We start from the raw sequence: 144,179 nt of genomic DNA, 5'->3' as shown, positions 1-144,179 counted from the left end.
ATTGTAACAAAACATATGAAGATTGTGACATGGCATAAAACGAAACAAAACTAAATATATCACTATTTTTGTTTTTTCATATTCTCTGAAGTACAACAGTAAAATAAAAAATAAATGGTGCCAAATATTTCCACAAACAGCTCAGATCGTTATTAGTGTAAGCTAAGAAAGATTATTGAAAGCACTCAAACACTCCATCTGCTTTTCATTTGCCTTAATGTTTATAAACGGCTCAACGAAAATCAAACTAAGGTATGTATTCTAAGTCTTCTTTACTTTCATCTTTTTGTTTTTTGATACTTTTTTGGGAGCAATTTGAATATAAAAATTAAATAAAATCTGATGCTGTAAAATAAATAAAAATGAATGGCAGTATAATTAAATAATGTAGTCAATAAATGAAATGTTAATTAAATAATATTATTTTAGGTGATTCTTTTTTAAGGATATTCGTAGAGCTTCTCCGGTTACACCTTTACAAGATTGTATGTATTGTATCATTTCTACCAAAGTTACTTATCCTGTTCATATATTTCTCCCAAGTTAAACCAGTACAATTTTCCCAATATAATAACTAATTTGTAATTTAAACAATTTGGTTTGGTAATTACATATTAATACATTTTGCAATCTTATTTTGTATTTTGAATATACAAACATAATGTTCAAAAGTGCACCAAAACATAATTAATGAACAGGATGAGTAAGCAAGCATTTGCCGAAAACACTAATGTTTTAAACATTTTTCATACATTTTTTTTTGTACCACAACAGGCCAGGAGGCCTAACAGATGCCAATTAAATCACAGAGCACCCAGGCTTGAGAAAAAACACATTTTAATTTTTGTGTTCTCATCGGGAATTGAACCCGGAACCTTCCGTGCGTGAGTCAAGCGTCTTGACCACTACACCACGGAGGCCGCCGCTATAGTCCTTTTGGATAGCTATAGTCCTTAAAGTTGTTGTGAAAAGACAGTTGTGAAAAAAAGTGACGACATAACTTTGTAGTAGCGTCAAAGGAGCTATTTATATTGACTCACGAAATATCATTCGTATCTGGGGTGTTGTTAATTTTTTTTTAATACAATGCTTGAAACATAAACATCACATTAATATGTAAAATCAGCTTTAAAACGAAAAGAAAACTAAAATAAACCTAATTATTGACGACGTTCTTACAAGGTTACATCATTTTGCAAAAACGTTAGAGAGGGACAAATTGATTAATGTAAATTGATTGAATAAAAAAAAAATTCATTTGATGTTGTTCATGAAAAAAATATAAAGGTCTCATTTATCTTGAATCTCTTTGACATTATTTAATGACCAACGTGGAGGTGCTGAGACGAACCAGTAACTTAAATCTAAAAAATATTCAACGCTTACTTTGTTTGTTTATGGATAGAACTTCACATTAAATTTTATCTATGGATAAGCTGTCAAGCGCACACACCCGTGCGCGTCTCAATCACGTGGGTAATAAATAGGAACCCGGGGTGCAACGGGGTACCGGGGCGGAACGGGAAAGAGGCAGGGGGTTTGCTACGTACGACAGACATGCGTGAACTTCGCGTACAACAGTCAGTTTGCTGCGCTGCGCTATACGGAACGGTTGCTGTCAGTGCCAGAGTGCGTTTACTTTGGAATTCATCGAACGTTGGAGAAAAAGCTCGAAAGTTCTAATATTAGCTTTGGTTCGCTAAGGTTAATATCTACACACTGTTTTTTATTCTAAAATTTACATTACATGTTTATTTCCACCTACTTTTGACTGACTAATGGTCTAGTGATAACTCAAGGCCAACACTTATATCGGCCATAACTCCCATGTTTTAAAAAACGCTACGGGTGAGCACAATGGGGTGGTACCCTAATTACGCCCATGAGAATATTTGTGTCTGTTCTTTTTCTAATTTTTATACCCTATACTGGTATATAAGATCAGTAATAAGACTTTATGTAGTTGACGGTGGTTTATTATAAATAGGTACTTATTATACTGTGGTTAGAAAGCGACTGTTTACTAAGAGAGACAAATCTAGGAAGACTTGCCAAGCTACGTGGGTATGCAGACGACTGTAGTTATATTATTGTTACCAACAATATACCTACATTCTTTACACTAACTAATATTTTTAATAAGAAAGTCAGTTTGTTAGTTACGCTTTTATACGTCTAACGTCACTAATTCACCTGCAGATGGTGCGAACATATATAAGAAAAACCAGCCGGCAGTCCTGGTCTGCGGATGCTATGTATCAAGCTGTTGATGCAGTCATGAGTGGAGAAATGGGATACCTGGCGGCGTCTAATCGGTACAAAGTGCCATCATCAACACTTGAGAGGTATGTTCGAAAAAGATGTGAAAATCCAGAAGCTCTTGTTGATAAAACGACAGGAAAGTTCCGCACCGTTTTTACAGCTGAGCAAGAGTTGGAGCTTTTAAATTACCTGAAAGATATGCAAAAACAACTCTTTGGAATTACTGTGAAAGAATTTCGTGGACTGGCATACCAGCTAGCAGAAAAGAAAAACTACAGCCATAATTTCAACAGAACTTTGGGAATGGCGGGAGAAGACTGGATTAAAGACTTTTTGAGGCGTCATCCTGATTTAACTATAAGAAAACCAGAGGCAACATCTGGAGCACGCGCTATGGGTTTCAACAAAGGCGCAGTATCGAATTTTTTTGATCTGCTTAATGAAATTGTGGAAAAACACAAAATAAATGCTACTAGAATTTATAACTGTGATGAAACGTGTATAAGCGTGGTTCCGAATCAGTTTTCCAAAATAATTGCTAAAAAAGGGCAGCGACAAGTAGGTGTCTTAACATCCGCAGAAAGAGGCACCACTGTAACAGCAGAGGTATGTTTCTCAGCTGCCGGATCTTACATGCCCCCGATGCTGATATTTCCGCGAAAGAAAAAACAACGCGAATTTGAAATCGGTCTCCCGCCAGGGGGCTGGGCTGAAGTTAGCGACTCTGGTTGGATGACTGCGGATATATTTTTTAAATGGTTTCAACAGTTCATTCTATTTTCCAAAGTTACGAAAGAACGTCCTGTTCTTTTACTCCTTGACGGGCATATTTCACACACAAAGAACTTGCCTGTTATAGATCTAGCTCATGACAATGGTGTAATAATATTGTGCTTCCCCCCTCACTGCTCCCACAAACTTCAACCATTGGATGTTGCCTTTATAAAGCCCTTAAGCTTGTACTACGAGGGTGAAATAAGGAAGTGGCTCAGGTCACACCCAGGAAAAGTTGTCCAGCTTTTCGACATATCTGCGCTTTTTGGCCAGGCATTCTTAAATGCAGCAAATATGAGAACAGCCATTGAAGGATTTGAAAAAACTGGTATCTGGCCATCTAACTTGAATATATTTACGGATAATTACTTTCTTCCAGCGGCAACAACAGATATTCCTTCGGAGAACCCTGCTACAATAACAACACAGGAAGTGCCGACTGAAGATCTTTCTGCTTCAGTTGTCCACGCTCTGCCAGCCTCCAAAGCGCCCATAGATATCAATGAAAATGCCGAATGTTCTTGGATGCCCGATTCCTCTGCCTGTGGCAGTGACGACTCCAATTTTGCAATCACGTCCCCAGGAGACATTATTCCGTTGCCAAAAGTGAAAACTGGAATGAAAAGAGTTACCAGAAAGCGCGGAAAAACAGCAATCCTTACCGCCTCACCTAATAAGAATCAATTAGAAGAATGTATTGAAAAAGGAGAAAATATTAAACATGCGAAAAATATCAAGAATGTGAAAAATGAAAGAATTAGACAAAAATTAGTATTTAAAGAGAAAAAAACCAAAGGAATAAAAACTAAGTCCAATAAACAAAAAATAATCTTAACCGGATCTGACGACAGCTCGGAAGAAAACGCAGCCTGCTTGTATTGCCACGATTTTTATTCTAAGTCTAATGAAGGCTGGTGTTCTTGTAGCATTTGCAAAAATTGGGCACACAGGTTGTGTGCGGGTTTGGACAGTGACGACGGTGACAGTGTTCTCCTCTGTGAACTGCGCCAATAATCGCTAAATTATTAGCACAGATCACAGATGAGAAATGCACAATGTCGTAATTAGTTTATTTTTCCATGTAGCTACAATAAAACATGCAATTTTATTTTATTATATTGTATTGTATAATTGGGGCGAGTGCCACTTTGTGCCCCGGGTTCATTTCCCATTGCGTCCCGGGGGGTGGGGCAGAATGGGAAATTTTCCCCATTTTTAAAACACCATTATTTTTACAGTAATTATATATTTATTTAAATTAAGCACCTGTTTCTTTATAGATAAATAATTAAATAAATGTGAAAATTGAAAAACAATAATTTTATTCCTTTCAAACTCTCACAAATTGCAATCAAAGCTTAGCTACCCCGTTCCTCTTGTTCTCATACATCAATTTTAATCTTTTTGTTAGATTTAACGTAGATTTTCGATGCAAATTTCCTCAAAAAGTAAGTTACAAATCCAGTATATAAAATAAAACAACACGTCGACTAATTAATCTGTAAAGAATATTTAGAGAGAACCAGGTGGGTGTCCTACCTGGTAGGTCATGTGCGGATCATATCCACAACATACGCTGTTTTCTACGAGAGAACAAAGAACTTAATAGTACCTCGGCTGTGTGCTTTGTAGATTTCGAATAAACGTTTGATGCCCTATAGACCTACACTAGAACTTATTAAACGAGCTTATGTACTGAAACGAACGTAGCTTACAATCAGAATTACGAATCAGATTAAGCGATGTTGTCACAGATTGGTTCAAGGTCACCACCGGAGTTCACCAAGATTGCATCTTTGAACCGTTTCTTTTAATAATCCTTATAGACTTCATTCTAAGGAAGTGAATTCCACTAGTTCGAGGAATGTCCACCTCCCCCTTCCAAAAACTCTGCGTCCTAGAGTATGCCGATGATGCAGTTTTAAATATAAAACATGTACTGTGTAATACTTCGTGCCTTGATGGTCAAAATCCCTTGACTTAAGACAATACAGTTGGCAGAGCCATTTAGTGCGTATGCCTCCTGAGAGCCTTAACCACACTTGCCTATTTTACGAGGAATCACGTTCTCGACGTCCTGGACGTCCACTGCTGACTGTTCGTCGGCAGTTTATGTCAGAACTTCGAGATGATAACCTGAATTGGGAGGATGCACAGGAGGAGCTTGCAGCCTATAGAAATGCATGGAGGCTCTTCGAAGATACCATTTGCTCCAACTAGGAAGTGAACATGGAATGAAATGAAAATTTTCAAAAGTTCTAACTCCTAAAAACCAAAGTTTAGAGTATGAACAAAAAACTGTCTATTTTATGTATGTGCAAACACGAGCACATGTTTTAATTTATGGTTTGCATAATTTATATTTATGTGCATGTATTTATTTTCAAAAAATTAAAAAAAAAATATCGCTTCCTTTTTAAAAGTGAATGTTGGAGTTGGCTCTTTTGCAAATTACAATTCCATAACTTCTTTAAAGGAATTAGCTTTGTTTCACATGTCATGTTTGTTTTGGGAAATAGATTTTAGTCTCTATTATACAGGAAAAAGAAGTCATACTGTTATTAAAGATGTATACACGAAAGGGAGTCTATTTTATTAAGTTTAAATATTTTTTAATTGTCATACAAGTAGAATACAAATTTTAACGAAAAAAATAATCGACAATCTTAAACCAATTTACTCTATTTAACAACGATAAGTTCTATGATTGTTTATGGCTACCACATAACATTTCATCTGTGGTTCTCCTGTCAAGCGGTGCGCGCCTTGTCTTGTGGGCATAAATATTACAATTACAATATTATTGGACTATAAAACAAAGTCTCTTCATACAAACCGCCGCAAAAAGTAAGTAACAATGAAGCGTAGTTATGCAGAGTCCGCAACATTGAAAAAATGCGATTTGTGTTATCGGGTGCAGTGAGGTCATTTCTATTAATGCTAAAAACGCCGCTTTCATACAGTAAAATGTAATAATCACCGTCTGAAAATAGTGTTGATCATGAAAACGATATTTCTCGATTTGCAGAAAACACCCACAGCACTAGAAAGATCTTACGGTATAGACCTTCCTTAAAAAATATTATAATTCAGAATGTCATCTGATATATTCCAAGTTCGAATGAGGTGTCATTCAATATTGAATCTGGCTGATTTCTTCAAAACGCATTTCTTAGGTTCTGTGGTCAGCCAGACTTTAAAAAATCAGCAAAACTTCTTTAACACACAGTAAAATTATTCTTTAAGTTGTTGTAACAAATTAATTACCGGGACGAGTTTGAGTTTGGGTATCGTCTATTGTCTTGTTAACCTTAATAATTAGTTAAGGAATGCTATCTTTGTTTAGTTTTTTATCGTTTACTTTTTGTGCTGTTACATGTTCACTTTTGAAATCATTCTTATGTTGTTGAAATTCCACTTGTCAATGTGTTTTGAAGCTACCAGACTTTTTGTGATGTTAGCTATCATATTATATTTATCAACAATATTTTGAGATTGTCCAAATTTTTATAGACAAGGACTGGATTCAAATCGCTGGGGAGCTGTTTATATTAACATATGTTGATAAATCCACCTGGTCCATGAAGAAGTATAGAAATTGAAAAAATAACATTTTCAAGCGTTGCCTAGTCTAGTATGTCGGTGAAATAATTCAATTAGATTAATCTCACCCGCATAAATAAAGGTTTCAGCTCTTTAACTTCACAAACATCAACAGATGAAAGAATTGAAGGAATATAGATGTTCAAATATGGGCAGAATGGTGAATGTTACACAGAGTGTAAAGTGGCCACTTAAACCAGCCATTGACAGGTCATAAGCCCTGTAGATGCCTAGACTCATATATTAACTTCTCTTAAATGTTCTTTATCTCTATTGTAATATGTTATTATATTTATCATATTTTATTAATGTTATCAACTATCAAATATCTAAATTTAGTAAATGGGGTCTAGAATTTCAACCGTCCATGCGCTCAGTAGCTGCAAGACTTGTTGTTATCTCAATTCTAATTTTATAAATATGCTTTTTATTTCGTTTTTTAAAATATCACTTTGAAACAACTCTAAACTTCATTGTCAAATAAAAAAATAAAAAATAAAAATGTAAATAGGGGCTAGATTCCTTATTGTCCATGCGCTCTGTAGCTGCAAGACATTCTGTTATCTAGCTCATATATATCATAATTGTAATATATCACAATTCTAGACGAGGAACTAGAATCCCAACCATCCATGCGCTCTGTAGCTGCAAAACGTGTTGGGATATTTATTTCTTGTACAGCGCCCTTGAGGTGATTTTCACAAAAATGGCGCTATATAAATTATCCAAACATTATTATTAATATTATTAATTAAGTGAGTTTTTACAATAAAGTATCCGAACGTAAATATAAAATAACATGTTCAATACATAATGACACAACATACTTTATAGTTTCACTAGAGCTGGCGGTTTTCTGCAAAATGTATATCTTAGGTTGTGTGGTCAGCCCGACTTAAAAAAATAATTAAACTGGTCAAATACGTAACTAAATTATTTGCCAAACTAAAAAGTATCTCTTTCATATTTTATGGGCTTTTAATTAAAAAAGTGCCAACCTCAGAACGACAAAAAATTTAAATAAAGGAAAAATTGCTCAGTGGAGGAAACTTCGTGTCTTTTTAAATTCGAAGATATACGTATCGAGGGGTACTAGACCCGTCGGTACAACGATGTACTTTCATTAAAACTTGATGGTGGGGGGATCGCTAGTTTATCTTCGTAATCGCTCGGGAGAATTTATCTTCAACTAAGACGTCATAATGAAGCTGTCACTTTGGTGCGTAGATATGTGCACCGTGATGTACGCTCCCCCTTGTTACATATCGATGTACCTACCTAAAACTTGAAGGTGGGAGGTCGGCGGTATATATTAGTAATCGCTCCGGAGAACTTATCCTTAACTATACCGTCATGGTGAAGGTATGACGTTCTTAGCTTATTATCATGTAGTATTAAAGTTTCAAAACATAACGTAATTTTTATTCCTTTTGTCATTTACGATTTTATTGTTAATATTAATAATTTACTTGATTTTGCGATGTTTTTTTTCAGATTAATCAAAGAATTACTTTGTATCTATTCTAGAAAGAAAAAATATGGAAATCGCTTTAGTAAATATTAAGGCTGAACAGGAGACTGGCGATGTAGGAGATATTCTCCATACTGAAGAAGGGGCGCCATGTCCCTATGTAAGCGAGGAGCCAGGTGTTGCTACCGTGAAGGCTGAACCGGGGACCAGTACTGACCAGCCTTGGATAACCAGTGATATAATTACCTTCACGGAGATTGATGTTGACTATCCTGACATCAAACATGAATGTTTGAAATCCTCTCGTTACAACGATGCTGCCCCATGTAAGTAATACGTCGACGTGGCAGCTGAGTTATATTATTCCTGCCCTGAATCGAACACCATGGAAGTTTGTGGAAGTCGCAGCCGTGGGTTTCTAAGAGGCACGCGGTCATGACTGATGAATCTCACACACCGCAATGAAGATTGTGGCTCTTACCTTCTCATAAACCAACAGATAAAATGATTGAAGGAATATTGATGTTTAACTATAGACAGAATAGTGGAGTTTACCCTGAGTGTAACGTGGATCTTTAAACCAGTTAATCACAAGCTCTTTTGCCTAGACTTTTATTTTATCTTATCTAAAATATCTTTCATCTCTGTTATTTGCGGCAGAGGGAAAAAAAAATTGAGAGGGGAATACGGAAGTTTAAGCATTTACTGGACATATGACCTGTCATTCACCATTCTGCCTGCATTCACTATCAGCTGCGAAAAGGGAATAGATTTGCCATTTTGCTCCGTCCGTTTTCCAATGCGGCTCGTTTTGTTATAGAAATCCTTCATTTTTTATCCTTTTTTCTCTTGATTATAGGATTTAACAAGTTTAATTTGTAATTCTTGTTTTTGTTTCAGGTTTACGAGACGGCCAAAAATATTTTATCCGTTCAGAGTGTCAATATAAATGTCGAAAGAAGTCAAGTTTGATTAAGCACGTGTTAACTCATACTGGTAAAAAACCAATCCCATGCTCGAAGTGCCAATTTAGATGTTCTACGAAAGAAAAATTGAAATTACACATGTTGACACATAGCACTGAAAAACCATTCTCATGTTCAAAGTGCCAATTTAAATGCTCTCGGAGAGGTACATTAAAAAAACACATGTTAACTCATACCGGTGAAAAACTATTCTCCTGCTTAGAGTGCACGTTCAAATTTTCTCAGAGATGGACATTAAAAAGACACATGTTAATTCATGGCGGTGAGAAACCATTCTCGTGCTCAAAATGCACGTTTAATTGCTCTCAGAATGGTTCTTTAAGAAAACACAAGTTAACTCATACCGGCGAGAAACCATACTTATGCCCAGAGTGCGAATTAGCATGTTCTTCAAAAGGTAATTTGAAAAAACACATGTTAACTCATACCGGTGAAAAACTATTCTCCTGCTCAGAGTGCACGTTCAAATTTTCTCAGAGATGGACATTAAAAAGACACATGTTAACTCATGGCGGTGAGAAACTATTCTCATGCTCAAAATGCACGTTTAATTGCTCTCAGAATGGTTCTTTAAGAAAACACAAGTTAACTCATACCGGCGAGAAACCATACTCATGCCCAGAGTGCGAATTAGCATGTTCTTCAAAAGGTAATTTGAAAAGACACATGTTAACTCATACTGGTGAGAAACGATTTTCATGCTCAGAGTGCAAATATAAATGTAATCGGAAAAGTTATTTAAAATTACACATTTTAATTCATACCGGTGGCAAACCATTCTCATGCTCAGAGTGCAAATTCGCATGTTCTTCAAAATTTAAATTGAAAAGACACTTGTCAACTCATACCGGTGAGAATTTATTCTCATGTTCAGATTGTAGAAAAATATTTTCCGAAAAAGGGGATTTATTTCGTCATTCATTACATCACATTGGTGAGAAAGTTCTTACTGTGAAATTACTAAAAATCAATATATTAAATCTGGAATGTATCCGTGATCCCTAATGTTTTTTTTTCATATGACTGCTAAAGTAATATATGATAATAAAACAAAAAACAAACACCCCATAAAACTTAACCTAATAATTAAAGATGAGCAAATTAAACAAACAGAAAATTTAAAGTACTTGGGTTTGGATGTGGATGAAAAATTAGCGTGTACAAAACATATCAAAGCAGTTATAAACAAACTAGGTCCAATTATTGGAATAATGAGAAGAACAGATGTCTTTGACAAAAGTACAAAATTGATGATATACAATGCTTTTATACTTCCACACTTTGTATATGGATTAATAATATGGTCGCAATGCAGTAAACATATGCAAGAATCAATACAAAGAATAATGAATAAAGCACTTAAAGTCATATTTAATTTTAATAACTATACTAGAACTACAGAATTATATAGAATAACAAAAATGCTCAATCTAGAGACATTGATCTACACAGAAAAAAAAGATATTTAAGATGAAAAAGAATAAAATAAAGACAAATATTAAATTTAATTTTAACTACAACATACATAAAATAAATACAAGAGCGTCAAATAATTTAACTTGCGAACAACCTAGGACCAACAGAAAAGATACAGTTTTTTGTATACAGCAATAAATTTTTACAATTCACTTTCTAATAATCTAAAAAATATACAAAACATGTACGTCTTTAAAAAACACCTAAATAAAACAGTTTTTTACAGCCCGTGTGACGAGTGATATGTGATGTTATTTAATTGAATTTTTATTTAAACTATTGTGTTATTATATATAATATCCCCCTCATACCAGCACTTTTGCTGATTGGGAATATTTCGTACTATTTATTTATTTATTTATTAACGGACATTGTCCATGTATACAATTTATAAGGTTTAAATATTACATTAAAAGAGTAGTTTAAAACATTTGAAAAAAAAAAGAAAGAAGCATTGACAAACATAAGGGACATCGAGACAAGATCTGGACTATTTATTTAGTGCTCGTTTAAATCCTTGTAAACTTAAACCAAAAAAGTCCAGATCCTGTCTTGAGTTAACAATACGACAAAGGCGGGTCATTGGAGAATTTAGGCCATAGTTTGTTCTATGCTGATCGATGAACAGTACTTCATTGTTTCTCAATCTACGAGTCGGAATATTGAATTTTACTTGTCCCAGTAATGATGGAACATCGATTATACCATTTAGTATGCCGAACATATATATGGAGTCAATATTAGTTCTACGTTTTTGTAGACTAGAAATATTTAACATTGACTCTATTTCAGCATAAGAATAATTATCTCTCTCTAGTCCGAGCATCCACGCTATTTTTCGAAGCAAGCGATGTTGGACTGATTCAATGTGATTTATGCGATTGACATAGAATGGAGACCAGACCACTGAGGCATATCCACAGACCACTAATAAAATATGTAACAAAATGTAATATATAATAAGTACCTTTAAATTAGCTTACAGTAGAAATTAAGTATTAATTAAAAATCTTGCATGCCAAATATAATCCATAACTTAACGTTCAAGTAAACAGCTTCAAATAAAAACAATCGCATCAAGGTTTTTCAATTTTTATTTGTTTAACCTCCTCAGACCCCGTGTGTCCCATACTACACACTAATCATCTATTGATAAGTCAGTTCAGACCAACTGTATTATCAAAGACACGTGGCTGAAAGAGCTTTTAAATCGCACGCTACATGTCAGGCTAAAAAATTAAACCATATATTCTCTGCTTCATTGGATTTTGACAGTTTCTTTTCGGTTCCAAAATGGCTTCTCGGTGAAATGCGCGTAAGTTGACCGATTGTACTACTAATTTTAATGTAAAAAATCAGAATTTTAGTCAACGTGGTATATTTTTACATGTGTTCATTCTAAAAATATAATTGATGTATATATGTAAAAAAAAGTTTTGTAATTGCAGTTTTCTTAATATTATTGGATTATAAAAATCGACATTCAATTCAATTCAATTCAATTCATTTATTTTAAATATAACATATACATTACGAACATATATTCAATGCGTACATATTATAAAAAAGAAAAAAAAATACACGACACAGAATCATGTCGAAGTAGTAGGAGAATCCTGCTCCGGAAAACCCCTTCGGATACATGGAACAGATCAATATCCAGAGCGATGTTGTTCAGCATAGCGGTAGCCCTTCCAACAGGCATAAACGTCTAGAAAAACATCTCCTTTCTCATCCTTAATCTCTCCTCATTTCCTTTTTCCTCTTTCCTCTTTTTTCCTTTTTCCCATTTTGATTTAAGGTAATTTATAAACAAATACGTTTATTTCTATTTTCATATACTTTTAGCTTTTTAATCTTTTTTTTTCTGTTGAATATGTTCTGTAACTTGAATTATAAAAATAAAACTTTTATTTTATTGGTTGGTTGGAAGAAATTGCCATTTGGCAATAAGCCCGCCAATGTACAAATAACATTATGTACAAAAAGTTAAATAAATAAAAAATAAAAAAATAACCATAGGCAGGTTGGATTCTGAATATCGGAATATGAAACAATCTATGCTGACGCTATCTTAGGTAATTATCAGGAACATACAAACCAGTGCTCATCATAATCTCAGAATTATCGATCATACCGCGCAACAATGGATAAAAATGTGTAGTCAAATACACATTCCTTCTAGTCTCTAAACTGTTGTAGCCGAGCATACCCTGGAGAAACTCGGTCGGGTAGAGCCGAGGATAATATCCATAAGACATGTCGTATGGGACACACTGGGTCTCAATTTATGTAATAAGATTTTATATTTTCAATTACTTTTTTATTTTTTAAATTTTTATTTTATTTAAATCTTAAAGTAGGGCACACATATCATACATATTGTTATGTGTGTTCTAATAATAACATTGCAAATATATTTAAATTATAAATTGTTTATCACATATGTCTTGACCATTATTTTAAATTTTCATGTTTTTTTCTTCATAAATATTTTTTTCCATTTCGTAATACTTTTTAATTGCTTTAAATAAAATGGAATTTTGTGACTTTGCCTTTTTCCTAAATGGAAGTCTAATTTTGTTCTTTTCTCTAGTATTGTGATCGTGTTCATGCTGGTTCCGATCAATTTTTTTCGAAAATTCTGTTTTTTTTATTAGAGTTTATAATTTTATGAACAAATATCATTGTATTGTAAAATATTCTTTGTTTATATGTTAATAATTTCATTTCATTTACCATCGACTTTACCCTCGTGTATCTGTTTTTTTTTCAAAATGATTCTAAAGGCTTTATTTTGTAATACAGTTAGTTTATCTATGTTTTCTTTGTTTGATAAAAATAAAATGCAACTAAAGTCGACAGATGAAAGAGTTAGGGAAATGTGGATGTTTAAACATGGACAGAAAGGGGTCAATGTTCCACAGTGTAAACAGTGACCACTTTAACTAGCCAATGACAGGTCAAAGGCCTTGTAAATGCCTAGATTTCCATATTCTCTTCTCAAATCTGTTTTTACCCTCCGTTGCAACAAATTAAGATCTAAATAACCACCTAGTGAGGATATCCAGTCAGTCTGCAAACATTTTGACGTACTAAAAACATTGTTGAATGTTCATTATTTTTCTTGTCTGATTAAATTTGTAAACTGATTTAAAAGTTTATTTTGAAATATTGGAGATGAGAAAGGCTGTAAATAAAAATTTAAATTTTGTTAGTAATCAAATAAATCTTAGTAAAAGCCCCATTTTAAATTCCCATTCTCTACCCCCGTAGCCACGCCCACTCTACCCTCACTGTGAAAAAATTATAAATGTTATGTTAGTTTGTAATTAACCCTGAAGAAGGCATAGTATTGCCGAAACTAGTTGGTTGTCAAATTATAAAAAATATATAAGTGGTACATAAAAACAAAGTGATTTTATTTTATTTTAATATATTGTACTTCAGTGGTCATACGAAAAAAACGTTAGGGATCACGGATACATTCCAGATTTGGTAAAGTATTGATTTTTAGTAATTTAACAGTGAGAACTTTCTCACCAATGTGATGTAATGAATGACAAATTAAATCCCCTTTCTCGGAAAACATTTTCTTGCAATCCGAACATGAGAATGAATTCTCATCGGCATGAGTTAACATGTGTCTATTCAAATTAACTTTTAAAGAACATGAGAATTTGCATTCTGAGCATGAAAATGGTTTGTCACCGGTATGAGTTAACACGTGTAATTTTAAATAACTGTTCCGATTACATTTGAATTTGCACACTGAGCAAGACAATCGTTTCTCATGGGAATGAGTTAACGAATGTCTTTTCATATTAACTCTTATAGAACATGCGAATTTGCACTCAGGGCATGAGAATGGTTTCTCATTGGGATGAGTTAACATGTGACTTTTTAGACTACTACTCTGAGAACATTCAAACGTGCATTCTGAGCATGAAAATGGTTTCTTACCCGTATTTTATTTATTTTTATTTTTATTTTATTAGGGAAATCAACAGTTCTACATACATATTTTTAGTAAACAAAGAGATATAGTGTATAAACTCAGAACCAATAACAGATTTCCACATAGTATACAAAGTTAGTAAAGAATATATATATTACATATCAAATAAATACATACAATTTATACATATAAAAATGTTATTTTCAAGTACTCAATAATCAAAGATATTTTAAATATTAATTTTAAGAACATTAAGTTACTGTAAATTGGGCGGGATAAGGACAAAAATGCTTGAAGATAGGATAAGGAGGGGGGGGGGGGGAGATGTACATATTTATTATTATAATGTCTACTAAGTTACATAATACATTTTTAGTGTAAATTTTAAATCTGACAGAGTGATGTTTGTATAATCTATATTTTTAAATTTTGTATTGTACATTAAAAAAGTCCTACGAAAAAAAGCATTTTTAACATACGATGTTTTACTTGTTGGTACATGAAACAGGTGGTACCGTCTACAAATCCTGACTGGCACATGTATTGTTATTAAACCAAGCAGCTCTGTACAGTCAACCATTCCTGTCACAATTTTGTAAAGCAGTAGTTGGTCCGCACACACTCTGCGGTATTGTAGAGAAATGATTCCATGGAAGGTGGAGACAGTGAGAGTAGATACATAAGAAATACCGGTTTTGTATTTAAGGTACTTTATAAATTTGTTTTGAATATTTTCTATTCTACTTATATATATGGCATACTGGGGATTCCATATCTGAGAGGCGTATTCCAAATGGCTTCTGACAAATGTATAATATAATGAAATAAGGGCCTTTGGATTATTAAAGTGTTTACTCATTCGAATTATGAAACCTAACATGCTCAATGCTTTGGAGGTAATTTTATTGATATGCGATTCAAAAAGTAGTTTTGAGTCTAAAACAATCCCAAGATCTTTAATTTCGTGCTTTCTCATTAGTACATTATTGTTTAGTTTGTAATCAAAATTAAGAATTTTTCTTTTCCTTGTGAATGTAATACAGACACATTTATTTATATTCAAAAACAGTTTATTTTCAATACAATAGTCAGTTAGACGATTAAGATCGTCTTGAATCATTAGGCAATCTTCTTGAGATTTAACTTTAGCGTATATTTTCATATCATCGGCATAAAGAAGAAATTTTGAATAACGAAAGCAAACATCAATGTCATTTATATATATAAGAAATAATAGGGGACCGAGTAGACTTCCCTGGGGAACACCAGAGGAGATTTCTGCCCAGTCAGATTTATACCCACCAATTACTACCGATTGACATCGATTACTAATATATGATATCAGCCAGCGCAGAAGATCACCATGTATACCTATAGCCAAAAGTTTGCGTGTTAAGACTGAATGGTCAACTTTGTCAAAGGCTTTGCTGTAGTCAGTTATGAGTTAACATGTGTCTTCTTAAAGAACCACTCTGAGAACATTTGAACGTGCATTTTGAGCATGAGAATGGTTTCTCACCGGTATGAGTTAACATGTGTCTTTTCAAATTAACTTCTAAAGAACATACGAATTTGCACTCTGAGCATGAGTATGGTTTCTCACCGCTATGAGTTAACATGTGTCTTTTTAAAGAACCAATCCGAGAACATTTAAATGTGCATTCTGAGCATGAAAATCGTTTCTCACCGGTATGAGCAAACATGTGACTTTTCAAATCAACTTCTAAAGAACATGCGAATTCGCACTTTGAGCATGAGAATGGTTTCTCACCGGTATGAGTTAACATGTGTTTTTTAAAATTAATTTTTGAAGAACCTGCGAATTCGCACTCCAGGCATGAGAATGGTTTCTCATTGGAATGAGTTAACACGTGACGTTTTAAAGTAGAATTCTGAGCACATTTAAACTTGCATTCTGAACATGAAAATGGTTTCTCACCGGTATGAGTAAGCATGTGTCTTTTTAAAGAAGCAATCCGAGAACATTTAAACGGACATTCTAAGCATAATAATGGTTTCTCACTGGTATGAGTTAATTTGTGACTTTTTAAAGAATCAATCCGAGAACATTTAAACGTGCATTCTGAGCATGAGAATGGTTTCTCACCGGTATGAGTTAATGTGTGACTTTTTAAAGTACCACTCCGAGAACATTTAAACGTGCATTCTGAGCATATGAATGGTTTCTCACCGGTATGAGTCAACATGTGTCTTTTCAAATTAACTACTAAAGAACATGCGAATTCGCACTCTGAGCATGAGAATGGTTTCTCACCGGTATGAGTAAACATGTGTCTTTTTAATGTACCTCTCCGAGAGCATTTAAATTGGCACTTTGAACATGAGAATGGTTTTTCACTGCTATGTGTCAACATGTGTAATTTTATATTTTCTTTTGTAGAACATTTAAATTGGCACTCCGAGCATGGGACTGGTTTTTCACCAGTATGAGTCAACATGTGCGATATAAAATTCAACTTCTTTGGACATTCATATTGACACTCTGAACAGGAAAAATATTTCTGGCCGTCTTGTAAACCTGAAACAAAAACAATAATTACAAATTAAAATTTTTACATCCCATAATCAAGGGAAAAAAGGATTCAAAATGAAGTATTTCTAAAACAAAACGAGCTGCATTAGAAAACGGACGGAGAAAAATGGCAAATTTTTATTATAACTGTAAGCAACGCGGCGGCGGGTTAATCGCCTTCCGTAGCGATCTCAAGATCGAAGATAACAAAAAATACGAATTCATCATTTAAAAAATAAGAGAGATATATCAAGTCTTGTGTCCTATGTCGACCAGTGTGATATCACAGCCACACAAGAGTTAAAGTACTCGTATTGAAAGAATCCTAGGGAGGAAATACAGCATGTCTGCAAACATTTGAATATAATTATAATACTTTTGAATAAACTAACTGGTATTAGAAGCATCAACATTGAAAAAATTATTGCCTAGTAGGTTAAATGATTCAGCCAGATAAATCTCACCTACGTGATAGAGGTTTCATCTTTAAGATCACTAAAGTTTACGAGAAGAAGAGTTGTGGAAATGACGATGTTTTAACATGGGCAGAATGGTGAATGACGGGTCATACGTCCAGTAAATGCTTAAACTTCCGTATTCCCCTCTCAATTTTTTTTCCCTCTCTGCCGCAAATAACAAGACATAGAAGATATTTTAGATAAGATAAAATGAAAGTCTAGGCATCCAAAGAGCTTCTAATTACTGGTTTAAAGATCCACGTTACACTCAGCGTGAACTCCACTATTCTGTACATATTTAAACAACAATATTCCTTCAATCATTTTATCTGGTGGTTTATGAGAAGATAAAAGCCACAATCTTTATTGCGGTGTGTGAGATTCATCAGTCATGACCGAGTGCCTCTTAGAAACCCACGGCTGTGACTTCCACAAACTTCCATGGTGTTCGATTCAGGGCAGGAATAATATAACTCAGCTGCCACGTTCATTTCATGTAAAAAATATTTGGCAGATGACGTAAAAGGATGTATCACTTACTTGGGGCAGCATCGTTGTAAGGAGAGGAATCCAAACATTCCTGTTTAATGTCAGGATAGTCAACATCAATCTCCGTGAAGATAATTATATCACTGGTTATCCCAGGCTGGTCAGTACTGGTCCCCGGTTCAGCCTTCACGGTAGCAACACCTGGCTCCTCGCTTACATAGGGACATGGCGCCCCTTCCCCACTATGGAGAACATCTCCTTCTACATCGCCCGTCTCCGGTTCAGCCTTAATATTTTCTGAAGCGATTTCCATAATTTTTCTTTAAGAATGTAAACAAAGTAATTCTTTGATTGGTCTGAAAAATAAACATGGCAAAATTACATAAACTATGAATATGTATATCATAGAATTAAGAATAGTCCAAAAAGGAGCGTAGAATCATATTTGAAAACATCGGACTGGGTTCAATAATTCCCCCACTATGCCCTACTTTCGCCACGCGCATTCGTGATATCGCCGCGTAATGTTGTTTATGGAAAAAATTAATTCCCCCACTTAGACACACTTTCGCAAGAAGAAAGAAGAATTTTTCTGTAATAGACAATCTATTAAAATAATACACATCTAATTTCAGCTCTCAGTTGATCGAATTTCCAATCCTCTTTTTTACGATGGTTAAAACTGTATGAAATTCAAAGACACTAAAATTTTTACTGTCATGTACTAGAGAAGTGATTTTAGCATGATTTTAATTTGAGTACGTACCTGATAGTTATCAGGTACGAACAGAACTTCATCCATCAGAATTTCTGAGTTATGTATGCGACCACCGATCACCTGGAAAAAGTGAACACCCAAATGAAAGTCCCTCCTCCTCCATAATGACTGATAGCCTAGCATCCCCAGTAAAAAGTCGGTTGGGAAGACTCAAGGATAATTCCACACTCTTTTACAGATACAGAGAGAGCAGATTTTTTTTTCTGCACTCACTCCACTATCAAAGAGTATCGAGCTGAGGATATGAGTATGGTGACCAAATAATGGTACTAAACTCCAAGCGACTTCTTACCAAGGAATTATACAATGTCCTCATAATCTGAGTGTTAGAAAAGATCTTGGCATTTCTAAGAACAAGACCAAGCATTTTAAGGGAGTTATAACATAGATTAACTATATGAAGATTACAATATTTGAGTTTGTCGAAATGTTCGTAGACAAAAGACTGGATTTCACCCCCTCGGGAGTCATTAAGATTAACAAATTACAACAGGGATGGAGTATACCTTAAATAAGGGAATATGGAACATTTGGCCAACTCAAATATTGTAATGAAACCAACTGGTCAAAGAAGAAGTTTAAAAATTGAAAATCAGTTTCAGGCGTTGCCTAGTATGTGAAATAATTCAGTCAGATGAATCTCTTCACAACAATAAAGGTTTCAGCTCTTTAACTTCACTAAAATCAACAAATGGAAGAATTCAAGAAATATGGATATTCAAACATAGGCAAAATAGTGAATGTTACACAGTGTGTAAAGTGGCTACTTAAATCAGCCAATGACAGGTCATAAGCCCTGTAAATGCCTAGACTTCCATATTCCCTTATTTAAGGTATTCTCCATCCCTGTTGTAATTTGTTAATTTGAAGATTAAAGATAACCGAGTGTCAAACAACACCCCGAGATCTCTGGACGTTGAAGCCCTTTCAAGCCTCACTCCGTCCATGATATAACGATAGTATATTGTTTTGGATGCTCTTGTTTATGCCATTACAAAACATTTGGAGACATTGAGGAATAATTCGTTTTGTTTGCTCCATTGAAATATATTTTAAATGTCACAACGAAGTTTAATACAATCTGAAGAACAATGTTTGATTATGTCCAAATGCTTGCAGACAAATGCTGCAGGCTTGCAGTGATAAAGGTTTCAGCTCTTTTACTTCACAAAAGTCAACAGATGGAAGAGTTGAGGAAGTGTGGATGTTCAAACATGGGCAGAATGGTGAATGTTACACAGTGTGTAAAGTGGCCACTTAAACCAGCCAATGACAGGTCATAAGCCCTGTAAATGCCTAGACTTCCATATTCCCTTCTCAAAAATTTTTCCCTCTCTGTTGAAATGAATTCAATCTGAAGAAGTCAGTATTTCACAAAACATTTTTAGGCCGTCAGCAAATAAGCGAAAATCACAAATTTTTATGACATAACCGATATCATTTATAAAGATTATAAATAACATTGGTCCCAAATTAGAACCTCGAGGAACTCCTGAAGAGGTATTAAATGTTTCAAATTGATACAGTCCGTATATTGCTTACGATCTGTAAGATAATTTGTGAATAGCTTCAGAAGAATGTCACTAAAGCCAATCCTCTGAAGTTTCAAAAGCAAAAGTTGGTAATCCACCTTATCAAACGCTTTGGAAAAATCGTTAAACGGACAGTCTACTTGATCACCTTTGTCGAGTGACTTAGTGCCAAAATTTGTAAACACCATTAAATTTGTATTGGTTGAACGCCCAGACCGAAATCCATGTTGTAAGTTTGATATGAATGGTTCTAATTGGGGATTGTGAAATGATATATCAACCATTCAAATGCCTTCGCAGGTATTAAAAATGCAGGTATGTATCAAGCATTGTATTAAACAAATAAATTAACACGCCAGATACGAATGATTTTTTGTGTGTCAATATAAATCACTCCTTAGACGTTACTACAAAGTTGTCGTCACTTTTGCTGACAACAGTCATTCTAATCAAGCTAATTTTAAGGACTATAGCGCTGTCAGTGTTTTCTGCAAATTTACAAATATCGTTTTCGTGATCAACACTATTTTCAGACGGTGATTATTACAGTTTATTTTATGAAAGCGGCCTAGCCGTTTTTTGCAGATCATAGAATTCACTTCACTGCATCCGTTAACACGGATTTCATTTTTCAAAATTGCGGACTCCGCATAACTATGCGTCATAGTTACTTACTTTTTGCGGCGGTTTGTATGAAGAAACTTCGTTTAATAGTCCAATAATATTGTAATTAAAGTATTTATATCCAACAGGCAAGGCGCGCACTGCTTGACAGCAGTACCACAGATAAAATGTTATGTGGTTGAAAAACCATAAACAGTCATAGAATTTATAGCTAGAAGTAAAATATGATAAATTAATTTAATATTGTCGATTATTGTTTTCGTCAAAATTTTCGTTCTATTTGGATGATTATTTAAAAAGAGTATAACTTAATAAAATAGACACCCTTTCATGTATACATCTTTAATAACAGTATAACTTCTTTTTCCTGTATAAAAGAGACAAACATGTTTTTTCCATTTTTTTCTTCATTTAAGTCTAAAATGATAATTATGAAAATAAATTATTCTAAATATAATTATTTTGGCCAAACAAAGATACGCGCATGAAATTAAGAATAGTTCAGAAACCGCATACGCACATTTAACAGAAGGTGACTTAACTACTCATAGATGAGTTGGTTTACGTTTTGGCCCATAAGTTTCTTTGTAGGCGTCGCTCAGTACGCAACTCCTGATTTAAATTCAACTATGCCGTGTTGTGTCCTTTTAAAGTGTAGAAATACTGCTAGGATCTTAAAGGAACAGAATGAGATCACATTTCATGTGTAATGAGCAAATGAATGTGTAAATAGCAAATGCCTTATTAAAGAGGTGTGTTGTTCTTTTTTATATACTGGAATCGTAACTTACTTTTTGGGGAAATTTGGATATAAAATCTTCTATAAATCGTCCAAAAATATTAAAATTGATGTATTTATTATTCACGTGTTAGGGCGTTCCTCACATATACTTTATTTAAAAAATCTGAGAACAAGTATTGTATGTTGGTAAATAGTGTAATAAAGTATGCAAAAAAATCATTAAAAAAATTAAAACACAGCAGGTTTCAGAAAAAAGAATATTTAAGTCGAAAATTTCAAATCACGTTTTAAAAATTTGAAAAAAGTGAATTGACGAATTTCTTCTTTTAAGAAATAAAAAAAACACATGACGTGTTCACAATAGTTTTTTATATATATTTTATTTAATAAATATTTAAATAAAAAAGAAAAAAAAATTAAATAACAGCCGCAACACACTGTTTGCATTATCTTTATAGTAGTATAATCTAAAACAAATAAATTATTTGCTATTTTCATTATGTAACTTTACTACACGCTTTCCGAAAACAATCTGAACAGTACAAACTCATTCACAAAAAGGATAAAACATTGTAGGATAGTTGACAGAACAGACGTACAATTATAATTTACTTTTTAAAAGTATTTGCACATCAACGATTACATCCCAGAACAAAACATCAAATCACCCGCATTGTCGTGTTTAAAAATATTATTTAAAGAGGCTCCTGGCAGCGCGTCGCGACTCAAGAATATAAATTAAATAAAAAATGTACTTGCATTTATACTCTGTAATATTTTTTAAAATTCTTTTTCTAACAGAAAATTTTATAAAAATAATGCAAATTGAGAATGTTTTACAAAATTTTTTTTTTCTTTTTTGTTCAAAATATTTATTAAATTATAAATATATTTAAAAAACTGATGATGAGAAGTCACGTGTTTTTTAAAATTATTTTTATTAAATAAGAAATTCGTAAATTTACCTATTTTTAATTTTTGAAAAGTGATTTTAAATTTTCGACTCTAATGTTCTTTTTCAGAAACCTGCTTGTATTTTTCATGTACTTTATTTTACCATCTACTAACATACAGTACTTGTTTTCCGAAAATCTTTTATAAAATATATGTGAGGAACGCCCTTAAGTCCAACCCTTTTTCAATAATAAAATATGTAAGTACCACAAATATTTAACGAAAACTGTAGCCATCAAAATAAACCAAAAAGAAATCTATGCCTTCTGTTTGTTTATGAATTAAATTTCACATAACATTTTGTCTGTGGCTCGACTGTCAAGCACAAAGCCGTGCGCGTCTCTATCACCTTGACAATAAATATATAAATAACAATATTATTGGACGATTAAACAAAATTTCTTCATACAAATTATTGCAAAGAGTAAGTTATAATTTCTCCATGTAAAGCAAAGCAAATTATATTTTCAAATTTTTTGCAACAGAGAGGGAAAACATTTTGAGAAGGAATATGGGAGTCTAGGCATTTACATTTGTTGTTGACTCACAAAAGTCAACAGATGGAAGAGTTGAGGAAATATGGATGTTCAAACATAAGCAGAATGGTGAAAAAGATTCAAAATCACACCTCTGGTCGCAAAATCAGTGATTGATTGCGGCTCCACTTGAGTAAACTTACAATTAATTATTATATCACTGTATAATAAATTAACTGGTAGGTTGTCATGTTTTTGTTTATTTTACATAAAAATGTCTGCCTTAAAACAGGTTGTACCTAGCTAGGCAGACTAGACAAAACCTTTAACCTCAGAATAAACGCAGATATCAATTCTTTGTTCTCAAGACTCCACTTTCTTAGGAATTAATATACTAGGGATATGATTGGTTTAACTTGGCTTTGTTGCGTTTTCAATAGGAATTATTATGCTGTTTCTTAGTTTATCGTAGATTTACTTGGGACGTAGACTTGAATGAAAACTTCTCGAATCAGTTGTGTTAATTTCTTTTTATTTTCTCTAAATACATATTTTTTAAATAAAATAAATAAAACAACTTTGTTCTTAACCACTAATTTTTATTTTTCACCGACCGGTTTCAAAGCAAACAAGCTTCTTTGTCAAGGTTTACGTAACTTAGTAACTTAATAACTTTAACCACAAAGTTAGTACTTCAAATATAAACATATTTTTTATTTGGTTTCCATTTTTTCAAACGTTCCGTTCAACTGTGAAAGTTTCTAACCAGACAATATTAATAGAGAAAACGAGTATTAACTTATTTATAATCATATTTTTAGTTTTTTTTTTTACAATATACATAAGAGGTTAAACAGAGTATTTAAAAAATAAACGATAATTACATAGCAATGAAATACATATTAACAGTAAAAATAGTGAATATAAATCCCACAAAGGCATGGCCTGTTCGTGGGTATACAGGAAATTATATTTATTAACTATATTTATTTTAGTTTCTGAAATATGTTTACTTGAATAGGGAATTGTTTAGTAATAGGTTAAATGGTATTAGTAATAGATCCGATAGTGTTCTGTCAGTTCCAGGATGCAGAACTAAATTCGCACAGAGGCACTCCTTGCATGTTGGTCCAAGATCCTTCAATCTTCTAACCAAGGAACTACAAAACATTAAATCACTGGTACAGTTTAAAGTAGGTTTAATTAGCACGGAAGGAACAGATACACATTCTTTTTAAAAAAAGGGAAAATTAAAAATAAATCATGTTTTCGTAATATCAGCATATGTTAATTTGGTTTTTCTTTTCTTTTCGTGGTCATGACATACCATATTTATATGCTATTCACTTTTTAATAATTAAAAAAGGAATGGCCTACGCTCAGACGCTGAAGTTTTGTGGGCATTTTTTCCAATTTAAGTCATAGCTTAATATTAAGATATATTTTTCTATATTTCCATGTAAATAATATATATATTTATGGAAAAATAAACGAATTAAAAAAAATATATACAGGGTGTTCGGCAGAACGTTGAACATACGAAAATGGGGAGTAGGTGGGGTCATTTGCTACCTACTCAGTCCCAAAGATTTGTGATGTGTTTTGTTTTTTATGGAAAAATAAAATAATGTATCGTTACTTTGAGCACAGCTTTTAAAATTTGTGATTTTATTAATATAAATGATTAGTGTCATTTCCAGGATATCTACAGATTGAACAAATATTAACTTAGTATATTTTCTTGAAAGAAAAATTATGGAAACTGCTTCAGTTAAAATTAAGGCTGAACCGGAGACTGGCGATGTAGAAGAAGATATTCTCCATACTGGGGAAGAAGTGCCAGATCTCTACAAAAGCGAGGAGCCAGGTGTTGCTGCCGTGAAGGCTGAACCGGGGACCAGTATTGACCAGCCTATGATAACCACCGATAAAATTACTTACAAAGAAATTGGTATTGCTTATTCTGACATTAAGCAAGAACGTTTGGATTCCTCTGGTAACAGTGAAATTGGGTCAAGTAAGTATCATTATTATTATTATGAATAACTTATATAGAGCCATTTTCGTAATATAATACCGCAAGCAACTTGCCAAGACTTATGTATGGAGCATATTGATGTACGGTTGTGAGACATGGTGCCTTACCGAAAGAGATAAAAAAAAACAAAAAGCCTTTGAGATGTGGTGCTACAGAAACATATTAGGAGTTTCCTGGAGAGACCACATCGCTAATGACGAGGTTCTTAGCAGAATCGTCGAAGGGAGGCACCTAATCAAAACTGTCTCAGAGAGGCGAGCCCAATAGATCGGCCACATTATACGCCATGAGGGTCTCCTGCGTGACATAATAGAGGCAATTGCTGAGGGGCCAAATTTCAGCGGGCGCCCCCGACGGGAGTATTTGGAGCAAGTGTGCGAGGATTTAATGTATGCCTTATATACCTAGTTGAAGAGGGCTGCAGAGAGTAAAGACCAGTGGAGGACGAGATGCAGGACTTTGCTGCAAACCAATACCCAAGATTGAAACTGCAAAGAAAAGAATACCTCAAGGGCGCTTTAAGTGATTATATAAAGTAATAAATTCAATTTTAACTTTTTGAATTTGCAATTTAAGCAAAACGATTAAATTGTTGAGTTTCAAGTTTTTTCCGAAACATCACTCCACTCTCACAGCCTCGCACCTTTGCTGGGAGAGCATTCCATGCCATAGGGCCTGCGCCGCAAATGCGCGTTCACCGTTTAGTGTGCTCTTTGCGCAGAGGTATAATAATTTTTCCTGTCGACGTAGATGCAGATGATCTAAGCGTAAGACGTATGTCAGCTAGTTCATCTGGAATGCAAAGCTCCCGTAGATATTCCGGAGCAAAGTTGTGCAGTGACTTATATATATAAGCCAACAGAGTTTCTTCCTTCCACATCATCTATTCTGAGATTAAGTCTGTAGACTTTGGATGGTGGTATGTAGATAACTTAAACTCCTATTTCATAATTGCCTACATGCAAATAAGGTGGCAGCGAATTGTATTATTCATAGCATGTATCAAAACTATTAGGACAATGGAAGTTTGTGGATGTCCAACCCTGGGTTTTCAGAGGCACGCGGTCATGACTGATGAATCTCATCTCCGTCAATATAGGTTTCAGCCATTTACTTTAAGAAAAATTGGCAAATAGAAGAATCGTAGGGATATGGATGTTTAAATTTAGGCAAAATGGTGATGTTTCCTGTTGATCTGTTGACAAAGCCTGGAATAGTCTCCACTTCCTAACTAATGATTGTGAAAGAATTGCATTTAATTCCCTGTATAGTGCCGCCTATATAACGCCTGCATAACACCTATTCTCTTCAGTAGCAAACTACTGAAAATTATCCTTTTTAAGCGTGTTTCTTTAGCCATTGTCTTCTTTCACTGTTCAATGAAGCTCGCTTCATTCTAGAAATATTTTTTTTCCTTTTAATTTTTCTCTTGTTAATTTTGAGATTTTAGAGTTTTCAATCATTATTTTTTTTTGTTTCAGGTTTACAAAAGAGAAATCAGAAATATTTTGCCTGTTCCGAGTGTCAATATAAAGGTCCAAAGAAGAGTAGTTTGGAATCGCACATTTTAATTCATACCGTTGAGAAACCATTATCATGCCACAAGTGCAAATATAAATGTTTACAAAAAAGTCAATCAAAATCGCACATGCTGACCAATTCAAATGAAAGACCGTTCTCATGCTCAGAGTGCCAATTCAAATGTTCTCAGAAAAATCATTTAAAATCACACATGTTAACTCACATCAGTGAGAAACCATTCTCATGCTCAGAGTGCCAATTTAAATGTCATCGGAAAGTAAATTTAAAATCACACATGTTAACTCATACCGGCGCAAAACCATTCTCATGCCCGACGTGCGATTATAAATGTTTTCAAAAAAGTAAATTAAAATCGCACATGTTGACCCATTCTAATGAGAAACCATTTTCATGCTCAGATTGTCAATTTAAGTGTTCTCATAAAGGTACTTTAAAAAGACACATGTTAACACATACCGGTGATAAACCATTCTCATGCTCAGAGTGCCAATTTAAATTTTCTCAGAAAAGTCATTTAAAATCACATTTGTTAACTCATATTGGTGAGAAACCATTCGCATGTTCAGAGTGCCAATTTAAATGTCATCGAAAAGTTAATTTAAAATCCCACATGTTAACTCATACCGGTGAAAAACCTTTCTCATGCCCGACGTGTGAATATAAATGTTCACAAAGGAATAAATTAAAATTACACACGTTAACTCATACCGGTGAAAAACCATTCTCATGCTTAGAATGCCAGTTTAAATGTTCTCAGAGTGGTACTTTAAAAAGGCACATGTTAACTCATACTGGTGAGAAACCATTTTCATGCTCAGAGTGCCAATTTAAATGTTCCCAGAAAGGTACCCTAAAATCACACATGTTAACTCATACCGGCGAGAAACCATTCTCATGCTTAGATTGTGGAAACACATTTTCCAAAAAATGTAATTTAATGCGTCATTCATTAAGTCATATTAGTGAATAAATTCTTACAGTGAATTAACTTGAAATGTTTTATTTTTCCAAACCAGCAATCCAGGTATTTCTTTATTTATGGAGATTATTATGGACTTTCAATATTCATATCAACCAATTTTGACGTAATTAGAGTAAAATAAATAAATCATGGAAATAATGTCAACATTTTAAATATTGAAGTGAAAGGAAATAATAAATATTTTAACATAATTGCCATTTATCGTAATCCTTCATCAATAATTTCATATTTTACAGATGAATTAAAAAATATACTAAATGGTTTTATAAATAAAAAAAATATTACTGTCGTCGACATAAACTTAAATATTTCAAATGACTATTCATCAAATGACAGAGATTATTATCTCTTAAATGTGTAAGGTCAACGACCCTCATGCTTAGACCACTATTTACAAACTCATTTATTTACTTTTTTTTATTTTTTTATTTTTATTTTTAAAGGAATAACCCGCTAAGCCTCTGTTTTGAGGCTTGTCAGCAGGTGGTATAGAGGAGATATGGAAGGAGGTAATGAAAAATACACCACAACACCCAGACCAATTGAGAAAAAAAATATTTCATGGATTTTTTTTCTTGCAACTGGCGGGAATCGAACCCGCGACGCCAGTTTCACAGATAGCCGTCCAACCAACTGCGCCACAGCGCCTGTCACCCCATCCTACAATACCACTTTGTTACAATATGGTATTGTAGGATGGGGTGGTGCATATGACAATATATTAAACCCTCTGAAAATAGTACAAAGATTAATTATTAAAGTAATTTTAAAGAAACCCTCAACATTCAATACGGAAAGTCTATCTAAAATATTTAAAGTTCATACAGTAGGCACTCTTTATAAAATAAATTCTATTATTCAAATATATAAAAAAGAAAAAATAAAAGAATTTGAAATGAATAAGTCACTCAGATCCAACATAATATTAAAATTCCTAAATTCCATACAAGTCATGGTCAAAATAGCTTTGTCTTCAAAGGTGTAAAAAATTATAATAATCTTCATTATGAACTAAAAACTTTTAAAAATAATACATCAATAAATAAATTTAAAGTTAATCTTAAGAAATATTTTGAACTCGTGTAAAAACAACATAAAATTTTAATTAGTATGAATACATTATTGTTTTATGGTTTTTTCTTTATATATCCTGTGTTTTTATTTTTATTTTTCTTTTTCATGTACTCGTATTTAAAATTATATTAACTCTTATAAATAAACAACTAAAACAGTGTAAGTCACCCCCTAAGAACAAGAGTGTGTCTCTTTTTTGTGAATTTATGAAATGAAAAGTAGATATGTTTAGAATTTTACAAAAACATGTACTTTTTATGAAATTTATGAATGAAAAATATAAAAAATGTATGGCCCGAGACAGTTACCCCTAAAGATGCGCATGTTCTATACTAATGTACAAAGAAATTGAAAATGTACGATAACGTACTGTTTGTCTACCTATTAAAATAATTTAATAAAATATATCATTCTTTCGGGTAAATTCTTATTGATACATCGAAAACTTAAAGATATTGAAAGGAGGGTGAAAGCCGGGAACAGGATGAACAGTGCATTGAAATATACCTCGGCAAACAAATGATTGTCGCAGTAGGTAACTAGCAGTTCACAATTGTGTTCAAGTGCCAATCCTAATGTATTGGAGCGAAGTATAGAATTGGAAAAAATAGAGGCGAATGTGTGGTAAAACTATGCATGATAGGAGCGGAGCACAAATGTCGAGATCCGTGAACTATGTAAGACCGAGACACGCGCTATCGACAGAATCAATAAAGGGGTGCTGCGTTGGTTTGGACGTGTAGATCGAACATCACTTATGGCATATGTGATCTCTAAAGCGTTATATTATTATCCAGTCCTAAACACTAGATCCAAGGTTATTCCTTTACTGTTTACCTTACCTGACCTCTGACCGCACATACTGCCGGTGCCTTGACCAGTGGCGTTGATTGCTTAAGGTGATGAAATTTAAATAAAATTATTTATCGAAACTACTATCTGCTTAATAGCAATTCTCCATCTTAGAACAGGCTGAGCCATGTTAGATGGAGATTATTTCAAACAGAGAATACTCCGTTTTCATTTTACATTCATTAGTTTAATTTAAATCCCCTGTTACTGTATGGTTACTAATTTTTTGCCATAAATTTATTTAAAAAAATTAAATAATATAGAAACATTATTTAAAAAATCACAGAGCCCATAAATATAATAAATCTGGCAAATGATCATTAAATTGTAATGCAACAATGTTGGAGTATGTCCAAATGCCTGCAGATAAGCTGGATTTCCTCCCTAGGGAGTTATTCACATTAAAATTTATTGCAACAGAGAGGGAAAACATTATTGAGAAGGGAACATTGTTGAATTGACTACCTGGTAAAAAAAGAAGTATAAAAATAAGAAAATCGTTTTCAGGCGTTGCCTAGTAGCTGATTTAGTTCAGCCGAATGAATCTCACCCACATAATAAAGGTTTCAGCTCCTTTACTTCACAAAATGTATGGACTGTAAATGCCTGGACTTCCATATTCCCTTCTCAGTAATCTTTTTTCCTTTCTGTTGCAATAAATTTAAATATCAATTGTAATGATTGCGATTCAATCTCCCTTGGAAAAACTAAAAGAAACTTTAATTTTAGAGTAAAAAAAAAACACTCAAATTAGCTACATAATAATCTTTTTTCTGAATTCACAAATCATCTGATAGAAAATAATTATGATTTCAATAAAGACACTGGATTTTAAGTTCACCATGTTGAAAATAAAATATTTAAATAGGACAACTTGCAAATCTTGGAAATGAAAAAAGCGATTAATAAAAAATAACCAAATAAATAATGCTTTCTTTAGTTTACTTTTAAATGATTAATTGAACGTTCTGTTCTTTGTTTAACGAATTTCGTTACATTTAATGTTCCTAAAACCCGTACGCGAACAAATACACGCAGCGGTATTAAAATACTTAAATATCAACAAATCTAGTACCAATTATTAAGTTATATTCGCCTATTCAGAGACTACATGAACTTGAGAGTGAATTTAGCACTATTGAAATATTTTCAGTTCATTTCCAACTTTATGTTTGCGTTTGTTTATTTTGTATAGTTGATCACTTTGCAGTTTATAGTTTAAATCTATATATGTATATCTTACAATGTATAAAAGCCCGATAGGTCATTTAAAATAAAATAAATAAACAAATAAAAGTTGATTTTAAAATTATTCCCTAGTAATAAATGTTGAAAATAAACAATAACTATTTGTGCTGCAAAAATGAAAGGACATGTCATAAAAAGCCTGTATAAATATAGAAAGCAGGGTATGTTTTATGGCGTTCTATCCTCTCTGTCTATACCTACGAAGGATTGGCGCGATGTGGTTTATTTGTTTAATTTACATTTAATGCCTGCGATATTTGGGTAGGTACTAAGAGTTTAGTTTATGGTTTAACAACTTTCACTTATTGCTTATGAATTTTAATTTTCCAGATAATTTGATAATCAAATTGGCGTCGTCTGTCATCTGTCAGTTGCGTTATTTTTTAACAATATATATTAAATTACAAGAAAAGCAACAGAAAGTAAGATTTTTGACTCTTTGGTAAGATAAATACCATTTTGCATGTCTAAAGCAATAGTTTAAGATGAAATATTGGTATTAAAACAATGACTGAAAACATTGTTGTGGGTGAATATATTCTGGTATGAAAACACCCTTTTAAATAAATATTTCATATCAACCATGTCGGGAATCGAACCCGAGACCTCTCGCATGGTAGTCAAACGGGCTGACCATTAGTATAATATAAAATATACAAATATTGCTATTTCTATTCTTCTATTTATTTTATTTCATTTTCTAGGAATACGCTTTGAAACTTAAGTAGTATTAATATTTATATATTTATTTATGTATTTACAGTCTTAAAATGTATCGAGTTTCTTTGTTTCAAGTCCCGACTAACTTGGAAATTCCTGTGTTTAGGAAGGGCCTTCTTTTTTACATGTGTTTTTTTTAAATTTCAATTCAATTCAAAGAATAATAATAACATTAAAAAAAACCATAAATATAAATTAAAAAACATGCAGTTAATGATAATATAAATTAAATCATAAATATAAATTAGAAGATATATATATATATATGTTATTTTCATTGTGCGCTTTGAAATATAAATAATAATATAGATGTACATATATACCTAGTTTTTAAAACAGTCTGAATATTTTGTTAATTATCTCTGTTTATTAAGTTAGTTTTCTTTGTTTATTCTCAAATGTAAAAACATTTCAAAAAAAGTATATTGTTAAGTGTCCTCGGCACGGGTAACCCCAGTGAGGTCACATTATTTTTATTATTGTTTATAGTTTGTAAGAGTAAAATATGAATAAATAAATACCATTAATAGTTAAACAATGCGACATAATTATATAAATTAGAAAACATACCGATAATAATAAAAATTGAAGCATAAATACAAATTATAGAATATAGCATTAGTAATTAAGAAATTAAACAGATATAAATTGGAAAACATACCGATAATAATAAAAATTGAACCATAAATACAAATTATAGAGTATAGCATTAGTAATTAAGAAATTAAACATAGATATAAATTGGAAAACATACCGATAATACTAAAAATTTAAGCATAAATACAAATTATAGAATATAGCATTAGTAATTAAGAAATTAAACAGATATAAATTGGAAAACATACCGATAATAATAAAAATTGAACCATAAATACAAATTATAGAGTATAGCATTAGTAATTAAGAAATTAAACATAGATATAAATTGGAAAACATACCGATAATACTAAAAATTGAAGCATAAATACAAATTATAGAATAAAGCATTAGTAATTTAGAAATTAAACCATAAATATAAATTGGAAAGCATACCGACAATAATAAAAATTGAAGCATAAATATAAATTTGATTATATACCGATAATAATAAAAAATTGAAGAACAAATATAAATTAGAGAACATACCATTTATAATAAAAAATTAAACATACGTGTTAATACTAGTATTAATAAAACAAATGTAAATTAATAAACATAAAAAGTTAAAATAAAATATAAATAAAAACAATAAGGAGATATTTGGCAATTAAAAGCAACACAATTTTTAGTCATGAAAATTATTTACTCGATGTAAAATAGAACAGTGTCGGAAAAGACTAAGTTTCATTGTATATCCTACTCAGACGCGGGTATTATGGTTCTGCACTAATTACTATTACTATGCCGTGTACTTAAAAATAAATAAATGAAAATATGAATATTTTTTTATTCTGCAGATCGCTTAAAACGTTGAAGAACTAATGAGGACATAAGTGGAACCTCGGGATGCAGTACGTGATAATTTCTTACATCGAAAATGACGGGCAACCTTCGGCTCTCGTCAACTTCCCTTCTGAGAATTGTACTGAAAATGCGTTTGTGGAAGAAGACGCATCTGCCCCGCCTGAGCCGAGCGCTAGTAACGAATTCGAAGGAACTGAAAATATACTCACTACTGAAACACATACCCAAACACAAAAATTAAATCCGAAAACGCAGAGAAAAAAAACGCAGGATGTAGTTAAAAATACGAAGTCATACCCTTGCTCTGAATGTAGTTTCACTGCAACAAAAAAACTCAATTTGAAGAAGCACGCAAAGACGCATATAAACAAAACCCCTTTATCTTGCGATATATGCCAATTTACCTGTTCTAGAAAGCCGTACATGAAAAACCATATGCTCATTCACATGCGTCAGAAATTATTTTGCAAAATATGCTCTCTGCCGTTTTCTAGAAAAGGAGATTTGAAAAATCACAAGCTTATTCACGCCACAATAACACTTTTCAAATGCGATTCTTGCAGCTACACGTGCTCTGAAAAGTCGTTCTTACAAAGTCACATGCTAACGCACTCCGGAAAGAAACCTTTCTCTTGTGAAGTATGCAATTTCAGATGCTCCAAGAAGACAGGGTTAGACAAGCACATGTCGAAACACTCAGAAAAATCATTTTCATGCGATACCTGTAAATTTTCTTGCACTTTAAAGAAATATTTAGTAAAGCACATCGGAGTTCATTTCGGTAAAAAACCGTTCGCGTGTAAGTCATGCAAATCTGCGTTTTCTACGAAGGTTTACTTAGCTAGGCACACCCTAACGCACACTGGCGAGAAACCATTTCCATGCCCTGTCTGCGAGCGTAAGTTTGCGCAATCAGCTCATTTGAAGAGACATATGCTCACTCACTCTGGAGAGAAAACGTTCGACTGTAACCAGTGCTCCTTCAAGGCGTATAAACAACCCGATCTGATGAAGCACAAGTTAACTCATTTGAGAAAAAAACCATTCGCGTGTAAAGTATGCAATCGAAAATTTTCTCAGAAAGGTAATTTAAAAAGACATGCTCAAAACCACACCAAAAAATAGACTGTCTTTTAATGTTACTGTGCATTATAATTCCCCTACCCGCACTCAATGGTGCATAGGGCACTGCAATGGTAATTCAATCGCTGCGTTTCAGCGATCATTTGCAGTATGCAGAAAGGAAAGATGACCAGCCTCACGCTTCTGGTTCCGAGGATCATGAAATACAGCAGTGAAAATCCGCCTGTTTCGTCAAAATTTCATATCCTTGCTGGGAATCGAGGCCAGGATATGGTACGTAAACGCCAAGCTAACCAGTAGACTTCCAGGTGGACTAATCACCACTCGATTTTCAACTGGAAAGAGCAACTTTGAGTGAGAACACTCGTCCAGGGTTTTGATTATATTTTACGTATCCAACTACATTTTGTATATTTCGTTCCGTCCAAACACGGTAAGACGTATATACGATACAAAATTGGTGCAACCGTTTGTTCAAATTGAAAGTTCGGAATGTGTCATGCTATTATTTTCGTAAGTTTGTGTTTAAAGATCTGTATGTCTTCAATGCTCCTATCTGTTGATCTCCTCTTTAATGTATGTTGATAACATTCAACCGAAATACTTTTCAACACCAGTTCGTTTATCCAAGTTTATCTGCTGGATTTAACGCACTAATCAAGGCTTCCATATTTCTTTCGCATAAAGCTTTTCCATCTCTGTTGAAACGTAAGTTAATTCCAGTAAATTATCTACTGCGCTTATTACAGTATTCCTTAATAAAGATTTTGACAAACACAAATGTAATCAAAATAAGTTATTATCAATTCCACTTCAGTATCTACCTACATATTGTAATCAATTTTATTAATATCAATTAATAAGCACCTATTCAGTGTTGTGTATTTATAACAAACATTATGACAAATAATCGCTTGTTCCCTTGAATAATATTGATCATCGTTAAATGTTGTATTTTAATTAATATTTTGTAATAATATTTCTGCCAAGTATCTGACTGTCAAATAACGGTTTGTTCCCATAAATATCATCGTAAAATGTTGTATTTTTATCAGTGTACCTATTGCCATTATTATATGTCTTAAATTAGCTGACATTACGATAACGTCAGTCAATAAAAGTTTGTTCCCACAAATATCATCGTAAAATGTTGTATTTTAATCAGTGTTTTGCCATAGTATTATTGCCAAGTTAGCTGACCTTACGAGAATGTGAGTTAAATAATAGTTGGTTCCCATAAATATCTTCGTGAAATGTTGTATGTTGTCTTTTAATCAGTGTATTGTCATTATATCTCTGTCAAGTTAACTGACATTAAGAGAACAAAAGTTTGTTCCCACAAATATCATCGTAAAATGTTGTATTTTAATCAGTGTTTTGCCATAGTATTTTGCCAAGTTAGCTGACCTGGGGAGAATAGGAGAACGTCAGCTAAAAAATAGTTGGTTCCCATAAATATCATCGTAAAATGTTATATTTTGATCAGTGTATTGCCATTATTATATGTCTTCAGTTAACTGACATTACGATAACGTCAGTCAAATAAAAGTTTGTTCCCACAAATATTATCGTCAAATGTTATATTATGATCAGTGTATTGCCATTATCATATGTCTTAAGTTAACTGATATTACGATAACGTCAGTCAATAAAAGTTTGTTCCCACAAATATCATCGTAAAATGTTGTATTTTAATCAGTGTTATGCCATAAGGTTTTTGCCAAGTTAGCTGACCTTAGGAGAATAGGAGAGCGTCAGCTAAAAAATAGATGGTTCCCACAAATATCATCGTAAAATGTTATATTTTGATCAGTGTATTGCCATTATTATATGTCTTCAGTTAACTGACATTACGATAACGTCAGTCAAATAAAAGTTTGTTCCCACAAATATTATCGTCAAATGTTATATTATGATCAGTGTATTGCCATTATCATATGTCTTAAGTTAACTGATATTACGATAACGTCAGTCAATAAAAGTTTGTTCCCACAAATATCATCGTAAAATGTTGTATTTTAATCAGTGTTTTGCCATAAGGTTTTTGCCAAGTTAGCTGACCTTAGGAGAATAGGAGAGCGTCAGCTAAAAAATAGATGGTTCCCACAAATATCATCGTAAAATGTTATATTTTGATCAGTGTATTGCCATTATTATATGTCTTCAGTTAACTGACATTACGATAACGTCAGTCAAATAAAAGTTTGTTCCCACAAATATTATCGTCAAATGTTATATTATGATCAGTGTATTGCCATTATCATATGTCTTAAGTTAACTGATATTACGATAACGTCAGTCAATAAAAGTTTGTTCCCACAAATATCATCGTAAAATGTTGTATTTTAATCAGTGTTTTGCCATAAGGTTTTTGCCAAGTTAGCTGACCTTAGGAGAATAGGAGAGCGTCAGCTAAAAAATAGATGGTTCCCACAAATATCATCGTAAAATGTTATATTTTGATCAGTGTATTGCCATTATTATATGTCTTCAGTTAACTGACATTACGATAACGTCAGTCAAATAAAAGTTTGTTCCCACAAATATTATCGTCAAATGTTATATTATGATCAGTGTATTGCCATTATCATATGTCTTAAGTTAACTGATATTACGATAACGTCAGTCAATAAAAGTTTGTTCCCACAAATATCATCGTAAAATGTTGTATTTTAATCAGTGTTTTGCCATAAGGTTTTTGCCAAGTTAGCTGACCTTAGGAGAATAGGAGAGCGTCAGCTAAAAAATAGATGGTTCCCATAAATATCATCGTAAAATGTTATATTTTGATCAGTGTATTACCATTATTATATGTCTTCAGTAACTGACATTACGATGACGTCAGTCAAATAAAAGTTTGTTCCCACAAATATCATCGTAAAATGTTGTATTTTAATCAGTGTTTTGCCATAGTATTATTGCCAAGTTAGCTGACCTTAGGAGAACGTCAGTTAAATAATAGTTGGTTCCCATAAATATCTTGTGAAATGTTGTATGTTGTCTTTTAATCAGTGTATTGTCATTATATCTCTGTCAAGTTAACTGACATTAAGAGAACAAAAGTTTGTTCCCACGAATATAATTGTGAAATGATGTATTTTAATCAGTGTATTGTCATTAGGTATATTTCTACCTGCCGAGTTAACTGACATTAAGATGAAGTCAGTTAAATAATAGTTTGTCGCCGCAAATATCATCGTGAAATGGTGTATTTTAATCAGTGTATTGTCATTATATCTCTGCCAAGTTGACTGACATTTAGAGAACAAAAGTTTGTTCCCACAAATATCATTGTGAAATGGTGTATTTTTATCAGTGTATTGTCATTAGGTATATTTCTACCTGCCGAGTTAACTGACATCAAGATGAAGTCAGTTAAACAATAGTTTGTTCTCGCAAATATCATCGTGAAATGGTGTATTTTAATCAGTGTATTGTCATTATATCTCTGCCAAGTTGACTGACATTTAGAGAACAAAAGTTTGTTCCCACAAATATCATTGTGAAATGTTGTATTTTTATCAGTGTATTGTCATTTTATCTCTGCTAAGTTAACTGACATTAAGATAATGTCATTGTTGTGTTTTTTTTTTTATTTTACTAATTTCTAAGTTGATGTTCAATGAGTGTTAAATGTAGTGTCAGAAGTAATACTTGAATTTATCTAAAAGTTTACTTTCACAAAAAAATGTCAACCGTGTCCCTTCGCATAAAAATACAAATATATAAAAACAAAAAATATGTATACCCACTTACAAAATTTATTATTTTTTGTTACCTACCTAATCACAACAGATAACGAGAGGAAGAAAGGCGAGTTTCTGGCGCCTCTAAACCAGAACCAACCATCTAAGAGAAGGTAACCCCGACAGCAAAATCCACCAGAGAAGGCAACGGAAAACCACTCTGGTCATCTTCTCCCAGGAATCACCGTGGAGAGTACATCTAAAAAGCAATTGTCCTAGCCTCGGAGTACCGCAGGACTAAAATGCTTTCGCTGTAGTGATCGACAACGTCTGGGGAACCTGATAAGGCACCGCAATAAGAAGAAGAAGTGAGCAACAATTATGTAGTACATAATATGAAATAGAATAAAATAATTAAAACTATAAAAAAATGTGAACACGAAATATTAAAAAATGAAAAAGAAACAAAACATCTCAAAATAAAAGATAACAACTGACTTAAGAAAATCATATGTTCTAAATATAAAAAGAACAAAGTAAAGTTGAGAATAATTTCGGATAAAAATAAAGTGGACAGCATTCAACTAGATAATTATATTAACATATTACAACAGAGATGAAGAACATTTAAGAGAAGGTAATATAGAAGTCTAGGCATCTACAGGGCTTATGACCTGTCAATGGCTGGTTTAAGTGGCCACTTTACACACTGTGTAACATTCACCATTCTGCCTATATTTAAACATCTATATTCCTTCAATTCTTTCATCTGTTGATGTTTTTGAAGTTAAAGAGCTGAAACCTTTTATTTATGCGGGTGAGATTCATCTAATTGAATTATTTCACCTACATACTAGGCAACGCCTGAAAATGTTATTTTTTCAATCTCTATACTTATTCATGGACCAGGTATTTATAAAATTATAAAAAACAATTTAATAAGGTAATTATAAAAAAGAAAATGAATTCAATATTAGAACTTTATAAATAATAAGTTTTTTGGAGAAATAAGAAAACTGAAATGATCGAACACCTTTATTTTATCAGTTAATATGAAGAAGTTATATTGTAGTAGAAATATTACAACAGATGTGAAAAACATTTTCGGTAAGAAAATATAGAATTCTGGGCATCTTCGTGGCTTATGAGCTGTCATTGGGTGATTCAAGTTACCACCTGTCCTTACACACTGTATAACATTCGCAATTCGGCCTATACTTGAATGTTCCGTTAATTTTTTCCTTCTATCTGATGATGTTAATAAAGTGAAAAATAGGTTTCAGCTCTTATTTTTTGTTTTATTGTATGGACTTTGATGTAAAATATGAATAAAATTCATTGGTTTAGTTTTATGAGGTTTTATTTTTTAGCCACAAGCGCTTTTGCCTAAGTATATTTAATAGATAATATGATGAATACAAGATATACAAATATGTGATTAAATTAAGTACAACACCGAATGAATTAACCGTGTTATTAATATTTTATTTTATTATTTATAATTAACGAATTTATTAATATTTTTTCATTTATGATGTAGGTATTTGTAAGTTTTAGAGAGACAGAGAGAGAGAGCAAAAGCCAACTGAACCGAAGCAGACCGAGGACACGCAGAATGGCGAGCTTTGATCGTGCCGATGTCGTGCAGTTCCGGTGTGTCTTGCGCGGTGTTGTCAGTGGTAAAAATACGGCGAAAGTGCGTGCCCATAATATGATACAAAGGAGTTTGGAGCCGATAGAGATGCTTGGATGCTTTTGTGGATACCATATGCTCCAACTAGGGAGCGGACATGGAATAATGATGATGATGATATTGTGTAATTATTTACTTATTTATTGTACGGCACATGTAGTTTTTACACTATAAAAAAATACTGTTGTAAAATAATGAATATGAAAACATGTTTTTATTTGTTATTATTATTATCTTTTTAAACCTAAATTATTTGATGCCAGTTATTTATTTATCAATCTCTTTTTTAATATTTGTAGTTACTTGTGCTAGAAACACGAGGATAATATACATACAAAATGAAATTCACTTAGTTAATTATTTATCAACATACGTTTTTTCATTTAAATCATTAACTACGAAGTTTTAACAAGAATCGCTAATTTTTCTGTTATTTTTAAAAATAAATAAATGTCTTTCGCCCTATTTAATGATTAATTCTCTGTGCACAGCTGATTGCCAACAAATCTGAAAGAAATAAATTAAAATTATTATATTTTGTAATTCTGAATAAAAAAAAATACAACTAAACCCGTTTTTACCAAGTCCGACAGTACCGAATATGAATTTTTCTATTGCGCTATTTTCTCGCCGTTCGTTGATCCGTCCGCCATCTTGCTACGCCAAAGATCCCTTATGTCATTGTGAGGAGTAAAAATGTAAATAAACTATATCTACGAAATGTAATTACGTATAGAAATTCTACAATTTCAACAATATAAGATAGGTTAGTTGAAATGAATAAATGTTTTTGATATGGGTGTCAAAATTAATGTTCATTGTTCTAAACATTATCTATGGATACCGGAAAGGTGGTTTATTGTGTGGAACTCGACGTTATTTTATATTTTAGTTAATCGCTATTAAACTAAAGGCACCTAATAAAAAAACCTTTGATTTTTGCCAACTCAATGGTCTTGTTTAGCATATTTTGCTTAAATATTCAAGAGGATTCCCGTAAATATCGCTTTTTTTTAACTCTGAAAAGACTGTGTTAAAAATCCATCTGCAAACGGTGCTGTAGCGTCGTCTTACTTAAGCAAAAGACTAGATGTTTTGAAATTCAGGTATTTTAAAACAAAAATTTAACATGTAGGTATATGCTAGCTCAAAGGAACGTTACCTTTATGACTCCTAAATTCTTCAATCATCCTTCGGCAGTCATAAATAACTTTTCTGATAAGTGTGCAATTGGCTGGTGCCCATCGATAAGGACGAGGTTATGGAATAGTTCGAAGTTCAAGATGAATGGAAATTTTCTGTATAAAAATAAATAATTAACTGTGTCTTAATGTTACTTTCCGTCCTTATTTTTATTTCCACTTTATATATTTAGATGTTTTGTTATATCATTTGATATCTTATGAACTGTCATTTCGATTCGTTATAATTAAATTATACTTTATAGACCATAATTATTACATGTTTGTCTTATTTTTTTATTAATTTGATTGATTCTATTCTTTTTTACAGTATTAAATGTTTATATTTCTCAACAATATTTTGAGTTTGTCAAATTGTTTGTAGACAAGGACTGGATTCAACTCCCTGGGGAGCTGCTTACACTAACACATTACAACAGAGATGAAGAACATTTAAGAGAAGGTAATATAGAAGTCAAGGCATCTACAGGGCTTATGACCTGTCAATGGATGGTTTAAGTGAGTCAAATATGGGCAGAATGGTGAATGTTACACAGTGTGTAAAGTGGCCCTGTAGATGCCTAGACTTCTATATTACCTTCTCTTTAATGTTCTTCATCTCTGTTGTAATGTGTTAGTTTATATTTCTGTATTTTTATTGCTATGCTTAATATTGTATTATATGTAATTATTATTTGTTTTAACCCATTGCAACACAGAGCCGGCGAACTGCCAGCCAAGGTTAATTTGTCACTGACCCCCAAAACCGGCGATTCGCCGACTTGTCTTTGAAGTGATTTTTTTACATTAAAACTGAATGACAATAACTTTATTCATAAAAATGACATAAATCAGTATATTTCGGTTTCCGATTTCATAATAAAATGTAATAATCACAGTTTATTTCCCATTATTTATTACAAAATATTAATTAAGTCTTAATGTTATTGTATTTTTAAAAATGTGTCAAAATCAAACAGTGTGTTGTATTAACAAATTATGTCATCTTTATTAGTGGTGCAATGGGTTAAGTTACTGTGTTCTTTCCTTGTTGTTTTTATTTTTATTTTTAAAAAAATATTCGCGTTCTAATAATTTACCCAAATATTTCGATTGGTGGCCATTTTCAACGAGTTGTAAATAACTCGCCATTAGAACATGGAAATCAAGTTCGGGTAGAGTGGGGTTTGAACCTCGGACCTCTGATCCGTGAGTCCGCAACACTAGCCACGGGACCACAACCCGATTCAAATATTATAGCTTAACACGGTCTCAGCCTAAAAATCCGTAATAAGTTAGTGAATGTGTAAACAAATATGATTCAAAATTAAAAAATAAGTAATCATATGCACGATTTAACAATCTTTTTTATTAAAAATATATAGATTTAAAATCCTCTTAATTATTAAAAAAGAAAAAGAAACAGGAGGGATGTTCCAAGTCTTGTATTCTATGTAGCCACAAAATAGTTGAAATAATTTATTTTTCTTACAATTTGTTAATATTGTAATAAATGCACGAATAATTACTATTGCTCTCCGTAGCCAGTCAAGAGTTTAAATTCTCTCCTATTTTACTCTTCTTTTATTGTGCCAGGAGCTTCATTTAATATACATTTAAATGATACAGAAGATTGTTTTTTATATCACATGTATCACTTTGTTTTTCAGAATTTATCGTAGTTTACTTGCACTTACACATGGATCATAAAAATTCGAATGTCGTAAGTGAAAATGCGGGGAGTATACTTCATACCGAAAATGAAGCAGATCTTCTCAATTCCGTAAGTACAGGAGATATTTCTGAACAAGCGAAATGTATTCTCAGCATTGAGAATGAGGGAGATGTTCTAAGTACAGAACATGCGGAAGATATTCTCCATACCGTCAATGCGGTAGATGAACTCCATTCTGAAAACCACAGTGACACTATCCATATTGAAAATGTAAGAAATTCTCTCCGTGCTGAAAGAACAGGAGACATTCCCCATACTATAAATGCAGGAAATGTTTCTCGTTCTGAGAATGCTCGAGATATTCCACAGGCTGGAAATGAAGAAGGTGTTATTCATACTATGAATTCAGGAAATGCTTTTCGTTCTGAGAATGCTGAAGATATTCCACACACTGAAAATGCTGATGAGTTTTTGCGCTCTGATAATGCACGAGGTGTCATCCATACTAGTAACGCAGGAAATGCTTTCCATTCTGAGAATGCTGGAGACGTTTCACGCACTGAAAATGCTGCTGAAATTTTACGTACGGAAAATGCAATATGTGTCATCCATACTGGAAATGCGGACATTTCTCTTCATACTGAGAATGTTGGAAATGTTCTCCGTACTGGGGAAGGGTTACCCTGTACCGACAAAGAAAGTGAACCTGGTTTTGCTGCTATTAAAGTTGAACCGGGGACAAGTACCGAACAACTCGATGAAAATGATCAAATGATTAGCTATACAGAAATGGACATTTCGTACCCTGATATCAAACAAGAATGTATTGAAGCCTCTCATAAAACTATCACTATCAAAAGTAAGTTTTACGAAAATATATACAGCATTTAACCCTCCCTCTCTGGTGATGTGCAGCTAGTACACATTGCGTCTAATAACTATAATATCTTTATAAATATAATAAATATTGGGTTTAGATTTGTAGTATTCATCCATTACACATTTACGTATCGACTGAAATAATTTCTTATTAAATAATTATTAAATAATAAGTACTTATTAGGCGCAAAAAAAGCATTTTATTGGAAATCGGGGATAAATTATACTCACAGTACACCAATGTTTCGCTTTGCTGCGTATAAAGAAATAGTAAAGAATTTACGCCCGTCGCAATCAGTCACGTAGTCTATTACTAGTTACTTTTAGTAGTTCTAGGGAAGTTGGCGTGGGTGCACGTTTCGTCCGAGTCGTTAGCGATATCCAATGGTTGTTTCATGTTTTCAGCAGTTAGATTTGAAATATTATCATCTTTGAATTAAATTTTGGTTAATTAAGGCGATTCCATATAAATGTTCCATTTTTCCCTTTTTAAATCTTTTATTTTTTTTATTTGTAGATGTATTGTAGCCCCGTAACTCGCGAGTATTTTTAGGACAGTAAGGGAAAGGTTAATAATATATATTGTAAAGACGAGGTCTTAAAATTAATTTTCCTTTTTTTAAATCGCTTTACCAATAATTAAATGTTAACCTTGTTACGGGCGCGTGAAAAAGGTAATGTTCTATGTGCCGTGCTCGATGAATACAGTTATGTGTGTGAAATATAACAAGAACCGCGGACGAGCGTTTTCGACTGAGTCCTGAAAAAGGAAATCGAGTGGAAATACATCCGCCTCGTTTTGTAGTGGTTGACGTATAAGCCTACCATTATTGAGGTCGTGGGTTCGATTCCCGGCAGGGTGGACGTGAACATTTATGATAAAAGTTGTTTAACCTGATTTTTTTATTGCTCCTGAACTGGCATTTGAATTGTAGGACTGGTCACCTTACTTCCATGTAACAGGCGATCAAAATACGCTGCATTTGGTTTACCAATGCAATGCCCTATACGCCCTGGGTGTGTTGGGGGGATGATGATGGTACATAGCTGTGTTTTTAATAAAATAATAAACAAATCGCATAGTTTCCCCATATGGTTAGGCGAGGGGGAATACCACACAACTCAACCCGTTTTTCGCTGTCCGTTTGCTCTGCATATCCAAACCAACGCAGCACCCCCTTATCTCTTCTTCGGGTGGCTTTTCTCGCTCGCGCTGGCGCGCGTATTGGTGGAGTGGCTAAACTGCCCAAACGTTGGTGAATCGTTAAGTATCTGTCGGTGCGGGTCAATGTGCGGCCGTCAAAAGCGCACAAAAATCGCGTGCGCCCTCTCCAGTAGTTTGTAATGCACTAAAAGCCAGGCAAACGTATGGATGTGATGACCAGCGCTTGGCCAGTACCCTTTGACGTGTTAAAAAACCGAAAACGTGCGTGTGCTCTGCCAGTTACAAAAATCTCACTTTACACGTTGGCTAATACGTATTAGGACCAGCGTGTTGAAACGCTTTTTCAAACTGCACAGATCTCAAAATTATTGTAGATGATGTTTATAAATTTAATCTCACATCAAGATTTGTCAATAAAACATTTATGATTATCTTAACCATTTTTAACTGTTTTAGAATCAAAGAGGAGAAAAAAATACACTAAAATTTACAAAAGAGCAAGCAAGAATAACCCGTATGCGTGTGCGGAGTGTGATTTTTTCTGCACCAGAAAATTAGCGTTGAAATCACATATGCTAACTCACATCAAAAAACCATTCCATTGCTCAGAGTGTAAATACGCGTGCTTCCGAAGTACTACATTACGAGCTCACGTCATGTTGGCTCACCCGCCCGAACCAGTAAGCACTGCAGCTAATCCTGCCAACGAAAAGCATTTGGAATGTTCGGTCTGCAGATACAAATCTAAATATATGTCAGACTTGGAGAGACATGCGTTCTTCCATAAGTTCCAGAAAGAGTTTGTTTGTGAGGAGTGCAATTTTAAGTGTGGAGATATATTAACTATAGAGAGCCATAATATTTTAAAACATGGTAAAGACAACTATCCCGTTCCTAAAATAAACTAGTTATACGTTAATTATACATTGTTTTACTTTCATTGTTTCCTATGGCTACCATGGTGTGTCTGAGTGTCGATGAAAAAGAATATTTAAAATGTGCCCGTGAATGTACGGAAGTTTCAATCAATTGTTTTTTTTGTATTTCTATATTGTTCTCAAGGAGAGCTTATCGATCTACTGAAATCGAGTCAAAATCTATCGATGGATGCAAATTTAATATGCTATTAGTTGGAAAATCGTTAAAGTATTTGTAGGAAAAACCATGGATCATACATTCAACCATTTTGTTACTATAAAATTACATTATTATCACAAGTATCAATTTAATTTGTGTCACACTAGTCTACATACGATATGGACTTGATATATCTTTCTTATTTTTTTAAATTATAAAGTTGTATTTTTTGTAATCTTCAAATGGATATTTTTACATCGGATTTGATAAGTAAAATTTGTTTAACTTTGCTGGATTTTAATACAATAAATATTTAACCTTGCTACCCGAAGAATGATGTCCGCAAGTACAGCGTAAAAGTATTAGAGAAAGCACGAAGATAGAACAGATAACGCGGTAGACAGAGACGCTGTTGTTTAAAACAAATTTAATCGGTTGTTGACAGTGATGGGGGACGCACGCGTAAATTATGAGCGGTAAATTTATTCTTTGTTTTGTTACTATAACAGGGCTAAATTGTATGTTTATTTTTACGAATTATGGAAAAGAAATTATTAAACTGTACCTATGTCTCGATGTTTTTTTTTTCAAATGTCTTAACTTTAGAATATTCCGTCTTTTGCTTGTGGTTACAGGATGTTACATCACCGCGCGCAAAGATACTATTTATCACAGTATTTTAAGACTTAATGTCCCGACTTGCTAGAAAGTTTCGTGTCGAGAAAAGTCGAGACTCTTACTTATACACTAATTTATATACATGGATATCAGGAGCGTGTGGTGAAGTTTTCGATCAGGGAAGCAGTCATTTGGTACTAGATACGTAAATCAGAAAAAGCGCAGTGTATTTTATACCAGTTCGTGCATAACTGCGCAGTCGAAAGGTTGTGTGTGAAATGAATGAACATCGAACCCTTTTCAGATGGCTTCGATTAAAAAACAAACCAATAACAAAATATTTATTGTTGTTATTGAAATGATTAGTTAACTTATAGCTGATTTTATCAAATAAAAATAATATGGATACTGGTTGTTTAGTGGTCAAATTTGAGGGAAGCATTGGTTCCATCCAATATATATTAGTATAAATCAATTGAATTTTACATATTCATAAACTGACGAATTTTAACACACGTCAATATGCAATATAGTTATAAAGGTGAATAATATTTAAAGCATTAACTTTGTGGTCAAACCTTTTTCTAAATGTTATTAAATATTTGAATATAACCACTTACCGACTTTTCTATGTCAAAGGTGCTCCATGTTTACATCTTGTTGACTGGTTCGGGGCCTCTACTGGAGTAAAGCAAGGCTGCGCCCTTGCTCCGTTTTTATTCGTCATATTGATGGATTTTATATAATGCAAATCAATACCATTCGATCGAGGCAGAAAAGTGAACTCCCTACTAAAGTTGTCTACTTACGAGTACGCAGACAATGCGGTTTGTCTGTCCCCGAATTTCCATTTACTATAAGACATTTCTAGAATTCTATTTATTATTTGACTAGATATATATTTTTTCGGCCTCGTGGTGTAGCGGCCAGCACATTTTTTCACCATGCAAGAGGTCTCAGATTTGATTCCCACATGGTTGAAATGAATTATTATTTAAACGGTGTTTTTTACGTTTATGTCGTAACTACAATTTTTTTTCATTCTAGTCAATTACTAAGTCCATCATTTATTATTTTATAATGTACATTCTTAAAATAACGAAATTCAGTGGTAGAATCATGATTTTTTGGGGTAAGCTTGAAGAGAAAGATCTATATATTTGTTTATATTTGGTTTGGAAATATTATTTAAAGGGGTGTTTTTACGACTAGAACATTTCATAGTCTCTTGACTGATATCTGAAGCGTAAGACTGATCATCTTACCTTCATGTAACAAAAATGATCAAGATACGCTGTGATTGGTGTACTAATGCAGTGCCCTTTGCACCATTAGGTGCGGAAAGGGAATGATGATGATATTTTTTTACAAAATGAGTATTGTAAGCATGTATTTTTTGTTATCAAAAGCCTATGTAAACTAAACACAGCAGCGACGCACAACTATTAACGTATCTTTTGTTTGGCTAAGTTCGGTTCGAAAATTTGCCAGAATTAACGTTTTGCCTCCAAGCGTGATAAGTCCGAATTATTTGCTATTTAAAAACACACATTGTACAAATTCCATAAAATTCCCAAAACAACCCTTTTTTACTTTCCATTTCACAACTGGCCATGTTTTCAAATTAAATTATTTGTCCGGACAAATGAAGAATACAGGTATATAGAACCAGAACCCTGGATGAGTGTTTTAACTCGACGCGAGACGGTTGGTCTCAGGGGAAAATCTTAAAAAATCTAATCGGGTGGAGATAATTCCACCTCATAGTGTGGTGGTCACTGCGTTTGCCTACTATTTTTTGAGGTCCTGGGTTCGATTCCTGACAGAGAGACGAGAAATAATGCTTTTAAAAAAAGTTCTGAACTGCAAACTTTCATTGTTCTTGAACTAGCACCTAAATCGTAAAACAATCCATTAACACTGCAATTGGAAATTTAATGCAGTGCTATATGTACCACTAGACGCGGATAAGAAAATAGGGTTTTTTTTTCGCTGATTGACTTTCTTGTAAAACAAAAAAAACTATTAGTTAATCGATTTAAATGCGTAAAAAGTACATCTTTAAGATAAAAACCATTATACGTATTTATTTAAAAATCGAGCAATTTTGGAATTTATGCCGTTCAATAAACTTTTTTATGCAAATAATAAAGCTTATAAACCAAATAAATTGGTTAATGTTATGTTTTTATATGCAAGTAAGTACTTAAACGAGACTTTGGTCGGTGTTGAAATTTTTGTAGCCGCTCGTACGAATTGGAAGCGCCGCCATCTTGTTCATCTGACAGCTGCGGCGTGCCGCGTCTACCTTGCCGGATCGCGATGAAATATTGACGCAAAAACGGAAATACTCATTGCGAATCCATACCAAAATCAATAAACGGTAACATTGGTTTATTTTCTATAATTTTTCTATGTGTTGGATCAAAAACTTCAGAAAGAAGTTTTCTATACCAAGAAGTCGGTACACCTACTGCTGATGTATAGTTTGAATTTAAACACTTGTTTACGAATTTTACTTACAAAAATTGAACATTTAATGTTTTTAAGTGTTTCTTAAATATCTTCGATAGGTTTGTTTTCTTCAAATATACCTTAAGTACGTATTAATCACATTGATTTATACTGAAAACGTTTGTTGTTTTCTTACAACTAATCGTGTTTTTATCAAACGGATCTAGTTTTAATGCATTTTGCAAACAAAATAGTTGAGCTTATGTGTTATCTCATCTCGCTCTCAGTACAAGTAAAGATCGAATTTGTGTAGAACAACTGTAGAACAGAGTAAAGCATAAGCGTTTGGAATATGGTCCCTCAACCTGCGGCCGATTGGCTTATGTTTGATAGAACGGGCTTTAGTTTGTTGCGATCATTCCTCGGCTACTATTCAACTTCTATCTGTGACGCGTATGCGGACGGGAGCGACATACTGAATAAGACTCACAGCAGACCAATGTAAACGGTACTTTTTTCCTGTACAACGTGTTTTGCTTACCAAAGTCAACGCGATAGGACGTGACGACTCTTGCTATCTCCGCTGGTCATTCCCTTTCTTTTGAAGACGGCTTTTTGACTCGGATTTGTGTGGAGTTTCATTTCTAGAGTATTTTACAACCCAGAAAAATTATATTGACCCGCCCTCTGTCAAAACCAAGTCCAACGAATCATTTTGTTCATTAAACAAGCATTGATAAAAAAATACAATATCAACAGATCGGTTGATGTATTCCTACAACGATGGCAGCTATACAAAAATAAAATAATTAGTTCATTTTTCAAACGATCAAACTTACTGGCAAGACTATGTCCTGTCTCTCTGAGAAAATAATTATCTCTTTGTATATTTTGCCGTTTTATTAATTATTCCCTTTCTGCACCTAATGGTGGATAAGGTATTTAAATGGTTCACCAATCGTAGCGTATCTTGATTTAAAAAATGCATGAAGGTAAAATGATCAGTCTTACGGTTCAGGTGCTCCAGTCCTGGGACCATGAAATATTTTAGCGTAAAGACAACTTTTCAAATAAATATTTCATGTCATCTTGAACATCATAATGTTTATCAGAGACCTCTTGCGTGGTAGGTAAATGCGCTGACCACTACACCATGATGCCGATAAATTGTGTCGTTTATACATTATTTAATGTGCTTTTGAACATTATTTGTATAACAATTAATTAATTATCTGTTTATATACCAATCCAATGGAGTTTATTGAATAACCTGTCGATTGGTTTAAATAAATAAAAAAGTGTGGAATTAAATTACCGAAAAGTCTCTTCATTTAGAGGGTAACTAAAATTGTACATGCTTTAAATATAATTAATGAACACTGCTCTTCAGCACTGGAAAATATTTTTTAAATAAATGTAAATATTATTAGATTTGGATCATTCATCGTGTATATCCTTGTATAGAAAGCGTGGACTGTATGTAAATGTAGAGTGATATATCATTAGATATAATGAGAGAAGATATTCTCTGCCTACCCCTATACAGAAACGGTGTGATGGTTTATGTATTTTAAAATAACACTTTAAATTTATTTATTGTATATATAGACAATTTGTAGAGTTCCATATTAAATTTGGTAATGTATCCAAAATAAAACAAGTTTATTGGATTTTAATTCTACTTTATTTTTTCAAACAAGTGGAGTTTGAAAATGTCCTAACAAGACGAAACGTGTCACAATGTACGCTATTGCATATTTTAAAAAATAAAGTAGAATCGAATAAATACAATAAATTTATTTTGGATACATTACCAAACTTCAAATTTCTTTATTTACTGATTGAAATATATAGATTTTTCTCATTCGTAATCATTTTTATCAACTTTTATGCCATTATTTTTATAGGACTTTCGGCAAATCATAATGGAACCCGATCAAAAGGAAGTTGTATCAGAAACAGTAGTTGAATGTATTAAATCCGAAGTAACGGAGAGTGACACTCAAGAAAGTAAGGAAACTACCCTCATATACGCAGATGATGGCAATGCATACCCAGACATCGTATTTTTAAACACAAACCCTGTGAACGAACAAATTATAGGTAAATCAACGTGTTCATTTACTTATTATTAAATCTGAAGGAACTGTATTTCGCGATTATTCTATTTGTGCCTTTTACTATGGTCCTTAAAATGTAACATGATTAGAATGACAGCTGTCAGAAAAAGTGACGGCATTACTTTGTAGTAACGTTAAAGGAGTTATTTATATTGACACACGAAAAATCATTTGTATCTGGCTTGTTAATTAATTGTTTCAATACAATGCTTGAAACATAAATCAACATTATTATATAAAATCAGCATTAAAACTAAAATAAACCTAATTATTAACGACGTTCTTACAAGGTTACATCATTTTGCAAAAACGTAAGGGATGGGACAAATTGATCGAATAAAAAAATATTCATTTGATGTTGTTCGTGAAAAAATTATAAATGTCTCGTTTTTTGTTGAATAATTGTGTTAAACACACTGTAATAGGCTTGTCTTTGCGTTTTTTATATCAATTTTCGGAAACAGAGTTTCATGATTGCATGAAATAACTGATACAATCGATTTGATCAGTGATCGGTAATTTCCCATCACCAATGAAATTAGTTTGACAGCTGTCATTCTAATCAAGCTATATATTTTAAGGACTATAGGCGCGCTTGTATCGAAAGAATGAATTTGTTTGCGAAATAATTTAGATATCATACCGAGCTGGTTTTATAAACATCGATAAGTAAGTTGATACAGTTTTTGACTAATATTTGGTGTATTGGCCGATTATAGAGTTGTACAAACATTTGTAGCGTTACAAGTCGTTAAAAAAATGGTTAAATAGCAACTACCCGGTTTTTGCCGGTGAAATGAGTGTATTTGAAGCAACATTATTTTGGTACGTGTATTTTGTACATACACAAATCTTAATTAAAAATACTTAATTTCAATATCAATACATAGATGGCGCTCCAACTCGCTTGTGAATGGTTTCTCATTTAATAACATATATACAAAAATCAAAAATGTTACCTGTGTGGATATTCGCTAATAAGCGGAATGGGGAATGTTGTAGTACTGTGGCCACTTAACCCAGCCAATGACAGGTCATAAGCCCTGTAAACGCTCGAATATCCATAATCCTGAATTTGAAAAAATTCTACCTCATCTCTGTAGGGATATAAATAAAAATATTTGAAGCAAACTTAAAAATCTCCATTGAAGCAGTTACTGAGATATTTGCGAAAAACTTATTAAAAAAAGTTATTGTGAGCTTTCTAATTATGCTTCACTAACTTAACGGAAAATGCTAGGTTTGCGGTGTCAAGTAGTATAATAAAAATATGTTTTTACAAGATTTAGAGACGGTTTTAAATGACGCTATTATTAAGGTATTTATGGTTTTTATGTTTGGTTTATTTTGGCAAACATAATACGCTGATACATTTAAAGAATCATTACCGCACTTTTCATATTATATGTAACCATTACCAAAATGTTTTTCCCAACGCTGGCAGATGCTAATCTCCGTCGTCATTACTGCTTTCGGGTTGACCCAAATCTTTACTGGACATTGAGCTATGAGGAGTTACCTATAAAGGTTTGGAATGAGGAATTATGGCTTTTGTCCATGCGATAATATCTCATCACAGAGTGTCGAACATCTGTCATTTCAATTACTGTTTTTCAACTTTCTACGCCATAATCTTGAAGCAGAATACAGAAAAGATGAAACATCTCTAACAAATGTTCACATTGTCACTTAATGTAACTACTTTTTAATAACTATTACGCGCCATTGTTCTTAGACTTTGCAACAATAGCGATTGGACTTATCAAAGTAACTTACCAAAATCAATGATCATTCTTCCCATTTTCAAGAGAATAATTGCGATTTTTCCAGAGCACCGTAACCTTATGTAAAGCCAATAACTACAGAATTCCCAAGCAAGTTTTCAAAAGATAGAAAAATTAGACAAGAAGTATCATAAAGTAATAGGTACACAAACACAACAAATAATATACCTCACGTCCATTGATTTACGAATAATCTAACATTTTTATTTATTTGTTGGAATTTAGAATATTGCTTACAAAAAACGTAGAAATTTTGACTACGCTTAGTAGAGCATAAGTCCTTTGGCATAATTATGATAATCCTATTAAAACACATACTCACGACTAACCAAACAATATATTGAATGTATTTTAATAAAGTAAAATAATTTTATTTCTATTTTTAGTGCAAAAGGTCAAAAGGAGGAAGGTTCCTGAACTGCTTACTTGTACTGAATGTGATTATCAAAATCGTAAAAACTCAAATTTACAAAAGCACATTCGCACACATTCTTCGGAGAAGCCCTTCGCTTGTACTCTTTGCGATTATGTCTGCAGGTTTCCCGAGGACTTGCGAAGGCACGCCCGTACCCACACCGGTGAGAGACCATTCAAATGTTCAGAGTGCGATTACGCGTGCAATCAGAAAGGATACCTGCAAACTCATATGCGAACGCACTCGGGAGAGCGGCCGTTTGCTTGTATATACTGCAATTACATCTCGAAAGAGAGAGGGACTTTGAAAAGACATGTCCGCACTCATACTGGCGAAAAGCCACATGCTTGCCCCGAATGCGAATATGCGAGTTATTCTAAAGCGAATCTCAAGAAACACATTCGGTCCCACACCGGGGAAAAACCATTCGCCTGCACATCCTGCAGTTATGTCTGCACCCAGCAAGGCGACCTCAAGCGGCACATGAGTACGCACACGGGAGAGAAACCATTCGCTTGTTCTATATGCAGTTACGTCTGCAATCGCAAAGTTCATTTGGAAACACACATGCGGACCCACACGGGGGAGAAGCCGTTTTCTTGTAGAGAATGCACATATACATGTACGAGGAGATCGTACTTGACAACCCACATGTTGATTCACACGGGCGAGAAGCCGTTCGCTTGTACTCTTTGCAGTTATGTTTGTAATAGAAAAACAAGCCTACAGTCACATATGCGTATTCACAAACCTTAAATCGATACTATAATCATCATAATAACAATAGTTTTTTTTTGTATTGGGTATTTTTTATCTTGTTTTTTATCTGAATGATATATGGAAGCCTAGGAATGAGTAGAACTTGACTGTAATTTATGAGTTTCAGTACGTTATCAATTTTTAAACTGTTTAGTGTTACATACGCATGGAGCTTCGGGTTTAACTCCTAGCGGGATCACAATAGCAAAAATGTTATTTTTAACTCAATACTGCGATCCCTAGATAGTCGACAACAAAAATCATTGTGTTATCCGCATATAATAATGCATAGGGTATTTGCAGTATTTGCAGCTCATCTTGTTATGAATGAATGAAACGTTATTAGCATTCCGCTTCGCTCGTTACGTTCATTTATAAGTATTTAAAGTAGTGTAAATTATGGCTTAAACTAATTTTTTTAATGTATTTACTCACGTAAAACTAATAAGATTTATAAACGGTGTTTTAGTCGGGATTTTACTAAGAGTGGTGTTCTAGATTAAAAATGTTAAGTTAGAAAATATAAAGAAAATTATATTTGAGAATATCAGAATTTTGAAATTGAAAATGAATTGATATGCGAATAACGGTCGCCTAAAGTTTCATTCCAATTCAGAAAAAAATGATTCTATAATTAGAAGAGTGATATTAACTTTTTTTGTAACATTTAATCGTTTATTTTAGTAAATAATTGAATATGTTCATAGTTGAATTTTGAACACGCTATCGGCTTTATTCTGCGTACCATATGCGTCTCAATTTTACAATGCCGTGTAATGCTTTAATTCACCACTGCAATCACTCCTGGCTTGTTGTGCTAGAAAAATGCCCAAAAAATATTTCCTTTTAATTGTTTTGATATTGACCCAAATAATTACTACAAAGACGAAGAATTTTGACTGAGTTTAAACTATTTTTAAACAAACACAAAATGTCACGCTGTTTCCTCGTCAGGGGTTGGTGGAGATCATAAAACGCCGTATCACTCTGTCTGCATAAAGATCTCGCTTCCTGTGGAAGCAAGCCGATTATTCCTACTTTCGACAAGTCAAAGTATTTGTTAAATATGCCGTGTCTTTCCCGGCCTTTGTTTTCTGCGTCCATCAACATTCGCATCGTAAATCTTTTTAGCCGCTCTTTCACTGGGCATTCGCTTTACATGTCCAGCGCAGAATTTGATTTTTGATTTTGCAATAATGCTGGTCTCAGCCTTACATCTTGCAAGGATCTTGCTATTTTTAGTTTTCAAATTGTCATAAATTCTCGTTTTTACTCTATTTTCTATTAGTTAGTTTCGAATATATATAGATTTATCATAGATGCTACTGTGGGCCTCTGTGACAAGTTTCACTTTCGTTTTATGCTTCGCTGAAGATGAAATCTAATCTCAAATTAAACTTATATGTGGCCAAATTACATAAATTAAAAATACAAAAATATTGAAAAAAATTAACTTTAAAAAAATGGCATTGGACTTGAAGAAGATGACTTATAGGCGACCGTTCTTAAGAATCGTACTTTATTTCAAAGATAATATTAGTAGATTTATTAGTAATATCGTGATTATAATGTCTCGTATACCCCATTTTACATAAGTAAATATTTATATGACAAACTCTTGAGTTCATTTTTATTCTGTATATTTAATTGAATTCAAGTAATTAGATTATAAAATTAGTTAATAAAATATACTTGTACACTTACACTTTTTCATTTAATCCATTAGCGCCTTCATATTGAAACCACTACCACTTTGATCCCTGCAAAGGTATGCAGAATGGATGAGACGCCACATGCGTTAATCCGGGCTTGCAATTTAGCCTAGTGCCAGGTCGCAAAAAAGGAGTCTTGCAAAATGTCATGCTGTTTTTAATGATGGATGTGTTGAATGTATGTAGGGCCTTATTAAAAATCCAAGTTTTCCAATTTAGCGAGACTGCGCGTGTCATTATGACTACTTTTTTGTAGTTTTTTGTTCAAAACTCTTTTGAGTCATATTTTGTGGGAAGTTATATGAAAAGCTTTAGATAAGTCTAAAATTAAGCTAATTTTTTAATAAATAAATCTTATCTTATCCATTTTATTTAAAAATTTATTACATAAAAATCTATTTAGACCGTAGCATCAGAGCCGATTTAAACTGCGCGTCATACACCGAGTTAAAGAGGGCTGCAAAGAATAGAGACCAGTGGAGGACGAGATGCAGGACTTTGCTGCAAATCAATCCCCAAGATTGAAACTACGAAGAAGAAGAAAGCACTTCGTATTTATTGTAATTTATTCCTGCTTTCAAATAATTAGTATTAGGAGCAAGTGAGGGAGGATTTAAACTGCGCGTCATACACCGAGTTAAAGAGGGCTGCAAAGAATAGAGACCAGTGGAGGACGAGATGCAGGACTTTGCTGCAAATCAATCCCCAAGATTGAAACTAAGAAGAAGAAAGCACTTCGTATTTAGAGGTAGAGTGGGGTTGAACCCTGGATCTCTGATCCGTGAGTTCGCCACACTAGCCTCGGGGTCACAGCCCGATTCACTCTACGTTAGTTACATGACACATGCCTAGTGTCTCGGACTCACAGCTCAAAGGTCTGTAGTTCGAATCCCACTCTACCCCAACTTGATCCCATTTTCTTATGGTTAGTTATTTACAACTTGTTAAAAACGGCCTTGAAAATAACATATTGGGTGGGCATAATAACGCAAATATTTCTTTTAAAAAAAGTAAATACGTTCGCAAACGTTAACTTTTTTAGACCCTAAGCAAACATTTTGTTTTCAGTACCTACCTAGTTAGTGTTGTTAAATTAATTATGTCACTCTTCCATAATTTTTCTTGCTTGCCACACCGATTCTCGCAATAATGGCAATATTAGATTTACGCCGCCATCTTGTAATATCTGTCAAATTGCCTCGGGAACGAAGTATGCGTGGCTTGCATAAAAAACAATGATTCGAATGAAATAATATATATTTTCTACAGATTTGTATATAAAGCGATGTGTATTCTTCGCGCAAATAAAATGAGTTGAATTTTCTGCCGCGTCCTGTAAATTGTTGCATAAAGTGATTAAAAAATACAGTGAGTTGAGACGTTACAAACGAATGTGATTAATTATGTTGTATTCATCATTCTCCTTTCCGCATACAGTGGTGCATAGGGCACTGCACTGGTAAATCAAATGCAGCTGGTTTCAGTCATCCGTTAATAAAGGTAAGGTGATCAATCCTACACTTCCTTCCAGAAACTGCGTAATATTCAGTATAAACAAATTTTGAAATAGATATTTCACGTCCACCGAGTAGTAGTGTAATGTTTAGCGTATTCGCTTACCACGCTTGGGGTCCCTAGTCCGATTCCTGGGAGGGTTGACATGAAATTTTCGTTTACAGGGTGGTTTGATACTGCAATATTTTACTTATCGGGATGATCTCGGAATCCTCTTATCCCTGTTCTCCCTTGGAGTCTTTATTAAGCTTTTAAATTTGCAATTTAAATAAAACTATGTATTTTTCCGTACGGATTTATTCAAATGATTTAGAGAACAAGTGGACTTTAAGTTTTTTCCGAAACATCACTTCACTTTCACAGCCTCGCAGCTCTGCTGGGAAAGCATTCCATGCCATAGGGCCTGTGACCACAAATGCGCGTTCACTAAATTTAGTGCCCTGTTTGCGTAGAAGTAAAATAACTTTCCCTCTCGCCGTAGACGTAGGTGATCTAAGCGTGAGACGCCTGTCAGCTAGTTCATCTGGAATGCATAGTTCCCTTAGATATTCCGGAGCAGAGTTGTGCAGTGATTTATACATAAGCCAACAGAGTTTGTATTCGACTCTCTGTGGAAAACGTAGCGTACATATGTGTTATTTTGTTTGTGTACTTATATTTTTGTATTTTTCTTTCAATTCAAGTTTGCATACATCGCACTGTGTCAAAAAATCAGGCGATAGTGTAAATCTGAGCCAAGTATATTGATAAGATTAAGAAAGGATCTCTGAGATGGTTTGGTCATGTAGAACGAATGGACGACGAAAGAATGGAAAAAAAAAATAGCAAAAATGAACGGCAACGTGAGACGAGAACGACCGAGGAAGACGTGGCATGATCAGATAAACCAAAATCTCAAGTCTGGTCATGTCAAAAACAGACAGAACCGAAGGGCATGTATGACACAAGATGTATGAATGTGGAAGAAGCTAGGAATGTATGCCAGAATAGACGTGTGTGGCGGTCCATTCTTTCTGCCTACCTCTACGGGGAAATGGCGTGATGGTAGTAGTAGTACTAGTTGTATCAAATACATACATACATAATAAAAACACATAAAACTCACAAATAAAAACATCTTGTTATACCTATTTGGCTTGATCCACTCATCAATCCGTGCTCACTGAGCATCCCACCTCCATTATTCATTTCTTAATGGCGATTTTGTAGTGACAGAACTAACTTATTGTCTTTATGGACAATGAAAGTAGGTTTTTTAATGGAGACTGATCCTCTTTAACCAAAATTTGTATTCATCACCGATTGCTTTTACAGAATCAGGGTGGAATGTCTAGCAATTCTAGTAATTGTGTTTGGTGTCACGGGAAGTATTAAATATTATTTGTATTCATTCATTAGTAAAACTTTTGCATAAATATATTCTTAGTGTTTGTTTTCAACCTCTTTCTCCTTTTTAAATTGTTGGGGGCAGCGGAATATTTCCTATGTCTTGATGTAGCTTGTGTAGGAATAACGTGTCTGTTATAGTATTTATTTATTTCGACGGCTTACGCCTTTGACAAAGTATAACATAATTTTGAAAAACAATTATAATGAAACAAAACACCTGTACATAGTATATAAAATATAGATACATGAAATAAAATCAGCAGAAAATAAGGAAATAATAAAGAAAAATTAAATAAGAAATTATAACATAGGTATGCAGCAAATTTATAAAAAATAAAGGGTTTAAATTTAAAAAGTATTGAAGTAACAGAGGCGATGTATCATAACATAAACAGCAAAACAAGTATAACACTTGGAACATTTTTATAATTTAGAAAAGAAGTGATTAAAAAGTATTTTATTTTAACTTGTACAAAGATAAATAAAATAAATCATAGTTTCCATGTTTGTTCGCTAATATGTAAAGGCGTGGAAAAGGTGAGTATTTAGCATAGTTTGAACTATGCAAATCAACAGCAAAAGAAGTATTTTGTCTCGTCCCACGCTGTCTCACATAAAAACTCACACAATTTAAAAGTTCTGTCAGTGATGGTACTGTGTTGGCTTGTAATGATGCGTATTTTTTTTTATATTTGCATAGTTGAAGGATGGAACAAATGGAGATGAAAGATGCTTCGGTAAAGGTGGAAGAAACAAAAAGTGGCTACCTTGCGCGAAATTCCAAAAACGAAGACCGTTCTGAGCATCAAATAATACTGGAATACATCGGTCCGTCTAGAAACGAAGTTGAAATCAAAGGTAAATTTGGGTTTGTTTTATTTTAACGTAGGTATATTGGCGATGGTTCCTGTCTGGAACTCTAGTCTATTCTCGGTCAAAACAATATCCCGATTGTGCAACTCTTGTATAATGCCAGTACTCCTATAGTGGTGCGAATTTCTCTTTCGTGGCCTCAAGATGTCCTGGATGGACAAATTAAGTTCTCCAAAACGAAAGCCATTTTCAGGAGGAGTGTACAAGTGGAAAATTGTTCCAAGAAGCTAAACTTTTAGACATAAGACAAATATATTGTTTTTAATGTTTAAAATATATATTTAAGAACCAAAATTTATTTACAAGTAATTCAAATAGATCAAGTCAAAGAAGGTATCGTGTGTTAGAAATACCACATTGTAAAACGAGGCTCGCACAGAGACATGCGTATTTTATAGGCCCAAAAATTTCATCGATCAGCAGCCTCCTATTACAAGCGTTTTGAGTATGCGCTGGTGGTCCTCGCTTGGAGACGTGTTGCGGGCGCCTCATGAAAGCTTTAACCCATGTTGCCTCTTCTTCACACCTACGGGCTTCTCCGTCCTGGAAGGCCGTCGATGACGATCTTTCCGCTTTATTCGGTGAAACTAAGAGATGCCTGATAAACGTAGGAGGCGTGTTGTGATATCCACATGCTCCACCTAAGCGGGTGTAGAAAAAGAAGAAGAAAGATATTGACGGTATTATTATAATTATAGTCCTTCCTGTGGCCTGGTGGAATGACGAATACAGATCTGCGTGCAAAATAGAACCAGAATCTTGGACGAGTATTCGTGGAAAGCTGATTGAATAAATTGCTACGTCTCAATGTTCTCAATTTCGCATTTATTTATATTTTATTGAGGGGGTTGGCATCTACTTTATTACTAAGAATGTAAGGGTATTATGATTTACTCTATCCCTTTTTTTCCACAGGTATTCGACTCATAAAACACGAATGTAATGATGACGTCAAGATGGATGTTCTTTCTAAAGAGTCCAATTGTTTTTCAGTATTGGGTACTATTCCTTCCTTGACAGTCAAGTATGATTCTAAAGGTAAGATAATGATAGATTGTACAATTAATTAATCTTTTCTCAAAAAGAAATAGGTACACACGTTCTTATGATTGGCCATTTTCAACGAGTTGTAAATAACTCACTACTAGAAAATGTAAATCAAGTTGTGGTAGAGTGGGGTTCGAACCTCGGACCTCTGATCCGTGAGTTTGCCACACCACGGGACCACAACCCGGTTCATTTAATAATTACTTATTGGTGGCGTATTATTTTCCTTTAATGTTTTCTTTTATCTCTTATATTTCTTAGATATTATTATTTTTTTTATTTTTTACATAAATATAAAAAAATAACTTGTTTTTGTTTCTAGGTGTGAAGGCACCCAAGAGTGAAACGTTGCATTTTCTTTGTCAGAATGCGAAATGCCGTCTTAATTACAGTACGAAGTACTTAAGATTATCCAATCACGTCAGCCCGACCGGCTTGGTATGTGATCATTGCACTTTTACCAGCATTCACAAAATATGCTTAAGGAAGCACATGTCCACGCATTTCGTCAGAGTCAAACCATTTAAGTGTTCCGACTGTAGTTACTCGTGCAAAATTGTGAATATGCTCAAACTACACAGAGTAATGCATCTAAGTATGGAAAACAATAGTTTCCAATGTACGGAGTGCGAATTCAAGTGCGTAGAAAAAAATAATCTGAAATTACACATGATGAGCGCTCATTTCATCGATGACCTCTGTTTGTGTTCTGAATGCGGCCATATGGCGAGAGATAGGGGCAGCTTGAAGAAACATCTAAAAACGCATGCCCTACTGCAAAGGTTTAACTGTAACGAGTGTAATAAAACGTTTAAAACCAAACGCAGTCTCAACAACCACGTAATATATATTCATAAAAGAAAAAATAATTACTTCTGCCCTGAATGTAATACTGAGTTCACGCAGAAAGCGAACATGGACAGACATATAAAGTCCATACACGAGAATATTAAGCCGTTTATGTGTTCGCAATGCGATTATAGAACTGCTTTAAAGTCGTCGCTTAGCAACCACGCACGAAGTCATACTGGAGAGCGCAATGCTAAATCTGCTAAGCACCCATCCTCGCAGAGATCAAAGACTAATACGCTTCTACACGACCCAGGCAATCCTATATCGTTAAATTGTAGCATTTGTAACGCGAAGCTTAAAACGCAAGCAACCCTCAAACAACATTTGCGATTACATACTAACACAGAAGAATTTTACTGCGAACTATGCGGGTTCAAAACAAGCAAAAAGGTTCAGTTGCAGCTCCACATGCGCAAGCACACAGGAGAGAAGCCTTATCTTTGTTCTGTGTGCAGTTATAAATTCAGCCATCTTCCAGCGCTTCAGGCCCACATGAGAACTCACACCGGGGAGAAACCGTATTCGTGTACTGAATGTAACTACAAATGCAGGCAGTTGGGTCACCTTCAAGTTCACTTGCGCACGCATACGGGGGAGAAGCCGTATGCGTGCACTCAATGCACTTTCAGATGTGCTACGTCAAGTAATCTTAAAGACCACATCAGAACTCACACTGGTGAAAAACCTTTCTCGTGTACGCACTGCGAATATAAAAGCTCTTCGCGAAGCACGTACAAAAAACATCTTCTTTCTCACAGCTAAAAAATCAGGTAAAATAGGTTCATTGCAAGAAAGCGGTTTTGAATTCATTCTTAACAGTCGAATCATTTTAAATAGTTTCAGTAAAAAAAAAAAACAGGTACCGTCTTCATTCTAACAGGTACATGGCTGAAGCTCTATGGAGGCGAATAGTAGCACTGAAATATCGAGCTTCGGTAATAAGTGTGTCGGAAGGTTGTGAAAAAAAAATACCATCTATTTCAGCCACTCTACAGCCCTATCCTTGGCCTTCTCCAATATTTGTCGCCACCAACCTCTAAAATAAAAAAAATACATCTACATAAAAAAAAAGGAGCTAATAACAATCAAGGTGGCTGGGCCATTGACTGCGGATGATTTTTGAGCCTTAACCACGCTTGCTTACTTTACTTGTCACGTATTCTGATTCATATCTAACTTACGGTATTTTATTCTGACATCATGACTTGGAAGGTTGCATAAGATATATAGATGGAAAGCGAACATGGAGTGATTATGTATGAATAATATCATGGATTTTCTGCTAACTTTGAGACGCAGATATCGTCTGTATCCTGCGGGAGGGAAAACATCACTTGTTACTGAGTAAACTTTGGGCAAAAGATATACGTCTTTGTTTTCGATAAATTCAAATTTATTAGGCGCTGTATTGGTTCAAGAAATGCAGCGTATCTCGAGCATTGTACTGTCACTGAAGTAATCGACCTTACTCTTCAGATGCCAGTTCAAGAAAAATACAATTTTGCATTGTCAAACTACTTTTTAAGCAAAAACCTTGCCAGGAATCGAACCCGGAATCAATAGCATCGCAGATGAACACGTCAATCAATAAACTTAACTTAATTATCTCCTCTCGGTTTCCCGTTATAGGATTTTTCCTAAGACTAGCTATCGAGTCGGAACCCTCGTCCAGGATTCTGATTATAACATTTTACTCCACATTTCGCTTGGACACGAAAAAACAAATAAAAAATGTTATTAATAAGGTAGGAATAAGAACCATCCATTTCTAAATTTCGATATGCCAGAGATAAGCTTAGATATGTAGGTACCTACTTGAAATTTTGTTGACATGTTTGGAAATAGGACACACTAATTTGTATATATTCCTAATTAAACAATGATATATTTAAGAAATATAAAAAGTATTTTCAGGCGTTTCCTATTAGCTAGGTGAAATAATTAGTAGAATCTCACCCTCGCCAATGCAGTATTCAGCTCTTTTGCTTCATAAAATTCAACGAACGAGAGAATTTATGAAACATGGAAGGTTAAAGTTACGTAAGAACTGTCATCGTCTAATATTATGTCTAAATTATGCATTTATTTGTGAGTTGAAAATAAAAAAGTGAAGAATTAAAACTGCACCTAGTTTTTTCTTATTCATTTTTCCGTGCTCTCTGACCACTAAATAGACAATCTCTGACCTGTATAAATATAAAATTGACGGTAGGAATGTAATATTCAAATGAAAATCGAGCATCACGTTTTTATTTTGTATCATTTACAAAACAATAATGGGAAAAAAGGTTGTAAAATAACCATTCAAATCTGCAAAGCATAAATGCGTGTTGGTCATGAACTGAACTATTTTAACAAACCACAGTATCAAGCGACATAGTAAATTTTCAAAGTAATTATTTTTATTTGGAAAATTTAATGAGTTTGCTACGAACAAAACAAAGGAGAACGGTCATAGTAATTAACAGTGACTCGTGCATCAATCGGAGGCCAAATAATTGGTTGGGTCAGATACTGCCAATGCAATAATTGAAAAATAGATTGCATCTTTTTTATTAATATATAGGTATATAATACAGACGTTTTACTGGACGGCAATAGCCTGATCAATATATTCTGTTATATATTATTTTCTCTCCACCTCTGTGTCTAAATCTATATGAATACCTACTCATTATACGTCACGCTTGAGGCCTGCATGCTATTTTTCCTTATATTTCCACACCACATTTCTCGTACTGGCAGTACTGAAACTAAGTCATTAATATTCGCTCCGCCATTTTGAAATGTAGCTGTCAAAACTATTCGGGGTATAATCTTTGTATTCGAGATTTTTTGTTAGCGTAAACTGGTCACTTTTGATAGCAGTGATTGATAAATAATTGTCCTTTTTTATAAAATTATTATTTTTTCTAATTTAAACTACATTGGTGAGTATTTACTCATTTTATTTTCATAAGCGTCCGTCGAAATAGACAATAATCAGAACGAATCATATTGGGTGAAATAAAGCATGTTTAAAATAACACTTTTCTTCTAAACTTTATACATTTATTTGATTACCGACAGGTTTCGAGGCTACACAAGCTTCCTTATCAACGTTTATTTTAGTAATATTATTCTATTTTATAATTTTGACAGTGTACAAAATACTAATTCTAAAAATACATATTATGGAGGTGTAATATTTTATGTAATATGCCATGTAATATTTTATGTTCGTGGTGTGGAGTTTGGGGTGAGGAGTGTTGAAACATGATTCTTTGGACTCCTGAAATTAGAGAGGAGCAAACTATATGAAGTATTGTTCATTTAAATATTTATTGCATATTTTTTTTGTTAGGTACTATTTATCGTATTTTTTATTTCTAAATTATGGTGAGTATAGGAAATACCAGCGCGAAAAAATATTTATTTTCACTTCGTAGACTTTCTTCTTTCTTCTGTAGGCTACCTTTCTCACCTTCATCTGTGTATGATGATAAAATTCTTTATTTGCACTTCAGCTATAAAAAACAGAACATATCGTCAGTATATTGATAAGACCATTGAATTAAGAATAGTCCAGAAGGAGCGTAGAATCATATTTGAATACCTCGGACAGTGTCCGAAAATCCCCCCACTTTGCCCCACTTTCGCCGCGCGCATTCGTGAAGTCACCGCGCAATGTTGCCAGCTGAAAAAAAATACAATCATGACACAAATTTAAGGTTAAAAAAAGTAATTTATTTTAAAATTTTATTGTGCACGCGGAAACATTGATTGACACAACAGAGTAGATAAGTAAAGGGTCATTTAATAAGTGTAATTGAATTAATGAACTTTAAACTTAAAATATAAAACAAATTTTATTTGACATAAAACGGATATTTTCATATGATGTTAAATAATATTCGATCTTGAAAAATAATATCGGTCAAATATCTACCACTACGTTGTTTAATCCGAGGTCTAATTTTCACCAGTTCCCTCATTAGATGAGCAATGTAGGGTAAATAAAAATACTATTCTGGCAACACTAACGAAATGTCCATTTTGTTTTCTTCGACAATCTAGCAGATGAAAAAATAATTCAATTTTTAAGTAATGCATTTGCTACTTACACATTCATTTGCTAATTACACATGAAATGTGATCTCATCCTGTTTCTTTAAGATCCTAGCAGTATTTCTACATTTTAAAAGGACACAACATGGCCTAGTTAAATTCAAATCGGGAGTTGCGTACTGAGCGACGTTTACAAATAGTTTAGTCGCCTTTTGTTTGATGCTCGTATGCGGTTTCTGGAATATTCATAATTCTATGGATAGGACCCTCGAAATGATAAAATTCGAGAAAACATGACTTGTCTATTTTTTTTTTAATATTTGTAATTTATAATTGCAGTTATATGTCATATTTCGTGCTTTATCAACTGACAAAACCCTCTAAATCCTTCGAGGTTCGGTTTCAAAGTTGATGTATTTGAAAACTAGAGATGCCACGAATAGTGATTTGCCCAAAACAAATTATTCGGCTGCGATCTCGGCCGAAGCGCCGAATATTTGGTGGCTGAATGTTTGGCAAAAGATGTGTGCATTTCGCGGTTCGACCCATCTCACTGCGGGGCGTGCGGGAGTGACGGGGCGGGCGTTTTTGTTTCATTTGCGAGTAAATAATGTCGCGACACGCGTTATTTGTTAATTATTACATCATATTGTGTTACTAAAAATCCTAACTAGTAATAATTTTAATGATTTACTTTATATCATGGCACCATTTAATAAAAAATCACATATTTGGGAATACTATGAGATTTGTAGTGAAGATAACAAACTGGCTGTGTGTTTGCTATGTTACAACAAGATTTTGCCAGGTATAATTTATAAGGAAAGTCGCATTTAATTACTACCAACAAATGCTGCAAAAATTGTTTTCATTCGTCACAACTCATTGATAACATCACAACCCATTGACATATACACCGCAAGACAAATAAATTTACGAGTTCTCAAAAAAAACTAAAATTGACATATAATGAATTATTCTTGATATTTAATTAGTTTTTTTTATATTGTTTGACATATGTGATGACTACTCGTTATTTCAAGGTTAAAATAAAAAATCTTACTCATGAATTGTACTTAGAAATTGCCATTAAATATCAGGTATCAGATTACCCGAACCTTAGAGACCCATAACGGTTCATTTATGGTCGAGTGTTTGTGATGGAATAATAAAAGACATGTTATTTTTTAATTCATATTTAAGAAGTAGGTTCTTATCGCTTTATTTTAAATTAAAGTATTTTACATTTAAACATATTTATAACATTTAAAAATATTTAGTACTTAGTGAATTCACCTTTATTTTTTATAACATGTAAAATTCTATTATTTAGAGAAGCGTAAAGCGAATCTAAAATTTCTGATGTTATTTCTTCTTCCCAAACTTGAATTAAGTTTTTTTTTAATTCCTCAATGTTTTTTGATTTTTTTTTCCCGACTTTTTTTTTCATAATCGCCCATAAATTTTCTATCGGGTTCAAATCAGGGCTATTCCCGGGCCACGTCAACGATTTTAAGCCAATTTTCTCCTTGAATTCATTGATCTATAAAAAAACAATAAATTATTTATCATGTGGTCACAAAATGCATTTAAAAATATATATATTTGTACTCACAGTGCGGGCTCTATGGCACGGCGCAGAATCGTCCTGAAAAATTGGGTCCGCGGTATACTGCGTAATGTCCTCGATTGTTGGAATAATATGTTTTTTTAACACTTTTTTGTACTGAATGGCATTCATCGTACCCTGTACAAAATTTAGAGGTCCTAAACCGTATGCTGTCATGCACCCCCAAATCATCACGTAGGGTGAATGTTTAACGGTTCGAGTGACGCACGACGGATGATATCTTTCCCCACGTTTTCGTCGAACTATCTTTCTGCCGTCTGGACCAAAAAGGTTGAATTTTGATTCATCAGAGAAAACAACATTTTGCCAATCCTCCAAGGTCCAATTCTGGTGCTCTTTCGCCCAATCCAGTCTAGCCTTCTTCATTTTGTCCGTGAGTAATGGTTTCTTTGCGGGACTCCGTGCTTGGAAACCATGCTCCAACAGCCGCCTGGACACTGTTTTTACTGAAAATGTTGATGTGCTGGTAGACTGCACCTCTGCGTGTATTTCAGGTGCCGTTAAAAATCGATCGCGCATAACAATTTTTTTTATTAAGCGATCATCTCGGGCAGATGTCACGCGCCCCCGTCCGCTTCCTTTTTTCCGTTCTATGGATCCAGTTTCTTGGATTTTTTTAAATAAAAAACTCACTGCACCTTCTGAATACCCAACTCGACGAGATATTTCACAATTAGATATGTTTTCTTGCGACAATGTGATTATTTTGGATTTTATCGCAATCGACATTTGCTTTGCACTTTCCATGATTGTTGTGTTATGTTCACTCAAACGCGGGTAAGATAAGACTGTTGAGACATTTTAAAATGTAAATATTGTAGAAAGGTGACACATAGTGTCCTTAATTTATTAAACAAAAGAAAGAGGTATCGATAAAGGATTTCTTAGAAAAAGGGTTCAGTAAAGTCAAGGGGCGCGGTAGCAGGTAAACTCGTAATTTTTTTTGTCTTGCGGTGTACATGCCCCGAGCCCTAAAAAAAAAAGACTTTTAACCATGCACAAACGCTCAGTCATGCCCAACGCGTATTAATTTAGTCGTTTTTCGACCACCAGCCAGGCGTGACGTTAAGGATACTTATGTGTTTCATGAAAACGTATAATAAACTTTCGGATCGGAAACAATGAAAAAAACTGAATTAAGTTATTTTAGCTTTAAAACTAAAACTGAATAAAATTGTTATCTTGAACCTCACGCTTAATGCGTGTTACAATTGTTTGTTTTTTTCTCTATGGCTAAAAATTAGTTTTCTCTTTCTGGCAATACCGATAATGAAAGCCAAAGCTGCTGTCAAAATTATTCTTAGTCCTTTGCAAGCGTTAAATTTAAACAACTTTAAATAAAAATCTTTAATTGTGGACTGTCTTTATTAAGTTCTCGTTAGTTTTTACTCGATTAACATCGGTGAGTATATTTATATAGGACAAATTACCGTTAAGAAGTACTTACAGAAAATATATAATGTTTATTTTCAGTTATATTGAATATGTGTCATTGTACGCTCCTAGTTAGCGTCTGAAATTACCTAATTCCTTTTATCTTCCAATTTTCCAAACAGTTTGGCCTAATTTAATCCTCTTTCAGGAATGTTGAGCCTATCTCACTCGAAAAATGTTAAAAACGACATTTGTCACTATAGAGTAACTGTTTATTAAATCATTTATCAATATTAATATATATTAATCCCTTTTAGATAAATAAATACATACTCGAGTACTTGCATCGGTTGTTTGAACTGAAATTTTGTCCGCCTGTGTTTTTGTTGTCGCATCGAAAGGAAATGATGTATTAAAGAAAACTAAATAGACTTAAATAGGACCGCGCGCTGACTTTTCTCTAGGACCCGCTCTGTCCGCTTTAAAGTCTGATAGGTTGTTTGGACTATGTTATTAGTGCGTGTTATATCTTAGAGTAATGACCTAATAGAGTCCCCCATACGAAGAAAAAACCATTCTACAATTATAAATCACGACTTTAGCTACAGATTACAGCAATCGACTAGAGAATTGCGAGCGCTAACCGAAACCGTCCATCACACGTTTGTTGTTAAACTAAAACTAAACTAACACCAAACCAAAAAAAATTGATGCTTTCTTCTATGCAATAGAGCTTAAGGGCTTCTCTAGAAAATTATTACTCTGAGTGTGATATTGAGCGAATTCCTTAAATGTTTCCAGTATGTTTTTTAAATATTTTTATATCTTAAGTTATCTTATATTACGATTAGTATATTAACTAATATTTACACGTATTTTAATTACACGTCAATTTACATCATCTTACTGTAAACACAACATTTATTTTTAAAATCATTCAAACTTTTTCATTCGTCATACATTCAGGCATCTCTTTATACACTTTTTAATCTTTATACGCTTTACACATAATGCAATTTTGGGATTCTGTTTTTTTTTTTAATGGCAGCCTTGTAGTAATATACCTTTGAACATTTTTATTGCCCCTTCTTACCTATGAAGATTTGAGCATTTGATTGTTCATCGATTTTAATAAAAGAACAGGCGTATTATTGTCTCTTTTTTATTGGTATCCAATCAGTTAGTCTCGCATTTTTCTATTTTATTAAATCTACCTTTCTTAAGCGCTATTCTAATGGGTCATTTTGAAGTACTTCCAATTTATTTACATTTATTCGTATTGGGATTCTGTGTCGTTCGTTTTTTATTTTATTTTATTGACATAAACGGCAAATCTGCCTTTTACAAACATTTATCATACTAACATATTTGGCTTAGTATTTTTTTTTTAAGCACAAATTTCCTTATACCCAATATTTATATAAAAAAATAAACCTAAAAATTATACAAGACTTATATTTTTAAAAATAACTAAAAATTATACAGCATATTCAGTAGAAAGTTTAAATAATAAAACATTCTACAGTAATACAACAAGAAAATCATAAGTACTGTTTTATACAGCTGGGCAAAGTGAACAAAAAACTGTATATATTATGAAATGCATGAATAAATAAATATAATTACTATTCACCATCTTTGAAAAGGTTCAAAAGGTTTGTTCTATAGGAACAATACCCTTCACTAAATATATCAGATACGTGGGAATAACTATTGCCGAGTTCATGAAGTCTATTTAATACGGCATTACAAGTATACACTGCCCGTGAATTGTTGCTACAAAACGGTGGCACCTGTCTAGTCTTTCTTCCAGACACCCTGAAGTTGATGAGAGATAATAGTTCAGAACAATCCCATATCAATTTTGAATAAATTTTAAAGGTCTATAATTTTTCTCCTATTTTTTTTTATGTATTACTACGATCTTCTTGCTTTTCGAAGTGGGATCTGAGACATTTGGCCGCAATCGTAATTGCAATGAAACTAACATTGTATTCCTTCATTATCATACTGGGAAACTAGAATAAGGTGATTGTACTTTCTTTATTATCTTTCGACTGTATTCGGCAGAGCTAAGGGAGGCGGGAGTGACAAGAGAGGAGGCGAGAGTGCTGGCGATAGGGTCTTCTAAAGGGTTATGTGGATGTCCAGGATCTTCACTTAAGAGCGGGTGTGGAAAAAGATGAAGAAATAAACGTTTTATGTATTTTTGATTTATCTTGTTTCGTAATGTTATTCTTTAATAGCCTCTAGAGTATACATTTAAGATAAACTTAACTGTTTCCTAGTTCACCCGCACCCAGAGTATTCCTCTATTATCTGGTTTCCATATTATGATGTTCACATCAAGAATATTGAATCAGTTCAACATCGATTTTTGAGAAAGATAGGCTGGAGATTGGGCTTATCCAGAGACCTATATACGTATAATGAGTTAGAAACTACCTTAAATATATCTTCCCTTCAAGACCGTCGAAATAAATCCGACCCTATAGTCCTATTTAAAATTCTCAACTCACTCTTTGACGCGCCTGAACTACTGAGCTCAATAAAATGAAATATTACTATATTTAATTTTACCAACTAGAAACTTCAGATAAAATTTACTCTTTCATACCGATAACCATAGAACTAACTATGGTTTTCATTCCCCTATACACAGAATTCTTAAGTCTGCCAACAAACATACCAGTCTTGATTTCTCTGATAACAAGTTCTCTTCTTTCAAACGATCACTGAATCAAATTCAATTATAAACACCTCTCTCCCGTTTCCACTCCCACCGAGTCTACTATATACCATTGAGTCTTTCTGCTTTTTTATAATAATTTTCTATGCATAAATGTGTCCATAAAAATGCCCATTGGGCGTATATATAAATAAATAAAATAAAATAAATAAAGATTTATTTAAAAGTTTTCAGGTCCTGTAGAACAAAGGAAGAAGTTTCACTATATTTTGAGTTTATAAATAAGAATACCTTCTTAAGTTCGCGATGGATGAAGAAGATACTAAAGTTCCCGTAATCAAAATCGAGCTCGAGATAACTCAAGATTTGGATAGTGACCAATGTGCATTGGACCGCACTGAAGATTTACCTGACGAAATCAAACTCGAATATGTCGGCCCATCGAATGACGAAAACGATATAAAAGGTATTTGATAAATAAATTCGTTAACCATTAATGTATAAACACAAACAATAAACTCAAGCAATTTGCGGCAAATGAGATCTATAAATAGCCTCTCAAGACTCCCAATATACAAAAACGAAGTATCTTCTAAAGATAAATACTAAGTAAATGAAAACTAATTTGTATTTTCTTTTCAGATATCCGACTCTTAAAATACGAAATTTCTCCTGCCTTCAAAAATTCTGCTAACGAGCAATCTCATGCGAGTCCAGAGGTTCAACAAATTGTACCTATAAAATATGATCCTAGAGGTAATGCTTATGGAGATATATGTACTTAAATGCTATTTACTTTCATAATCACTTGTTTGTTTTAAAGTTTGCTTGTTCGTAAAATTGTTCACAGAAATATATTTTCTTAATTAAAATGAGAATTTTAAATACACGTGGTGTAAAACCGCTCCGGTTTTTATGATTGTATGTATTTCTCTAAGTAGCAATCTAACACCCATATGGGGTGTATGCGATGTTATTGTGGCCTTTATAAGTACTATCCGTCTCCTAAATTATTACAATTTAATAAGTAAAAAAAGTTTTTCTTTTAGATTTGGAAACACAGAAGGTCGATGTTTGCGATAATTCGAACTGTTGCTATAAAAAGTCGGCTGATGGCAAACAAACACTTAAACAATTCATTAAGAAGTTCTCCGTTCCGAAAAATAACGTTATTCCGGTCAGTTTAGCGTGCGAGCACTGCAGTTTCACGAGTATTCACAAAAGGTGCTTAAGGAAACATATTTTGTCCACTCACTTCTGCACCGCGGAGACATTTAGCTGCCCCGATTGTAGTTATCAGACTAAAAAGGAGTATATGCTAAAAATGCACGCCGTTATGCATTTAAGTGCTAATGACAACTGTGTCCGCTGTCCAGAATGTAATTATCTGTGTAACGATAAAAACAACTTGAAGATACACATGATGAGTGCCCATTTTACCGACGACCTTTGTCTATGTTCCGAATGTGGCTTTATAACTAAAGACAAAAATAGTCTGCGTACGCATTTGAAAATACACGCCCCGCCTAAGACATTTAACTGCGTAGAATGTACCCTAACGTATAAAAGTAAAAAAGCCCTAACTAGTCACATTTTACATAAGCACAAGAGAATGGAGAAATACTCCTGTCCGGAATGCAACACAAAGTTTACATTAAAAAGCAATATGGACAGACACATCAAGTCCACACACGAAAAGATAAAGCCGTTTGCATGTTCGTTCTGTTCATTTGAAACCTCTAGCAAGTTTACATTGGTCGTCCACATTAGGAAACATACGGGAGAGAGACCGTTTTCATGTACTGAATGCAGTTCTGAATATCATTCTATGCAACTGCTGAAAAGTCATATGCTCCAACACAATTCTGATAATCTTTCAAATTGTAGCGATTGCAAAACGAAGTTCAAAACGCCAGCGGCATACAAACAGCATATGCTCCAACACAGTTCCAATAAGTCTGTATCTTTTAATTGCAGCGATTGCAAAGCGAAGTTCAAAACGCCAGCAACACTCAAACAACATTTGCTAATGCATACAAGTACTGAACAGCATTACTGCGAGCTTTGCGGTTATAAAACAAGGTATAAGGCTCTGTTGAAACTTCACATGCGGAAACATACCGGAGAGAAACCTTATAACTGCTCCATTTGCAGTTACAAATGCAGGCTTCTTTCAGTGCTTCAAACGCACATAAGAACTCACACTGGCGAGAAACCTTATTCATGTTCTGAATGCACTTTCAAATGTACCCAGTCCAGCCATCTTAAAGTACACATGCGCAAGCACACCGGAGAAAAACCGTACAAATGTACCCGCTGTAGTTTTAGATCAGCCACTTCTGGAAACCTCAAAGATCATATAAGAACTCACACTGGAGAGAAACCATTCCTCTGCATACAATGTGATTATAAAAGCTCTTCACGAAGCACATATAAAAAACATCTTCTCACCCATAGTACAAAAGATAATAATTGAATCAAAGTTAAATAAAACTTATTCATCTATCGAGCATGCGGTCCAATATACAATATATTCGAGTGCTATTTTTCACGATAATATATCATTTTTTCTGAAATGCGTTCTTAGCAACTTGTTCGGGGGAATCTAATCGAAGACCTCAAGTTTGAAAATTAATCGCGTTATCTACTAGACAATTAGGCGGATAAAAATCACCAAATAATATTTTTAGTAAATGGTTGTCTGCCGATTCAAATAAACAAATTATGCACTTTCAAATTACATTGTTTTACTTAATTTTTTACCTTCATTTGAAATTAAATCGTAAATAATATTACATAAGTTATTTAAAAATAAATTAAGACTCCTTATTTCTACTGCGATACAGTCCCACTTACTATTTAATGATGCTCACACTTACACGCACCTGAACGATTACTCCTACACTAATACACATAAACACACATCTACAATTATTCTCATACAAATACACATAAACACACCCTTTAGTTGTAACACAATTTAATAATATGTATGATTCTTCAACAATGTTTGAGTGTGTCCTAATGCTTGCAGACTGGCTGGATTTTCTCCCTAGGGAGTTGTTCATGTTTAAGTTTATTTCAACGGAGAGGGAAAACGTTTTGGAGAAGGGAATATGGAAATCTAGGAAGTCTAGAGAAGGGAGGAAATGTGGATGTTCAAACATGGGCAGAATGGTGAATGTTACACAGTGTGTAAAGTGGCCACTTAAACCATCCAATGACAGGTCATAAGCCCTGTAAATGCCTATACTTCCATATTCCCTTCTCAAAAACGTTTTCCCTATCTGTTAAAATAAATTTTTATGCATGATTCTTGTTGGAAACTTTGCTGGTCTGTCTTTAAACCTGATTTTTTCTAAATGTTACTATATAATTGTTGACTGCTTGTTTCATTAAAATAAATAAATGTCATAAATACGTTGTCTTCAAAATCAATATTCAGTCACTGGTTTGGCAGATTGAAAATGTGTCACAGCGTAAATAAATTCCTACGCCTGTCTCCTATGCCTGTTCTCTCGCCCACTTGAATCCTGTCCCTTTTGCACCTTTGTAGTTCTAATAACTATTGAGTTGATGATTTTGCCACCTGGGGTCAGTATCCGATTTGACCGCGATCGAAGTGCATGTTCGGTTTGAAGTTTTGCCGCTCGCTCCGCCCTATCGCCGCCTCAGCTAAGCTCGGAGAAAACAAGAAAATCAACTAAAAAGGTCAGTCCATTCACTCCATTTCCTTGCATCCATTTGCGCTGTGACATTTGCAAAATTTTATATACCTACTTCCGAGAACCAGCTCACGCATTGCCAGTCACTTTGTAAAGCGTTATCGAGGTATTATATTACCAAAATGGCGCTATATGAGCTATCAGTATAATAATTGATTAATACAAACGATTTCTCGAAAAATATTTCTTCTAAGCAAATAGTATGTTAGTCATCAACTGAACTTCAACGTCAAGTGACTTAGTGAAACTTTCAGCTCAATTTTATTTTAAAAACAAGCTTGCAAGGAACAATAAAAAGAGAACGGTCATAGTAATTTACAAGAACAATTATTGTCATCAAGCCAAGAAAGAATTGAAAAATACATTTGACCTGTTTATTCAGAAATATATATATATATAATACCAACAGTATGACTGGACAGATATTAATAGATGAGTTTACATATTCTGTTGAATATTCTTTTCTCTCCACCACTTCGTCTAAATTTAAATCAATACCTATAAATTATACGTCACGCTTAAGGCCTGCGGGCTTTTTTTCATTACATCCACACTATTTTTCTCGTACTGGCAGTACTAAAATGAAACGACATTAATAAGCCGTCATCAATCAGAGACTAAATGATTGGCTGGTCCGTATACTGCCTATAAATGATTTTTTTAAATATATGTTCCATAGGCGGCCTCCGTGGTGTAGTGGTCAAGACGCTTGACTCACACACGAAAGGTTCCGGGTTCGATTCCCGGTAAGAACACAAAAAAATAAAATGTGATTTTTCTCAAGCCTGGGTGTTCTGTGATGTAATTCACCACTGTAATTGGGCCTCATGGCCTGTTGTGGTGCAAAAATAAATAAATAAATAATTACAATACGGACAATATGACTGGGCGGCAATAGCCTAGTTAATTCATTCAGTTCAATATTATTATCTCTCCGCTTCTGAATATAAATAAATACCTACGCTTTATACGTCACGTTTAAGACGTGTATGTTTTTTATCATTATAGCCACACTACGTGTTTCGTACTGGCAGTACTAAATCTAAATATCATAGTTTTCTCCGCCATTTCGTAGTGTAGTGTAGCTGTCAAAACTATTCGAGATCCTTTGTAGGCGTAAACTGGTCATTTTAAAAAACGATTTCTAATTCAAACGACAGTGGTGAGTTCAAATGATGTTTTATTTATATTACTGTGGCGTCGAAATGGGAAATAATCCGATTCTGTCATACCTTATTAAGTGAAATTAGTTATAATTACTCTAATGTATGGGAGCGAAGTATGGAATTGGAAAAATAATGATGAAAGTAGGTTGAATGCTGTCGAAATGCGATCCCTCAGGCGAATGTGTGGTAAAACGATGTATGATAGGTGCACAAATGTCGAGATCCGTGAAGTGTGTGAGGCTGAGACACGCATTATTGACAGAATCAAGAAAGGGGTGCTGCGTTGGTTTGGACATGTAGAGCGAATGGACAGCGAAAGAACGGCTGAAAGGAACTACGATGCAAATGCTGATGGATGCAGAAAACGAGGAAGACCGAGAAAGACATGGCACGATCAAGTCCATCAAATACTTGAAGATGGACATGTCGAAAGTAGGAATAATCGGCGTGCGTGCATGAGAAGATGTATGAATGTAGAGGAAGCGAGGTCTGTATGCCAAGATAGAGTGTTATGGCGTTCTATCCTCTCTGCCTACCCCTACGGCGAAACGGCGTGATGGAATGTTGTTGTTGTTGTTGTATTAACATCTAATTTTTATTTTTTGTATTTCATATTTTCCACTTACTCCCTAATGCTCACAACTTTCAATTTTTATTTTCTACGTTTTTTAAAAATATTATTATTATGGATTACTTATATAGCGCCATTTTCGTAATATAGTACTTCAAGGGCACTTTACAAAGTGATTATATAAATAAATAAATTTAATTTTAACTTTTTAATTTAAGAAAAACATTGAACTTTGTCACGACATGCTAAGGATTTATTTAAAGATTAAGAGAACAAGTGGGTTTTAAGTTTCTTCCGAAACATCACTTCACTCTCACAGTTTGCTCGGAGAGCATTGCTGGGAGAGCATTCCATGCCGTAGGGCCTGCAACCGCAAATGCGCGTACGCCGAATAAAGTGCGCTGTTTGCGTAGAGGTATAATAACTTTTCCTTTCGACGTAGATGTAGCTGATCTAAGCATAAGACGTCTGTTAGCTAGTTCATCTGGAATGCAGAGTTCCCTTAGATATTTTGGAGCAGAGTTGTGCATTGACTTATACATAAGCTAACAGAGTTTGTATTCCACCCTCTGTGGAAAACGTAGCCAGTGTAATTCCCGAGGTAGTGGAGTGATATGACTGAACTTAGAGATTCCAAAAATAAGTCTCGCTGCGGCATTTAATACAGACTGTAGGCGAGTCATCCAGTTTATGTATTTATTTATGCATCTACACCATAGATTTGATTTAGTATACACGCACCCTACACACAGGCCATGCCAATAAGGGTTTTTAAAATTTATTTTAGTAAATAAAATGTTATATTATTCATAGAATTAAGAATAGTCCAAAAGAAGCGTAGAATCATATTTGAATACATCGGACTGTGTCCAAAAATCCCCCCACTTTCTCCACGCGCATGCGCGAAGTCGCCGCGTAATGTTGCCAGATCATGAAAAATATAATCGTAACACAAATGTAAGATAACTTATTTTTTTAAATTGTTAATTTCTTTAACATTTTTTTTGTACGCGCGGAAACATTGATTGACACAACGGAGTAAATAAGTAAAGGGTCGATTAATAGGAGTAATTCAATTAATGAACTTTGAACTTAATAAATAAAACAAATTTCATTTTACCTAAAACGGATGTTTTTATGTCATGTTCGATAATATTTTATGTTTTATAGATACTGTCGATCAAAGGTCCACCACGGCATAATTTTATTTGTTCTTTATGAAGGGCAAGAGAACTTGACACGTCACACGCGAATTTATTTAAAAAAAACAAAACTTGAAAAAATCATAGCGCTGATAAAACGATACACGGAAAAAGTTGACTTAGTGTAAAATCTATTACCAAATAAAAAAAATATTTTAAAACCCTCTGAACTTCTTTATTGAATAAAATTTTCTGATTTTGAACGTCACGCTTAATGCGTGTTGGATTTTTTTTTTTCTCTCTATGTAACATTATTTTTTTCTTACTGGTAATATTGAAAATGAATGCTTACTAAGCCAAACCCGAAGCTGCTGTCAAAACTATATATTTTTATCGAGCGTTAAATTTCGTCAATTTCAATGAAAATTAGAACATGTTTTATTAAATTCTCGTTGATTTTGGTTCGATCAACGTTGGTAAGTTTAAGATAAATTACCGATATGACGTACATACTTAAAATGTTAACAAGAACCACACATTAATTTCGGTAGCGGCATATCATTTATACCAAAGCCAGAAAATCAATCAAATTAACCGTATATAAAAGAGTCATTTTACACAAGTGTAAATTTGATGTTAAATGAATTAAAAGTACTAACACAAGCAAATAATGCACTCTTGTACAAGCATTACTACTACCCATTCTAGATTACGCTGATGTTTCCATGACTGATTTAAGCTGTGAGCAACTCGATAAACTTGAACGACTTCAGAATACATGCATAAGGTACATTTTTGGTCTTAGAAAATATGACCACATTTCTGATTATCGTAGGCAACTGAAATGGCTCAAAATTAGACAGCGGAGAGACTATCACTCCCTCTCACTTCTGTTCAATGTACTTCATAGTCCTAACGCTCCTTTATACCTGTGTGAAAAATTTCAACGCTTATCAGTTCATGGTTTACCTCTTCGTTCTCATTCTCAAGGCACTCTCTTAATACCCATACACAATTCCTCTTTCTTCTCTAACTCATATAGTGTCCATGCGGCTCGACTGTGGAATCATCTCCCATCCACCATCAAAGATGTTACTACATTATCTCTGTTTAAATCACGTCTGAAGAAACATCTCCTTTCTCTTCCTTAATCTCTCCTCCTTTCCTTTTTCCTCTTTCCTCTTTCCTCTTTTTTCCTTTTTCCCATTGAGTAATAGTTTCGATTTAAGGTAATTTATAAACAAATACGTTTATTTCTATTTTTATATATCTTTAAATTTTTAATCTTTTTTTTTCTATTGAATATGTTCTGTAACTTGAATTATAAAAATAAAACTTTTATTTTATTGGTTGGTTGGAAGAAATTGCCATTTGGCAATAAGCCCGCCAATGTACAAATAACATTATGTACAAAAAGTTAAATAAATAAATAAATAAAAATAATATTTGATAATACAATGATGTTTGTGTATAATATTTTTTTCTTTTAAAAACACGAAATTTAGGGAAAAAAATTGATCAATGCCAACTTGCACATGATTACAATGCCACAGAAAATGTAAAAATCGAAGGTAAAAGGCTAAGTCACGAAATTCAATTTTATATAAGACAGTAAAAAAAATATGAAATGGGAAAAAGCTTTTATGAAGAAAAAACAATCAAAATTCAATGTCATGTTATTTTGGTCCAATAAAAATTATGTACCTAAATTACTCAACAATATGTTAAGACCATAGAATTAAAAATTAGTCCAGAAACCGCATACGCACATCAAACAGAAGGTGACTTAACTACTCATAAATGAGCAGGTTTACGTTTCGACCTATTAGTTTCTTTGTAGACGTCGCTCAGTACGCAACTCCTGATTTGAATTCAACTATGCCGTGTTGTGTCCTTTTAAAGTGTAGATGTCTGAGTGTTCTCAATCCCGCATTTATTTGTATTTTATTTATGTTAGTATCTACTTTATAGTTTGATATTTTTTACAGAAATTTTATATCGAAAACAACGCGCCGTTTTATCAGAGAATTAAGTTGTAAATAATTAATGTGTAAGTAGCAAATGCATGTGTTAGTTACAAATGCATTACTTAAAAATTGAATTATTTTTCCATTTGTCAGATTGTCGAAGAAACAAATGTAAATTCCGTTAGTGTTGCTAGGGTAGTAATTTTTTTTTACCCTACTTTGCTCATTTAATGAGAGAAATAATGAAAATTGGACCTCGGATTAAACAACTTTGTGGCGGACATTTGACCGACATTATCTTCAAAACATCAGGTATTATTTAACATGATTTTAAAATATCAGTTTTTTGTAAAATAAAATTTGTTTGATATTTTAAGTTCATTAATTTAAACACTCTTATGAAATGACGCTTTACTTATCTACTCTGTTGTGTCAATCATTATTTCTGCGTGCACAATAAAATTTTAGAGAAATTAACAGATTTTTTTTTTTAGTTTGATTTTACTTCACAAAAGTCAACAGATGGAAGAGTTGAGGAAATGTGGATGTTCAAACATGGGTAGAATGGTGAACGTTACACAGTGTATAAAGTGGCCACTTAAACCAGTCAACGAGCAATGAGCAGTCATAAGCCCTGTAAATGCCTTGACTTCCATTTCCCCTTCTCAAAAATGTTTTCCCTCTCTGTTGAAATAAATAATTAACAATTTGTAACTGTATTTTTTTTTCAAATACTATCAACATTCGCTTACCAAATAATGCAACCATGCAAGACTTCTCAAAGTCAATTCCTGACATGATAAATATGAAATATTTATTTAATAGGGTGTTTTCCCACCAGAATATTTCGTAGTCCCTGTACTGATACCAGTACCTGAAGCGTGAGACTGATCTTCTTACCTTCATGCAACAAAAACTATCAAGATACGCTGCGATCGGTGTTCCAATGCAGTGTCCTATGCACCATTAGGTATTGTACGGTGGCGTACCTGGCTTGTACACCTGTGCATGCCTCAGGAGAACCTTCCCCGCGTCGCCTCTTCTTCACACCTGCGTTGTCCTGGAAGGCCGTCGATGTTTTCGCCTTTATTCGGCGGAACTAAGGGACGCGGGATTGACGAGGCAGAAAACGAGAGTGCGACTGGCGATAACGTCTCCTGAAAAAGATGAAGAAATAAATATTAACCTTTATTTTTCCTTATATTGATTTGTCGTGCAATTTTTAAAAATAACTCAATTCAATTGTTTCCAGGTCTTGCAGAACAAAGCAAGAAGCCACACTTTATTTTACGTTTATAAATAAGAATACTTTGTTATGTTAGCGATGGATGAAGAAGATACTAAAGTTCCCGTAATCAAAATCGAGCTCGAGATAACTCAAGATTTGAATAGTGACCAATGTGCATTGGACCGCACTGAAGATTTGTCTGATGAAATCAAACTCGAATATGTCGGCCCATCAAATGACGAAAACGATATAAAAGGTATTTTGAATTTGTATCTGTAAAAATTGCATTTGTTCTAATATGTTGAGCATTAGTTTTGTTTTTATTTTTTTATGTTATTTTATTTCATTGGAAAGCCAACAGACATTGATCAATTTACAAGATACAATACTGAAATTACTCAAATGAAAGACATAACCCCCACAATACATCACATATAAATAATATAATCACTAGATCCTCAACACAAAGACAACTTAAACTATTACAAACTAATACCACTTTCGGACAAAGGGATTTAGAGTATTATTCAATTAAAATCTATAACCTACTTCCACTATCTATTAAAACAATTAGCAACGAGAAAATGTTTAAAAAGGCTATAAAAAATGGATAGTGGGGCTGGGTAGAAGTAAAATGGATTCGATGTACACTTTCACGACAGTGGGCCTTCCCTTAGAAAAACACATTCTAACTTTTAATTTTTCTTTTTACATTTTGTTATATTATTTTAATAACATGACTATCTACTGTAATTTGTGCTCTTTTATTGTATTTATAATGCATTGGGTCTTCTTTATAAATATCTGAATAAATAAATGAAATTAAATGTGAAATGTGCTAAATATTTTCGCCTGAAATATAGTGCAAGCCACCATTTAAATCGAATACAATACATAATATTCTGCAAGACATAATAGCGACGTTCTGCATTTTATTCACGCCATAGGGATATGAACGAAGGAACGTGGCCTATAAAGAGACCACGGGGCATGATAACGCCCAGTCAGTCAGTAAGCACCAGTCAGCCCAGCCAGTCCAAAGACTCAGCTCAAAGCAGTCACTCAGTTCCAGCAGTTCAAATGCAGTTTCTCCAACACATCATCGCCGTAACATTCGCGCGACATAATTCATCATTTATTTGCCATGTAATAAATACGCATTAAACAGCAACTTCGTGTCTTCTGTCAATATCTTACTGGGGTAGGAGCTCCACACCTCCACAATGTAATTCCTACAAACATAAACAAGAAATTTGTTTTTATTTTCCTATGTTCTCTTAAACATCAACAAATTACAACAGGGATGGAGAATACCTTAGAAAATGGAATGTGGGCTTATGACCTGTCATTGGCTGGTTTAAGTAGCCACTTTACACACTGTGTAATATTCACCATTTTGCCAGTGTTTAAACATCCATATTTCTTCATTTCTTCCATTTGTTGATTTTAGCGAAGTTAAAGAGCTGAAACCTTTATTGTTGTGAAGAGATCCATCTGACTGAATAATTTCACATACTAGGCAACGCCTGAAAACAATTTTCCAATTTTCAAACTTCTTCTTGGACCAGTTGGTTTTATTACAATATTTGAGTTTGTCCAAATGTTTGTAGACAAGAGACTGAATTTCACCCCCTCGGGAGTCATTAAGATAAACAAATTACAACAGGGATGGAGAATACCTTAGAAATCTCTTAATCAATTTACGATCTAGATTAGATCTGTTGAGTATCGGTCATCGTTTTCCTAACCTTGATAACAATAATCAAATTTAAAACAATGCCCTTTAGTTTAGCAAATAATGGCATCTATAAATTATTTACCTCGAGGCTCACAAATTAATACACACGTATCTTCTTACGCTAAATACGTAATAAAAACATCCACATGAAGTGGATGATTTGAGATGAGCCATTTAAACCATAGCAAATGCGTAATAAAACAAATACGTCTTTTCTTTTCAGATATTCGACTCATAAAATACCAAATTTCTCCTGCCTTCAAAAAAGTTATTGCTAACGCGCAATCTTATGCGAGTCCGGAGGTTCAACAAATTTTGCCTATAAAATATGAACCTAGAGGTAATGTATGTAAAGATTTTCGTTCTAACAATGCAATTTTCTTTGAACAGCTAAAACAGAACAGAAAAAAAACGAATATTTATTATAAATAACTTGTTTGAGAAAAGGACCAGAATGTCCGCGTGTTCTTAAACAATTTTGTAGTAATAATCTAACACATTCTGACATTCTGTAATAATAATCTAACACCTCATGTTTACGCGTGGTTATTGTATGGACGTTGAATTAATGAACTCTGAGACCTTTATAAGTCTTATCCGTATCTTAATATGAAAAAATACTAATGTTACAATTATTTTTTTAAATATTTATCTTCTAGATATGACACAGCAGGTGGATGTTTGCGACAGTTCGAATTGTTCCTATAAAAAGTCCGCCGATGGTAAACAAATAATCAAGGAATTAGTTAAAAAGTTCTCCACTGTGAAAAATAATGTTATTCCGGTCAGCTTAGCGTGCGATCACTGCAGTTTCACAAGTATTCACAAAATTTGCCTAAGGAAACATATTTTGTCCACTCACTTCTCTAACACGGAGACATTTAGCTGCCCCGACTGTAGTTATCAGACTAAAAAGGAGTATATGCTAAAAATGCACGCCGTTATGCATTTAAGTGCCAATGACAACTTTGGCTGTCCAGAATGTAATTATCTATGTGACGATAAAAACATCTTGAAGATACACATGATGAGTGCCCATTTCACCGACGACCTTTGTCTATGTTCCGAATGTGGCTATATAGCTAAAGACAATAGTAGTCTGCATACGCATTTGAAAATACACGCCCCGCCTAAGACATTTAACTGTGCGAAATGTACTTCCACCTATAAAAGTAGAAAATCCCTAACTAATCACATTTTACATAAGCACAAGAGAATGGACAAATACTTCTGTCCGGAATGCAACGCAGAGTTTACAATCAAAGGTAATATGGAAAGACACATCAAGTCCACACATGAAAAGATAAAGCCGTTTGCATGTTCGTTCTGTGCATTTGAAACCTCTAGCAAATTTACATTGGTCGTCCACGTACGGAAACATACGGGAGAAAAGCCGTTCTCGTGTACTGAGTGCGGTTCTGAGCATCCCTCCATGCAACTTCTGAGAGCCCATATGCTCTTTCATCATTCCGATAAGCCTTTTTACTGTAGCGATTGCAAAGCGAAGTACAAAACGCAAGCACAACTCAAAAAGCATATGCAGGTGCATGCAAGTACTGAACAGTTATATTGCGAACTTTGCACTTATAAAACAAGAATAAAGGCCTTTTTGGCACAACACATGCAAATTCATGAACGAGGCAATTTGCACAGCTGTTCTTTATGCAATTATAAATGCACGGGTGCCAAAAGCCTCGAAGTCCACATGAGAAATCACACTGGCGAGAAACCCTTTTCATGTTCTGAATGCACGTTTAAATGTAACGTCTCCAGTCATCTTACAGTACACATGCGCAAGCACACAGGAGAAAAACCCTTCAAGTGTTCTCGCTGTAGTTACAGGTCCGCTAGGTCTGGAAGCCTTAAACTTCACATGAGGACTCACACTGGAGAGAAACCATTCCTCTGCACGCAATGTGATTATAAAAGCTCCTCGCGAGGTCCATATAACAAACATCTTCTTAAACACAATATTAAAGGTAATTGAATCGAAATTGAGTTAAACTCATCTTTTATACATGCAGCCTCGTATTAAATATATTCGAGAGTTTCATTTCTTTAAAGTTTTCTCTGGAATCAGAAACACAAGACTGACAATTGGCTTAAGGCTTCTCTAGAGAATTATTGCTCTAAAGGAACATTCAAACTGATAGCTTTCAGTATATTTGGATTATATACTATACTTCCATAAATCAGCTCATAGAAATGTTTCCCAAGAAAAGTTTGACAACGAGATTCGAGGGTATTCTAATCCATCACCTGAAGCAAAATCTGCTTTTTATCAAATCTTCTAAAAGCCCTTCTAATGCCCCAATGTCTAGAATGTGCAGATAAGTCGATTCGCCACACAACTTGAGAGTTCTTTAGGGTAGATCTTCCGGCTTTTCGTAGATTTCTTTGCCATAAACACAGCGGGGGATGAAGATGGACGGCATGGGTTAGCTCGAAGTTATAATATGTTGATCGCGTTCTTGAATTGTATACCATTGTTTTATTGCCCTTGTTTGTCTTTGCTTCCTAGTTTTATGTTAGTTTTGTTCAGTTTCTTTTACATTTGTTTCTTTATATAAATATAATAAATAAATAAATGGTTTCTAATCAGTACACCTTTCTGCCTATTCATTTTTAAACACCTTTTGCTTATTTTGTTTACTAAAATTTTTAAGAAAAAGAAAAGATGGGATTAAAAGTGAATGTGGGTGTCGGTACACGCGAAATAGATATAGTTTGTGTGAGTGTAAGTATGAGAGAGGGTGGGTAAGTGGGTGTTTTAATGAAGTAAGAGTGGACATGTGTGTAAATATTTTTGCACAAATGTCAAAAATATGTACACAATAATAAGAATTAGAGATAAAATAATGTTTTCTTACAGAAAACTAAGTATTAGACAAAAAGTGTGTTTTAAAACGCACATTTTCAATGTTTATTTGTTACAATTGAATGGACCAATATGGGGAAAGTTCAATTTATATTCACAAGTTAAACGTATAAGTGGAGAGTTCTGGGCATAGTTCGTACGAACTGTTGGCACATGAAATAGAGAACTCGACGTGTGACGCGTGCGGTAGCCAGGGACATTTAATGATAATTCCGACATAAGAGCCGGACTATCAAGGCGTCCACTAAGTATGTCATGAAGGACCCTAAGGTTATAAGAAATTATAACCGTTACTAAAGTCAAATTGTAAACCAATTGTAAGTTCAGTTTCAGTTCCGAAATGCGGCGTTTATTGGCATGGCAATAATTGACTTGCAATTAAAAAAATGGTATATTTATCTACAATAAAAAGTAACAATGGAAATATTCATAGCAACTTTAATGATTTAACAATTCATTTTGAAAAGCTACATTAATTGAATATGTACTTTAAAAGATAAACCGTTGAATAAAATATCTAAGAAATAAGATTTTGTAGTTATGCTATTTCCAAAACATAATAACTTTTGAACCGAATGAAATAAGTTCAACCCATACATGAAAAACCATGATATTTCCCTATAGCTGATAGCAAAAATATTCTTATGAATGAGTTTTTCATACAAGTTGTATCTGCTAACTAATTAAACAACAAAATTATAATTCCACTGGTGCTTCCTTTAAATAAATAAATAACAGCCGCAATTCGAAAATATGTATTGTCCAACGTGTACTGCATTACAATGGTCCTGGCATTATATTTATTTTCTTATGTAAGAGTATTGCCTCTGTACAAAGGCTAACAATTTGTCAAGAAATTAAAAATTAGATGGCTATAATAAAAACCATTTTGAAACAAAATAAACCTATACTTTGTACGTCACGCTTAACGCGTACAAGTTTTTTTTATACTTTAACCACACTACGTTTCACATTACTGGCAGTACTAAAACTGAATGTCATTAATGTTCTCACCGCCATTTTGTTATGTAGCTGTCAAAAGTATTCGGGATCTTTTGCAAGTGTAATCTGATGATTTTTAATAACTATGAATAATAATTATGGACCGTTTTTATTACACTTTTATTGTTTCTTATTCAAACGACATTGGTAAGTAAATATTTTTCATATTTTTATTACAATGGCGTCAAAATAGGCAATTATCAGATTGAATCACACATTGTGAAATTAGGTCGATGCATCGACTTATAATACATAGACCCATTGAGTAAAATATTTAGTGACACAAATACGTACCCATAGTTACTAAGTACTATACAGGTGGCTGAAGAAGCCACGTACTAACGATTGAGAGAACAGAGACGAAGTTTCTTTGTTACCTGCACATGAGAGAGTGTGGATACTACCCATTGCAATACCCATCATTGTTTCTTTTAGGTATGCTCGGTATCACAAGTTTGCGGGCCAGGAGGAGCATTGCCTCGCTTCTCATGGCCTTTAAACTTCTGTATGGGTTAATTTACCGTCCCAACATTTTGAAGCGAATGAAATTATATGTACCGGGCAACTATTTAAGAGGTAGACAACACAGACCATTTGTTCTTCCAGAATATAGGACAAATTTTCTGTTGTTGATGCCTGTGGGGCGAATGATTGGTCTATTGAATAGCCTCTCGACGGAGGTGGATCTTTTCCATGCTGGGATTACCAGCTTTAGACTCTTCCTCTCTAACTAATAACTTTTCTGCATTCCCTTTTTCGACATGTATAAATTTTTATTATTAATATTTTTCTAATATTATTTTGTATATGGTTTTAAAACGTTAATAAATATTTTTTATTTACATATCGAAGAGTCCCGCCTTAACACGGAATTCATATAATTGTGTCTATGATAAAATTGTGTATTTTGTGCATAAAAAAAAACTACGTGCACGTTTCGCCCGAGTCGTTAGCGATTTCCAATGGTTTTTTCATGTTTTAAGCAGTTAGATTTGAAATATTATCATATTTGAATTAAGTTATGCTTAATTAAAGCCATTCCTTCCTATATATATTCTATTTTTCTCTTTTTAAATCTCTTATTTTTTTAATATGCAGTGAATACACAGCACCGTAACTCGCGGGTGTTTTTAGGACAGTAAGGTAAAAGTAAAGACAGAGCTTACATGGTTTCAGGTCCTACAGAACAAAAGAACTTTAACTTCAATTGAATTTTAAGTTTATAAACAAGAATAACTTCCCTAGTTAACAATGGATGGAAGGGATACTGTTGTAAAAATCGAGATGACCCACGATTTGGTCGGTGACCGAAGTATGTTGGACCGCACTGAAGATTTATCTGATGAAATCAAACTCGAATACATCGGCCCATCGAATAACGAAAACGAAATTAAAGGTATTTTCAATAAAGCCAAGTATTTGTAGACGAGTAATCGATTGAACGTAGTTATGCAGAAAGCAGTTGGTCCACAATTTTGAAAAAATGAGACATCGGTGTTATCGGGTGCGGTAAGGACAATACTATGTTCTGCTAAAAACAGCCAGATCGCTGTCATACAAAAGGCTGTATTAATCACCTTCGGAAAAGGTGTCGATCACAAAAACGGCATTTCTCAATTTGCAAAAAACACTTACAAAACTAGAAAAATCATTGAAACTGGTCAAATACATAATTTGATTCTTGTTTGTAATAAAAAAAACGAATGTTTTCATTGTTTATCATTTGTCAAAGTCAAAACTTTCCAACTGTCGTGTAGATTTGAATATTCACTCTTTTCATAAAAGTGCTATTATCTCAATTTCACTTTTCTATGGCTAGCTGCTTTCTGAATAACTCTAGGTTCAATTTAAACTTTATTTTTAAATGAACCTACATTCCTACATACAGCATTTGAAAATTAATGTCTATGTACAGTTTTGCTAAAACTTTCTTTCAATTAAATACTACCCAGAATAATAAAGTAGACAAAGAAAAGAAGCCGTGGCTGCGTAAATAAATAATAATAACCTTTTATAATGTTTCAAATGTATAATCACGGTACCTATAAACCATAGAATTAAAATTTACCAGAAGGCGTGTAGAACCCAGTTTGCACACATCACACTGTATCTAAAAGTTTCCCTAAACCCCCCTCCCCATGCACGACATCGTGGCCCGCGCGCATGCGTAAAGTGGACGCGTAATGTTGCTTGGCCGCGAACAATTATTTTCATAACACAAAAATTAGTTAATTTTGTTTTACCACAAAAATATAATATACTGACTGGACTTAAAAAAAAACAAAAAAATTTAATAGACAAACGTATAAAAAGCATTAAATAATCATCTAGTAACTAAGTAAAGTAATATCGTTTTAAATTATGCTAAGGCTTACTAATAGAAAGCCGGGTAAAAAATTGAACTACCCTGGCAATACTAACAAAATGTCCATCTTGTTTTATTTCACAATCTGACAGACGGTAAAATTATTAGATTCTTAAATAATATTATTTGTTAATTCACTGTTTAAACATACAATGTGATCCATTCTTATTCCCATTTAACCCCAACAGTGTTTTGATACTTAAAAACGACACAACACGGCCTTATTGAATTTAAATCGGCAGTTGCGTACTAAGCGACGTCTATAGAGTAACTAATAAACCGGCTTCAGTTTGATGCGCGTTTTCTGGACTGTTATAATTCTATAGTATGAAGCTTACATAAAACAGAAAAAAAAATTGTCTTTGTTTTTCAGATATTCGGCTCATAAAGTATAAGATAACTCCTGCCTTTAAAAAATGTATCATTGGTGAAGAACCTAATTCCTTACAATCTCATACTACTTCAAAGATTCTACAAATCGCACTTACAAAATATGATGATAGAGGTAATGTATAATTAGATTTTAATACTAAAAAAAGATTTTTATACTAAAAAAAGATTTTTAAACATATTTAATATTAATTTAATTAATTTTTAAAAAGACAAATAAATTATTCTTCAAGTAGAGATATCATATTTCAAAGTGTACCTACCTACATTTTACTAACTACTGATATCAGTCTTTTACGTAATCTTTGTATATGGGAATCCCATTTAAAATGGCAATTAATCATTGATCCTAAATAAGCATAATCACTCAAACTATCTTTACATCACATTGGAAAAGTTGTATGACATTCTGATGGATACAGTAAAAATCGTGAGTACCAAACTGGGCACACCAAGTTTACCACTTGGGGATCTTGTATGCATTAATTTGGTCTTCTTAGCATTGATGATCAGATCTACAGCGTGTTACCATCTGTGTACTAAAGCATTATATATTATAATTCTTCGATATGAAGACATATACATATTATGATTCTTCAAAATGAAGCAACGGTCAAGACGCAAACTGAGTAGGATTGTGGTCCTGTGGCTAGTGCCTCGGACTCACGGATCAAGGGTCCGTGGTTCGAATCCCACTCTACCCCAACTTGATTCCCATTTCTATATAGTGAGTTATTTACAACTCGTTGAAAATGGCCCTCAAAATTAAATATTTGGGTAAATCGTAAAAACGCAAATATTTATTTTTTATTAAAAATATATAAATATACTATGTCATTGATGTCAACGACATTTTCGAAGAATTGGAGCTGTATTGAAGCAGATATATTGACACCATCGCAAATAAAGAGCTTACAGTTACCTTTTTGAAATAGTATTTTGTCAATTCTAATTGGATTCATTTAGTAATTTAGAGATTATTTGGATAAGGGGATTTTTTATTATGTTATCAATCTGTTGATGATTATTTTTTTATTAAGATAAGGTTTTTGTTATTCTTAAAATTAAACCTGGTTATTTATTTCTACCGGTTCAGAATTGATGGCAAATAAATAAATATAGGTATTTCATAGAAATATGTATTATATGTCAGTGAGGTATTTTGTATATTATTCGTCCCGAACCGTGAAGACAAATAATTAATTTCATAACCCCAATTTCAAATATTTGATTTTAAAAATCTGTTATATTTTTTAGGTTCAAAAACACAAGACGTTTGCGAGAATTTCAATTGTCACTATAAAAAGTCTGCTGATGGTAAACTTACACTAAAAAAAATCATTAAACATTTATCCGCTGTAGAAAATAACGTTATTCCAGTCAGTTTAGCGTGCGAGCACTGCAGTTTCACGAGTGTTCACAAAATATGCTTAAGAAAACATATTTTGTCCGCTCACTACACTGAAACAAGGACATTCAGTTGCTCTGACTGTAGTTATCAGTGTAAGAAGAAGTATATGCTAAAAATACACGCCATCAGGCATTTAAGTACTGATGACAACGGTGTTCGCTGTCCAGAATGTAATTATCTGTGTGACGATAAAAACAACTTGAAGATTCACATGATGAGTACCCATTTTACCGACGACCTTTGCCTATGCTCCGAATGTGGCTATATAGCGAAAGACAAAAATAGTTTGAATACGCATTTGAAAATGCACGCCCCGCCCAAGACACTCAATTGCTCAGAATGCAGTTTTACCTCTAAAACTAAAATAAACCTAAATAAGCACTTTTTATACATGCATAGGAGAAAGAAGAAATACTCCTGCCCAGAGTGTAACACAGAGTTTACACTCAAAGCTAATATGGACAGACACATAAAGTCTAAACACGAAAAAATTAAACCGTTTGTTTGTTCGTTCTGTTCATTTAAAACCTCCAGCAAGTTTACATTGATTAACCACACACGGATGCATACGGGAGAGAGACCGTTCGCTTGTACCGAATGCAGTTCTAAGTATCAGTCTTTGCAACAGCTGAAAAACCATATGCTCCAACACAATTCCGATAATCCCGCGTCTTATAATTGTAGCGATTGCAAAGCGAAGCTCAAAACGCCAGCAACACTCAAACAACATTTGCGAATGCATACAAGTACTGAACAGTATTACTGCGAGCGTTGCGGTTATAAAACAAGAAAGAGGGCCCAGTTGACACTACACATGAGGATACATACCGGAGAGAAACCTTATACCTGTTCTATTTGCAGTTATAAATGCAGGCTTCTTCCGACGCTTCAAAACCACATGAGAACTCACACTGGCGAGAAACCTTATTCATGTTCTGAATGCAATTTCAAATGTAGCCAGTCTGGTCATCTTAGGATACACATGCGCAAGCACACAGGGGAAAAACCATACAAGTGTAATCGCTGTAGTTTTAGATCCGCTACGTCTGGAAACCTTAAAGATCACATAAGAACTCACACTGGAGAGAAACCATTTCTCTGCATGCAATGTGATTATAAAAGCTCGTCGCGAAGCACATATAAAAAACATCTTCTCTCTCACAGTTAAAAATAATTCAATTTCAGAATTACACTTCACATAAATGTTTTATTTTCTCTGGACTAGAATCAGGAGCGTTAGACTGGACCATCTTGCCAAAAACATGTACATTTGACAATGATTTATTTTCGGTATTCGTCATTATAAATACATTTAAAATGCCAATAAAATACAATTTTAATAAACACTCTCAAAATGCAAATGATGCAAGCAGGGGAGTGATTTCTGGCTATCAGAAGTTAATATTTTTAAACGAAATCTTCAGAAATAAATATACAACATTCAGAGCGAAAAACAATTTGAATATAAAGGAACATTATTTGATTTACAGATCTAACTATGATTTTCGATTTGCCTTCGATACTTTCCTTGAATGAGAATCTGAAAAAGATTGTTTTTAATGTAAAATAATATGATTATATGATTTCTGCATCTATATAAAGTGGTAGATTCCCAGAAGACTAATATAATGCTTTGGCTACCCTATCAGATAAATCCCACGTGCCTAAAACATGGTGATATTGTAAATTTATTTATTTTTTAAATTATACCTAAAATTCATAAGTTTTAAGTAAAATTAGCAAATATAATTATTCATTTTTTTATTTTATTTTTCTACAATTCCTTTGCGCGCGGTGATGTAACATTGTGCTACCACAAGCAAAATACAGAATATTTCAAGGTTCTTAAATAAAATTATTTGTGAATTAGCTACTTACACATGAAATGTGATCTCACCTTATTTCCTTTAATCCCAGCAGTATTTTGACACTGATAAATGACACAACACGGCATTATTGAGTTTAAATCGGCAGTTCCCTTCTCAAATTTTTTTTATCCTCTCTGTTGGAACAAATTAAAAAATATTTATTCAAGTGGGAACAAGTTTTCGGTTACTTTTATTAGGGGCATTCCCGAACAGTGGTATTTGTTAGAGTTTTGTTGTGTTTTTTTAGACGGACGTGACGCCGCCCGTACCAGCGCTTCACGTGATTGGTCCGGAAGCCAATGCTCGTCGTCTATTGGGTTTAAACTTGTCGTTCGACGCGACGAAAGTTGTGGTTACGCGAGCTCAACCTACCGCTCATTCATTTGTTGTGATCCCTGTATTTATATGTTTTCTTCAAAAGGTTGAAGTGTTTGTTTCTGCGGCCCTCCAATCTACTTAGTTATTTGGGTTGGCCCGGGATCGTATCTGGTTCGGGCAGCCCCTAACTACCAATGTCGCTCAGTGTTTACATGAAAAACACTAAGATTCTAAAATAAAACAACCTAATGATCGGCACCCAGGAAAATCGTGTTTACAGAACAAACAAAAAACACACCATCACGCCGTTTCTCCGTAAGGGTAAACAGAGAGGATAGAAAACCATCACTCTTAGCATACAGGTTTCACTTCGTCTACATTCGTACATTTTCTCATGCGCGCCCGCCAGTTATCCCGACTCTTGATATGTTTATCTTCAAGTATTTGTTGAATTTGGTCACGTCTTTCTCGTTTTCTGCATCAGTCAACATTCGCTCCGTTAATATTTTTAGCCGTTTTTTTGCTGTCCATTTGCTCAACATGTTCAAACCGACGCAGAACTCTTTTTTCGATCTTTTCGAAAATGCTTGTCATAATACACGGATCTAGACATTTGTGCATTTACCGTACATAGTTGTACACACAGAGATAGCAATATATATAAATATATATATTATTTTTTGCGCCACAATTGGCCAGGAGGCCCAAATACAGTGGTGAATTACATCACAGAATACCCAGGCTTGAGAAAAATCACATTTAATTAAATTTTTGTGTTCTCACCGGGAATCGAACCCGGAACCTACCGTGTGTGAGTCAAGCATCTTGACCACTACACCATGGAGGCCGCCGTCCCTCTAAAAGGGTCTTACTACCCCTCAACCAGTTGTTTCATCTTGCACCGTCTCTATAGTAGGTCCACAGTGGACTATTGTAAACTGTAATCTACTGTTATAGTACTTTTGAAACGACCCAAATCTTTACCGGACACGGAGCTATGAGAAGTTACTTATTTTACTTCACAAAAGTCAACAGATGGAAGAATTAAGGAAATATGAATATTTAAACATGGTGCGGTCATTTAAACCAGCCAATGACAGGTCAGAAGTCATGTAAATGCCTAGACTTCCATATTCCCTTATCTAAAATGTCCTCCATCTCTGGTGTAATTTGTTAATATTAATGACTCCCAAGACTGTGAAATCCAGTCTTTTGTCTACAAAAATTTGAACAAACTCAAAATATTGTAAATATACGTTTATTGTTTTAAAGGAGAGAATAAATATGATTAATTTAAGACTCCTGAAGAAAAATAATTGTAGAAAAATACTTGTGATGCGTTATCTGTTTAGTTTTTTATTGTTTACTTTTCAGCATGAACACTTAACACATTTACTATTATGTTCAATGTTTAGTTTTGTAAATTTATTGATAATTTTAAGTTGCTAGAATTTCACTCGCCCATGCACTCTGTAGCTGCAAGACGATTAGTAATCTAGTTTTGATAGGTAAATGTTATCAACTATCAAATATCTAAATTGAGTAAATGGGGTCTAGAATTCCAACCATCCATGCGCTCAGTAGCTGCAAGACTTGTTGTTATCTAACTTCTATTTCTAAAAATTTGTTTTTTTATTTCATTTTTAAACTATCACTAATACTCTTAACTTCATTGTCAAATAAGGGCTAGATTTCTTATTTTCCGTGCGCTCTGAAGCCGCAAGACATGCTGTAATCTAGCTCCTATATATCAAAATTGGAGACGAGGAACTAGAATCCCAACCGTCCATGCGCTCTGTAACTTTAAGACGTGCTGGGATATTTATTTATTGTACAGCGCCCTTGAGGTGATTTTTGCAAAGACAGGACTATATAAATTATCCAAATATATTTACATACTTACTATCTGCACTGTTTCAATATACTCATTCAGTGAACAATAACCAAAGAACCAAAAATTTAATATATTTATTAACATGTAAAATTCAACTGACGTATACAACATACATAATTTGCCTGTGTACATAAATAATATGAATGTAAAATGTATAAACTCTTATATCTTATTACGTTTCTAACGATGTTGTTTTATCACAAATCTTATAATCTTTTACAGTACCTACTCACAGAATTATAATAATCCAGAAACCTCGTAAGCGCATCAAACGGATGCAGTGTTGCCAATTTAGCGACTTTATTGCTAGATTAAGCGACGTTTTGACATTGAAAACGACCTTTTTTATTTTTTTAGCGACAAATAAATTCTAGCGACCTTTTTAGCGACTTTTAAGCGAGCTGTCAAAAGTTAAAGTAAAAATGGAATCACTTGTGATGAAGAAATACTATTCCCAAAAATATAGAAAGGAATGGGAAGACAGACATTTCAAGTTTATTTTATTAAAATTAAATATTTTTGTCATAAATATGACATGTAATTACTAATAACGATATGATATTACTTACTTTTAATAAAAATTACAATTATTTTGTTTTATTTTACACTGGTATAATGCATATGGCTATAGAGATGCTATTTTACTATATTGCATAGAAAAAGCGTTCCGCATTTTTAAGTTTTTTTTCTGTGAATATAACATATGGTGTCTGTTTTTTTAAAATTAAGAGTACTTCATCACAATGAAATATTTTTTTATTAATATCAAGGTAATAATCATTTGCTACTGCTATATTTTTATCAGTAGCACCGAGAATATACATTTTTTATCTCATTTCCTTTATTTATGACATTACTTACTTTAAACAGTTTAATTTCTTTTCCGAAAATCCTTGCCCCCCTCTCCCATCACTAACCCCCTGCCATCAGCAACCCCCTTCTCCTTCGCCTCCACCACCCGCCGTCTAACATCTTAATATCTAGCTACTTTTGAACCTCAGTTTAGCGACATTTGCTCGTAACGAGTTGGCAAAACTGAACTGATGCTGACTAAACTACTATAAGGTACTATTTAGACGTCGTTTAGTACGCAACTGTAGTGTCAAATTTGATTAGGCTGTGTTGTGTCGTTTATAAGTGTCTAAATACTGCTGGGATTAAAAGAGAATATACGGTGGGATCACATTTCATGTGTCAGAAGCGAATTCACAAATAACATCATTCGAGAATTCGATTATTTTACTATCTGTCAGATTGTTAAATAAAACAGGGCGGACACTTTGTAAGTATTGCCGGGGCAGTCGAAATTTTTACCCATCTTTCTATCAATAATCTTCAGTATTATATTTAACTGTATTGATTTCACTTCATTATTATTTTATGTTTTTTTTTTAACGTTTGACTAATAAAAGTAACTTAATAAAGTTAAGTAAACGTAATAATGTATTCCATGTCCGCTCCCTATTTAAAGCATATGGTCTCCACAAATATCCTTTCAAGCATCTCTGTCGGCTGCCAGCTCCTGTGCATCCTCCCAAGACAGGTTCGCGTCCCGTAGTCCTGACACGAACTGCCGACGAAGAATTGAATTCATAAATAATATTATTTAAGAATTCGATTATTTTACCATCTGTCAAATTTTGAAATAAAATAAGGTGGACATTTTGTTAGTATCGCCAGGGTAGTCGAATTTGCTACCCAATTTTCTTTTAATAAGTCTTAGTAAAATATTGAACGGTTTTAATTTACTTAAAAACTAAATGATTATTTAGAGAAGTAGTTACCTGTTTTTTTTTATAAACCAGTCAGTAAAATATTTTTTGTGATAAAACATAACTTAACAATTATCAATTATTATTATTACACAAAATTATATTGTATTTGTGTTATAATATATTATTCACGGTCTGGCAACATCACGCGGCCAATTCACGCATGCGCGCAGGCATGATGTCGGGTAGAGGGGGACTTTTGGACACAGTACAAACTTGGTGCGTGTTTACGCACCTTCTGGTATATTATAATTCTATGATAGTACTTTACCTTTATTATGTTACTTTTTAAAAAGCAAGGGTGCCTGTCCGTGAATGCTATTCTATGGCTCAAATTTGTTACCAGATATCGATTTGATGGTAACTACCAGAAAAGGTAGTACATACACATAATACAAGGCTAGCACAAAGTGAAGGCTTGTCAGCACCGAGGTTTGTACACAAGTATGGCCAAAGAACATTTCGTTATATAATTACTCAAATTTTCAATAAGATTCCTAAGCAGATCTTAAAAGAAAATGCTGACGAAACTTCTATGAAAAAAATAATTAAATGGCTCATATGTAACAAGGCTTTATATTGATTATTATTTTATGTTAACAGTCATCTATTTATTTTTTTGCATATACATTTTGTGTAAAAAATACGTATGCTTTTAGTTCTTAATAATGTTTATATCACTTTTTAAATTTATATAATTTCTCTAATGTTTTTCATTGCAAAGAAAAAATAAGAAACCTGCTGACAAGCCGGTTTCGCGGATTAGTGGGTTTCATTATTTTTCCTTTTATATTTTTCTGTTCATGTTAAATAAAAATAAATACAAAAAAAAAACATAATACATTGACGACACTTTCCCTTTACAATGTTCTACTTTATCTTTTAAGAATGTTATACAATGTGTACAAATTGGCTACGGCCGATAGAAAATACATAAATAAAAATGCAATTGTAAACAACGAAAGTATTATTACTGATAAATTTATATGTCCAAGTTTAAAATACCCGCTAAATAACAGCAGTAGTTCGAAAATATAAATAATAATTTTATTAAGTTAACATTTTGACCGATTTCTTCCCAGTCTGTTTTTTTGGTTGGCTATGAGATATTACTTTTAGCAAAGAGTTAAAATGCTGAAATGCGTCTTTTATTTTACTTGAAGTTTAAATAAAAAATAAAAACGCAGCGGTTGCAACAGTTTCCACGTCCGTCTCGGCGCCTGAGTCACCAACGTCTGGGCAGTGTAGCGATTTCATTGCCAATACGTGCTTCAGCGTACTGACCAGCTTAATACGTAGAATTTTTATGCACCAGAACACTCCCACTGTAATCACAAAGGGGGTTTCTCGCCAGTATGAGTTCTTATGATGTGTCGTTTTAAATGACCACTCTGTGAGCAAGAATATTTACACAGTGAGCACAAAAAGGGTTTCTCACCAGAATGGGTTTTAATATGTCGTATTAGGCTACTTCTTTGTGAGAATGAAAACTCACACTGCGAGCACGAAAAGAATTTCTCGCCAGTATGTGTTATCATATGTCGCTTCAAATGACAATTTAGAAAGAACGTTAATTCACACTCTGGACATGAAAAAGGTTTCACCTCCGAATGAGATTTCATGTGGCGTTTTAAATGAGCATTTTGAAAACATGTATATTCGCACAGTAAGCAAGAAAAGGGTTTCTCACCAGTATGCATTCTCATATGTACCTTTAAACCAGAACTTCGGGAACACACATATTGACACTCTGAACATGAAAAGGGTTTCTCACCAGTATGGGTGTCCATGTGTCGTTTCAAATGACCACTTCGTGAGAACGAAAGTTTACACTCCGAACAGGAAAACGGTTTTTCTCCAGTATGAATCCTCATGTGCACTCTTAAATTACTGCTTTGAGAACACTTATATTTACATTCTGAGCACGAAAATGGTTTCTCACCCATATGCGATTTCATATGCAGATTGAAACGACTGTTACGAAAGCATGAATACTTACAGTATGAACACGCAAATGTTTTCTTTCCAGAATGCTGCAAAACGTGTAGTTTTAAATAATATTTTCTTTTGCATGTGTAATTACATTGCGCGCATGATAACAATTTATTTGAATTGTTTGTTGAATCGTCTATTTGTACTTTTGAAGAACACTTTACACGATACGACGTACATTCCCTTGATAAATACGTTTCACTGTTTTCTGTATATTCATGTTGATTCCCGGTCGTTCGAAGATCTGAAATATGAAAATATATTTAAAAATCAAAATGTAATGCGTAATTTCCAACCCTATAAAGAAATTTGTGTGGAAAGGAAAAAATGGAATTCGGAGAATACGAAACAACAAGTCTACAATATTTATAATGGGCCCAACATAAAAGGGAGACTGTGAAGGCCAGACACTAGGAAAGAATGGGTGAATAGAGTGCCCAATAAGATAGTTCACACAAAACCCCAAGGTCGACGTAGCGTTGGTAAACCTGAACTCCAAAGTCTGGATGCGGGTGCTGCCGGCATCAGGGACTGGAGTACATGCCAGGATAGAGGAAGTTAAAGCCAACGGTGGGCTAAAGATCGACTTTATTTATTTATGTATTTCACAGTTTTATTAGTTAAGTTTATTTATTTTTTTGTTTTAGGTCCTGACAAGCTGGAAACTTCCTGTGTTTAGGAAGAAACTTCTTTTTCACATGTGTTTTTCTTATTTCATCAAATGATGCCTAATAAATGAAAATAATAATAACAACGCCAAAAAAATCTAAATTAATATGAATTAGAAAATATGCAAAGAAAATATACCATTATAAATTAGAAAATTAAACATTAATGTAAATTTGTAAACATACCGATAATAATAAAAATCGAAGCATAAATATAAACTTAAAAAAATAATATTAGTAATTAAGAAATGAAGCATAAATATAAATTGGAATACATACAGATAGCAATAAAAATTGAAGAACAAGTATAAATTAGAGAATATACCATTTATAATTTAAAAATGAAACATACTTATTAATTATGATAAAGATGAATGTGGGAATTTTAATACTTACAATTTTATTATATTTATGATTCTATGGCCAAAAATCAAAGATAAGGTTCAATAAACTATAATTATTTAATTATAAAAAAAAACCATCTTAAAATCCTTATAGTTTCAAAAATGCTTTAACTGTATGACATATGACCCACCTTCAGAGTTGTGAGAGAATTCCGAAGATTCGTGTTTCATATCAGGATCATCAATGTCAAATTTCGTTGATATCAGTTTTCTATCTTCAATATACCGCCGTTCAGTACTAGTCCCCGGTTCAGTCTTTACTGTAGCAACACCTGGCTCCTCGCCTCTATTAGGACACGGTGCCCTTTCTCCACGGATAATATATCCTCCTACATCACCAGTCCCCGGTTCAGCCTTCACGGTAGCAACTCCTGGCTCCTCGCTTTTATAGGAACACGGCGCAACTTCCACTGTATGGAGAATATCGCTTTCTACATCGTCAGTCTCCGGTTCAACCTTAACCGTAGCACCACGTGACTCCTCGGTTCTGTAAGAACACGGCGCCCGATCTCCATAGAGAATATGCCCAGTCCTCGGTTCAGCCTTCACTGTGGAAACACTTGGCACCTCGTGACATGACGCCCCTTCCCCAGAATGGAGGACATCTTCTACATCCGCAGTTCCCGGTTCTGCCTTCACGGTAGCAATACCTAGCTCCTCGCTTATGTAGGGATATAGCGTTCTTTCCGCAGTATGCAGAGTATCTTCCACATCGCCCGTCAGCGGTTCAACCTTCACAGTTACACCACCTGGCTCTTCGCTTCTGTTAAAAAATAAATATTTACGCTATAAAATTAAAGTAACTGTCAACATTTCGAGCAGTGATGGTCAAAACATCGTAACAAACAAAATTTTGCAGGAGAACGCCTTCTTCCTTTAAATTAACAAGGTGTTTAAAAAATCAAACTTTTATTTGCATATTAATCTTATCTATATCAATTAACCGTCAGTAGAGTCTCAGTGAGTCACATCTTGCTGAAGGGTGTGATTGTATTAAATGCTGCGAATGCCCAGTTGCATTCCACCGGCAACAATACTGACTAGTCCTACTCGTTAGCGTCCACGTCGCGAACCCCGGGCAATGACATAGACTATTTCCTAGTAATAAATTATACGTAGAGAGTGGACTCCTTTGTTTTAGAAAATTATATTTATTTCAGTGCCTGAAGTATGTTTACTTGAATGGGGAATTGTTTAGTAATAATTCAAATCGTATTAGTAATAGATCCGATGGTGTACTGTCAGTTCCAGGATTATTTTTTTTGCACCACAACAGGCCAGGAGGCCTAATTACAGTGGTGAATTATATCACAGAGCACCCGGGCTCAAGCCCGGCCAATTTTTCTCAAGAAAAATCACATTTTAATTTTTGTGTTCTCACCGGGTCTCACCAGGATGCAGAACTAAGTTCGCACAGAGGCACTCCTCACATGTTGGTCCAAGATCCTTCAATCTTCTAACTAAGGAACTACAAAACATTAAATCACTGGTACAGTTTAAAGTAGGTTTGAGGTCTTGGATTAGCGTGGAAAGAACAGATCGACACATTCTTTTAAAAATATATATTAAATGCATACTGCTAATAAATCACGTTTTCGTAATATAAGCATATGTTAACTTGGTTTTTCTTTTCTTTTTTTCAACTTTTTAATAGTTAAAAAAGGAATGGCCCACGCTCAGACGCTGAAGCCTTTCTGGGCATTTTTTCCCATTTATGTTATAGCTTAATTTTAAGATGTATTTTTCTAAAGTGTATTTTTGTAATTATATTTCTATGTAAATAATATATGTATGGAAAAATAAGCAAATAAAAAAAATTCAAAAATTGGATCACATTCATAACGGTGTGATCACAGCAGATAACGAGAGGATGAAAGGTGAGTTTCTGGCGCCTTCAACCAGAACAAACCAGCTAAGGAAGGTAGCCTCGACAAAAAAATCACCAGAGAAGGCAACGGCAAACCACTCTGGTCATTTTTTCAGGAATCACTTTGGCAAGTACATTTAACAAGCAGTTTCTCTGGCCTCGGAGTGGCGTAGGACCGAGATGCTTTCGCTGTAGTGATCGCCAACGTCGGGGGGACCTGATAAGGCGCCACAAGAAGAAGATATCAATCAAATAAATATTTGAACATAACTTGGTTCTCAAAGTGTATTCCTTGATAATTGGGACGAATATCGCTACTGTCGGTAACGATATTTCGGCTATCATGGGGCAATTTAAATGAAAACAAACTGTATGTTTGATTTGTGAGTTAAAACTCACCGTAAAACATATATTTAAAATATCGGCAATAAGGATTTAAAAAACAATTATTGACAAATAAAAAGAAAACATAAACGTGTAGGGTAATGTACCACCTAATTCGAAAATTATGTTTATTTCAAAATAAAAACAACAGCATTGCAAAATGAATGAATACAACATTATATAAAAGCTCAAAATGAAGCCAGTAAAGTGTTCCACAGAAATACTGTTTTAAACAGTTAGAAAAAGAAATAATAAAAAATTGTAAAAGAAAATTGCTTAAAATAATTATTTGTATGAGGGTGGGTTTGCAAGGGTGAGTGTGCGTGTATTTGATTTGATGGTTTATGATTTATTTTTTATTTGTTTCTTTGTTATTATTGTTTTATATTTCGACTGCCCAATGGGGTTATTTACCCTAGTTAGACAGTCAAAGCAACTTTATATCAATATGTAATTTATTTTTGAGTACACTAACAGTTCAGTAATTGGTAAATTAATAAAATAGATGATAGTAAACATCTACAGGGAAATTACCCAAAGTCGCTTCCTTGTTTGTGACGATCACACATCGTAACGAACATAAACTTAACTGGGTATAAACGCTCGCTTTATAAAGATTCCAATATCTTACGAACTGTCAGATCACGAAACGGCGACGGTCGGCCATTTGGAAATGTTCCGGACAAAGTTGCCAGTTTCAATATTTGATACGTGTGTAAAGTGTGACATGCGAACTCCTAGATTAATTTACCTGGGTTAAATATTCAAAGCCGATTGTTTACATTCAAAATAAACAAGCACTTATGTCTGTTATTTTTAAAGCCCCTCAAAATTATAATCAGAACCACGGAATCAAAGATTTCAGCTCTTTCACATCCATCATTCAACCAAAAAAAATATATAAAAATACACGGCTACGGTACAACTAACCTTACTGTTTTAATTTTTGTGCCCAACAAATACAGATATATTTTTGGTTTCATAGTACAAACCTTTATAATGTAATGTCCTTAGAAGAATTTGAAGCTCTTCAGACGATAATTTTCGTGGCATATAATTTTTTATTGTAATAATTGCCCTAATATATATTTTTTTTAAATAGAGAAGTTCTTGAGTTTTTATTATTAACTCAAACATTATAACTTTCAGACCATTTCCAAAAAGTCGTAAATAACTGGTTCTGGAAAAATGGAAATCGAGTCGTGGTAGAGTGGGATTTGAACCTCGAATCTTTGGTCCGTGAGTCCTTTATACTGCCACCGGACCACAACCCAGTTCTTGTAGAATATTATTTTATGTTTAGGTTTCGTTGTATATATAACCGGATTATTAATCCAATAGCTTTTTCAACTCATATTTCAAAATAGGAATCCAACACTGTTTACCACCAAAATCTTAAGACTTTCTTTCTATTATATTTTTATAAATCAAAAAATTAATGAAGCCAAATAGAAAACGGCAAACTAACAAATATGTTTTAATATTAAAACCAATAACGTCATTGTTATTATTATTTTGGATAACTTATGTAGAGCCATTTTCGTAAGACAATACCCCAGGAGTGTTTTACAAATAACTCTCTGAATATTAATTAAGTTTTAACTGAAAATTTATATTTCATGTAATACAATTTATTTTGTCTTCACGTGCTACGGATTTATTTAAATAATACAGATAATAAGTGAGATTTGCGTATTTTTTTCAAAACATCACTTCAATTTTAGTCTCGCACTTATGCTAAGAAAGCATTTGTTGTCATAAGGCCTGTTTAGAAATAAAGTGCGCTGGTTAAGTAAAGGAATATATTGCCGTAGATATATCTGGTCTTAGCAAAAGAGGTCTGTCAGCCAGTTCATTAGCTCAATTCTAACAGAAACTATATTAATGCAGTCTGAAAAATCGAGCGAGAAAAAATACTTTTATGGGTGCACGATAAATGGCCAAAAAGTTAACATTTGTTGATGAGTTTCATTTTTAAATAACTCCTAGTATTATATTTGTTTATATTATAAAAGATTTTCAATTGAAACGTCACATTTTGTGTGACAACCATAAACCAACGAATAAGTAAGTGTTTTGTGGTGTGTATTGCGTTAATTGTCAAGGAAAATAATATTGCTTTAATGCGAAGGAGAAATTTGTATATTTTCTTTTTTATTTTACTAAAATTACTTTGGAAATTTACTTTTGTCATCTAGGGGGTTTTATTAGCAATCAGTATACTGACAGTGTATTTGTATTAAGGGGTTCGGTGATATAAAAAAATATTACCTGCATGAAATAAAAGTGGTAGGTACTGTTTTTCTTTTAATGATTTATTTATTGTCTCTGACAAATATTCTCATAGTTTATGAACACTAAGGCTTTTCAAGATGGTCGCACGCAATTGCATTATTCGAGTTCTTGGCATGAATTAAGGTGTGTTTATCCTTTCTTATTAATTTTACACAACACTATAAGGTTTTTTTAGTGAAACGGTAATAATATAAGATTTATACCAAGGCCCTGATGGCAATGGGCAGTTAACAGAGGTATCAATTGTCGTCTATAAAGTAACATCGAATTTTCAACAAACAAACCATCATGCCGTTTCTCCGTAAGGGTAGGCAAAGAGGATATAATGCCATATCACTCTGTCTTTACATACAGATCTCGCTTCCTCTGCATTCATACATCTCATGCACGCGCGCCGGTTATTCCTAGATTTGACATGTCCATTTTCAGTATTTGTTTGATTTGGTCATGCCATGTCTTTCTCGGTCTTCCTCTATTTCTGCATCCATCAACTTCCGCATTGTAAATATTCTTAGCCGTTTTTTCGCCGTACATTCGCCGTCCATTCGCTCTACATGTCCAAACCAGCGCAGCGCTCCTTTCTTGATTTTGTCGATAGTGCTCGTCTCAGCCTTACACAGTTCACGGATCTCAACATTTGTGCATCTATCGTACATAGTTTTACCACACATTCGCCTGAGAGATCGCATTTCGACAGCATTCAGCCTAATTTCATTCTTGTTTTTCCAAGTCTATACTTCGCTACCCTTTTGGATAAGACTGTTCTGTAACCTTCGTCTGGCCTGGACACTAAAAAACTCGCAGGGATATTATTGTAATTATTCTTTTTTGGTATTTTTAGGTGAAAATGTGAAGAAACCCATCATAACTTAATTCGCGAAAGAAATATGGATCATTCTTCCATCGAGATAAAGACTGAACCCGTAGTAAGTCATGGTGACAACACGCACGAACCTCATTCCAATAAGCGTGATTCCATCGAAGTAAAAAAGGAATTTTCGTATTTTGACGCCGATTCTTCGTGCTCTGTTAAAGAGGAGACTTTCTACCCAGAAGTTCCTCTCGTCCAGTTAGAACCAATAATATATATAAAAGACAGTCAATACGCGGAGGAAGGAGAGCCATGTCCCGACAAAAGCGAGGGGCCAAGTGTTGTTACAGCTAAAGTCAAACCGGGAACCTCTACGAACCTAGAATACTCGGAAGGAGATTGTACTCGAGTAATGCCATATGGTAATGCAGTACTTAATTAATTTATTGTATCCTTTATTGTTTTCCTTCTTTAGCTTTATTTTGTTACATGATTCATTACTTTCATCGTCATTCCCTTTCGCTTTCCGCACCCAATGGTGCATAGGGAACTGCATTAGTGCACAAATCGCAGCGTATTATAAAAATTTTTGTTACATAAAGTTAAGACGATCAGTCTCATGTTTCAGGTGCCAGTCCAGGGTTTAGAAAATATTATTGTGTAAAAACACATTTTTAATAAATATTTCATGTCGATCTTGTCGGTATTTGAACCCGAGACCTCTTACATGGCAGGCAAACGGGATTCATTCATTTAATTGATACTTTATAGACCATATTTCGATTACTTTTTTGTAATATTTTACCCTGGAAATAAAAGGTCTGTTAAAATTAATTATAAAATTTGTTTTAGGTCTAAGAATAAAAAGTGGGTACTCTCAAAAGCCACCATTCGCAGACTGTGAACTGAATATTCCTTCTCACTCCCGTGGAAATAATACAAAACGCACTTCTCCAGAGTACATAAACTTGAGACCTCTAGCTTGCCCAGAGTGCAACTACACTTGCAAAGACCGAAGCAATTTGAAAGCGCACAAGTTAATTCATAGCGGAATAAAACCATACGCATGTCTAGAGTGTAGTAATACTTTTCGGCGCTCGGGTCATTTAAAAAGACACATGATCACGCATACCGGCGAGAAACCTCTCGCATGTACTGAATGTAACTACACTTGTTCGCAACAAAACGAGTTGAAAGTGCACGCACTGTTTCATACCGGCGAGAAACCTTTTGCGTGTACGGAGTGCAGTTATGCATGCAGACTCAAAGCCACATTAGTGCGACACAAACTGACCCATACTAGCGTGAAACCATTTGCTTGCTCGGTGTGTAAATATACTTGTAGACTGAAAAGTCACCTCAAGAGACACTATATGTTGAAGCATATCAATAAGTGTTTTGAAATTCAATAAAAATTCATATTAAATACTTGTCAAAACTAACTGAGAGAAGAAACATAATAGATTTACTGAATTTATTTAAGATTGTTAGCTTTACATAGCACTGGACTAGCTCTCATTAATTTTAAGGTGTCTGGACGAATGACTCGTCAAGTTCAGTTGCAACAATTCGCGAACACAGCAAGTATAATTTATATAAATCAACTGTATTGAATTATTTGAAAGATTGTGAACGGTAATTTACATTTGTTAGGTTATTGTTTACATTTATTTTGATTTTTGTTTCTTTTTTTCTACTTTTTGTACAATTTTGTTTATATATTTATTTTTCTCGATTGCTAATTTGTGCATAAAAAAAACTTTTTTTTCTTTTTTCAAAAAAAGGTTACAAAATATAATTTGGTATAATTTACAAAATATAATTACAAAATATAATTTGGTAACCTTTTTTTGTTGAAAGTAGGTACCTTTGATTACCAACTTGTCCTTATTTTTTTTTAAATCTTTTCTGGCAATTGAATTTTTATACACACATGTTGACTGAATTGTTGGTTGTATATATAGACTTTTTTATATTTTTTCGTATACTGCATATTCGAAGTGTATATTTCTACATACTATGTATTATTTGTTTGGTTTAAGGCACTGCGTGCCATGTATATTAAGAATTAAAGTGTTCTAAAAATCCTTCCCATTGTTTTGTATACTTTTTGTAGGCACTTAATTTAAATCTTCCAACACTATCGACATGAGAATAATATATGACCTCTTAACCTTTTTTATCATCAAATAATATAATAGATTACTCGAAGCTTCGAAGTTTTATAAATATTCGTGTACCACGTAGACTAAACAGACTTAATTTTGTGTTTCACACATTTTTCGCCCGTTCTTGTGATTTAACCAGCGTTACGATTTGCATTTAATTTATTTATATTTGCATATACTATGAATATCACCACAAACCCATAAACTAAATTGACTGTCCCAAATTGCTATCTAAACTCTATATTAATGTTCCTCAAAAAGTTCTTAGGAATAATCTTCTTCTTCATACTTTACTTGTCTCATCTAATTCTATGGCCCCCTTTTAATAATTTTAATGTTATGACAAAATCATTAAACATAGATTTATTTGCGAATAATCACAATGACGTGCGGCGTTCGTTTCCGAAATAATTTTGTAGTGTTTTTTCATTTTTGTTCTTTTGTATTTAGATCATTGTTTACTTTATGTTTGACAATATTTGTTAACATACTGTGGTGCTATTTGTGAAAACCTGTAATTGGCTTATTTGTTTTGTGTTTTATATACGATAATTGTAGCTGTTGGTTATCAAAATAAAGAATATAAAAAAATTAAAAAGGATGTATCCTTTTTCTTTCATTCAAAGTCTGAACTTTAGAAAGTTCCGTCTTTCGCTTGCGGTAACACAATGTTACATCACCGTGCGCAAAGGAATTATTTACCACGGTGTGGTATTTATTATTTTTTATTTAATCCAATATAAAATACAAACACATAGTTTACAAAATAAAATGTTTATACAATAGGTGCATTCAATAAAATTTCCTTTTTATTTATGGGTGTAGCCACTCCACTGGCCCGCAGGCACGTTCCGAAGTGTCAGTGTATTATTTATTTTATACATAATTGCACATATTTTCACATCAATTGTTGTGTAAACATTTAAAAGAAATATGAAAGAAAAATCTAAAACATACCTACATCAATAAAACGAGAAAGGACTTTTAAGAAACTAAAATTGTATTCCGATATATTTATTTATTTATTTTTAAAAAACAAACAGTTGACAACGACATAATAACTTTTTTTAAAATACGGTTTAAATGCAGACCAGCGAAGTTTCTCAATAAAAATCATACATATTAATAAATTGTGTTACAACAAAAGGATGTGTTTATGTGTATTTGTATGAGAGTAAGTGTAGATGTGTGTTTATGTTTATTAGTGTGGGAGTAAGTGTTCAGGTGTGTGCGTCATTAAATAGTAAGTGGAATCGTATCGCAGCCAGAAATAATGAGTCTTATTTTTTTTTAAATAAATTAAGGGGCATGTAAAATATATCAATAGATGAAAAAAAACATTATAGTTAGAGCAAGAACGACAGAGGAAAGAGTGTTGTGCATAGGTAGTGCTACAGACTGGCAGATAGAATAAATACTTATTTCTTGTCACGCGAAAGGGGACATTTAGATTTATTTTGGAGAGTAGGTTAAAAGAGTCTACTTTATTATTTAATAATTTATGTAAATAGGATAATTCAGATACAGTGCGTCTATTTTCAATGGTACAAAATCCCCTTTGTTTGGCAGATTGGCTGTAAGTACAAAGCGTTTATATATGAAACATATTCCTTAGCTTCCCGTCTAGTCTTTTTAGCAATCCATTTATGGACTCGGGCTTTGAAAATATTGGTATGGCATTCCACGTTTATTTATTTTTAAATTGGTAAAAACCACTTTAACTTTAGGTCGTACGTCGACTGGTTTCGAGGTTACTTCCTTATTATCAGAACTTGAACTTACTTTGAATTACTAGCGTTGCTGTTTATATTATAAAATATTTTATGAAAGAAAATTTGAATCATAACGGAATATTTGTAAGAGAGGCCTCGAAGGATACACATGTAAAAGATATTTACAGTCAAACAAAAATGCTTTCATTTAAAGTAATACCTATGCATGATATCACAAACACCATTTTAAACATTTTGAATTCCTCAGCTCATACAAATTTGAAGCAAATTTTTAATGGCGATATCTATAGCCACAATTCGCGCAGCTCGAAAAACCTGCATATACTAAAATTTCATTCTACCAAGTTTGGTAAAAAGTCCTTGGAGAATATCTCTCGAACGCTGTATAATAAACTACCGACCAACATTAGAGAAAATGAAATGAGTAAATTGCAAAGCAAGGACTTCTACCTTAACCTTTTCTTGGAAGATCTGAGTGAAAATTATTTCTGAAAGCTTAATCTTCTTCTTCTCCTCGGTTAAGATCGATTAATTTGGTATCAACTAAAAGCTAACTCCTGAGACTTTGAGTTTCAACTTTTCTTCCTTCTCCTTAGTGGTCTTCCGGGCAGACGGCAAATGGCCGGGATTTCGTGGGCAATGGTATAGGGGATTTTGGAGCTGTCCATTAATGGAATTTTTGACGTAATCTCTCCATAATCCATTTACTATGCATTAGGTATCGCAATTCCGTCTAACTTCTTGACTAGATTCTGCCTCTTTTGGGTTCCCCTGCGATTGCTTTTAGTACTTTCATCTCTCACGTTCTGAGCAGTTATTTTGTTTTTCTATTTAGTTTTTCTATTTAGTTTTTCTATTTGGTTTTTTTGAATTTTGTATTTTCTCTCTATCTATCCTCGTCTCTGTTGTATACAACACACATAATTTGGTATACATACACCATTTATATACGCTATGATTTGGTCTGACACACGATTTGTATATCCGAATTATGTTTCCAATAATCATGTGTTCATTGTACTATACGACATTTCTAAGGCATCCAGATGTTTACTAACTGAGATGGATATGTTGTCATCATCACTATAGCAGCATCATCTGCGTGGCATGTGATGTTAATGACTTTATCTCCCTTAGTAGATTCGCTACTTTTTTTTATTCTTAAAAGCGTTTTTTTTAAATACATTTTTTCTGTTTCTGTAAGAAAAGGTTTTTGGCGTATATATTGTTGTGCTATATTTAGTTATAAAGGTGCTAAACTTGCTTTGTTTCTTTGTTGTTCTCAATATTAATATTATTTATGTCCCGAATTGAGTTTTTGTAACTCCTGGGAATGTAATTCAACGAATTATACTTGTAAAATACTTTGTGTCATATAATTTATAAATAATAAAAAAAGGAAAAAAAGGTAGATTTCATTGATTATTTGTTATGGGGAGTATTTTGTTAATGGCATTACTTATTTCTAATCTTTCTAAATTGAACGAGGACCATTTTTATTAATACGTAATATTTCTGAACCTTCTTTTCCTTTCTTAAAAATATTCCCGTTATGTTTAATATTATCTTTTTTCTCTCTCCTTTCATTCTTCTGTTTCTTTAACACAATATTTATAGTGTAAATAGCAACGCGAAAAATTCTAAATTAGTTTATTTCAGCCTCGCGCGCCATATATGCCCTATAACTTCCTACTTTGCTAGAACAGCAAATTGTCCGAACAAACTTATTGTTTATAAAGCCATCATACGCCCTATGCTCACATATGCACCCATTTGAGGAAATAAACATGACGATTAAGTCAAAAAAATCAAGCAGTGCAGAACAAAGCCATTAGACTAGTTCTAGAAGCCCCCAAATGATAAAAGTTAAAAACCTTCATAAAGACAGGCGCGAAAAACCCCTAATCAAATAATTCATTGATAATCTGTCCAAATCATTATATGCTGAGATTCCAACTCACCCAAATGCATCCATATCTTGCTTATCAAATTAAGACCCCAAATCTCCCACAAAACACCCACTTCTTAAACAAATCCTCAGAGTAAGAAACTTAAGTCTTATAATGAAAGAACCAATGTATTGTGATACATAAAATATATTTAAATGCTATGAATTATTAGAAATCACTTAGAGAAAGGAGATTCTTTAGGCTTTTTTTGAACATTTGACTTTAAAATTTGCATCCGTCTGCCTCTAAAGTACAAATAAATATATAATAAAATAAAATAAAAAAATAAAGGAACACAATTAAAAAACAAAAAAAAAGCAATTTAGTTACTTTGTATGAAAGAACAAGGGGTCCTAGGACCCTGTACTTTAAAAGCCAGAATACCAAAGCCAAAAGTAAGTCAGTTCAAATCCTGAAGAAGTAAAAAAGAATAATTTTGTAACCCATTGACGTGTAACTTTAAGGTTGATGTGGTTTATACAAATTAATAAGTAAGTAAATGTAAAATGTCATACCATAAGGTGAAAAATGTTTTTGATGTTAAAAAAATAAAGTTTTCCGTCTAAATTGATCACATCAAAATTAAATAAATTTATTAGAGTAAATAACAACAAACCCCGGATTTACGAAGTACTCACTTTTGTGATGATTTTTTTGCGTATGCAAACGTGATAGTAACGTGCAGTAGATGGAATCGAATAATTATAACAGCTATAAGAAAAACCGACTCCCCGAAAATATCATTGTTAATAAGTATTTAGATAATTTGTAAATGTTTTCAATAATAATGTTGTTTCCCCAAAATTTAATGCAGAATAGGAGTTATGCAGGCTAAATACCGTCGGTAGTTCTAAGCAGTTTTTTTAAAATTAATGTTTCATACATTTTGAAGAACCTTATTCCCCATACAATAAAATGCTATATTTTTTTTCCACGTGTAGGAAAACATTTTTTATATTCAATTTCCCGTAGCACTGAACTTTCTCATCACATTAAATTCAGCGAAAATAGTTTTTTGTTACGAAATCATTGTCGATCAACATAATCGAACTATTCGATTACTACGACCGGTTATACCCGTGACCACTAATAACAGATAACAATATACGATTTTCTCGCGCGTTCCCTTTGGATTTTTTGACCGGCTTGTCTGCGCCGAATGTTTTGATTTTTATTGATATTTATAACTAAATTATACAAAGATGGAATCGCTAAACGTCTCCAACATGATGTCGAGCCTCCTGGAAGCGCCGGACGTCGGAGCCGAAGGCGGAGTTTCGTTCGCTGGAAAGTCGCTCTCGCTAAACACGGCTGAGGACGGTATGTCAATTTTGTAAACATGTCACAGAAACCGTTAGTAAATATTGCGAAACGTTATAAAAACGGCGTCAAATAGTTATGAGATTCAAAACTATTCGCTCTGAGTGGCTGCCGTCTGAATCCCGAACCAGTTTCTCCTTTAATTGTGGTGTTTTTCTTAAGCGGTTTGTTCTCGAGTGAGGTTATGTCATGTTTTTTCCAAAAAATATATTTTTTAAATACTTATACTCAAGAACTCCGTTTATCCAAACTCCAGTCATCACGATTGACAAATATCCGGATCGTTATCAGGAAATGAAATATGATGGAGTTATTATTACAACAAATAAAATGATGCGATTATTTTAATTTATTTCAACAGAGAGGGAAACCATTATTGAGAAGGAAATATGGACGTCTAGGCATTTACAGGGCTTATGACCTGTCATTGGCTGGTTTCAGTTTCAGTGCTGCAGAGCAGCGTTTATTTTATAGTTAAAAAATACATAATTTGTTACCCACTAAGTCTAAAGACTTTTCGGTGGGACACATTTTTTTTTTTTTAAAGTGATCACTTTACACACTGTGTAACATTCACCATTCTGCCCATGTTTAAACATCCACATTTCCTCAACTCTTCCATCTGTTGACTTTTGTGAAGTAAAGGAGCTGAAACTTTTATTATGTGGGTGAGATTCATATGGCTGAACCACATCACCTACTAGGCAACGCCTGAAAACAATGTTCCAATCACATTTAGTTATTATACTTGACACTAAACTTTCTTTTACAATTCAAACAAAAGTGAGATTCATCTAATTGAATTATTTCACCTACATACTAGACTAGGCAACGCCTGAAAATGTTATTTTTTCAATTTCTATACTTCTTCATGGACCAGGTAATTTATCAACAATATTTTGAGTTTGTCCAAATTTTTGTAGACAAGTACTGGATTCAACTCCCTGGGGAGCTGTTTATATTAACATATTACAACAGAGATGAAGAACATTTAAGAGAAGGTAATATGGAAGTCTAGGCATCTACGGGGCTTATGACCTGTCAATGTCAAATGTCAAATAATATTTTCAGGCGTTGCCTAGTATGTAGGTGAAATAATTCAATTAGATGAATCTCACTCGCATAAATAAAGGTTTCAGCTCTTTAACTTCACAAACATCAGCAGATGAAAGAATCGAAGGAATATAGATGTTCAAATATAGGCAGAATGGTGAATGTTACACAGTGTGTAAAGTGGCCACTTAAACCAGCCATTGACAGGTCATAAGCCCTGTAGATGCCTAGACTTCCATTTTACCTTCTCTTAAATGTTCTTCATCTCTGTTGTAATATGTTAATATAAACAGCTCCCCAGGGAGTCGAATCCAGTCCTTGTCTACAAAAGTTTGGACAAACTCAAAATATTGTTGAAAAAATAACAAAGAAACTTTAAAAGCTTTCATTGTACCCCTCACTGCAGTATTGTCAATTTGTGATCAATCAAATACACATGCTCAGCACAATCACCCTTTTCTAATTTCCCAGTATGACAGTGGAGGAATACAGCGTTAGTTCCAAATTGAGACCGCGGCCGCTCGCTCCAGATCCTGCCTCGGAAAGGAAGAAGAACGTAGTAATACAAACAAATCAAACAACGACGCAAAACCCAAATACATACCGGAAACATTAGAATAATTTGCCCTATACAACATGCACTCGAGCAACATTAGTTGACATTTTGGTTTGTAGTTTTCTCCATACATTTATCGTACCACTGACGATTTTTTAAATATATCTCTACACATTTTGGTAGCGGGGCCGCTGCTGGAGGCCGTGAGGGCGTATCCGGCCGGCGCCATGCGGCTGCTCGACCTCTCGGGCAACTCGCTGGGCGTGGAGGCGGCGGGGGCGCTGGGAGCCCAGCTGGCCCGCAGGCCGGAGCTGCGCACGGCGCGGTGGGCCGACCTTTTCACCGGCCGCATGAAGACGGAGATCCCGGAGGCTCTCGTGAGTGACAATCCATTTTCACATCGAACCTTCAACTTTTATTTTCCCTCGCTCTAATAAATCGCCACCCGCTTCTAGAGAGGCCTTTTTGGTCTATTATATTCGAGACATACATTTCGTCGCCGTTCGAGAGATATTTAGATCAACATTTGTCATCGTATGGCCATCCCCTCAATTCTCTTTTTGATTTCTATTCGTCTTTACTCATTTCCTTTTTCTTTTCTTTTTTTTATAATTAACATATTAGTAAAATAATTCTGATTATATTTTGTGTCAATTACTTCAGTACTTTATGTATTTCTTAACCAAATATTGTTTATTATAGTCCTTAAAATACAGCTTGATTTGAATGACAGCTATCAAACTAATGTCAATAGTGATGGGAAATTACTGGTCACTGGTCAAATCGATTTTATCAGTTTTTTCATGCAATTATGAAACTCTGTTTCCGAAAATTGATATAAAAACGTAAAAACAAGCCTATTATAGTGTGTTTAACACAATTATTCACAAAAAAATTAGACATTTATAATTTTATCATGAACAACATCAAATTAATTATTTTTTTATTTGATCAATTTGTCCCGTCTCTAACGTTTTTGCAAAATGATGTAACCTCGTAAGAACGTCGTTAATAATTAGGTTTATTTTTAATTTTTTTTTAGTTTTAAAGCTAATTTTATATATTTATGTGTCAAAATTTAATTAAAACGCCAGATATGAATGATTTTTCGTGTGTCAATATAAATAACTCCTTAGACATTACTACAAAGTTATGTTGTCACTTTTTCTGACAAATGTCATTCTAATCAAGCTATATTTTAAGGACTATAAATAAATCATTTTTTATGTGAATGATTTCAGAGCGCTCTTGGCAAAGGGATGATGCTGGCCCAGACACAACTTGTTATTCTGGACCTGAGTGACAATGCCTTCGGTCCTATCGGCATCAAGGGGCTGGTCGAACTCCTCAAGAGTCCGGTCTGCATGTTCCTGCAGGTGATTCAATTTCCTAGATTCTCACGGCTCGCAGTGTGTTCTGTATTATTACTACCTCGTTTTTTGCTGGTTCGTCTGCCGCAGTCGGGTTTCCCGGCGCAAACGAGAAGCCGCCCTCCCAGACAGAGTTAAAGACAAAGTCGGAAGGTAGGGGCACAGCTGCGCCGACCGCAAGTCAACCTCAACAGCCCTGAAAAGGACTTTCCACCCGGTCCGAGTGGCGTAGAGAGGCGAAGGCAGTCAGCTGGCAGAGCGGAGCGAAGAGCGAAGTGCAGGAGGGCAAACACGGCATAGATAGTAAAACACTCGTTAACTGTCCAGAGTTAGGAACTCAACTGATTTAATAATTCAAATTACACGCCTTATAAAGCGATGCGCGTCAGGCTCCGTGAGTTGGAGTAGGGGGGGGGTGGCCCCACCACTCGCCACATGCCGCTAGCCGCAAGTCAGGTAAATACGGGCGCCTAACACCTGTACGGGCTATTTCGCCGGCAGCCACGACGCGCCCAACACGACAATCACAATGCAGTGGCCCTTTCCAGGGCTTTATTTATGTTATTATTAATAATAATAATCGTAGTTTATTAACAAAAAATAACAATTACTTTATCCACTATATTTTTTTTTTTTTAATTATTTAAATTTATTTCAACAGAGAGGGAAAAAATTTGAGAAGGGGATATGGAAGTCTAGGCATTTACAGGGCTTATGACCTGTCATTGGCTGGTTTATGTAGCCACTTTACACACTGTGTAACATTCACCATTCTGCCCATGTTTGAACATCCACATCTCCTCAAATCTTCCATCTGTTGGTTACACAGTGTGTAAAGTGGCCACTTAAACCAGCCAATGACGGGTCATAAGCCCTGTAAATGCCTAGACTTCCATATCCCCTTCTCAAAAATTTTCCCTCTCTGTTGAAATAAATTTAAATATGAACAACTCCCTAGGGAGGAAGTCCAGCCAGTCTGCAAGCATTTGGGCATAATCAAACATTGTTGAAAAAATTATTTGTTTATTTTTCCATACACATATTATTTGCAAAGAAATGTAATTTTAAAAATACAGTTTAGAAAAATACATCTTAAAATTGAGCTATAACATGAATTGGAAAAAATGCCCACAAAGACTTCAGCGTCTGAGCGTGGGCCATTCCTTTTTTAATTATTGAAAAGTTTATAGCATATATATATGGTATGATATGAACACGAAAAAAAAGAAAAGAAAAACTAAATTAACATATGCTGATATTACGAAGCCATGATTCATTTGCAGAATGCATTTTTTTTTATTTTAAATTATTTTCTTAAAGAATGTGTCTATCTGTTCCTTCCATGCTGATCCAAGACCTCAAACCCACTTTAAAATGTACCAATGAGTTGATGTTTATAGTTCCTTGGTTAGAAAATTGAAGGATCTTGGACCAACATGTGAGGAGTGCCTCTGTGCACACTTACACACTTAGGTAATAGATTTCTCTGGATCATGTCTAGTCTGCCTAACTTGGTACAACCTGTTTTAAGGCAGACTTTATGCAAAATAAACAATTACATTACCACCTACTAGTTTATTTACTAAACAGTTATTTTATATTAGGGAAATCAACAGTTCTACATACATATTTTTAGTAAACAAACAGATATAGTCTATAAACTCAGAACTAATAACAGATTTCCACATAGTATACAAAGTTAGTAAAGAAAATATATATTACATATCAAATAAATACATACAATTTATACATATAAAAATGTTATTTTCATGTACTCAATAATCAAAAAATTTTTAAATATTAATTTTAAGAACATTTAAATTACTGTAAATTGGGCGGGATAAGGACAAAAATGCTTGAAGAGAGGATACGGAGGGGGGGGGGGGGGAGATGTACATATTTATTATTATAATGTCTTCTAAGTTACATAATACATTTTTAGTGTAAATTTTAAATCTGACAGAGTGATGTTTGTGTAATCTATATTTTTAAATTTTGTATTGTACATTGAAAAAGTCCTACGAAAAAAAGCATTTTTAACATACGATGTTTTACTTATTGGTACATGAAACAGGCGGTACCGTCTACAAATCCTGGCTGGCACATGTATTGTTATTAAACCAAGCAGCTCTGTACAGTCAACCATTCCTGTCACAATTTTGTAAAGCAGTAGTTGGTCCGCACACACTCTGCGGTATTGTAGAGAAATGAAATGTATTGTTATACAACATTAATTTATTATTTAGGAATGTATTTTGAGTAAATTTTCCGATTTTTCTCGACCTAAATCCAGTAACCGATTTTTAACAAATTTATTAAATTGAATCCGGGTCAAGGTTTTGCAATGTTTGGGTAACATTTGGAATATTTTGGGGCCCAGAAACCTAAATTTTCTTTGCCCGAATTCAGAGTTTGCGATAGACCCCATGACCCATCCTCTAGTTTGACTTCTGGTAGTGTGGGAGTGTTCCTTTTGGGATTTGATAGAATAATTTACTGATACATTATTTAACAACAATATTTTGAGTTTGTCCAAATTTTTGTAGACAAGGACTGGTTTCAACTCCCCGGGGAGCTGTTTATATTAACATTTTACAACAGAGATCAAACTCAAAATATTTTTGATAAATTACCTGGTCCATGAAGAAGTATAGAAATTGAAAAATAATATTTTCAGGCGTTGCCTAGTCTAGTATGTAGGTGAAATAATTCAATCAGACGAATCTCACGCGCATAAATAAAGGTTTCAGAGTTTTAACTTCACAAACATCAACAGATGAATGAATGAAGGAATAAAGATGTTCAAATATGGGCAGAATGGTGAATGTTACACAGTGTGTAAAGTGGGCCACTTAAACCAGCGAATGACTGGTCATAATTATTATTATTATGGATAACTTATATAGCGCCATTTTAGTAATATTATACCCCAAGGAAGCTTTACATAGTGATCCTAAAGTTAAATAAATTTAATTAAAGCTTTTTAATTTGTAATTTAATTCAAATGATTTAGAAAACAAGTGGGTTTTAAGCCCTGTAGATTCCTAGACTTGTATATAAAATGAAATATCCCAACTAGAAACCTCAGACAAAACTTACTCTTTCATACCGATAACCATAGAACTAACTATGGTTTTCATTCCCCTATGCCCAGAGTTCTCAGGTCTGCCAACAAACAAACCAGTCTTGATTTCTTTGATAACAAGTTGTCTTCTTTTAAACGATCACCGAATCAAATTCAATTATAAACACCTCTCTCCCGCTTCCACTCCCACAAAGTCTACTATTCACCATTGTGCCTTTCTACTTTCCTGTAATAATTTTCTATGTAAAAATATGTCCTTAAAAATGCTCATTGGGCGTGTTTATAAATAAAATTATGTCAAAAAAACTCACTTGTAAAATCGGGTTGTGGTCCCGTGGCTAGTGTCGCGGACTCGTGGATCGGAGGTCCGAGGTTCGCACCACGCTCTACCACAAATTGGTTCTCATTTTCTAAGTGAGTTATTTGCTGCTCGTTGAAAATGGCCTCCGAAAGGGACCAATTTAAAAAAAAAAGAGTGAGATTATAACAAGTCTTGCAGCTACTGAGCGCATGGACGGTCGACAATTTTATAAATTCACATATTCGTCTTCCTCTTTCTCTCCAGGAGCTCCGGCTGAACAACAACGGTATCGGCATAACGGGGACAGAGCACCTGGTGAAGGCGCTGCAGCCCCCGCCCGCGCGCTTGCAAGTTCTGGAGATGGGGCGCAATCGGCTGGAGAACGCGGGGGCAAAGGCCATGTCCACCATCATACAGGTCATAACTTTCACCATTCTTTACAGATATTATAGACGTTTAAAGATCGGAAAGTCTATTAGGAATGGATGCTAATTTTTTTTCAAATATTTTGAGTTTGTCCAAATTTTTGTAGACAAGGGCTGAATTCAACTCCCTGGGGAGCTGTTAATATCAACATATTACAACAGAGATGACGAACATTTGAAAGAAAGTGATATAGAAGTCTAGGCATCTACAGGGCTTATGACCTGTCATTGGCTGGTTTAAGTGCCCACTTTACACACTGTGACATTCACCATTCTGCCAATATTTCAGTTTCTGTGCTGCAGAGCAGCGTTTATTTTATAATTAAAAAATACATTCAAGAATTTGTTACCCACTAAGTCTAAAGACTTTTCAGTAGGACACATTTTTTTTTTTATGACAGGTTTATATTACATTTATTTTATTTATATTTTACAAATTTATTTATAAACAGGCACTATAAAGTATCTAAAAGATATTTCTTCAGTTCTTTTTTTTCATTTGAAGATCTTTCATGTTAATGATGGTTTGTGGGAGATCATTGAACAATCTTGGAACAACGCAATTTAATGCTCGCTCTCCGAAGTAATTTGTAATTCGGGGAACAAACAGGGAGCCCTTAGTTTTTAATCTAGTGTTGTGAGTGTGGGAAACTCTTTTTTTATATTCCGGAACAACAAAGTGATCTACAATCAATTTGTAGTCACAAAGTTGTTTTACCGGCAGGACATTACAGAATTGAACATCTATATTCCTTAGATTTTTTCATCTGTTGATGTTTGTGAAGTTAAAGAGCCGAAACCTTTATTTATGCGGGTGAGATTCATCTAATTGAATTATTTCACCTACATACTAGGCAACGCTTGAAAATGTTATTTTTTCAATTTCTATACTTCTTCATGGACCAGGTGGATTTATCAACAATATTTACTTCACAAACATCAACAGATGAAAGAATTGAAGGAATATAGATGTTCAAATTATACTGGAAGATAGACATGTTAAGAGTAGGAATAATCAGCATGAGAAAATGTAGAGGAAGCGAGATCTGTATGCAAAGATAGAGTGATATGGCGTCCTATCCTCTCTGCCTACCCCTACTGAGAAACGGCGTGATGGTTTGTCGTTGTTGATTTTGGATTTTACTTTTTACGTTTTTATTATCTCTTTGCGTGAAATCAGAATATCATCGTCACTAAGGTCATGCTCATTAACAATATCTGACACCCCTTCACTATCGGAGTTCTCCGGGTAAAAATAAAGCGCTCGCGTCCGCAGAGGCTGCCCGAGCTGCGCGTGCTGCGCATGCCGCAGAACGGCATCTACCACCCGGGGGTGGCGGCGCTGGCGGCGGCGCTGGGCGCGTGCCCGCTGCTGGAGCAGCTGGACCTGAACGACAACACGGTGGGGCCGCGCGGCGCCGCGCCGCTGGCCGCCGCGCTGGCGCGCCTGCCGCGCCTGCGCCGGCTCGACCTGGGCGACTGCCTGCTGCGGAGCGCCGGCGCCGCCCCCGTCCTGGACGCCATCAAGCTGCTCACGCAGCTCGAGGTGAGTGCCCTCGATGACAATTTTTCTAGATTCGAAATTCATAAAACAGTAAAACGTTTTTTAAGGGACCATAAACAAAAGTGTAAAGTGGAATCCCATGTCAAGGATATCTACCGACAAACAAAGATATATATATATATAGTTGGATAATTTATATAGCGCCATTTTTGTGAAAATCACCTCAAGGGCACTGTACAATTAATAAATATCCCAGTACGTCTTGCAGCTGCAAAGCGCATGGACGGTTGGGATTCTAGTTCCTCGTTTTCAATTAAGATCAATCAAAAATTATAACAGATAGGAGCTAGATTACAGGACGTCTTGCAGCTACAGAGCGCATAGACAGTTAGAAATTTAGCCCCCATTTACACATTTTAAAAATTGACAAATAAATTTAGTGTATAAATGATATTCAAAAAAATAAATAAATATGAATAATAAAAAGGAGTAAGATTACAACACGTCTTGCAGCTACTAAGCGCATAGACGATTGGAATTCTAGACCCCATTTACAAAATTTATATATAAAAACTTATATTTATTTATGGACTTTGTCTTTCTGATTTTTTAACAATGTTCCTATATTATCCGTTGTGTAGAAAGCCGGTTTAATGTTTGATGATAGTTTTTATGGACATACTTCGTTTCTGAGCAAAGACAAACTTAACACCAGAACAGCTCAGAATTCTCTATTAGAAAGAGCGATTAGTCATTTTGCCAAATTGGAGAAGATGTGCGATCTTGATACATTAATGACTCAGCTCTCCGCTACAAACGGAAGCCGAGTCTCATTTACAATTATAATATTTAGCCTGTTTTTGAAAAAAAATATATGAAACAAACACCGTATTCCACACAAGTAGAGTCATGCGTTCTTGTCACAATTTTTTGTCCTGTCAGAAATTGTATAATGTATATATTTTTATATGGGAGTTGCTTTATTATTTACCTTGCTTATAATATACAAGTTTATATTTTTAAAAGTGGATTTTTCTGCAATTAAATATCTTAAAATTTATCTCAACTTGGGATCAGGTGGGATATATTAATGTGGGCTAATCAGGAACTTTTAAGCATTTTCTCACGTGGAGAGGAAACCACTTAAGACTATTATTATTATGTATTATATATTGTGTTGTGTACGTAATTGGTGCTGTGTTAGGTTTATGTTTTTTGTAATAACACTGTAATTATAGTGATATAGCACTGTGTGTACAGCATTAAACTTAAATCAAATAAAATTTATGTGAATTTTTTGTAGCTTACCTCAAAATAAATCACCACTCGCCGCTGGCTGTCCTATCCTCCTCTTATTACCCGAATTTTTCATCTCACAGGAGGTGAACTTGAGCCACGACGAGCTCGGCCCCCGCTGCGTGCCGGCCCTCGAGGCCCTGCTGGCCGGCCCGGGCCGCGCGCGCCTCCTGCTGGCGGGCAACGCGCTGCGCGCGCCCGGGCGCCAGCGGCTCGCCGCGTACGGCGAGCGCGCGCAGCTGCGCGAGGACGGCGAGGGCGAGGAGGACGACGACGAGGAGGCGGAAGAGGAGGAGGAGGAAGGTAACTGAGAAATGGACATTTCAACGATTAAATCTATCAATTTATTCATTTTTCTGAAGCAATCCGAAACAAGGTCTATAAGATAGGCTGGAGGTTGGATGAGCCCAACCTCCAGCCTATCTTTCTCAAAAATCGATGTTGAACTGATTCAGTATTCTCGATGTGAACATCATAATACGGAGACCAGATAACAGAGGAATACTCTAGGTGCGGGCGAACCAGGGAACAGAAGAGAGCTTTAAGGGTATTGATATTTTTGAAGTCAGCTGTGCTTCTGTTAATAAATCCAAGGAGTTTTAAGGATTTATTGATAACATGTTCTATTAACAACCTTCAATTGCATATGAAAAAATGCCATATCATGAGATTTTTCAGGATAAAAAAAGGCGTAAGCCGTCGATATAAATAAATTTTGTGTTTTTGGTCCGATATTGAAATTTTTCCAACTATCGAAAACTGCATCATTATAAGTTATGCTTTGTTACAGCGTCAGGCAGCGACTCGGGGGCGTCCTCGGGCAGCGACGACGATGGAGAGGACGCGTCTCCCGCCGCTGAAGATAACGACGCCGACGTATCCGACATCGTCAGCTCGAGCGTCAAGACGCCGGTGACGTCCTTCCTGCTCAACCCCAGTGGAGACAACTTCAGGGCGCTCGGAAACGGCGTGGACCAACTCTTGCAAGACCATATCAAAGTATGTTGACAATATATTTAAGTACCGGTAAATGTGGTTTTTCTTTTTTTATTTACAATTACGCCGGTTAGTGCCGGCGTGGGATTCCCCAGTTCGGCCACACCAGGTGACAGCAAGCGCCGCGATTCTAATAGCATACACACTTTTACACATTGTTTAATTCTATTACCGTGTAACGCGAGCAGCCTATTGTGTGTGTGAAATTGTCTCTGAGTTAGTTTTCGTTTCTTTTTTAAGAAAATAAAAAGGTATTATTATTATTTTTATTAAAAAAATTATTAAAAGGGAATTTTTGAGAAGGGAGGAAATGTGGATGTTCAAACATAGGCAGAATAGTGAATGTTACGCAGTGTGTAAAGTGGCCACTTAAACCAGCCAATGACAGGTCATAAGCCCTGTGAATGCCTAGACTCCCATATTCCCTTCTCAAAAATGTTTTCCCTCTCTGTTGCAACAAATTTTAATAACTCAGTGTTGACATTTAAATCATAATGGAAATATCTGCTGAATGTCATTATGATATTTTTTAGTAAACTTTTGTCGGCACCAGGACTCCATTGCGAACTGCCAATTTCACTCACCCTCCTTTCTGTCTCGGGTACGTCTGTCATCGGTGTTGTTTGTCCGCAGGCCTGCCCCGACGAGGTGAGCGGCCTCGAGGCCGGGTGCGCCCTGCTGCTCGGCCTCTGCGGGCTCCGAGAGGTCGTCCACTCCTCCACGCTGGCGCGGTTTCTGGTCTCCCGGGCCGACGGCGCTGGAAGCCGGTGGCTCCTGGCCAACACCCTTCTCACCAACCTCGGCCTGATAAAGGTAAACCGCACATCAAATCGATTTGAGAATATTTCAACTTAAAGCCAAAAACTTTAGCATTGGTGCGGAGAGGCATCTTGGTCAAATCAATGTAATCAAAGATTACGTCCCTTTTTCTCAAACGAATGTTCATATATTTGTCTCAGGGTACTCGATAATTTGTCATTTTCGGAGATCCATTGGTGGTATTCTGAATTTTCTCTACCTCCTAAAGAGTGATCAATTTACAGATTTTTTTTTTCATGCGCTTACATTTTGCTTAATATCTGGCCACACTAATGATTAAACGTCAAATAAATATGAACACGCAACACCAAACACCAACTTAAAAACTCTTTGAAAAATCTAAAAAATGAAAAAAATTTACCACGGTTTTACATTAAAAAAATTTCAGAATTCATTTGATGCGTCAAAAAAGCCAAAATTATTTCGTAATAATGGTGCCAAATGAAAAACAGATAAACAACTAATAAAGGATGAATTATTGTCTTAACCTAAATTCAAAGCAGGAGCAGTGTAATTGACCTTTTTGTTTAAGTGTCTTCCTTTAGGGTTAGTTTTAGTTTCCATTGGAGCAAAAACGTCATATTGACTTGTAAAACTCATGATACGCACATGACAAACATTAAGGAACAATAAAGTTTGAATATCAATAAATTGCCATGTTTAAAACATAACAATAGAAATATTTTAAGTCATAAAAAATATAAATGTGTGAAACAATTTTGCAGCGATCTATATGACAGTTGTATTTAGTAATGCCAATGTTAAAATTAAAAGTTTAAATTAAATAAAAAGTTTAAATTAAAATAAAAAGTTTAAATTAAAATCAAAAGTTTAAATTAGAATTAAAAGTTTAAATTAAAATTAAAAGTTTAAATTAAAATAAAAAGTTTAAATTAAAAGTTTAAATTTAAATCAAAAGTTTGAATTTAAATCAAAAGTTTAAATTTAAATCAAAAGTTTAAATTAAAATAAAAAGTTTATGTTACAAAAAAGATGGTTTAAAAAGTTGTCATAAAAGTGTGAAGCAATTTTGCAGCGATCTATATGACAGTTGTATTTAATGATGACATAGAAAAAAAAGTGATACCGTATAAATAAAAATTCGCAACATTTAGAGGAAAAAATACTGTAGGTTTTTTTATGCAAATTCTAAATTTTTTTCGTTATTTTTCATTTACACATAAAATAATGTTAACGTGCTGTTTTTAAGTCAAATAAAAAAACAGATTACACAATATATTAACGATCCTCATCATTTCATCGATTATCATCATTTTTACAATTTTTCTTGAAGTATATTTACACAATAGCGTAGCAAATAAATTTTATTTTTATGTAATTTCTATTTTTTCCATACATTTTTAATTTCCTAACTTTCAGTTTTACACTTTTTTTCTCGCTCCTTTGAAAAATGTAAAAGGGGGGTTTCACTTTATTTTTTATATACCATGGAGAAACTGAACCATACAATGAAATGCTCTAATTTAAAAAAATCTATTTTATTTTATCCAATTTCCCTAGGCACTGAACTCCCTCATTCACCATTAGAATGTAGAGAAAGCAAGCCTCGTGTGTTCACATAGTAGTGTGGCGTTCTATCCTCTCCGCCAACCCGTACGGAGAGATAGTGTGATGGTTTGTGTATAATTATTTTGTATTTTTATTCCAGTCGGAGAAAAAATGCCACATGCGTTGGGACAGAGAAAGTTGCGTAGAAACATTAGCTCCGTTCGTTACAGAGGTATGTTCATTTCAACAATGTTTTGGGTATGTCCAAATGTTTTCAGACTGGCTGGATTTCTTCCCTGGGAAGTTATTTAGATCTAAATTTGTTGCAACAGAGAGGGAAAACATTTTTTATAAGATAATATGGAAGTCTAGGGATTTACATGGCTTATTTTTTATTTTTTTATTTATTTAACTAAAATAAAAGTTTCATTTTTATAATTCAAGTCACAGAACATATTCAATAGAAAAAAAAAATTAAAAAGATAAAGATACGAGTATATAAAAATAGAAATAAACGTATTTGTTTATAAATTACCTTAAATCAAAACTATTACACAATGGGAAAAAGGAAAAAAGAGGAAAGAGGAAAAAGGAAAGGAGGAGAGATATAGGAGAGAAAGGAGATGTTTCTTCAGACGTGATTTAAACAGAGATAATGTAGTAACATCTCTGATGGTGGATGGGAGATGATTCCACAGTGGAGCCGCATGGACACTATATGAGTTAGAGAAGAAAGGGGAATTGTGGATGGGTATTAAGAGAGTGCCTTGAGAATTAGAACGAAGAGGTAAACCATGAACTGATAAGCGTTGAAATTTTTCACACAAGTATATAGGAGCGTTAGGACTATGAAGTACATTGAACAGAAGTGAGAGGGAGTGATAGTCTCTCCGCTGTCTAATTTTGAGCCATTTCAGTTGCCTACGATAATCAGAAATGTGGTCATATTTCCTAAGACCAAAAATGTACCTTATGCGTGTATGCTGAAGTCGTTCAAGTATATCCACTATTACCTATATTATCCATATTACCTAAATACATCCAATATGTGGGAATGAAGTCTGTTCAATTTCGTTTTATTTTTTCTTTGATAATGTTGATTATAAATCGTATCTGATGGTTTTTGAAAGAAATGAAAGTATGGTTATAGTCCTCAAAATATAGCTTGATTTGAATGACAGCTGTCAAACTAATATCATTAGTGATGGGAAATTACTGATCACTGATCAAATCGATTTTATCAGTTTTTTCATGCAATCATGAAACTCTGTTTCCGAAAATTGATTTGAAAACGCAAAAACAAGCCTATTTATAGTGTGTTTAAGACAATTATTCAGCAAAAAATAAGACATTTATACTTTTTTCATGAACAACATTAAATGAATTATTTTTTTATTTGATCAATTTGTCCCATCTCTAATGTTTTTGCAGAATGATGTAACTTTGTAAGAACGTCGTTAATTATAAGGTTTATTTTAGTTTTTTTATTTTTTTAAAGCTTAATTTGTACATTTATGTTTATTTATATGTCGAGCATTGTATTAAAAAAATAAATGAGCACGCCATATTAACAATGCGAATGTTGATGGATGCAGAAATAGAGGAAGACCGAGAAAAATATGGCATGACCAAATCCAACTAATACTCGACAATGGACATGTTAAATGTCGGAATAATCGGCGCGCATGCATGAGAAGATGAATGAATGTAGAGGAAGCGAGATCTGTGTGCAAAGATAGAGTGACGTGGCGTTCAATCCTCTCTGATACTATTGTTATTTATTTATTAAGGAAATCATACAGTCTTTATATAAATACAAGGTACAAAAGAACAATTAAAAAAAGTTAGACCAATAGTAGTAAATGTATATATGAATAAGTCAAAATTAAGAGTTGAAATTAAATTTAAAAGTTTAAATTAAAATTAAAAGTTTTAAATAAAATCAGAGTTGAAATAAAAATTTAAACTTTAAATTGAAATTAAAGTTACAATTAAAATTAAAAGTTTAAATTAAAATTAAAGTTTCATTAAAAATTAAAATTAAAAGTTTAATTTAAAATTTAAATTAAAAGTTAAATTATTATTTATGTTTAAATTAAAAGTTCAAATTAAATGTTTAAATAGAAATTAAAAGTTAAAATGAAAAGTTTAAATAAAAATTAAAAGCTTAAATTAAAAGTTTAAATCAAAAGTTAAAAGCTTTAATTAAAAGTTCAAATTAAAAGTTATAATTAAAATTAAAAGCTTAAATGAAAAGTAAAAATTAAAAGATTAAATTAAAAGTTTAAATTGAAATTAAGTTTTAATAAAAATTAAAAGTTAAAAATAAAAGTTTAAAATAAAATTAAAATTTTAAATTTAAAGTTTAAATTAAAAGTTTAAATTAAAATTTGAAAGTTAAAGTTTAAATTGAAAGTTTAAATTAAAACTTGAAAGTTAAGCAGGAGATAAATTTAAAATGTCTTTTAACGGATCTGATAAAAATATGGTATTCACAGTGTAATATGTCGATGTCACTAAAACTGTCATTATTGGTAATCTGTATTCTTCGAAGAGTGCTATTTTTCATATAATTAGTCACTGAGTTAGGAATGTCGAAGAGTACAGATTGGCGAGTTCTGCGGTTTATGTTTACGTCAATCTTACCCCCTATGTTGTCGCCTCTGTTGCAGGGCTGGTTCCCCGCGGATCTGAGAGACACGCTACAATTCTTTATCAAACTGCACATGGACAATCCGGAGAAATCAAAATCCTTAGACTTCTCCAGGTTTCCCCAGCTCTACAGAAAAACATGATTTTTAACCGTATATTTTTTTAATAAATTATAATCATTTTTTAAAACCTCTGTTTTTATTATATTATTTATTTATTTACCATGGAAATCATAGTCTTTGTAATAAACACAAGGTACAAGAAAACAATTTTAGAAAGTACAGTTACAGATTTCACTTTAATTCTTCTGTACGTGTGATGTCACTGAACTCCTCCTAGACGCCTTAACCGATTTGCCTGCGGTTTTCAACTAAACGTAGATCTTTGCGCTGCGCATGTTCGTATATATTAAAATTTTCAATCTAATCTGTAAAAAAAAAGTTAGGAGCATAAATATTGACGAAAATGCATAAAAGGATGTAATTTATATGTGTTAAAAAAAGTTTGTTTTTGAATGTTTACAAACAACATTCGCTTCTATGGATCCCAATCAGATTCTCTCCTTACATTCCTTATAACTTCTTCCCATTTATTACTTTTACTGGATTTTTGATAATACTAAAATAATATTAACTGACATTCGATACATTTTCGAAAATCGCATTCGTGAATAATGTGCACCCCTGTCGGTGAGACGAGCCGAGTTTGACATTAGCGAAAAAAATATATGTTTGAAAATAAATTGTTTTATGTTTTGGAGCTCAACAGGCGTCGTGGCGCAGTTGGTTAGACGGCCGACTGTGAAACTGGCGTCGCGGGTTCGATTCCCGCCAGTTGTAAGAAAAAAATCAATGAAAGATTTTCTTCTCAATTGGTCTGGGTGTTGTTGTGAATTTTTTACTATCTCCTTCCATATCCCCTCTTTCCCAACAACAACAACAAGCCTCTAAAATAGTGGCTTCGCGGGTTATTACTTTAATAAAAATATATTTTTTTAAAAACAATAAACAAGTAGTACCTAGGTACCTACTTATCAACGAAAATTTTCTAAGATAATAGCAGGCAAGCCAACGTTCAGGCTGGACAACGTCTCAGGTCTGCTCGTTTATCATGTGAATATAGAAGGAAGAGGAAAAAATTAACAACTAAAAAAAAAAAAAAATGTGCGATTATGAATCTTCTCTACCCCCTAGAGAGTGATTAATTTAAAGAATATATTCTTTTACAGTGACAAGACTTTGCTTCACATTATAGCCATACTGATGATTAAACGTCGAATGGTGATTAAACGTCAAAAATGGAAATAAAACAAATACGGTTTGGTCAATTCAACCTAATGAAGTGTTTTGGGTAGTGCTCAAGATCGCAATAATGTTCCAAATGAAAATCATCATGTTTGATTTCACGTGTTCATATTTTTTGACGTTTAATCATCAGTGTGGCCATATATGAAGCAAAGTGTTGTCGCATTAAAAAAATCTAAATTATAATTATTATTATTCGTCATAGGCCAGCAGGCTTTGCTGATGCGTCTATATATTTTGGACAGAGATATTTTAGCTCTATGGCTCCTAGAATTTCTAACAAGTTTAGAAATATTTTATTCACCCAACACGATGTAACTACCATACAAAAAAATAAATAACCCAGTGGCCTGTAAAGTTAGGAAGAAAAGGAACTGAAAGCTTATTAAACTACATTGCAAGGTAAGTTATATTAATATTATCCTCAACATTATTAATTTAACCAGTATACAATACAATGACAAAAATGATCAAATAATATACATATATATATGTGTGTATGTATATGTGTGTGTATATATGTATGAATATTTATGTAGGTATGTGTATATTAACATATATGCGTGAATAACTAACTAACCATCACGCCATTTCCCCGGAGGGGTAGGCAGAGAGGATAGAACGCCACACCACTCTGTACTGGCACACTTCCTTTGCTTCCTTCACATTCATACATCTTCTCATGCACGCACGTCGATTATTCCGACTTTTCACATGACCACTTTCAAGAATTTGTTGTACTTGATCATGCCATGTCTTTCTCGGCCTTCCTCGACTTCTACAACCAGACACATTCGCATCATAAATCTTTTTAGCCGTTCTTTCATCATTCATTCGCTCCACATGACCGAACCATCGCAAAAGACCTTTCTTAATTTTGTCGATAATGCTTAACTCAGCCTTGCATTCTGCTCTAATTTCGACATTAGGGCACCTATCATACATTGTTTTTCCGCACATTCGCCTGAGGGATCGCATTTCAACAGCATTCAGTCTACTTTCGTCCCTTTTTTTCCAACTCCATGCTTCGCTTCCATACATTAGGGTTGGTACCAGAACTCCATTATGAACGTACGTATAAATAGGTATATATATGTATGTATCTATACGTATGTATGTATATATATATGTATGTATCTATACGTGTGTATGTATATATGCATATATATATATGTATGTATCTATACGTATGTATGTATATATATATGTATGTATCTATACGTGTGTATGTATATATGCATATATATATATGTATGTATCTATACGTATGTATGTATATATGCATATATATATATGTATGTATATATGCAAATATGTATGTATGTATATAAATATATGTATATGTTCATATATATGTGTACCGATATATGTATATGTGCACATTTATGTATCTATATATGCATATATGTGTATGTATATGTGTGTATATATGTGTGCATGTGTATGAATGTTTATAAGGGTGAACACACGTGTGTGTATGTATATGAAGGTATATAAATAAACATACATATGTTAGTCTGCCTCACGGGTCTTCTACTAGGCATTACTTTATAATATACAGGGTGTTTATTAAACCCCGTCAAATCCGAAATTACCATGGTCAGTATGAGCAAGAAGACATATTGGCACATTAAAACACATTTTTAAAACTAATAAATCTTTTAAAAATATAGTATAAAAAAAGCAAATAGTTGCTCACTTCTGCAGGGGAGAAACGAGGGGGGAATCTGATAACGCCGACAGCCGCGCTCCCCTCGCTTCTCCCCTGCAGAAGTAAGCAACCATTTGTTTTTTTTTTAATTCTTTGTTTTAAACATTTCTTTAAATATGATAATATGTATTTTTGGCCATACTGATCATCGTGGTTTCGGATGTGACAGGGTCTAAAGAACATCTTAATAAATCTCGTGTACTACTTTATGACCAAGTTCTTCTTCCTTCAAAAAACCATCCAAACCGCTTATGAACTGGTTGACAAAAATGGAAGGACAACTAGATTTGACAATTTGTTCCAGTCTGAAACTACCCTGCTGCAGAGGAAGGTTTTCTTGGGATTGAGGTGGAATTGAGGACGAAAGAGCTTCCAAAATCTTCAAATTGACCACTCTAGAGGGTTGAGAAGATTCAGAATACCATCTCAAGAGTCCTAAACATGTCGCTGCTCAAAATCAAAACGGCCACATTTTTAAATATGACTTTTTTCAGTAAAGCCAATCAATGTTTTTAATATAATTTTTGCATTTTTTATAATCTTACTTTTTATTTTCATGTTTTTAATATCTATTTTAAAATTATTGTTTATTGTATTTTTACTAGGTAGCTTCGTTAAATTTATTACTACCTACTGAGCCCTAGTGAGAATGTTGCAATTACTACTACTGTGGGCACAATCTTTTTCTCTCCGGCCCGATATCATCTAGGCAGAAAGTCGTGGCCTGACCAAATCCAACAAAGGCTTGAAGGTGGACCTGTGAAAAGTCAGAATACTCGGCGCGCGTGCATGAGAAGATGTACGAATGTAAAAGAAGCGAGATCGGTATGCAAAGATAGAGCGACGTTGCGTTCTATCCCTCTGCCTACCCTTACGGAAAACGGCGTAATGGTTTGTTTGTTTACTTTTAAAAATATTTTACTCTATATGTATTCAGAATACCAACCTTAGAGTCATGGACGACCGACGCGCGACGCTCAAGTTGTATAATAAAGAAAAAGTAAAATATTGCACAAAGAGTAAGTTTTGTGGCAAAAGTGCAACCATTGAAGCGTCACGATCTGTCATCATGACTTTCTAATATTTCCTTCTGTAAGAGAAAGTATTTCAAACGTGAATAATAAATCGTCAAGGTTGCATCCTTGAACCGTTCCTTTTTATAATCCTCATTTTAAAGCTAGGGTTTCCTAGGACAGAGGTGCCCGTATTTTAACGGCCGTAGTGAACGGTGATGCGGTGGATAACCGTCGTAACGGTGACTAGAGAGTGGTTTCCTAAGAAAACGGTGTTCTCAACACCATTTAACACCGTTTCCCTAGAAAACCACTCTCTAGTCGACGTTACGACGGCTATCCACCGCATCACCGTTCACTGCGGCCGTTAAGATACGGGCACCGCTGTCCTAGGAAACCCTAGCTTAACTCTTGTGTAGCTGTGATGTCACACTAGAGTCCTTTAAATATAGCAACATATTACAACAGAGATGAAGAACATTTAAGAGAAGGTAATATAGAAGTCTAGGCATCTACGGGGCTTATGACCTGTCAATGGCTGGTTTAAGTGGCCACTTGACACACTGTGTAACATTCACCATTCTGCCCATATTTGAACATCTATATTATTTTAATTCTTTCATCTGTTGATGTTTGTGAAGTTAAAGAGCTGAAACCTTTATTTATGCGGGTGAGATTCATCTAAATGAATTATTTCACCTACATACTAGGGACCGCCTGAAAATGTTATTTTTACAATTTCTATACTTCTTCGTGGACCAGGTGGATTTATCAACAATATTTTGAGTTTGTCCAAATTTTTGCAGACAAGGAATTCAACTCCCTGGGGAGCTGTTTATATTAACATATACAAAAGAGATGAAGAACATTTAAGAGAAGGTAATATAGAAGTCTGGGCATCTACAGGGCTTATGACCTGTCAATGGCTGGTTTAAGTGGCCACTTTACACACTGTGGAACATTCACCATGCTGCCCATATTTGAACATCTATATTCCTTCAATTCTTTCATCTGTTGATGTTTGTGAATGTTCTTCATCTCTGTTGTAATATGTTAATATAAACAGCTCCCCAGGGAGTTGAATCCAGTCCTTGTCTGCAAAAATTTGGACAAACTCAAAATATTGTCTTAAAATATAGCTTAGATTAGAATGACATTTGTCAGAAAAAGTGACGACATAACTTTGTAGTAACGTCAAAAGAGTTATTTATACTGACACACGAAAAATCATTAGTATCTGGCGTGTTTATTTAATTTTTAAAACAATGCTGGACACATAAATCAACATAAATATATAAAATCAGCTTTGTAGTAACGTCTAAGGAATTACGTATTTTGACATACGAAAAATCATTAGTACCTGGCATGTTAATTTATGTTTTAAATACAATGCTTGACATATAAATCAACATTAATATATAAAATCAGCTTTAAAACTAAAATAAACTTTATGGTTAACGAAGTTCTTACAAGGTTACATAATTTGGAAAAAACGTTAGTGATGGACAAATTGATCAATGTAAATTGATCGAATAAAAAAATAATTCATTAGATGTTGTTCATGAAAAAAGTATAAATGTCTTATTTTTTGGTGAATAATTGTGTTCAACACACTATAATAGGCTTGTTTTTGCGTTTTTATATCAATTTTCGGAAACAGAGTTTTATGATTGCATGAAATAACTGATAAAATCGATTTGATCAGTGATCTATAATTTCGCATCACTAATGACATTTGTTTGACAGCTGTTATTCTAATCAAGTTATATTCGTAGGACCCAAGACTTGATATATCTCTCGCATTTTTCATATGATGAACTCGTATTTTTTGTAAGCTTCAAATGCAAAAAAAGCAAGGTCCTATTGGGTGCGGACAGGGGTATGATGATGATGATGATACGCATTCCCAATATTATTCCGCCAATTTTTAACGGAATTATTATGTACCTGCTCTGACAAAGATTGTTCTAATTATTCGTGCACAAAAGCGTAGTAATAGCTACTTATTTTTTATGTCAATTTGGAAAGTGTCTCAAATGGCGAAAATCGGACGCCTATCGCTGGAAATCTGTAATCTGCCAGTCGCGGGTCGAGTCGATAGTCGGGTCCGGCCGGGTCCTTCACGCGCACAAAATGCTGACGCTGCGAGTCTCATTATTCATTTTTGTAATTAATTTGGGGTTAGGGTCGTGCGTAGTTCAGGAGGTTTGCCGCGCCGATGACCAAAAGTGCGCTGCAGTCGACTTTTGGGGTTGCCGTAAGTAAAAAACTTATATTTCTAAGCAAATTACAGACGAACAATTATCACGCGTTTCCCCCGTAAATACTTAGATAGGTAGCTCGCTTCCTCTACGTTCATACATCTTCTCATGCACGCGTGCTGATTATTCCGACTTTTGTCATATCCACATTCAAGAATTTGTTGAGTTAAGCAATGCCATGTCTCGGTCTTCTTCGTTCTCTGCATCCCATCGACATTTGCATCGTACACCTTTTAGCCGTTCTTTAGGTAGACACCTCTCATTCACTATGAACACAATAGACATTCACTCAAAAGGGTGAATTCACCGCGATTCTCTCTTGCGTAATACGTAATCGAGAATCAAGTGCGAGTCGAGAGTCTGGAAAAGTGCACGCGATTTACGAATGTATTTTTTAATTCGCGTGAGGCTTGTAGACGCGATGTTTTGGCGCCTAGCACAGATATATTCATCCATTCAGTGGTGCTTAGTATCTCGCTAACGCGTGAATGAATTCGCGCGAAACGTTTCGCAGTGAATTCGCCCCCCTTTGGACAAGCTCTTAAGCAATTGAAACGAATGAACTTTTTACAAATATTTTAGTGAATGCTTGGAAACACTTTTCAATTTATGTATGTTTTCCTCACCCTGTTATAATTAACTCCATTATCATACCCCGATGGTGCAAAGGGCGTTTCTGCCTTTTTTATTATAAGTTCTATACTCGTGCTCTTTCTTATACAGTTAAACAGATTTGTTGTTGTATTTACATTACTTTCATTAGTTTAATTATTCTTCGCATAGTATTTTTTACATTATAATCCTGTTTATTTAGACAAACGTTACTTCCCAAATCCGGTGTCAGAATGTCAATTTGAAGATAGCAAAAAATACAACTTCATAATAAAAAAAAGAGATGTATGAAGTCTTGCATACTGCGTAGACTCGTGTTACATATTATATCATAGCAACACAAGAGTTGAAAATACTTACGATAATGCAATCGATCTCATTATTTTTTATGTGTCAACATATTATATACTTCATTGTTATTGATAAATAAAAAGTAATTAGCTACCCACTAAAATTTTAGGTAATCAAAGCATTTCGCTTGATTTCCAGGGGGAAAAAACAGAAAAAATTGAATAGCTCTAAAACAGTGAACATTTTACAAAACATGATTAGCTTTTGTATTACAGGCCTAATGCTCAATCACAAATAACTTTCGACGTGCTAAAAAACATGCTAAGCATTTGAGCGATCACAATGAACAATAATGAACATGCTTAAGTTTTAGAGGTCATAAGTCGACGCGTGTGTTATCTCTAAGTCGACGCTCGTGTCGGTTTGTTTTTTGTATTCCAAGTAAATAAATCCAGTTCACTGGCAAAAAATCAGGGTTTACTATAAAAAATAATACAATATATTGCATTTGCAAAAAAGAAAGGAGTATCTAATATAAAAAAGTGAAAATTTAATTACAATTACTATGACGACTACTTTTCTTAACATTTGGCTCACCAACCGCCAGCTAAATGCAATAAAAAGCATGATAAATAAATAAAAATAGCAGTTTTGGAATATTTTCCATATTTACGCCGGCGAAATTCAAATATGTGATTGCGCAGCAGGATTATACGTCGCAAAACGTAAATATTTTGACATTTTATATTAGGTCATTTGAATAAATCCGTAGCACGTGACAACAAAATAAATTATTTTAATCAAATTACAAATTTAAAGCTTCAATTAAATTAACTTAACAGTAGAATCACCATGTAAAGCGCCCTTGAGGTATTTTATTACGAAAATGGCGCTATATAAGTTATCCACAATAAATAAATAAATAAATAGGTGTTCACAAATGTTCTATTGTGATCGCAAATACGATAAGCAACGTGAGAAGTTGTTATCACGTCGCTTTAATAAGCTAATGCACGTCGATAGTTATTTGTGATTTAGCTACTGAGCGTGTTCTAGGAACAAACTTTTTTTTATCATAAGTGGAGGTAAAATTGGCAGTTCACAATGGAGTCCTGATCCTGACTCTAATGTATTATGGACTTCGAAAAACGGGGAAAAAAGTCAGCTAAATGCTGTTGAAATGCGATCTCTCAGGCGAATTCGTGGTAAAACTATTTACGATAGGTGCACAAATATTGAAATCCGTACATGATGTAAAGCTGAGACAGGCATTATCAACAAAATCAAGAAAGGAGCTCTGCGCTGATTTGGACATGTAGAGTGAATGGACAGCGAAAGAACGGCTAAAAATATTTACAACGCGAATGTTGTTGGATGCAGAAACAAAGGAAGACCGAGAAAGACATGGCAATTTCAACAGATACTTAAAGATAGACATATCAAATGTCTGAATAATCGGCGCGTGTGCATGAGAAAATGTATGAATGTAGGGGAAGCGAGATGTGTAAGCGAAAATAGAGTGATGTGGTGTTCTATCCTCTCTGCCTTCCCTTACGGGAAAACTGCGTGATGATTTGTTTGTGTCTGGCCACCTGCATAATAAATATATGTATATTTATTTTGTTATTATTTATATATACGGCCTAAGCCAATTACAACAGTTACATGAAGAAACATAAATACAAGAAACCGAACAAAAATTATATGAAACTATGTAGCAAAGACAAATAAGGTCAAAACAATAATGGTATACGATATATTCATAAAAATGAAAGGCATAAGACTTAGAGCTAAACCATGCTAATCCAACTTCATCCCACTCTGTTTAATCTCGTAGAGATCTACGAAAACACGTAACATCTATCCCAAAGAATTCCAAGTCGTGTGATGAATTGACTAATCCACACATTCTGGACATTGGGGCATAAAAACAAAAGTTGCTCTTAGGAGATTTAATAAGTAGCATATTGTGATTTCTGGTGACACGGTTGGGAATATGAAAAAAAAAATGATTGAAACAGAGATGGGACATCACTTAAAGCATTGAGTATTTTTAAAATACATATAAGGTCCATTTCAGTTCTATGTCTTGATATGGTCAATTTGAGTTTTGTAGAATGGAGACCAAATAGGAGAAGCGTATTCTAGATGGGGTCAAACTAGTGAGGAATAAAGCGTTTTGATGGTATTAATATTTTTGAAGTCCGTCGTCATTCTATTGATAAAACCAAAAAGTTTAAGAAATTTGTTTGTGTATTATTACACGTCACGTCTTTTAAACGTATAATAAGGCGAGATAAATTATTTCTACTGGCAACTGGAAAAATCTCAAATGTCAGATTATAATGGTCCAGCAGATTTCTGTTTATCTCCCATTGGTTTATATTTATGTTTACGTATGTACAAACTACAAACTGCTACAAACTGATTACCGATTAAAATGTATGGGAGACGAAGCCATATAATGTCCAAGTTTTAAGTGAAATTCCGAACGCTGTGTTCTGTTAGCGATGGGACGTCGCGCCGTGCACATGTGCGTCAGAAATTAATTCTAAATTGAAACTTCCCGAGTGTTCCTGAGCTTAATTAAATCGTTAAAATGGCTCAGAAAACAATGTTTTTCGTGTTGTTTGCTGTGTATTTAGCGGCTTTTGCGCACGCTGACACAACTGGTACGTAAAATATTCATATTATTATTAAATACAAATCTGTTTTATATTTTGATGCTGCCTCAGCCAAATCCTGTAGTAACAACAACAAACCACCACGCCGTTTCCCCGTAAAGTTAGGCAGATAGGATAGATCGCCACATCACTCTATCTTTATTTACATACATGAGTTTATTGTACATTATTTGAGACAAATCCCAGCTCCATGGGACTAAAAGTCCTGTGTTGACATGGGACCAGCAATTTGTTGACACAGACACATGAGTATATCACCACAAATATAGGATTGGAAACATAAAAAATATATTTTAAAAAAATACATTTATATGGCACATCAATTTGGTAAATAGTAAACTCAAGCATTCAGAAAATCTTCAAGGAGTTTCCCACTCAAATCCTCTCCCACTAAGGAAAATCCAGTCCTTAAATACTTTCTTGAAGATAGTTTTTGTCCTTGAGAGCTTAATACGCTTTTCCAAAATACTGAACACTGTGCGATAAATGAGAAATGTCTCTGAGCAAAAGTCGTACGGGTTTTGTGTATGACATAATTCATGCTCTGGGAAAACCTCGTACGGATATTTTGCTGAGACCTCTCCCCACTGTTCGACCAGAAGTACAGTTGTCTCATATCCAGCACCTTTGCATACAGATCTCGCTTCATCTACATTTATACATCTTCTCATGCACGTACGCCGATTATTCCAACTCTTGACATGTCCATCTTCAAGTATTTGATGGATTCCATCAAGCCATGTCTTTCTCGGTCTTCCTCGTTTTCTGCATTCACTTCGTAGATCCTTTTAGCCGTTCTTTCGCTGTCCATTCGTGCTACATGTCCAAACCAGCGCAGAGCTCCTTCTAGATTTTGTCGATAATGCTTGTCTCAGCCTTACACAGTTCACGGATCTCGACATTTGTGCACTTATCATACTTACATCGTTTTACCACACATTCTCCTGAAGGATCGCATTTTGACAGCATTCAACCTACTTTCATCATCATTTTTTCAATTCCATACTTCGCTCCCATACATTAAAGTTGGCACTAGAACTCCATTGTGAACTGCTAGTTTTACCTCCTGCTATAAACATTTGCGTGCTAAAGTAGATTTCAGTGCACCGTTTACCCTGTTCCTGGCGCACTCAAGACGTACGTATTATAATAAGAAAAAAATACATGGAAGAGATTCGTGTTAAAGTAGGAGGAGAATCCTGCTCCGGAAAACCCCTTCGGATACATGGAACAGATCAACATCCAGAGCGATGTTGTTCAGTGTAGCGATAGCCCTTCCGGGAGCAGTGCTCCTGTATATCGGAATTTATTTTATTTTTTATTTTATTAACATAAACGGCAAATCTGCCTTTTACAAACATTTATAATATTAACATATTCGGCTTAATATTTTATTTTTTTTTAATAAACATGAATTTCCTTATACCCAAGATTTATAAAAAAAAAAATTAAACCAAAAATTATTTAAGATTTATATTTAAAAAATTAACCTAAAAATTATACAGCATATTCCGTAGAAAGTTTAAATAATAAAACATTCTACAGTAAAACAACAAGAAAATCATAAGTACTGTTTCACACAGCTGGGGAAAGTGAACAAAACACTGTAAATATACATATATATTATGAAATGCTTGAATAAATAAACATAATTACCATTCACCATCTTTGGAAAAGCTCAAAAGGTTTGTCCTATATGAACAATGCCCTACACTAAATATATCGAATACGTGAGAATAACTATTGCCGAGTTCATGAAGTCTATTTAATACGGCATTACAAGTATACACTGTCCGTGAATTGTTGCTACAAAACGGTGTCACCTGTCTAGTCATTCTTCCAGGCACCCTGAAGTTGATGAGAGATAACAGTTCAGGGCAATCCCATATTGAATTTACAATTTTGAATAAATTTAAAAGGTCTATAATTTTCCTTCTATCGTTAAGTTTTTACAAATTTAATGTTTTTAGTAAAAAATCGGAATATGAAACAATCCATGCTGACGCTGTCTTGGGTAATTATCAGGAACGTACAAACCAATGCTCATCAGAATCTCAGGATTATCGACCATACCGCGCAACGATTGATAAAAATGTGTAGTCAAATACACATTCCTTCTAGTCTCTAAACTGTTGTAGCCGAGCATACCCTGGGGAGACTCGGTCAGGTAGAGCCGAAGATAATACCCGCACTCTCTCGTGTGAGGAATTTCACGGCCTGCTTGTGTTTATGAGATTGCATTATAAACATGTTATTGCAAAGACCTAACCACGTACCCCAATTCGTATAAAAAGGTCCTCGAATAATGTCACTTTACCAATCTGTATGTCATCAGAGGTCAAGTTAATCGTCAAATAAATAAAATAATTCGTACAATTATTATGTTATGTGTGTCAAATGAGGTCTCAGTGGTAGGTAAATCTGGAAAAGAAGGCTTTACAAATTTAGGTGTATTACATTCGGGATGCATATTTATTTATTTACATATACATTTATTTATTTACATTTCTTTTCATGTTCCCAACCGCGTCACTAGAAGTCAAAATCTGCTTTTTATAAAATCTTCTAAGAGCAACTTTGGTTTTTATGCCCCAATGTCCAGAATGTGTACATTAGTCAATTCATCACACGACTTAGAATTTTTTGGGATAGATCTTCCGGCTTTTCGTAGATCTCTTCGCGACTAAACAGTGTGGGATGAAGTGGGATCGGCATGGTTTAGCTCAAAGTTTTTGGTCTTTCGTTTTTTTAAATATATTGTATACTATTATTGTTTTGCCCTTGTTTGTTTTTGCTAAATAGTTTTGTGTTCTTTTTGTTCAGTTTCTTGCATTTATGTTTCTTCATGTAGCTGTTGTAATTGGCTTAGGCCGTATATATATATAATAAATAAATAAATAAATATACGCCCAATGGGTATTTTTAAGGACATATGTATACGGATAAAATTATTATAAAATAAAGTAGAAAGACACAATGGTATATAGTAGACTCGGTGGGAGTGGAAGCGGGAGAGAGGTGTTTATAATTGAATTTGATTCACTGATCGTTTGAAAGAAGACAACTTGTTATCAAAGAAATCAAGACTGGTATGTTTGTTGGTAGACCTGAGAATTTTGTGCGTAGGGGAATGAAAACCATAGTTAGTTCTATGGTTATCGGTATGAAAGAGTAAGTTTGGTCTGACGTTTCTAGTTGAGATATTTCATTTTATCGAGCTCAGTAGATCAGGCGCATCAAAGAGTGAGTTGAGAATTTTTAATAGGACTAGAGGGTCAGATTTATTTCGACGGTCTTGAAGAGAAGATATATTTAAGTTAGTTTCTTACTCATTATACGTATATTGGTCTCTGGATAAGCCCAACCTCCAGCCTATCTTTCTCAAAAATCGATGTTGAACTGATTCAATATTCCTGGTGTGAACATCATAATATGGAGAGCAGATAACAGAGGAATACTCTAGGTGCGGGCGAACTAGGGAACAGAAGATAGCTTTAAGGGTATTGATATTTTTTAAGTCAGTTGTGCTTCTGTTAATAAATCCAAGGAGTTTTAAGGATTTATTGATAACATGTTCAATATGAATTGTAAAAGAAATTTTAGTGTTAAGTATAATACCTAAATCTCATATACTAGACATAGATGATATACATATATATATCTTGATCGTATTTGTTAAATGAAGGTAAGATGATCAGTCTTAAGCTTCAGGGACTGTGAAATATTGTAGTGTAAAATCATCCTTTTAAATAAATATCTGGGCATAGGGGAATGAAAACCATAGTTAGTTCTATGGTTATCGGTATGAAAGAGTAAGTTTTGTCTGAGGTTTCTAGTTGAGATATTTCATTCTATTGTTGTCAGGTCAGTAGTTCTGGCGCATTCTTTGTATTAGAAACGAAACCTTCCTTTCCCCTAAATTCTCCCATATCTCATCAATCTCCAATGTCTATATTGTCCATGTGATGATATTTCTTCACAGAGTATCGAACATCTGTTATTTCAGTGCCCATTTTTCAGTTAACAACGCCATAATCTTGAAGCAGAATGCAGGAAAGATGGAATATCCTTAACAGATATCCACACTGTAGTTAAAAGTAGTTATCACGCGCCATTGTTCTTGGACTTTGCAACAATAGTGATTGGACTCATAAAGGTAATAAACCAAAATCAGTGATCGAACATCCCATTTCCAAGACAAACAAAAACGATTTTTCCGAGTACCTTAGCCTTGCACATGACACGTAAGGCTACTAAATACAGGGGTCCAAATATATTTATAAAAATAAATAAAAAATCCAAATCTTTTGTTCTGAATTGTATCAATTTTTTAAACTAAAAAATATTAATTTTTATATTTGAAGCACTAACTTCGCGGTTATTCATTGTGTACCGTGTGTCAACCAGCTAATAGCATGCAAGCCAATGTCTGTTGGGTCCGCTAGTATTAAATAAACATGTTAGATTGTTTAAATTTATTTCAACAGAGAGAGAAAACATTTTTGAGAAGGGAATATGGTCTAGGCATTTACAGGGATTTTGACCCGTCATTGGCCGGTTTAAGTGGCCACTTTACACACTGTGTAACATTCACCATTCTGCCCGTGTTTCAACATCCACATTTCCTCAACTCTTCCATCTGTTGACTTTTGTGAAGTAAATAAATAAATAAATTTAAAGTTAATCTAAAGAAATTTTTTGAACTCGTGTAAAAACAACATTAAATTTTAATTAGTATGAATGTATTATTGTTTTATGTTTTTTCTTCATATATCCTATCTTTTTATTTTTCTTTTCATGTACTCGTATTTAAAATTATATAAACTCTTATAAATAAACAACTATAATAGTGTAAGTCACTCTCCAAGCACAAGAGTTAGTCTCTTGTTTTGGAGAGTTACAGTGAAAACATTTACTAGATGTGTAAAAGTAGATATGTTTAGAATTTTACAAAAACATGTAGTTTTTATGAAATTTATGAATAAAAAATAACAAATAGAGCTGAAACCTTTATCACTTAAACCAGCCAATGACAGGTCATAAGCCCTATAAATGCCTAGACTTCCATATTCCTTTCTCAAAAATGTTTTCTTCTCTGTTGAATTAAATTTAAATGTGAATAACTCCCTAGGGAGGAAATCCAGCCAGTCTGCAAGCATTTGGACATACTCAAACAATGTTAGATTGTTCTTAGAATTTTGACACGGTACCTAACTTTATATCTTTCTTATATTTGTGTTCATTTTACGCCGATTTTTTTTTGTAAAACGACGTTCACTGTACTTATATATTGAAAAGTATGCGGAACACAGTAAATTAACTTTTGGGGGTTGTGGGGATTATTTTTCACATCAGCTTCTAACCGAATCCATTTCTATATGATGCCCGCACGGGCACAGGGCACAGAGTAACTCAAGATAATTTGTTATCAATTATTCTTTTCGGCGAAATGTGTTATCTTATTTCCTGTTTAGTTTTGGTGCAATTTATTTTTTACACTTTGGCGTATTATTGAATCTACGATGCATGCAAGGGAAGCGATTTAATAATAATAATAATAATATTTGGCTGATTTATATAGCGCCATTTTTGTAAAAAATCACCTCAAGGGCGCTTTACAATTGTATATCTAAACTTGCATTCTAACTAAACTTAAGTGATACATTATATTTCCAGATTTAAAATTGAGGGTATGATAGTCTAAAGAAGCGGGATTTTAGTTGGGATCTGAACTGACTGGGACTGTCGATGATTCGTAAGTTTGAAGGCAATCGGTTCCAGGCAGAGGGGCCGGCGGCGGCAAAAGCGCGATCTCCGAATCTAGTGTTTGGGGAGCGCCGGATTTCGACAAGTTTTCCTCTTCCTGAATCAAATGCTGACCTAAGAGTAGATTTTCTTTGACATGCATTTTCCCTAATACAAAGGTCCGATAGGTATTTTGGAGCCATTTCATGAAGGGATTTGAATACTGTCCAGCACAGCTTGTATTTTATTATCTCTGGGCTTTTTAACCAGCGCAAATCTCGAAGATGTTTGAGATGTGAGAATATTTTTTACTCCCGTAATAAGCCTCGCTGCTGCATTGAAAACAGATTGAAGTTTATTAGTTTGATATTTTAGGAGATTTGCGTATATTCCATTACAGTAATCCAGACGCGAAACGACATAAGCATTTACAAGAGCTTTAGTTGCGTCTTTAGGAATATTTCTCCGCACGGATTTGATCCGTCGGAGATGGAAGAAACCAGCACTTACCGTTTTATTGACCCGAGAATGAAGAGAAAGATCTGAATCTAAATGAACACCCAGTAGTTCAACATTTGTACTGGGGGTAAGATCACAACCTGTGATTGAAATTGGAGATTGGTCTAAAAGGTGTTGTCGCTTTTTTGTCGCTGTCAAAAGAAGCTCAGTTTTAGATGGATTGAGTTTGAGTCTGTTTGATGACATCCAGTTCTTGACGGTTTGGATGCATTGAGACACGCGATTTTTTAAATTGTTTATATCTTGAGGGGAGCACTAAAATTAGATTTGTTGGTCATCCGCATAACAGTGAGAAAGTAATCCGAATGAGTGAATAATTTTGGACACATCGTTAGCTGATGAATGTCGATAAATCGCAAGTGATCTCAGAGCAATAATGCCCCAAGCTATAGAGGAGCCCAAACGTAGGAAAACCATTCCATGACTATTGGGTAGTAAGTTAGCTACAGCTCGCAGCAAAATAATGGGCCTTTCTTAGGTCGGGAATTTCCAAATGGATATTAATTTGCATTGTAAATACTTTTAAATATGTACTTTTGTAAAACATTTAAGTTTGTAAGTGAAAATTCTTGATGGAAGTTCATTGTAATTTATTATATAAATAAAACACGAGTGATACTTTAATCCACAAATTTGGAATATCCAGTGACCGGTTTCATCGCTTTCGCGACATCTTCGAGACTGGTATCTTTATTAAAGAGTTAAATGTATTTAT

The 144,179-nt window shown here is 34.0% G+C and overlaps 9 protein-coding genes and 4 long non-coding RNA genes across 24 annotated transcripts; 11 read left to right on the top strand and 2 right to left on the bottom strand.

Moving 5' to 3' along the window:
* The first annotated feature begins 1,424 nt into the window (after positions 1-1,424).
* Positions 1,425-3,756, top strand: LOC148271212 (uncharacterized). The gene is made up of 2 exons (XR_015825162.1): positions 1,425-1,704; positions 2,200-3,756. It is a non-coding gene; the product is annotated as an uncharacterized LOC148271212 (long non-coding RNA).
* Positions 3,757-16,655: 12,899 nt separating this feature from the next.
* LOC148271211 (uncharacterized) lies at positions 16,656-21,103 on the bottom strand. 2 transcript variants are annotated; one of them, XR_015825170.1, is made up of 4 exons: positions 20,996-21,103; positions 18,777-18,848; positions 18,062-18,366; positions 16,656-17,069 (listed from the first exon to the last, which is right to left on the bottom strand). It is a non-coding gene; the product is annotated as an uncharacterized LOC148271211 (long non-coding RNA). The 2 variants fall into 2 exon arrangements; XR_015825171.1 differs by lacking the exon at positions 18,777-18,848 and having other exon boundaries at positions 20,996-21,094.
* A 1,847-nt stretch (positions 21,104-22,950) lies between these two features.
* Positions 22,951-27,684, top strand: LOC148271210 (uncharacterized). Of its 4 annotated transcripts, none has more exons than XR_015825167.1 (3): positions 22,951-23,064; positions 24,817-25,133; positions 26,636-27,684. It is a non-coding gene; the product is annotated as an uncharacterized LOC148271210 (long non-coding RNA). The 4 variants fall into 4 exon arrangements; XR_015825168.1 differs by having other exon boundaries at positions 22,956-23,064; positions 24,203-25,133; XR_015825166.1 differs by having other exon boundaries at positions 22,959-23,355.
* A 3,509-nt stretch (positions 27,685-31,193) lies between these two features.
* Positions 31,194-35,246, top strand: LOC148271209 (uncharacterized). The gene is made up of 2 exons (XM_088241713.1): positions 31,194-31,294; positions 33,009-35,246. Exon 2 carries the CDS (start codon positions 33,058-33,060, stop codon positions 34,138-34,140), a length of 1,083 nt encoding a protein of 360 aa, XP_088097839.1. The 5' UTR covers positions 31,194-31,294; positions 33,009-33,057; the 3' UTR covers positions 34,141-35,246.
* A 4,860-nt stretch (positions 35,247-40,106) lies between these two features.
* On the top strand, positions 40,107-45,296 carry LOC148271208 (uncharacterized). Its single transcript, XM_088241712.1, has 3 exons — positions 40,107-40,243; positions 42,329-43,192; positions 44,834-45,296. Exons 2-3 carry the CDS (start codon positions 42,358-42,360, stop codon positions 45,283-45,285), a joined length of 1,287 nt encoding a protein of 428 aa, XP_088097838.1. The 5' UTR covers positions 40,107-40,243; positions 42,329-42,357; the 3' UTR covers positions 45,286-45,296.
* A 3,041-nt stretch (positions 45,297-48,337) lies between these two features.
* LOC148271207 (uncharacterized) lies at positions 48,338-55,307 on the top strand. Its single transcript, XM_088241714.1, has 3 exons — positions 48,338-48,455; positions 50,434-50,629; positions 52,817-55,307. Exons 2-3 carry the CDS (start codon positions 50,452-50,454, stop codon positions 53,599-53,601), a joined length of 963 nt encoding a protein of 320 aa, XP_088097840.1. The 5' UTR covers positions 48,338-48,455; positions 50,434-50,451; the 3' UTR covers positions 53,602-55,307.
* Positions 55,308-56,487: 1,180 nt separating this feature from the next.
* Positions 56,488-63,122, top strand: LOC148271206 (uncharacterized). Its single transcript, XM_088241711.1, has 4 exons — positions 56,488-56,816; positions 58,921-59,078; positions 60,009-60,131; positions 60,463-63,122. Exons 2-4 carry the CDS (start codon positions 58,928-58,930, stop codon positions 61,752-61,754), a joined length of 1,566 nt encoding a protein of 521 aa, XP_088097837.1. The 5' UTR covers positions 56,488-56,816; positions 58,921-58,927; the 3' UTR covers positions 61,755-63,122.
* A 573-nt stretch (positions 63,123-63,695) lies between these two features.
* Positions 63,696-73,469, top strand: LOC148271205 (uncharacterized). Of its 7 annotated transcripts, none has more exons than XM_088241705.1 (5): positions 63,697-63,922; positions 69,985-70,071; positions 70,967-71,198; positions 71,375-71,488; positions 71,782-73,469. In XM_088241705.1, exons 3-5 carry the CDS (start codon positions 71,039-71,041, stop codon positions 73,206-73,208), a joined length of 1,701 nt encoding a protein of 566 aa, XP_088097831.1. In that variant the 5' UTR covers positions 63,697-63,922; positions 69,985-70,071; positions 70,967-71,038; the 3' UTR covers positions 73,209-73,469. The 7 variants fall into 7 exon arrangements, with proteins under 7 accessions (XP_088097833.1, XP_088097831.1, XP_088097829.1 ...); XM_088241703.1 differs by having other exon boundaries at positions 70,960-71,198; XM_088241704.1 differs by lacking the exon at positions 63,697-63,922 and adding an exon at positions 67,954-68,071 and having other exon boundaries at positions 70,960-71,198.
* A 2,047-nt stretch (positions 73,470-75,516) lies between these two features.
* Positions 75,517-84,820, top strand: LOC148271204 (uncharacterized). Of its 2 annotated transcripts, none has more exons than XM_088241708.1 (4): positions 75,517-75,619; positions 80,556-80,787; positions 82,493-82,609; positions 82,929-84,820. In XM_088241708.1, the coding sequence occupies exons 2-4, from the start codon at positions 80,619-80,621 to the stop codon at positions 84,254-84,256; spliced, it is 1,614 nt and encodes a 537-aa protein (XP_088097834.1). In that variant the 5' UTR covers positions 75,517-75,619; positions 80,556-80,618; the 3' UTR covers positions 84,257-84,820. The 2 variants fall into 2 exon arrangements, with proteins under 2 accessions (XP_088097834.1, XP_088097835.1); XM_088241709.1 differs by lacking the exon at positions 75,517-75,619 and adding an exon at positions 77,698-77,812.
* Positions 84,821-86,159: 1,339 nt separating this feature from the next.
* On the top strand, positions 86,160-92,059 carry LOC148271203 (uncharacterized). The gene is made up of 4 exons (XM_088241710.1): positions 86,160-86,296; positions 87,326-87,545; positions 88,888-89,019; positions 90,162-92,059. The coding sequence occupies exons 2-4, from the start codon at positions 87,401-87,403 to the stop codon at positions 91,481-91,483; spliced, it is 1,599 nt and encodes a 532-aa protein (XP_088097836.1). The 5' UTR covers positions 86,160-86,296; positions 87,326-87,400; the 3' UTR covers positions 91,484-92,059.
* Positions 92,060-98,017: 5,958 nt separating this feature from the next.
* Positions 98,018-102,143, bottom strand: LOC148271202 (uncharacterized). Its single transcript, XR_015825169.1, has 3 exons — positions 102,017-102,143; positions 99,363-99,994; positions 98,018-98,403 (listed from the first exon to the last, which is right to left on the bottom strand). It is a non-coding gene; the product is annotated as an uncharacterized LOC148271202 (long non-coding RNA).
* Positions 102,144-103,834: 1,691 nt separating this feature from the next.
* On the top strand, positions 103,835-106,678 carry LOC148271201 (uncharacterized). Its single transcript, XM_088241699.1, has 3 exons — positions 103,835-103,900; positions 104,619-105,010; positions 105,441-106,678. The coding sequence occupies exons 2-3, from the start codon at positions 104,665-104,667 to the stop codon at positions 105,998-106,000; spliced, it is 906 nt and encodes a 301-aa protein (XP_088097825.1). The 5' UTR covers positions 103,835-103,900; positions 104,619-104,664; the 3' UTR covers positions 106,001-106,678.
* Positions 106,679-111,540: 4,862 nt separating this feature from the next.
* RanGAP (Ran GTPase activating protein) lies at positions 111,541-127,517 on the top strand. Its single transcript, XM_088241700.1, has 10 exons — positions 111,541-111,758; positions 113,551-113,744; positions 114,609-114,743; positions 118,388-118,540; positions 119,825-120,094; positions 121,432-121,651; positions 122,139-122,347; positions 122,978-123,157; positions 124,833-124,904; positions 127,345-127,517. Exons 1-10 carry the CDS (start codon positions 111,641-111,643, stop codon positions 127,465-127,467), a joined length of 1,674 nt encoding a protein of 557 aa, XP_088097826.1. The 5' UTR covers positions 111,541-111,640; the 3' UTR covers positions 127,468-127,517.
* The last annotated feature ends 16,662 nt before the right edge of the window (positions 127,518-144,179 follow it).

The sequence above is a fragment of the Micrasema longulum genome, unplaced genomic scaffold (assembly GCF_059751315.1).
Source record: "Micrasema longulum isolate JH-2025_06_02 unplaced genomic scaffold, ASM5975131v1 h1tg003028l, whole genome shotgun sequence".
Lineage (NCBI taxonomy): Eukaryota > Metazoa > Arthropoda > Insecta > Trichoptera > Brachycentridae > Micrasema > Micrasema longulum.
Note: the sequence above shows the minus strand (reverse complement) of the source record. Positions and strands in the feature narration are given on the sequence as shown.

Excerpts from the sequence above, each read along its gene's own strand:
- LOC148271209 (XM_088241713.1), top strand. The coding sequence starts at position 33,058 with ATGCAGTACGTGATAATTTCTTACATCGAAAATGACGGGCAACCTTCG.
- LOC148271208 (XM_088241712.1), top strand. The coding sequence starts at position 42,358 with ATGGATCATAAAAATTCGAATGTCGTAAGTGAAAATGCGGGGAGTATA. Across the intron at positions 43,193-44,833 it reads TAAAACTATCACTATCAAAA|AATCAAAGAGGAGAAAAAAA; the intron begins GTAAGTTTTACG and ends TAACTGTTTTAG.
- LOC148271207 (XM_088241714.1), top strand. The coding sequence starts at position 50,452 with ATGGAACCCGATCAAAAGGAAGTTGTATCAGAAACAGTAGTTGAATGT. Across the intron at positions 50,630-52,816 it reads TGTGAACGAACAAATTATAG|TGCAAAAGGTCAAAAGGAGG; the intron begins GTAAATCAACGT and ends TTCTATTTTTAG.
- LOC148271206 (XM_088241711.1), top strand. The coding sequence starts at position 58,928 with ATGGAACAAATGGAGATGAAAGATGCTTCGGTAAAGGTGGAAGAAACA. Across the intron at positions 59,079-60,008 it reads AAACGAAGTTGAAATCAAAG|GTATTCGACTCATAAAACAC; the intron begins GTAAATTTGGGT and ends TTTTTTCCACAG. Across the intron at positions 60,132-60,462 it reads AGTCAAGTATGATTCTAAAG|GTGTGAAGGCACCCAAGAGT; the intron begins GTAAGATAATGA and ends TTTTGTTTCTAG.
- LOC148271205 (XM_088241707.1), top strand. The coding sequence starts at position 71,039 with ATGGATGAAGAAGATACTAAAGTTCCCGTAATCAAAATCGAGCTCGAG. Across the intron at positions 71,199-71,374 it reads TGACGAAAACGATATAAAAG|ATATCCGACTCTTAAAATAC; the intron begins GTATTTGATAAA and ends TTTTCTTTTCAG. Across the intron at positions 71,489-71,781 it reads TATAAAATATGATCCTAGAG|ATTTGGAAACACAGAAGGTC; the intron begins GTAATGCTTATG and ends TTTTTCTTTTAG.
- LOC148271204 (XM_088241708.1), top strand. The coding sequence starts at position 80,619 with ATGTTAGCGATGGATGAAGAAGATACTAAAGTTCCCGTAATCAAAATC. Across the intron at positions 80,788-82,492 it reads TGACGAAAACGATATAAAAG|ATATTCGACTCATAAAATAC; the intron begins GTATTTTGAATT and ends TTTTCTTTTCAG. Across the intron at positions 82,610-82,928 it reads TATAAAATATGAACCTAGAG|ATATGACACAGCAGGTGGAT; the intron begins GTAATGTATGTA and ends TTTATCTTCTAG.
- LOC148271203 (XM_088241710.1), top strand. The coding sequence starts at position 87,401 with ATGGATGGAAGGGATACTGTTGTAAAAATCGAGATGACCCACGATTTG. Across the intron at positions 87,546-88,887 it reads TAACGAAAACGAAATTAAAG|ATATTCGGCTCATAAAGTAT; the intron begins GTATTTTCAATA and ends TTTGTTTTTCAG. Across the intron at positions 89,020-90,161 it reads TACAAAATATGATGATAGAG|GTTCAAAAACACAAGACGTT; the intron begins GTAATGTATAAT and ends TATATTTTTTAG.
- LOC148271201 (XM_088241699.1), top strand. The coding sequence starts at position 104,665 with ATGGATCATTCTTCCATCGAGATAAAGACTGAACCCGTAGTAAGTCAT. Across the intron at positions 105,011-105,440 it reads TACTCGAGTAATGCCATATG|GTCTAAGAATAAAAAGTGGG; the intron begins GTAATGCAGTAC and ends AATTTGTTTTAG.
- RanGAP (XM_088241700.1), top strand. The coding sequence starts at position 111,641 with ATGGAATCGCTAAACGTCTCCAACATGATGTCGAGCCTCCTGGAAGCG. Across the intron at positions 121,652-122,138 it reads GGAAGAGGAGGAGGAGGAAG|CGTCAGGCAGCGACTCGGGG; the intron begins GTAACTGAGAAA and ends GCTTTGTTACAG. Across the intron at positions 122,348-122,977 it reads TCTTGCAAGACCATATCAAA|GCCTGCCCCGACGAGGTGAG; the intron begins GTATGTTGACAA and ends GTTTGTCCGCAG.